At 40.4% G+C, this 144,179-nt stretch overlaps 1 protein-coding gene across 1 annotated transcript; it reads left to right on the top strand.

Annotated features, from left to right (window-relative positions):
- Window positions 1-39,799: 39,799 nt before the first annotated feature.
- On the top strand, window positions 39,800-136,576 carry LOC131220888 (probable LRR receptor-like serine/threonine-protein kinase At1g56140). Its single transcript, XM_058215778.1, has 24 exons — window positions 39,800-39,981; window positions 46,244-46,415; window positions 49,450-49,521; window positions 50,685-50,756; window positions 84,646-84,717; window positions 86,653-86,724; window positions 93,237-93,308; window positions 93,406-93,477; window positions 95,483-95,554; window positions 95,656-95,727; window positions 95,843-95,914; window positions 96,810-96,881; window positions 97,045-97,110; window positions 97,644-97,706; window positions 115,481-115,525; window positions 115,657-115,721; window positions 118,354-118,730; window positions 126,426-126,606; window positions 126,699-126,859; window positions 131,069-131,194; window positions 131,552-131,762; window positions 132,342-132,573; window positions 134,084-134,234; window positions 135,918-136,576. The coding sequence occupies exons 1-24, from the start codon at window positions 39,867-39,869 to the stop codon at window positions 136,212-136,214; spliced, it is 2,982 nt and encodes a 993-aa protein (XP_058071761.1). The 5' UTR covers window positions 39,800-39,866; the 3' UTR covers window positions 136,215-136,576.
- The last annotated feature ends 7,603 nt before the right edge of the window (window positions 136,577-144,179 follow it).

The raw sequence follows: 144,179 nt of genomic DNA, 5'->3' as shown, positions 1-144,179 counted from the left end.
CCCTGAATTTCGAGGGTCAAGCAAAACTCTACTCCTGAGATCCAACACATCACTTATGCAATATGGATAATGATGTTCAGGTTTCACCCATATTAACGAGTTAAATATGAATGAGATTATACTAAAACAACATATCATACTCCAGATATAATTAAATTAGTAAGCAAAAGTCTGAAACATACATATTTAAGTATATAAGTATTTCACAACCTCCAGATTATGAGTATGCAACTGGGCTGAATATATACATGTATTTGTGTCAAAATAAACAAAACATGGAAAAATAGATGTGTCCAACTAAGATAAATATCCCTGTAGTCCCTGCGCATCGGCACGAGGTTTGCATTGATCCACCCGAGAGCTAAAAATAGGAGAACTCTTCCTCCTCATCCATAAAGTCCTGCTTTGTCGCATAGACTTCATTAGCATCTGCATCTAAACAAGAGTTTGGTTGGTGTTTAAAACACTATCCCAGAGTGGGAATGAGTAGCTAACTGAGTGGTTCTATAAGGTAAAAGATAACATGTTATTAAGTCAAACAAGCAGTAATGATAAAGAAACATAACAATCACTTTCTAACTACTCTTATTAATGCAGGAGTGGAGTGCAAGTAATGATGTATGCCCTCGCATCAAAGCTCCCTCAAAAGTGACTCCGACAACCTATTTCGCATATGACATCACTGCCTCCGGTGCAACTTCATCGCCTTTAAAGCACATCCTAACTAATGCAGTGCGATACATGGTAATGTTAGCCAAGTAATTAATTAATCTTATTCACACAACAGATTTAGGAAGCCAGGGTACCTCCCTATATATCATTGACCTGAACCGAAGGATCCATCTAGGGTCGTCAATCCTAGTTAAGCACATATGATAGGTAAGTTGTAGGGCATCATTCCTAATGAAAAGCAGTCGATAGGAAAATTCAAAAGTTTATACTCGAGGTCACTACGAGGAGGCTCGTTACTTCAGCGTAGGTCGACAGCTCGAACATGGTGTCTCATAGCACCATGCCCGGCTCACGAGTCTTAGTTGCTCACTGGTCACTACAGGGAGGCTCGTCACCCCATCTTAGTCCGACAACTCGAACACGGTGTCTCATACCACCATGTCCGGCTCATAAGTTTTAGCGGATCGTGGTACCATGGTTAACATGGGCCATTACATTGGCAAGGGGTACCTTAGATTTAAGCAGTGGTGTCTATACATGGTAAACACACAATAGGCCAATCGGTTTGTTAGGCAAGTTCGATTGGTACGGGCACACGCTGACTTAATCGACATGGAGCGCATAAGCCCCCCTCGTGGCCTAACCATTGTCAACAATTGTCGTGCGACTCGGATTCGTCAAATTTTCCCAATGTGGCGTGACTAATTCAGCCACCCGAACAAGGACTATTACCAATTGCTTGGGCTACGTTGTAGCCCCAATCTTATTCAAATGCATTAATTAAACACATGTGGTAATCATTTCAACATTTGATCAAAAAATCCAAGAAAATTCCTCATTTGAGCATTTCATTAAACACATTGATCGTGTTGCCAAACATTTGCATCTTATCAATAATTTGCATAGAGGTAAATATAATTTCATGAAGGCAACTATGCATATGTATAAGACAATAACGAATCGTATCTTAATACTCGTAATACATACAAATCATCAACAATTTCTCATTTAGACAATTCATCAAACACTTAGATTACACTCTACCAAATACATAGACTAGGTTATTTACGACATATATTTTAGCAATTCCTTATACGGAGAGATTAATGTACATATGACAATGATTAACCCTATATCAGAAACCATGTCAAGCACAAATCATATTCAAATGCTCATTCAAACATTTTAACAAACACATGGAATGCATCTTTTACTCATCTTAATTAGTTCATTTGTACATTTCATACAGAAATCAGCGTATCTAAGGTAATACGACAGCAATCAAGTTAGACATAAACCATTAGCTGACATTAAAAGCATTGATAATCATAACCTAAGCATTTATAGTTTGCACCTTTTGTCGGGATGCTTGATTTGGAATTAGTCTAAACTCTACGTTTCCCAAAACAGAACGTCGGGCACCTAAATGATGTAATAGGTTAGCTAGTTTAACAAACACTCAACCTGGATCTCTACAACGACATTAGGGTTAGGTTTTCTTACCCAAATTCATAGCCAAAATAGGTTGTGTAGTGTGACGGGACGGATATTCGCTGCATGGAGTCGTGGGGGAGGATTCCTGCGACGATCTCCTAAGATCTCTCTTCTCTCCTTCCTCTTTTCCCTTCTTCTCTCTCTCTCTCTCTCTCTCTCTCTCTCTCTCTCCCCCTTAGGGTTTTAAGAAAATTCGTATATAAGAGAAGTGGGGTGAAATAAGGGTTATTTATAAGCCCGGAAGTGATGCAAATGGCCGCAGGGCCACTATATACATAGGTTGTATCCTTTGGGCAGTTGTTTTTTACCAACAGGGCTCACAGGGAGGCCTACTACTCACCTACGTCATAGGGTATGTTATCTGACAATGGATCTATGCCAGGATGTGATTTCGGTGCGATCAGATGTGCCAATTGACCGTGAAGACCCTATGTCAGATCAATGGTCATACTTACTCAATCAAGGCCACAGTTATACAAATATGTGCAGGAAATTTTTTTTTTCATGGATGAAGTTTGGTCAGAAAATGATGGTCCGAATTCTTCAACTTGGCGCGAGAGCGAACGGCCCAATTCACTTAAGTTCCAACTCATTTTCTAAAGATATTCGTGTTTCTCATGCACTTCACTCGGGGCTCAAGTTACATGTTTCTGGACACTATCTGGGCTTGATTCCCGCGATGGTTGTCAAACCCAGTAGGACAGATATAGTCCTATAGTTTTGCCGTCATCGGGCCCTCGACGTGTGGTCTAGACCCGATATAGGGTTTCAATGTACTCTCGAGAGCGACAGGCTTTTTGGATTTCTCTCAAGTCCTTAAGTTACGTTGAGTCAGTGGTATTAATGGTTTTAGGCCTTCTCATTTGTAGAAATGGCGGCCCGAGCTTAATCCACTTAGTTTAATACTTAACTAATTTCCGTCTAGAATATTCGACAGGAGACGGTCTTAGAGTTGTTCTACTTGAGGTTGTACTCGGGTCTTTGTACAGATTTTTCCGAGATGTTACAATCTACCCCCTTAAAGAAAAATTTTATCCCTGAAATTAGTACCTTTTCATACTCCTCGAGGATTTGTAGGTAGTTCTTACGGATTTCAGCTTCCGTTTCCTAAGTAGCCTCCTCCTCGGTGTGGTGTGTCCATAGCACTTTCACGAGTGGGATGACCTTACTATGCAACACTTGTTCCTTCCTATCTAGAACACACGTGGGCCGTAATACATAAGTAGCCTATTCTCTTAGCTGCACTTTCTCCCACTTAGTAATATGGGTAGGATCAGGAACATATTTCTTCAGCATCGATATGTGGAATACGTTGTGCAAGCCTGCAAATGGTGTGGGCAAGACGAGACATTATACTACTAAACCCACTCGGTATAAAATCTGAAACAGGCTAATAAATCTCAGTGTGAGTTTCCTCTTCCTGCCAAAACGAAGTACCCTTTTTATTAGAGAAAATTTAAGGAATACATGGTCCATAACTTCAAATTCTAACTGTCTCCATCTCGTATCGACGTAACTCTTCTGTCTACTCTGGGCTGTACGCCTGATAATGTTGATCTTCTTTGAGGTTGCTTGAACTAAATCTAGGCCAACCAAGCTTTTCTGTCCAACTTCCGCCCAACAATGTGGAGCTCGACATGGGCGTCCATATAAGGCTTTGTAAGGAGTCATGCCAATACTTGCTTAGAAACTGTTGTTATAAACAAAATCGACATAAGGGAGACAGTCATCCCATCTGTCCTTGAAGTCAAGTACGCACACTCGCAAAATGTTCTTGAGCATTTGATTTACCCGTTCTGTCTGCCCATCGGTTTGTGGGTGGAACGCGGTACTAAATTTCAGTTTCACCCCATCGCTTCTTGCATTCGAGTCTAGAATATAGAGGTGGATCGCGTGTATTGATCTAATACAATCTCTAGAGGAATCCCGTGCAATCATATTATCTCTTTAATATACAGCTTGGCCAAGTCATCTGTTGAATCAGAAACTCGAATCAGAAGGAAATGGGCCGATTTCATCAACCGGTCCACAATCACCCAAGTAGAGTCATGGCCCTTTCTTGTCTTTGGTAATCCGAAAATGAAATCCATAGATATGAATTCCCACTTCCACTCTGCTATGGGCATGGGATTAAGCAAACCAGGGGGTCAGCGGTGCTCAGTCTTAACTTACTAGCATGTGAGGCATCGAGACACAAAATCTGCTATCTGGGCTTTCATGCTGTTCCACCAGTACGAACGCTTCACGTCACGATACATTTTCGTACTACCAGGATGCATCGCTAACTTTGAATTGTGAGCGGCCTCTTAAACCTCTCCCCTTAAGTCGTGAAGGTTCGGGACGCATAAGCAGCCTCGATATCACAAACCTCTATCCAAGCCAACCCTCCATTCCAATTCTTTACTGTCACTTGCACACTGTCTCATTTTTAATAGTAGTTCATCTTCTCCCTGTGCCACAATAATTCGGTCATCAATAAGTGATTGTATGTGGAAGTGTGCAACGCTCTTAAATGGCTCCTCTATTGTGAGCTTCTGTTCAAAATTTCGCACGAACTCCACTATATTCCACTCTTCTATCATCAGTGGGGCTGCAAACTATACAGTTTTCTTGCGACTCAACGCATCGGCTACAAGGTTGGCCTTGCCAGGGTGGTAAGAGACTTCAAACTTAAAGTCTTTCAAAGTGTCCATCCAACATCGTTGCCTCATATTCAGGTCCCTCTGTGTAAAAATGTATTTGAGACTCTTGTGGTCGTAAAAGAGTTCAAACTCCTCTCCATAGAGGTAATGTCTCTAGGGCTTTAATGCAAAAATGATTGCCACCAACTCCAGGTCGTGAGTGGGGTAGTTTTCTTCGTGTTTCCTCAACTGTCGTGAGGCATAGGCGATCACCCTATCCTTATGCATAAGTAAAAAACCCAAACCAACATGAGAAGTGTCGGTGTAAATAGTATATTTAACCCCTTGCTCTGACAGTACTAGCACAGGTATAGATGTTAACTTGTCTTTTGATTCTTGAAAGGCTACCTTTGCTTTCTCATTCCAATCAAACTTAACATCTTTCGAGTAAGCTAAGACAACGGTCGGGCTATCTTCGAGAAGTTTCTAATGAATCGACGATAATAGCTGGCAAGTCCGAGGAAACTCCTCACTTCTATGACTGAGCCGGGCTGCTCCCAGTCCTGTACCACGGTCACCTTTGCAAGGTCCACAACGATTCCTTCATTGGAAAGTACGTGTCCTAAAAACTTGACTTCTTCTTTCTAGAAGTCACATTTTCGGTACTGGGCAAATAACTGATTCTGCCTGAGGGTATCGAAGATGGCTTGTAGGTGTTCTTCGTGATCTTCCCGACTCTGCGAGTATATCAAAATGTCGTCGATGAATATGATGATGAATCGGTAAAGGTACGATCGCAACACTCGGTTTATGAGATCCATGAATACAGCCAGTGCATTTGTAAGCCCAAACAGCATCACGAGGAATTCGTAGTGCCCGAAGCTGGTCCTGAAAGTTGTTTTCTGTACGTCTTCAATCCTGACGTGCAACTGATGATACACAGACTATAAGTTTATATTAGAAAAATACTGTACCCCCTTCAACTGATCAAACTGGTCATCTATCCTGGGTAGAGGATACTTGTTCTTTACCGTGATGTGATTTAGCCGGCGATAATCTATACACAACCGTAGTGATCCATCATTCTTTTTCACAAACAACACAAGTGCTTCCCAAGGAGATACGCTCGGCCGTATAAAACCCGAGTCCAATAGATCATCAATCTGCTTCCTCAATTCCTCCATTTCACAAGGAGGCATGTAGTATGTTGGTAAGGAGATCAGCGTCGCACCTGGCACAAGATCGATGGTAAAGTCAATCTTGCGCTAAGGAGGTAGTTCAGGGATCATCCTGAACACGTCTGTGAAATCTTTAATTACTGGCTTGCCCTCAAGTGATGGACCATCACAATTTTTCAACAGGGAAGCAAACAATGAATGTGGTACAACCAACTGACCTGAACTGGAAAGGTAAAGGTCGTGCCCTCAGGCCCATGGGCTGTCACCAATCTGGTTTTACAGTCAATCTCTGCCTTCATATCGGTGAGCTAATCCATGCCGAGGATGATGTCGTAATGGTATATCTTGGTGACGATCAGTCAACGCACACCACACTGCTCCCTAAGTCTATCCGGTAATTCTTACAAAGCTTAGTGGTGTTAGAGAAAGTTTCTGCTGCTGCAATGACTCTCACCCCAACCATAGGGGTAGTGTTCAGCCCTAATCGCTTGACTGTAGTGCATGCTATCATTGAAACAATGGAGCTGGTGTCCACTAACAGAAATACTGGTGTACCTTGGATGTGAGCAGTGACTTCAAATGCTTGTAGTATTGCAACCGCAGACTCAGATGCTTCAGCGGCAAGTGCATGTACTCAAGCTTGTTGCAGACGACTTGGTTGTGCTGTCATAGGTTGTTGAGGTAGCCTATTTCAGGGTATGGGAGGTCGGTTATATGGTTGCGCCGGTGCCACAGAACTAGAGATGGAGCTAAAATAATGTGGCGATTGGCAGTTGACCCTCTGAGGCGGTGTGAAGCCGTTGTCCCTCATCTTGGTAAAACAAAAAGGGTTCAGTATGACCTGCTTTATTACAGTAGATACACTAAAGATTAGATCGCCTCTACTGATCCGGCGGAGCCATTGGCCTGGGAGGTGAGTTCACACGCGGCCTCTTGCCGAGAAACAGTCGGTTCGGCAATTCAGGCCTAGGCCTGAGGCTCACTGGCATGTGTGTTCGGGACACTCTTTCACCATCCTGTTTAGCTCGCAGGGACATGCTCACTAGCTCAGCATAGTTGGGAATGCTAGTGCAACACATCTTGGTGCAGATATCAGCTCTCAACCCTTCTGAAGATCTCCGCATTCTCATCAGCTTGTTTGTCAAAATCAAAGGAGCATATCTTACCAGCTCCGTGAAACGGTTCTTATACTCCGTTACTGTCATTCGCCCTATCGGAGGTGGATGAATTTGCCCTCCTTTTTGTTACGGTAAGTGAGAGGGAAGTACTTCTCATGGAAACATACCTCGAATTCGTCCCATGTCCATGCAAATCCTATGGGAATAGTTCGAAGTACACTATCCCACCACAGGCTAGCTTCCTTCTTAAGCATGTATGTGACTATCTCAACCTGTTCTGCCTCGGTACAGTATAACGGCCTAAGCATCTTAGAAATATAATCTAACCAGTGCTTGGCCTCCTCGAGTCTATGAGTACCCGCAAAAGTGGGAGGATGGAGGCGCTGAAAGCACTAGAACGGGCCACTTGTATTCATAGCCCCAGTAGGCTGTACAGGTGGCATTGGCGGGACCACATTCATGTTTTCTCCAATGGGCCCCGCTATAGTTGCCAGAACTTGTTGCTGTTGTTGCATTAGGAGCAGCTTCTGCTCCAACCTATCAGGGGGAGAGGCCGCCTGAGGCATGTGTGGCGTCGACGAAGACACACGGTTTTAACCCAAAATCGGTGGTGACTTAGTGTTGACCCATTTGTGGGGCCAGTGGCCAGTTGTGAATCTGGCATTGCCTTGCTACTTGGTCCTAAACTAGGGTCCGCTTGGCTATCACTCGGGTGAGGGGCCTTGTCATTCATTTCACCAAGCGGGAGACGGACCATATTCCGAGTAGTTTTAGGAGGCATTCCCTGTGTACAACATAGGGCATAACTTTTATTGGATCAGGATAACATCATCCATTCTTTCCAAACATTTTACACATTTCTAAACAAAAGAAGCTTCATGCATTTCATTTAACAAAATTTGTCATAGTTACATATGATGTGATATTACATGAACTATGACAGAGGGTGCATGTAAGCTAATTATCAACAAGGTTTTAACACTCATTAACCTAGCATCCAAAATAAGCCTATTTAAGGCTATTACAAAGAGCAAGGAAAACAACTACAAATATACTACTAGTCCTCCAATTCTGGTGAAGGCGGAGGCGCTCCCTTATCCTACATACAACACAGGAAGGCCTTTAGTGTGCGAGATATTTTCTTAAACTTTCGATTCAAGTAGGCCTGGTTCTCCTTGAACTTCTGCTTTAAGTAGGCCTGATTTTCCTCAATCTTGGCCATACGGGCTTCTAGGGCGGCCCGGTCATGGTGGTCCTCACGAGCAGCAGGAGGTCCCCCATCTAAATCCTAGGCCTCCTCTTCTTCCTGTCCTTCTTCTCTGCTGTTTACCTCTTCTTCACTACCTTCCTCTTCTTCATTGCCTTCCTCATCTTCACTACCTTCCTCTTCTTCGGTCTATTCTTCTATCTCATCCCCGTACTCATCAATTCTGGCTTGGCGTTGTCTGGAGCCTATCCTCATATTGTTGAGTGTAGTCTCATTGATGAAGTGGATAGGTGTGAGGTTGTCTATATGAAGTCTGAATCCGAAGTTGCGGGCGATCTTGCAGATGAATTGGCCGAATGGGAGTGAGGCGCTCCCTCGAGTAGATTGCGTAGTATTGATTATCTGAGTCAAGGCGAGAGTAGGTAGACACACTTTTTCTCCCTATCCAACTCGATATAGGAAGTCCACCATAAATCTTGTGCATTCTGTGTGGTTACTCCTCTTAGGATACACGTTATACGTGCATATATGGTGGAGTAGGCAGAAATCTTCCGTCATATGTGTTGATGCGAGATTGTTCCCTTGCCTCCAATCAACCAGTTGGCCGCAAAGAAAGCGGGTGCAGCGATCTCTCTCCCGTCCACTAGCGAGATTTTTATCGTCGGCATGCACCACACCACGTTCTATTCCCATGATACGAGCCATAACATCCACATCAACCCTAGTTTGAGTTCTTCTTAACGGGATGGTAAATTGAAGAGGCTCAAGAGTTGGGTCCCTTATGTGTGCATAGAAGGTTCGTATAATGCCTTTACTAGCATGTGTTTTTCCCTTAAATATGGGACCCTACCTATTCTCCAAGAGAAGGTCGATCACTGGATATAATCCAAATAACTTCTCATCAACATGTGCTTCAAACACAACCTTGCGATCATGGAACTTACCAAGTTAGGCGCCCGCCGGTAGAGACCTTTCTATCGGGATTCGAGGGTCGAGGTCCCGTTTCGACCTCTGCTCAACGCTTGCACTTGTCTTGGCACTTGTCTCTTTCTAGAACGGCGTGGATGACTAGGCCCGACCTCATCTGGGGCTGCTCTCTTCTTTCCCATAAGAGAAAGGAGCGTTGAGATGGAGAAAATGGCGGTTACAATCTCAAAGAGAGCTATTGAGATGGAAAACCTTTGAGGATGAAGTGGATTTGAAAGTATGAAGGTTATGAGACACAAAAAAGGAGGGTTTTGTGCTCAAATGAGTGGGAATACTAGAAATGAGAAGATGAAAAGGGTAGTTTGAGGGAAATAGTAGTGGAGGGGTGTGGGATGTAGAGGAAAGGAAGGATTTGGGTGTATGGAAATGAGGATTTGAGAGAGAAAGAGAGTTTTTGGAGGATTTGGGGGTGTGTGTGGGGTGGAAAATGGGTAGAAATGAAGAAGAATGAGGCTAGGAGGGTTATAAGGGGTCCCCACATGTGGGAGGGACCCGCCATGCTCAGCCGGTGGCAGCATGCCGCCGATCGTGCGGTGCCGCCGCACGCCGTTGGATCGGGTGGCGGTGCCGCCGTGCCCCTCTGGATTAGGCGATGGTGGCCACCCCCCTGGGGTCGTGTTTTGGTACGTGGGACCCCCTAGGCCCCACTAAACTTTGTGATTTGAGTCCCTAGGTCCGTATGATCTGTTTTTCATAATTTAACGTGCGTGTATTCGTGCCGCTTGGATTCGTTTTGGGTTTGAAATTGTCAATTAACTATTCAAACCCATCGACTGATGGCCTAGAGGCAACTTGGGTCTAAGATACGTTGTGGATTAAATTACAGTGTTTAGTCTCGCTCGTCGGCGAAACTTTGGGATCCTAACGTGGTCTCTAGATTCCATCTCCCTCCCTAAGTTAAAGTGCATTAGAGTATGTCGTGTTACCTGTAACCTAGGTCCAGTTTAATCCAAATCATGCTCTTATACCAACTTGTAACGCCCTAAATTTCGAGGGTTGAGCCAAGCTTTACTCCCGAGATCCAGCACATCACTTATGCAATATGGATAATGATGTTCAGGTTTCGCACATATTAACGAGTTAAACATGAGTGAGATTATACTAAAACAGCATATCATACTCCTGATATAATTAAATTAAGTAAGAGAAAGTCTGAAATATATATATATATATATATATATATATATATATATATATATATATATATATATATATTTAAGCATAGTATGAGTATGTAACTAGGCTAAATATGTAAATGTATTTGTTTCAAAATAATATGTCCAACTAAGCCAAATATCCCTGTAGTCCCTGCGCGTCGGCACGAGGTCTACATCGACCTGTCTAAGAGCTGAAAGTAAGGGAACTCTTCCTCCTCATCTATAAAGTCCTACTTCGTCACATAGACTTCATTAGCACCTGCATCTAAACCAGAGTCTGGTTGGTGTTTTAAAACACCATCCCAGAGTGAGAATGAGTGTTCACTCCCCAAGTATAGGGTTGTGATGTAGTAATAAACTCGGTAAGACCGAGGTCGAATCCACAGGGACTGAAACTTGTACGTTTCCTGAAATTAACTAGATCTAGAACTAGCAAAAGGTGTAATCTAAATCAATGGAATTTAAGGAATAATTATGGGATAATTATCAAAAACTTAAATAATTCAGGGAATAAGAAACTAGGGATTCAAAGGATCCACTTGTAGGCGTCAGGGAGCTCTTATGCCTGCATCATGGAAATCAATCTGAACTTACTTGATCTAGTCTTCACAAGATGAAAAGTATATGAATTAGAATGGATTCCATTATCTAACCATGCCCAGGAGACAAAGCAAACAACGGGATTAAACTAATTACCAACCAATCAGTAGTGCATGAAAGTTAGAAAGGGTACCATCATCCAACCATGCCCAGGAGACGATGGTGAACAACAGGGCTTCTTAACGTCATAAACATCAAAAGGGAAAAGAAATATTCAAAGCCATTGCAATCCCATTGTAATTTAAGTCACAACAGACCATTAAAGACTAAGAAAAACCTTCCTTTAATAATCAACTAAAATCAAATTCAGTTCAGAAATTAAAAGCATGACATAGTATCTTCCATCTCGCTACAGGCTTCACCTCTTAGCCCTAGCTGAGAGGGTTAGCTACACATGAATGGGCTGAACAAAACAAATGAAAATAAAAATAAAAAGAGAAAGAAAAGAACAAGAAGGAAAGAAAACAAAACCAGCCTCACGTTCAGCCAAGCTCCTCCTAAATTCCACTGGTCCCCGAACCTTCCTTGATGCCCCTCTCTCCCTCTCTTTCTCCCCTTTATTCATGAGAAGGTCGGCTGGGGGACTGTGCATACGCAGCAACCTGTTCCACAGCCGGAACGCACAATAACACAAGAGGACTCATGTTTGGCCGAGTGTGAGCGACTAGCCGTCAAGATTTCTCAAAACAAACTCCTTAGACAGGTTTATGGCCTCCCTATGAACATTTTGGACGGTACGGATCATTAGTCTGGCCACGATCGAGATCATACAATGGGCCACGGGAGTCGGCAGCATCCGGGTTCTCCTTGGATACTCTGTCTGCGCAAAACTTGCGCTGAGCTGCTGATGGGGCCCATGATCTGTTTTGTCAACGAAATCCATGCCGTCCATTGGAATCCTTGTGGAAATCTAGTCAGGAACGAGTGGTTTTGGCAGGTTCTTGTGTGGCCCACTGGATATTGTAATCCGCCGTCCATCTTGAGTTTCGGCGGTCGAAATCCGCTACACGTTGCTTCCTAGAAAAATTCCACCTAGGTCTGAGTGAGAGGAGCGATTTGAGTCTCATAAACGGTTCGGATCTGACCGTTGATGCACGATGTTGGCCCGAAGAGATCCGCCGTAAGTCCATGTTCAAACTTCCGCAGCAGAGACCGAAACGGAAGGCTCTGTCGAGAGTTGGTGGGGTCCACGTACTTGGTATCTTCGAAATCCATCACGTCCATTAGTTTCTCCTTAGAAAACCGTTGTGATATGGTCGGTTTTGGATTGGGTTGAGTGTGGCCCATTGCATTTTTTAACCGGCCGTCCGTCTTCCATTTGAACGATCAAAAATCAATCTCCGATGTGTCTTGAACTTTCTCCACCTAGGCCATGGTAACATGGACCGTAGGAGTCTGACGAATGGTCCAGATTTGTCATCTGGAGAGCGAGTGGGGCCCACTGATGAAAAACGGACGGACGCTGTCCGTCCGCTGTTGCTGCAGGAGAAGAAGACAGGTCAGCCCGTCTTTGACCGGGTTGACCGTCCGGTGCACGCCCGGTGCACTTCAGTTCATGTGCACACACTGTACATGTAGGTCCCACGAAGATGTTTGTGACAAATTTGCTCCGTCCATCCTCGTTAGAACCTCATTTACGTGGTTAAGACTAAAATTGAGACATATCCAAAGATCTAGTAGGTCCCAAATCATGATTTTAGTGGTTGATCTGTCCGTTGGGACACTTGCACAGGGATTGAACGGATGAAATTTGACGTGTACGGTTAATTTATGGTCCTCAGGCGATGTAAGAATTTTCGAGCTAAACGGATGGTGAGAACCCTGTGATCTTGCATTCTGGATGTCTTTCGGGCCACTTGAGCTTCAGTTTCTCGATTTCCTTGAATCCCTGGCATGCACATCCGTCGATCTTGGTCTCTTGGGGTCCGTCGCTTGCCTTGGTGATTTCAGACCGTTAAATCCATGCTTTTAGTACCTTTTCCTAGTCCAGGCTCGCGAACACGCCCTGCAACACAAACACGATTTAAATCGGGCCGTTAAACAGTATCATGTTTGAAAATCCCAGCAATAATAGGGTCTGATATGCAATATTTGACCCTCAACAATGAGTAGCTAACTCAGTGGTACTATAAGGCAAAAATTAACATGTTATCAAGTCAAATAAGTAGTAATGATAAAATAACATAACAATCACTTCCTAACTACTCTTGTTAATGCAGGAATGGAGTGCAAGTAATGATATATGCCCTTGCATCAAAGCTCCCTCAAAAGCGACTCCAACAACCTATTTCGCATATGACATCACTACCTCCAGTGCAACTTCATCACCTTTAATGTAGTGCGATGTATGGTAATGTTAGCCAAGTAATTAATTAATCTTATTCATACAACAGATTTGGGAAGTTAGGGTATCTCCTTTTATATCATTGACCTGAATTGAAGGATCCATCTAGGGTCGTCAATCCCAGTCAAACACATACGATAGGCAAATTGTAGGGCATCACTCCTAATAAAAAGTAGTCGATAGGCAAATTCAAAAGTTTATACTCGAGGTCACTACGGGGAGGCTCGTCACCTCAGCGTAGGCTGATAACTCGAACACGGCGTCCCACACCACCATGCCCGGCTCACGAGTCGTAGTTGCTCACTAGTCACTATGGGGAGGCTCGTCACCCTAGCGTAGGACGACATCTCGAACATGGTATCCCATACCATCATGCCTGACTCATGAGTCTTAGCGAATCGTGGTACCATGGTTAACATGGGCCTTTACATTGGCAAGGGGTACCTTAGATTCAAGAAGTGGTGTTCATACATGGTAAACACATAATAGGCTAATCGGTTTATTAGGCAAGTTCAATTGGTATGGGCACACGCTGACTTAATTGACATGGAGCGCATAAGCACCCCTCGTGGCCTAACCACTATCGACAATCGTCGTGCGACCTGAATTCGTTGAATTTTGCCAATGTGGCATGACTAATTCAGCTACCCGAACAGAGACTATTACCGATTGCCTGGGCTATGTTGTAGCCCCAATCTTATTCAGATGCAGCAATTAAACACATGTGGTAATCATTTTAGCATTTGATCAAACAATCCAAGTAAATTCCTCATTTGAGCATTTCATCAAACAAATTGATCATGTTGCCAAACATTTGCATCTTATCAATAATTTGCATGAAGGTGAATATAATTTAATGAATGCAACTATACATATATATAAGGCAATAACGAATCGTATCTTAATACTCGTAATACATACAAATCATCAACAATTTCTCATTTAGACAATTCATCAAACACTATACTATACTTTACCAAATATATAGACTAGGTTAGTTACGACATATATTTTAGTAATTCCTTGTACGGAGAGATTAACGTACATATGATAATGATTAACCCTAGATTAGAAATCATGTCAAGCCCAAATCATATTCAAATGCTCATTCAAACATTTCAACAAATACATGGAATGCATCTTTTACTCATCTCAGTTCATATGTACATTTCATACAGAAATCGGCGTATCTAAGGCAATACGGCAGCAATTAAGTCAGACATAAACCATTAACTAACATTGAAAGCATTGATAACCATAACCTAAGCATTTATAGTCTGCACCTTTTGTCGGGATGCTCGGTCCAAACTCTACGTTTCCCAAAACGGAACATCAGACACCTAAATGATGTAATAGGTTAGCTAGTTTGACGAATACTTAACCTGGATCTCTACAACGACATTAGGGTTAGGTTTTCTTATCCAAATTCGTAGCCGAAACAGGTTGTGTAGTGTGACGGGATGGAGATTCGGTGTGTGGAGTCGTGGGGGAGGATTCCTGCGACGATCTCCCAAGATCTCTCTTCTCTCCTTCCTCTTTTCCCTTCTTCTCTCTTTCTCTGTCTTCTTTTTGTCCATAAACTGTTCGTGGTAGAAAGGCTTACCTGATGAAGGACCTGGTTGTCGTTTGGTTTTGCCACATGGATGATTACAAGGCCAAGCTTTTTTTCAACTCATGCGAGAATTCCTGGATCATGGCTGGTGAAATACGGACGCGAATTGATGAAGCGGATTGCATAGAGTAATAACTCAGCTGGTAGACTGAGTAAACCCTGTGAGCCCTACCGTGATTTATGTATTTTATCCATTCCATCCATCTATTTTACCAGATAATTTTACGGCTTGAGTCAAAATGTTAAGCATATACAAAGTTCAACTGGACCACACCACAGGAAACAGTATGAATTAAACATTTACCGTTGAAAAATTCTTCAGTTCCATGGAAGTTTTGGATCAAGCTAATAATTGTTTCTTATCTTCATCCTTCTCTGTGTGATCTTATGAACATGTTGGATGACAAATAAAGATCAATGTGAGTCTTAGGAAAGTTTCAACCGTGGAAATCATTATTAGTGTTGTTTCTTGTGGTGTGGTCCATTTAGGATTTGGATATGCTTCAATTTTGGGATCTGCTACTAAAATGAGCTGGAAAAAAGAATGAACGGCATGGATACATTACATACGTTCAAGGTAGGCCCAACAGAGTTTACTAAATACCATAAAGGCAACTGAGTCACTCAGCACGCAGTCCACTTCCGCGAATTGCTTGCGCCCCCACCCATAGGAAAAGTTCCTCATATGGATTGAAGATATGCGGAGCCACATCGATTCTGTTGATGAATCGACTCAGTCCATCCATTTTTAAAGACATGATAGATAGAAATCTAAAAATCATCGATCCAAAACTCATGAGAGCCACACCACATAAAACAGTAAAAACATAAACGTCTACAGTTGAAATCTTCGTGGTGCCCACAGTAATGTTTATATGTCATCAAAACTGTTCACAAGCTTTTTACCACTCAGATAAACTATAATAACAAATATCATCAAAAGCATAAGTGGATCATACTACAGGAAATTGCGTCCATTGTTTAAACCTTCCTAGGGCCCACGGTTATATTTATTTGTCATCTCACTTGTCCATAAGGTCACATCTAAACATGAATGAAGGACAACACAAATAATAGCTTCATCCAAATCTATTGTTGTGCCAAGAAGTTTTCAATGATATGTTTTCAATTCCCACTTGTGTAGTTTACTTTTTTTTTTTTTGTTAGCTTGTTAGTACACCTCACTGTAAGTTCACACTTATATAGTTCACTTGAGCTCATTCGTAATCCTGATCTCATGCCCTAAATTGAGGGGGGTAAAAGGAGTGGACAGCATAGATGAAACACATACATCACAGTAGGCCCCATTTGATTTACTTAGTTCATTGTAACAGTTCTTCATTAGGTGCGCGAATCAGATACTACCCTGCCTGTTCCCAGCTCGGTGCAAGCTGGGCTTGGAGGAGCCTCCATGGTGTATGGATTTAATCCACACCGTCCATCCATTTATATCATTTTAAAATAGGATCCAAAAAGTAAAGAAGATCTAAAGCTCAAGTGAACCACATAGTGAGGATTAAATTTCTATTGTTGAAAACTTCTCGGGGACTAATAAACAATACGGTGGGCCCTAAGAAGGTTTCAGTGGTGTGCGTCGTTACCACCGCTGCTTCGTATGGTGTGGTTTACTTAAGCCTTGGAATAGCCTTAATTTTTTGCTACTACTTTAAAATGTTATGGAAAATGGATGGAAGGTGTGGGTAAAATCCATAAATAATGGTGGACTCCTCAATGTTCCTTCGGAGTCTCTGACCATCCCAAGCGTACATTAAATGTAATGTGATGATGTGGTTGAATCATACTATGATAAACTAAAATTTTCTATTTGTTGCAGGCAGAAGATCTAGATTCATCCATTTGCCATCTCGTGTAAGTCATCCACACGCGCAACAAAGATGCCATGCTACTTGCTGTTCACACGTGTTATTGAGAACACATGTGAGACACCCAATCCGCTGCTCAGTGGGGCCACAGTAAAATCCGGCAAACAAAGATGCCATGCTACTTGCTGTTCACACGTGTTATTGAGAACACATGTGAGACACCCAATCCGCTGCTCAGTGGGGCCACAGTAAAATCCGGCAAACAAAGATGCCATGCTGCTTGCTGTTCAACGTCCTTTTATGATATGCTTAAAGTCCAAATGGAAGCTGTTTGATGCTCAGGCCGAGTATGACAGTTGATGAGCAGGCATTCATGAACCTTACACGTGGCACACATTAAATCAAGTGATGTTGTCCAGACTATAGTACCCACCGTAGATAGGTCATTATACCAGCTATCTGATTAATTCACGGGCATTTATTGCTTAATATAGACCGTTGGGTATTTTTAATCTTAACGGTCCAATAAATTACACCCAGATTCATAGCTCAAGTGGTTGACTGAGTGAAAGATACTTTCAACGCTGAGGTCGTGGCATCGATTCCTAATGGGGGTGGCTAACAGTGAAGTGTGATCTTGAAGTGTGATCTGACAGTGGGCGTACTAACAAGTTAAAAAGAAAGAAAAAAAAGGAAGGTCCACCGATTGCTTTTTTTTATTTACAGACAATTCATTCATGGCAGCGACCAACATTTGAACAGGCGTGGATTCGCTACCGACAGGTTGAGTAGCGAGACTGCCACTGAAGTGACGTCACCAAGTTCTGTGGCCCCACCATAATGAATGTTTTGTATCCACGCCGTCCATTCATTTGGAGAGAACATTTTAGAGTAAGATCCACAGAATGAGTAATATCCAAGGTTCCAGTGGACCCCACCAAAGAAAACAGTGGAGAGAATGACACCACCATTAAAAACTTCTAAAGGCCACATAAGTTTTCGATCAAGCTGATATTTGTGTTTTCCCTTCTTTAATGTCTTTGTTAACTTTTGAACAGAACGGATTTCGAAAAAACATCATTGTGGGCCTTATGAAGGTTTCAACTGTGTGCATTAATCTTCCCACTGTTTTCTGTGGTGAGGTCCACTGAAGATTTGCATATGCCTCGTTCTCTAAGGCATGCCTTAAAATAATATCTCCAAATGAACGGACGTTCTGGATACAGCACATACATCAAAGTAGGGTCCACATAACTTAGTGACGTCAGCTCAGTAGGGGGTCTGGCTACTCAACCTGTCAGTATCTAATCCGCGTCCCATTTGAACATATTAATTGAGTTACTTTCATGCACGTGTACAAGTCCTCAGTGCCTGTGTATCAAACATCGATCACCGTAGTATCAAAGTTATCTCCATTCAATGAGATGAGATCATGAAAAAGCCAGAGATGTCCTTGCTCAGAGGAAGTCGTGTAAGGCGGCGTTCATCTTTCCTGGTCTTATGGATTCTAATGGCCCTTTCAAGGGATATGGCTTGGGTGTTATTTATATAAATTTGAAACTAATTTGGTAAATTAAATAATTAAAAAAAACTTTAAAAATAAAAAATATTATTAAATAACAATTAAACTAATTGCAAAAGGAGAAATAATAAAGAAGAATGTTATGAGTGTGAATGCCTTTCCTCGCATGAACCCATGAAATGCACAAACCTTTTAAAAAAAAAAAAAAAAAAACACTAAACTTGAGAAACATCCTCACTATCTATAACTAGACCCTTCTTGTTCTATAATATATTAACGATGAGATGTAAAGATATTTTTTAACTTGGAGTCAACTTCAAATTTTGCATTGGCAAAAGATCATGTAATCGCCTGGAGGTTGAGAAATCATAACATTACTCGACTCAAGTGACTACTATAGTAGGTCTGCACCATAGATTCTAAGTAAGAGTTTCCGTTACTGAAAATGAAAGGGTTAAGCACGCTTTTCTGCATGTATTTTGTACTATCCCTACTATATAGGGCTTTACGGTTTTTACGAAAATTCAGATGAACTTTGGTGTTATTGCATTAAGCCATGTTGCACTAGATTCCAAGACCCCAGGTAGGTTAAAGAAAGAAAAATAAAGAAGCAATAAAAGAGTATTGCAAAGATGTGCATGTATTGAAGTCGTTGATGTTCTTGAAATGTGCGTAGTGGAATGGGATTTGATCCAAGATGTAAGCAGATAAATGTCCACCAATTAATATTTTTTCTTCAAAGTTTACAATCCATCTAAAGCAGCAACCAACATTTGAACAATTTAAATTGAGTTAGTTTCAGGCCAGGTGTACAATTCCTTAAGGCCTGTTTGATTTTCCATGATACATATAAATCCGTTGTAAATAGGTAACTATTACTTTTTCACTTGGTTTGAAAATGGGCGAGTAATTCCACCTCAAAAAATAGTCTAAAAGTGTTTACTTAAATATGTGTACCCTATCGTAATGTATATGATATATATGTGTTGTCCATCTATTTTATCATAACATTCTGGGGGTATGAGCTAAAAAATGAGGCATATTTAACACTCAAATGGTCCACACGAAAGGAAACAGTGGCCTTAATTTGTCCATTGTTGAATTGTTTCCTTCGCTAGGCCCACATTGAGGTTTATTCATCATCTAACCAATTCGATTCATAGGGTCACACAGACATGGATACAGGGTAAATACAAATATTTATTTGATCTAAAACTTTTAGGAGCCCTAAGAAGTTTTTAACGGTAGGCATTCAATTCCCACTATTTCCTGTGGTGTGGTCCAGTTGAGCTTTGGATCTTCCTCATTTTTGGGTTCATGCCCTAAATTCAATTGACATCACAAATGGGCAATGTGGATAAGCCACATACATCACAGTGGGCACCACATTTATTTCACAAAATTCTTGATTTTAGTGTTAAAAAAGTAATGCGTTATTATCTGCATTAGGAAAGATGTAGTAATTACCTAGTTAAATAATTATTATCCATTTACAAGGTAATTACAGTTCAGCTAAAAAATCAAAGAGGCCATCGGTGCCCATGTATCAACCATCGCCCACCAAAGTATCAAAGTTTATCTCCATTTAATGAGATTAAATAATGAGAAAAAGGAAGAGCTTTCTTGATATAGGAAGACGTTTAAGGCGACATTCCTCATTCCTAGCCATTTCGAGGTCTAATGGGACCTCTTAGGGACCCGGATTGGATAGTACCTTGGCTTGTCATTAGCTAGAATGGATAAGGAAGCTGTGGGGCCACAATCATATATAAGTTTTTTAAATTGCATGGTGGGATAGTTGTTGCAAAATGTTGATTTTAAATATATTTTAATAATAAAAATACATATATAATATATATTAAAATGGTTTGTAAAATCTTTTTTTGTGTTTTAGTAATAGTCCCACATTGGAAAATGAGAAGAAGTTTTTTGGGTATATATGTGAAGAGTAGAGTATTATAATACTTACTCATGTGGTCCAAAGGAGAATGAAACTTGCGTGTTCCAGTGCGTAGCGCGCTCGGGCTCGGGCTCGGTGCGGGGGCATAGGCATGTGAGGCAATGTGGCTGTAGAGGTACTAGTGGCATACTTTACACTTTGCACTTTGTACTTTGCACGTTTGCATTGTGTCGCAGAGGTTTGCTCCTTTGCGACCTTACGTGAGACGTGTGCGAGTCACAGTGTACTAAGTGACTAAGACGGATGGCTGGCTGAAAGAAAAATTAGAGGACTGAATGAGAGTTCTTCTGAATATATAGAGCCTGAAATATGACTGTTGCAGGGAGGTTAACTCCTCATGCAATTCAATGCAAAGCCATGCTGAAATTGCTGCATGTGGCTAGCCCAACAGCTAGAAACGGCTAGCCACTGTCTCACAACAGTCAGCATGCAGCAGTTGTTATGGCTCATGCACAACAGTAAAAAACTACCATAAATGGCTAGTTTCTCTAACAGCTAGAAATTGGTTTAATGGAATTTATTTTCCTGGACCATAACGCCCAGCCACCATATCCTATATAAACAAGGCCTGGATGGATTTCTAAACTATCTCAACACACTCCAGCAATATCCATACGAACCAGAGCCTCTCCTCTTCTACAGACCAAAATTCAGCAATCTAACAAGGTTGATCAGAACAATTGCCTGAAAATCAGACCAGTGGTGTGGTCTAGAACGGTTCAACTTAACCAATAGCTGAAGAACAGGAAGAATAGACAAGTGTTGTGGTCTTATTCACAAAAAATCTTCTTCTCTCTTTTTCTTCTGGGATTTTGCTTTTTTCTGTATTTCTGCCAAACTGTGTAACAGAGTTCCATTGGTGGGCCTTCGTGTTTGTTGAATGTAAACCCATATTAGGCTCGTCGTATCCTAGAAGCATTTTGCCCGTAACCTTTCAGCATACTCAATTTACTTGAATAGGGACAAAAAATGCTTTAAGGACAGTGTCCCAGACGTGCTTTAACATGTCCTTATACAAGATCAGATTTTTTGGTTTCCATAATTTTACAGAAAATCTTTTTATCTATAATTTTTCAACAATAGTCCACTGCTACGCGTGTAAAAGTTTGGCAGGACTATAAATTTATCGCTACGTACTAGGTGTGATTAGTACTAGTTAAAATTTTTCTGATTAAAAACACAAGTACTTGATTAAACTAATATACTAATTTAAACTTTAACATTAAGGATTTTAAGCCAAAGTGAGTCCAATTATATACACTACAAATGATATACCAATCAAGTAACTAGTCTATAGGATATAGTAAGCTTGTGTGTACTTACAAGTTTAAGTATCTAACATAAAATCCAATTCCAGTATTCATATAATTTAACTAAACAATCACATAAGCATGAATTAAAAATATGATCAAATACAATCACAAATACAAACACATATAATAGTTTAGTTTCCTACTTTGCACCTAACAGACGTACTTTCCTCGATGATATGACATTAAAGTATTATAAAATTGTAATTATTATGATAGTAAAATAATTTATAATCATTACTCATTTCTTTTATACAATGATAACAGGCGAAACAAATAGGCTGTTATTATTGTGTTCACTGCATATGGAATTGATCTAGCATGAAATTATTAGGAGTTAGCCTTTGTTGAATTGGGTCCTTGCTCTTGCTCCGGTAGTAGACTCTAAGGAGTTTCAACACTTGGTCAAGGGTTCAAGTACCCATAGGTGGTGAAATCCCATTACGGTGTGAGTGTGTGGCAGTGTGTGCATGTGTTTAAAAAAAATAATAATAATAAAAACCTTTGTTGAATCCTTCCTCTTACGTTTATATCTATCAAACTCGGTTATTCATATCCATTTAAAAAATTATTTTTTAGGAGATGGCTCTTTTTTATATATATTTACCCAGCCGTTTCGAATTTGATGGTAGCCGCTCCTTAGTCCAATTTAGAGAATAATTTCATGCCTTCAAGCATGTCTAACATATCATCCAGCCGTGGTATGAGAAACCTGTATTTTATGATGATTTTTTTGATGGCCCAGCTGTCGACACACGTGTGCTAACTCCCATCTTTCTTAGGAGTTAATAGAGCAGGTACGATGCATGGGCTCATGCTTTCTCGGATAAGACCTTTACGGATCAGTTCCTCCACTTGCCATTGCAGAATTTTGCACTCTTTCGGTCTCATCCGATAGTGAGGATGATTGGGTAAGTTGGACCTAGGGATAAAGTCGATATGGTGTTGGATATCTCGCATGGGAGGTAATCCATCGGGAAGGTCATCAAGATAAATTTCTTTAAACTCGTGTAGTAAGGGTTTTAGTTCATTAGAGATGTTGGTGAGATCAAGTTCCTTCTCTTTTACAATTAGTGCATTGGCATGTCTTGTTTCTTTGGATTCCTCCACGAAGTCCTGAATGGTTAAGAGAGAATGACCCTCCACTATAGAAGTTTTGGGTGACTCCTCTGGATCCATAAGGGCTAATATGATTTTCGGTCATCCTTGATAAAAATATATACATTATCTTACCCTTTATGAGTAGCGTCACGATCGGATTGCTAAGGTCGACCAAGTAGCATGTGACAGGCCACCATATCAACTACATCACATACTACTTCATCTTTATAATATTTTTCAATTGAAAAGGATATGGTGCATTGTTCAGTTACCTTCGTTTCGCTGACCTTCTTGATCCAACTGATTATATATGGGGAGGGATGACGCTCTGTTTTAGTTGCAGCTTTTTCACCATGACTTTGGATATGATGTTCTCACTGCTCCCACTGTCAATACTCACGTCACAAACCTTTCGATTCAACGTACACCAAGTTCAGAAGATGTTATGCCGCTGTGGGTGTACTTCTTTTCTTAGTGCATATAATAGTTGCCTCACGACGAGCAACTCGCTGCGATCCTTTTGAACCCAATCTACCTCTTTTGCCTTGTTCACAGTGGTGTGCTCCTGTTCCTCAACATCTGGACCTTCATCAGCATTATCAGCACTACCATCATTGATGACGAGGTTCACTACTTTTCGTTGGTGATAAATATTGGATAGGTGACCCGGTTGGCCACAATAATAGTAATTGTCAGGCATTGGCTGAGCATATGGCTTCGGCATTCTACTTAGACTAGCAGCAATCGATATACTCCTTTAGGGCCTAGCTTGCCCACTTTCCTGATCTTGGTTCTCCGACGTAGGGGGTTGAGTGTGTGCTCTTATAGGATCCTTCCCTTTAGGCTGTGGAGCTCCTTGGGGCGGACTTGCGACGACGACCCTCACAATAGGATAGGTCCATGTGTTGGGACATTCAAGCTATATTTTTGCTCTGGTAGCCAACTTGATTCTAATATTCATCGTCCAAACGGATTACATCTGGACTTGACTACCTTGTCGACAATTCTAGTATTGTTGGAATAATACCTTCTCGTAGTTGCTAAGGAGAAATTGGGCGTATAGTAGTTGCTTCATCCACTGCCATGTGCGGATTGATGCTTTCGTTTGTCTGGTTCGTGTAAGTTACACTTGCTCCTGCCAAGTTGAAGCCCCGCCCTTTAGCTTATAGGATACAAGCTTCACCTTTTTTGCTTTAGGGACGTCTATATAGTCGAAGAATCGCTCAACTTCAGAAAGCCAATCGAGGAAATCCTTAATGTACAATTGGCCATTGAAGCTAGGAATATCGACCCTCATCTTAAACTTTCGATCTATCCGATCTACTCGATCGCCGCCTTGTCTAGGATGTTAGAGCATTAAGTCATACGTCGACCTCCTCCTCGTTGGATTCCTCTTCCTCAAGAATGATTCTTTGCTACACTGCCGGCACTATCCTATGATCAGGGCGATTACAAGTTTCAGTAATTAGTGATGGAGGATTACCACCAGGAACATGAAGTTGCCCTTTAACCCTCATCATGAGAGCGATGGAGGCTTATAACTCTTGCATGGCTTCTCGATTCTCTCACCGTGCTACTTCGAAAGCTGCTAAGAAATGGTCCTATGAAGCACCATCCACAGGATTGTTACTCGACTTGTCGTTAGAAGCCATCGATCCGAGGAAAAAACCTCGCTCTGATACCAAACTGACGCAAGGAAGGATGTGAGGTCAAGCACCATCTTCTTCAAGAGGATAACTGTTCCGAATCCACAAAACTTCTCTATACTCCTCGCAGAGACTTCTCGAATCCACGAGAAAGAAAGCAAGTAAAATAGAAATAAATTGATTAATGAATGAATTAAATGAGTTCATAACCCTTTAAATAGGGATACCAAGCAATGAGAGAGAAATCAGAATTAAACTATAACTAAAACTCCTAAAATTCACAACTTATTATAAATAGTAAACTTACTATTTATAGACGGTTGTGATGTCTACTAGTGCGCAAGGTTTTTGGCCAAAAATAGTAAGTGTCCTATTTGGCTTCATCGAGCTGTTCTCTTAATTATTCTAAGCACTTTTCACGGATGAAGAATTATAATCAAACTAAAACTTACTATTTATAATAAAAACAAAATTAAAACAGGGAAACGATCGTCGATCTGGCGTTATTTCATAAATCTAGCTTGCATAACCTAGCGTAGTAGCCTTGGGTGGCTAAAGCAGTTCATTCTACCCCAAAATCATATATTTTACGTCTGATAACTCATTTTGGATTGCGAGATATGCCCAATTTACGGTCCGATGGTCCGGATCAATTCTGTCGTCAACTTGGCCTTTTCTAATCCATCTTAGCCATGATACTGTCCGCGACCATCTCTACATAATTTGTTTACTAAAGTTTTGTTTTGGTTACCTCATGCGCATTTCATAGATGTCTATTAGCCACTTGGTTTACTTTTGAATACCTTTAACTGTTTCTTGTTTTATTATTTCGTTAGTTATGATTTGTAAAATGCACTCTAAGGATCCTTAGAGATTTTTAGTATGCTATGTTTTTCCCTTATTATAACACGTGTCCTTTTTAATTGAATTTTTAAAAAATGATCAAAATTAAGATACAACATACTTGACATGTGGGTCCAATAAATGAAAACAAATAAATGGCCAAAGAACCACAACCAAGTTTCATAGAGTTGTGTGTGTGTGTGTGTGTGTGTATACACTATCGCCCACCTGACAAGAGATCAACTTGATTATTGGGCTGAGACATGAATATATTGGTGGAATTTTGATTGATGGATTGGATCTCAGACCTCTTGTGCCATGATGGCATGTGTGCTCCCCACCGCCTTTATTCCACACCCATGTGTGCTTAGCAAAGCTCTTTGACATGGGCCTCTGCCCTGGATGAGGATTACACCAAGCTCTATGGGGTTGACCTTGATGTATGTGTTTTATCCAAGTTGTTCATCTATTTTGCTAGATTATTTTAGATCATAAGCCTAAAAATAAGACAGATCCAATGCTTAAGTGGACCACATCACTGGTTGAACGCCTACGGTACGTTGAAACTTTTAAAGGGCCACAAAAGTTTTAGTTAAAGTAGATATTCGTGTTTTCCCTTCATCGAGGCTTACGTGACCTTATAAATAGATTGGATAGCAAGTAAACATTATGTTAGGCCTTAATAAGTTTTCAATAGTAGCATTGTTATCCTTGACTTTGCCTGTGGTGCGGTCTACTCAAGCTTTTAATCTATCTCATTTTTGGGGCCACACATATAAAATTAAATAGAAAAATAAAAAACAGACCGCTGATGCGGTCAAACCACATGCATAACACCCTGATCCATAGCTAAAGTGGTAGACTAAGTGAAAGATACCTCGTTTCAACACTGAGGTCTTGGTGTCGATCCTTAGTGGGGGTGGCTAACAGTGAAGTGTTAACTGACAGTAGGGTGTACTTGTTGGGGATTTGTGCTGTGGAATCACACAAATCTAGATCTAGGATAGCAATCTAATAACGTCAAGCATTCACAAGAGAACACAAAGATTTAATGTGGAAAACCCTGGCAGGAAAAAAACCACGGCATAAAGCGATAAAAATCCACTATAAAACAGAAATTATAAGAGAGAGGACTTACCCGATTCGAACAACCTCGAATCTCATCCTTGCTACACCCTTTGATAACCCTAAAACCGTTTTAGGAACCTTTGGAAAACTTTTAAAAAGCCTTAGAATACTTTAGAATAGCCCTAGGGACCCCTATTTATAGTTTAGGAAACTCTACTTACGCACCTCCTTTAAAAAGTCCGGAAATTGCCTTAAATTTACACAGTTCATGCAGGATCTACGTAACCTCGACTGGTCGAGGAATCCCCTCGACCGGTCGAGCCGTCCCCTCGACTGGTCAAGCGGCCCAAACACCAAAAAAATAGCACGCTGGACTTTGAGTCGAGCGGCTCACTCGACCAGTCGAACAACGCCAGATTAAAGGCATCTGACAACAATCTTCACTATGCCTTCAATTTCAACCATGTATCTTACCACCCTCTTTTCTTATCTCTGCATCATATCATAACTTCAATCAACGCTTCTCGTGCACACTCCGTTCTTCTTTTACGCCATCGCCAAGCCCAAAGAAGTTGCATATAACTTGAACTTCTCTGTAAGAATGACCTTGGTGAGCATGTTTGCTGGATTCACGCTGGTATGAATCTTCTCTAGTGTTACGCCTCCTTCCTCAAGCACCTATCAGATAAAGTGGTGATGAACATCAATGTATTTAGTACGTGAGTGATAAACATAATTTTTAGCCAAATTGATAGCACTCTCGCTATCACAGTTAACTGGCACGACCTCTTGCTGAAGTCCCAACTGATTTATCATGCCTTTGAGCCAAACACCTTCTTTAAATGCTTCCATCACTGCCATATATTCTGCTTCGTTTGAGAAAAGAGCCACCACAGACTGAAGCTTCGACATCTAACTGATTGCTCCACCCGCTAGTACAAACGAGTATCCTGAAGTAGACTTTCTCGAATCTATACTGCCTGTGTAGTCGGAATCCACATACTTTACCAACTTTGTCCCTATTTTCTCAAAAGTTAAGACATAGTCTTTCATACCTCGAATGTATCAAAGTAGTCATTTCACCGCTTTCCAATGTTGCTTGCCAGGGTTTGACATGTATCTGCTCACAACACCGACTGTCTGTGAAATATCTGGTCTTGTATAGATCATGACATATATTAAACTACCAACCGCATTCAAAGAAGGCACATGAGACATAACTTGTTTTTCCTAATTTGATTTAGGACATTGTTCTGAGGAAAGCTTAAAGTGACCCGTGTGAGGAACGCTCACTGGCTTTGCTTGGTCCATCCCATACTTGATTAGCACCTTTTCAAGGTAATCTACCTGTGATAACCAAAGCCTACTCTTCTTCTTGTCTCTATGAATATCTATGCCAAGAACCCTCTTTGCAGTCCCCAGATCTTTCTTCTCGAATATTCCTGATAACTGAGTCTTCAGTACGTTGATTTCAGACATATCATGACAGGCGATCAACATATTATCAACATACAGTACTATGATGATGAATTTTTCATCACTCAGTGTCTTGTAATAGACACAGTAATTGTATTCACTCTGAGTAAATTTCTGACTCACCATGAAAGAATCAAATTTTTTATACCACTGCCTAGGCGACTGTTTCAGGCCGTACAATGACCTCATTAACCTGCAAACTTTTTTCTCTGCCCTTTAACTTCGTAGCCCTTCAGTTGCTTCATTTTGATTTACTCTTCCAATTCTCCATACAGGAATGCAGTCTTCACATTTATCAATTCCAGCTCGAGATCGTATTAGGCAACCAGCGCCAACACGAATCTGATATATACTTGCTTAACCACCGGCACGAATATATCTGTGAAGTCAATTCTTTCTCTCTGAGCATAACCCTTCACTACCAACTTTGCTTTGTATCTATCATGTTTCCTTTTGAATAACCACTTGCATCTGATTACTTTTCGGCCCAAAGGAAGCTCCACAAGCTCCCATGTGTGATTTTTGTGTAATAAGTCCATCTCATCGTCCATAGCCGCCTTCCACTTTTCTACATCAGGCTCATCAAGAGCCTCCTTAATAGTAGATGAGTCCCCCTCATCTATAACGAGGGCATATGCAATATTAGAGTCGTCCCTGTATCTTGCCGGTAATCTGCGATCAGGCGGTGGATTCATTCTCATAGGTGGCTGCTCCACCTGATCTTGTACATCTGTCTTTGCCCGAGTATTATCTACGTCAATTTGGACATCTATGATCAACCTTTTAGGTTCCTTGTGCTCCTCTTGATCATTCTTGCAGAATAGAAAGCTTTCATTGAATCTGACGTCATAACTAGTGATGACCTTGCGTGTGATCTTGTCGAATAACCTGTAACCTTTCACACCAATGTCATAGCCAACAAAGATGTACTTTTTGACTCTATGGTCTAGCTTATTTCTCTCAGTTGACGGTACATGAGAGTAAGCTTCACAACTAAATATGCGTAGATCTGAGTAGTCGATTTTCTGACCACTCTATACTTTCTCTGAGATTTTACATTCAATTGCCGTTGAAGGAGATCGGTTCACTAAATAACAAGTCATGTTAACGGCCTCTGTCCATAGGTCCTTGCCCAACACAGCATTACTTAACATGCATCTATCCCTCTCTAGGAGAATCTGATTCATTCGCTTAGCCATACCATTTTGCTCGGGCGTGTGGCGCAATGTGTTGTGTCTGATATCCCTTCATCTTTGCAATACTCATTAAACTCAGTGGAAGTAAATTCTCCACCATTGTCAGTTCTTAGAATCTTTATTTTTTGCCCTGACTGTTTTTCCACCATTGCCTTCCATTGTTTGAATATGGTAAAAACTTTGAATTTATGTTTCATGAAGTAAACCCAAACTTTCCTGGAGTAGTCGTCAATGAATGAAACAAACCATGACGACCCCCAGTGGAAACTTCTGGCGATGACTCCCATACATCAGAGTGCACATAATCTAGCACTCCCTTACAAACATGTTTTTCAGATTTAAAAGACAATCTAGATTGTTTACCATATATACAATTAGAGTTGTACACGAGTCGAGTCGAGTTGAGTATTGCCCTACTCGTACTCGGCTCTTAACGCTGGGGTCCTGCTCGTACTCGACTCTACTCGGCCAACAAGCATGAACTCCCTGCTCGTACTCTACTCGCCCAAGTACGAGCCGAGTACGAGTAGAAAACGAGTCGAGTCGAGTTCGAGTTTTCGAGGCGAGTTCGAGTACGAGCACATGAGTCAAGTACCTAGTGTAAGTTTTCGAGGCGAATTTGAGTCCGAGTCTGAATTTGAGCCCAATTCGAGCAGGGTTTTCAAGTAACGAGTTCGAGCTTTGAGCCAAGTTCGAGTTATAAATTGAGATTAATTTGAAGTTCAATTCAATTGTCAATTGAAATTCAAAGTTAAACAAAACAATAAAATATATAAAATAAAATGCACATAATTTATGATTAAAAAAGTTTGATAATTACATTACATTGTTTAAAATGACAATTTATAACTAATAACCTCCATAAGAGGAGTGCCATTTTCATCTGATCCATCGGAACTGCTATCTATTTTTTCATATACAAATTGGTTTACTTCATCTGAGTCAAAAGGCGAAGAGATATTTCCTTCGTGCTCTTTTACACTTTGAACTAGATTTTTCAAACTTGCTTTATGTGAAGAATTGTATGTAGTACCCAATGCCTTATAAAATTCACCGAGATGAGTCAGAATTTGAATTTGTTACTCTTTTTCTTCTTTTTGTTTGTCGTATTCGAGTAACTTGACCCTTCTTCAACATCGTGTTGTCTTTGACTCGAATATCGCTTAAGTCTAGAAACATCTTCCATATTACGTTTTAAGGTAAGTTGGAATTGTTCTTCCTTCAAAGCTTTTAATCTGGCTTCCTCCTCTACATCTTTTGTGGATGTCATTCGTGTACTAGATCCAGAAGCAACAGAAGTTTTAGATGGAGTAGAAGGTTTTCTATTTGAATCTAATAGGGCTTGAAAAAGAATTTGGACATCCTTAGGGGCATTGGGGCATGGTTTTGCATCACCACCTCGACATAACAAGTGTAAGCGAAAGCGATTAGTCTTGTTCACAAACTTTACGCTACACAAACCACATTTAATTTTTGTTTTTCCAGACCTTGGTGGTGATTTAACTAGGGAAGCATAGTCCCAAATATTTGTCGATGGGTCCGATGATGACATATCTACACTCAATTTTTAATAAAAAAATAAGAATAAAAGAAAGTAATATAAATGTATCAAAATTTAAAAATAAAAGCAAATGAACAGGCATATCGCATATGTAAATAAATATCAAAGATTCAAAGTCTTCCAAACAACATTCCAAAAGGACCAACACTTTCATGTATGCAGACTGCAGTTGTAGTGAAATAATATTATAGATCATTCAACATTGAACAAAAAAGAATCGAAAAACTATAAATAATTACTGATCTGCTGGTAGAGACTCGTCACAAATCTCAATTTCCTCTTCATCATCATCACCGTTCATATCTCCTCCCCATATCGGGCGCAACTAATCTTGCGTACAAATCAATGCTTCAACTATGTTTGGCGAAAGTGAGCTTTGATACTTGCTCACAACCCTACTCCCTGTGTTGAATGCGGATTCTGATGCCACTGTTGAAATTGGTATTGATAATATGTCCCGTGCCATCACTGATAATGTAGGGTATTTTGAATCGCTAACCCTTATATTCCACCATTCTAACACATCAAATTCAGATCACACTACGATTGGCTCCTTTAGGTACATTTCTAACTCTGATTCCTTAGTATCAACTCCTATTCATGCTTGTGCCAAGTATGATATGTATTTATTTAGCACATCCGGATTACCAGGTACAGAAATATCCACGTCTCTACTTTCTTCAACATCCACTGCAGGTAAAGTATTAACATACAATTTGTACAAATCTTCAAGGGCTTGACGAACTTTAGACGTCTCTGCTGCTGCTCTTTTATTAGGATAAAGCTTCATGAAAATAAAGCTAACCAATCCCATATTACAACGGGGATCAAGAACAACTGCTAAGGACATCAATAGATGACATTTGTCCCAGTATTTATCAAACTTCATCTTCATACCAACTGTCATCTAGCGTATGAAATCTGAACCCGCACTGACATTTTTCCGTAGAGCATCCTTAATCTTCCAAAGAGACAGAAGAAACAGATTCGCGATTGGATACTGATTCCCAGAAAAAATCTTCATGCAATCGTAAAAAACTTTGAGAAATGTGTGAACTTGTTGTGCTTTGGCCCAATCATCTCTGCTCGGTAACCAAGAATACATTCTGTCACACGTCGCGTATTCAGGAAATGTAAGTTGTAATTCCATTGCCGCATCTAACATTTCATAGGTCGAGTTCCAACGTGTACAGACATCCAACTTCAACGTCTTTTTAGATGGTACATTCAAACGTTGGATGATGTCATTCCATACACTCAGTCTTGATAATGACCCCCTTATATATTTCACACTTTCTCTTATGTTCTCTATAGTATCGTCGATTACTTTCAGCCCCTCTTGTACAATCAAATTTACAATATGGGCACAATATCTGACCTGAAATATTTTTCCTTCAAAAAATAAATTTCCTGTAGCCTTGAACTGGTTACGTAAGCATAAAATGACACTGTCATTTGCTGAAGCATTATCTAAAGTTATTGCTAAAATTTTCTTCTCAATGCCCCAGCCTTCTAGACAACTGTAGATGCAATCTGAAATAAGTAAACTAGTATGTGGAGGAGGAAGGTTGCAGAAGTTCAAAATTCTCTTGCATAGTTTCCAATCCTTATCGACATAGTGAGCGGTTAATGAAATGTATCATTTCTTTGACCATAAATCAGAAGTCAAAGCTATTCTGGTCACTGAAGCCAAAACTTCTTTCAGTTTCATCTTCTCCTTTGCGTATATCTTCATGCACTCTCTCTGCACTGTGACGCGGGAGACATTCTCGGCCCGAGGGTTAAGAAATTGACAGAAAGCCCTAAACCCTTTACTTTCTATCATTCTGAAAGGTTTTTCTTCCAGAATCACTAATCTAGCATACTACTCATTCAGCTTCTCTTTGTCAAACTTATGAGTGGACATTACGCATCGGGAGTCGTCCCCTTCTGACTTCGTAAATGACAACATCTGTTCGCTGGGAGAAGGGAGTCTTGCTTTCTTAAGACACGTCCTCAAATGTCTAATTAGATGTGTCGTAGATCCTCCTGGAATCTTGTTGAATAACCCTTTGCAGTAGTTATACTTTACCTTCTGTACACTGTTAACCGTCACATCTTTAAAATTATCCCACACTGCTGATCTCTTCTTCTTCCCTTTGCATGCGGTTGACGTGTCTGTGTCTCCCTCTACTGTTAGAGGAGATGTGGCCAATGCACCCATTCCAGGGGTATTTGGGCTTTCGTCTTGACTAGCCATTTATAAAATAAAGTTCTCAATATGCTATACGGCTATACCTAGGGTTCTAGATGGCTAGACCACTAGACGGGCATAATTACTTAACTGTCTAAATCAGTCACTCATTCAAAGTTAGATAGATTGTAATGCTTCATTTTTCAATTTAAATGCTACGCCGAAATTTCGGCAGCATCTCCCCTTATCTCTCCAAAATATATTAATCTTGTATTTGATTCCCATGTCAATCATCAACACAAAGTGTGGACATTTGATGACGGAAATAAATACATGAAATATATCCAGAGAAAAAAAGAAGAGACGAAACCAGAACAGGCATATGCATTTAAATTAGAATAAATGAAGACATTACAATCTATCTAACGCTGAACTGTCCAAAAAGGGACAATTTGAGAATTTTTATGCATCCAAGAACACACTGAATCTATATCTGGTAACATAAAAATCCTCAAATGGGCAACTGATTATCCTATACTACAAGTCTACAACTAGAACAATACAAATAATTCATATCTATGCAAACAAAGGAGCATGCTGAAATTGACATTTATCATTTAGCTAATTAATAACAAAATGTCAAATGAAAAACCAAAGGCATCTTAAAGTGGTAGCATTCAACACTAACAAAGTAACAAGTAAACTGTCATTTATAAAGTAAATTAAGAAACATGGAAAACATAACTATTTTAGGGCACAGTATCAAGAGAAAACACAAATAGTAATGTCCCTCTTATTCCTTAAAAAACCTAAGACCCAGCTTAATAGATGGCTAAAAATGAATCCATCTCATTTTATTTAATAGTAATCACGCACTAGAAATATGAATATTTAATACATAATTAGTTTAATAACCCATGATGGGAAACACTTTGTGAAAAACTCAGCCCTATACACTTATTAAGTGGATCACATTTATATTTTGTTATTTATTAATAGCTACAAACTGTTTTCTATGGTGTGATCACTTGATGAGTGGATATAGCTAATTTTTGCATCAGGTGATCCTCGTGGTGGACCCAACCTATTGGAAGGATTGATTTAGGTTGGAGGTTATCCATTAGGTGGACCTTAAACTGTAGTCCAATCAATTGGATTTAAAGATCTTTAAAAACAAAAGCCACTCTGACTTTGATAGGCCCACCATGATATTAATTGAAGACCCATGATAGGCTTAGAAACAAACAAACAAACAAAATGATTACTTGTAATTCAGGTGGGCCACACTGAAGTAAATAATTGGGAGTGAGATGTTCACCCTTGATTTTTATGGGCACTATCATGGTGATCATATTACATCTACTTCAATTCTTATATGTCACACCATAATTTATCCTTGGGGCCCAATGATTAGGCTCATCTATATGATTTGCCCATGAAGGGTTATCAATTTTGGGTAAGCACCGACTCAAATGGAGCATTCACCATCAACAATGTTGTCCCAGGAATATATGCTAGCTGTTCATAGTTGGGTTCCTGGTTTTATCGGAGATTACCTTGACAAAGTGCTTGTTACCATCTCCCCAGGTGTGTTCGTGTGAGTTTCATCTATCACAGGCATGCAATTTCTGTTGTTATCGTTTTTATACCATAACCCTTATAGATATTCATTCTATTTTCCTACTCTCTTTCATTTACATTAACACTAACAAAATCTCTAGAATTGCTCTCTCTACTAAAGGCATAGATTTAACTGATTCCTACCCTTTGCATGCCATCACATGTGCCATCAAGGCACACATGTACAAATTCAAGTTGCCGATCAATGGGAACTCTTCAAATGATCTATTTCTCCACAATGAAAACATTTTCCTTTGAACTGTTTCAACTACTTAATTTCATTCTTTTGAATATTTGATTTGGTAGAAATATAAGTACATGTATTGACATTAGCATAAGCTTATGAATTGCCTTCACCGTTCTTCATTTTTCTCTCCTTCTTTTGAACTTCTCCTTAGGGAAGATTTTGGAAAGGGCCATAGACTGATCGCTTTTGTCATGTAACACTAAGCCAGTAGAAGATCTAGAATCAACTAGTCAATTGTTCAACACAGATTATCCATCATGTGATTTAGAGATAAACCAATGCTTGTTTCTATCACAGGCATGTAATTAGAGACAAACCAAACCCGTTAACTGTCAGTTTTTTACCCCTCATTTTAGGGCATGGTATCAAGAGAAAACACAAATATCAGGTTAATTCCAAAACTATATTAAACAATTTCTATATTAACATATATTAAACAATTTCTATATTAACAATTTCTAACATATATTAGCAATAAAAAATAAAAAATCAACCCCACACCTTACCAGGCGAGCTGGGCAGGAACGACAGGCAGCTGCGTGCAAGGCAGGGCGATGAGGGATGAGTGACAGCCTGGCAGGGATGAGCTGCAGCACTGGACGAGTGGTAGGGACGAGCTTCGTCACCGAACAGGGGCACCGGACAGGCCGCAGGGACGAGCAGCAGGGTCTAGCATCGCTGGACAAGGGACAGGGGAGAGTGAGAGAGAGAGAGAGAGAGAGAGAGGGAAGAAGAGGGACGGCCGGACGGGCACTGGGAGAGGGATGGGAGAGAGAGAGAAAGAGGGTTTTTTTTCAAACGCTCGCTGGGAGGGAAGAAGGAAGGGTTTAGGCGTTGCTTGAAAATGACAGGTGGGGTAGGGTTTTGTTTTTTGGGTGGGCTTATATATACGGGTACGAGTCGAGTACCGAGTCGAGCACACGAGTCAAGTACCGAGTCGAGTACTCTACTCGTAATCTAAACAAGTCATGGAAACCCGCTCGTACTCGGCTCTAACTCAGACGAGTCAAGTATTCCGAGTCGAGTCGATCGAGTACCCGAGCTTAGCCTGATTGTGTACAGCTCTATATACAATGCTCGCATATATCTAAATCAGAATTTTTAAAAGCTGGAATCAAACATCAATCAGAAAGTACCTTCATGCCCCGCTCGCTCATGTGGCCCAGACGAGCATGCCACATACGTAGAGATGTGGAGTCTGCAATAGCTGTTGGCACTCCACCTGCTGAAGTGCTCCCAATCAACCTATAAAGGTTTATGTGCCTCTGCACTCTCAAAACCACGAGTGCCCATTTTGAAACTTTAAGGACACCATCAATATCGATGAACTTGCACCCTATAGCCTCGAGTGCACTGAGAGAAATCAGACTTTTCTTCATATCAGGAACGTGCTTGATGTCAGTCAAGATACGCTCCATCTCATCAAACATCTTGATGCTCACCGTACCAATAGCCACAACATTACAGACATTATCATTGCTGTCACACCCCAAACTCAGAAACAGGGCTCACAAAATTTTCGATCGCCGAATCCGGCGTCGACAGCCTCCGTAGAACCCCATTCTCGGCTTCCAGTGCACATTCACCAAATTCCAATCCTGGGATGCTACGAGGAGGATTTTCAACATCAGTTTGATTCGTAGTAAGCATAACCAAAGGCATAGCCCACAAACAACAACCAAAAACTCCATCACATTTCCACTGTGATCAAAAACTTTATAAGGGCCACAACAGTTTCCTATCAAGTTGATATTTGTTCTCACTTCATCTATCACTATGTAAATTATGAAAGGGGTTGGATAGGAAACATATTTCATGGTGGGCCTTAGGAATTTTAATGGTGGAAATCATCATCACCACTCATGTTGGATGTGTCCCATTGGATGTGCATGGGGCCTAATTAGTGCGGCTCATTTGACGTACATAAGGCCCATGTGATTAGGCCATTGTGATATATTTTAAGGCCCATGGGCTATGGCCCATTGCAATGTATATAAGGCCCACTGGTGCGGCCCATTGATGTGGCCCACTTGATGAATATAAGGCCCATATGATATGACCCATTTGATGTATTTAAGGCCCAATGGGATGTACCTAAGGTCCATTGCAATGTGTGATCCCAACTCGGATTATGTAATGATGTTTACGACGGCCGTGCCTTGGGAGCAATGATGGTTTGACGTCCACATTGTAAGTTAAACGTCCACATTACGACTCTCCCTAGGGCCCATTGATAGGCCTGTACTTGTTGTGTGTAGGCCATCTAGGCCATCTGCGTTGTAAGGATAGTGCATTACTTTATAACATGTGTAGTATAGCTCCATAACTCATGATTATACGCATCATATGTATGCTTGATATGAGAAGTGACTGATCATAGCATATGCCTTCGGGCAGATTGTTTAAGGGCTCTTAGATAGGCGGTGTTGCCCTACATGAGCGCACGACACGCACGGAATTTCTGCATGACTGGATAGTGTGATTCATGCATTCGCATTGTGTGACATGGTTACTGTACGCTCTAGCAATATCAGGGCCACAGCCTCCACAGGCGTATCGTGGTTGGAAGGATTGGATACCGAAAATCTTATTCTATATGGGGTGCTATAGATATCCCTGGGTGAAAGTCCCTAAACCTTTATGGTACTAAGAGGTTGTTACAACGTCTAGACCGAGTGGGTGCATGAGCGCCAAGTGCCGATTACCAGACGGTCGCGCTTTCCACTGTGTCGTGGTTGGTTGGAAGGGGGTGCGGCCTTACCCACTTGAGAGGAGGGGGCAAAGCTAGGCTGAGTTTGACCAGCTTGAGGAATGGGTCCGCTATTGACGAGCCGAGCCCGATACTGGCAGGCGGATAGTGAGGTCTCTTCCACTCACCTTGTTGCGCGCGATGGGGCGGCAATCTGGTTGGAGTGTACTAGACCCCGGTGATATTCCAGAGTTGAGCTGTATTGATATGTGAACTTAGATAATGATTTGTATGCTTGAGTTGCATTTTACATTATATGGCCTTGGTATGGCCGACATCATTCATGCTTTGCACCGCATGGCCTTGGTATGGCTAATGGTATTCTTGGCTTTCATCAGCATGTTCTGCATTACTCTAATACTGCATAACTACATTACCACCTTGAGCACACACTTTCACTACCCTCTAAGCTTTCTATAATCTTATGCACAACCATTGCGTGCAGGTGACGTTGGAGTGCACCAGCGCTAAGGCAAGAGCACTTAACAGATCATTTTGAAGTTTTTTGTTCATTATCATTATATTTCCCTTTATGCTCATTGTACTTGTAAAGTTTTTGATCATAGTGGAAATGTGATGGAGTTTTTAGTTGTTGTTTGTGGGTTATGCCTTTGGTTATGCTTATTACGAATCAAACTGATGTTGAAAATCCTTCTCATAGCATCCTAGGATCGGAATTTGGCGAATGTGCACTGGAAGCCGAGAATGGGGTTCTACGGAGGCTGTCAGCACCAGATTCGGCGATCGAGAATTTTGTAAGCCCGGTTTTTGAGTTTGGGGTGTGACAATTGCCCATAAAAACTTGTCCACCATCGCATTCCTTGTAACTGGTAAACTAATTTCGATAAGGAGTCATGTGATAAGATGCTCCTATGTCAAGTATCCACTCGTCTTTATGATTGTCATGTAAGTGGCCAATCATAGAAATAGATAGAACATCACCACCATTTGATTCTTCATCAGATGTGACCACATTGGTCTCCTTAGAAGAAGCCGCTGAATTTTCTTTTTTTGTTTTACAATTTCTACAATCCTTCTTCATGTGTTCAGACAACCCACAATTTCAACACTTTAATTTTCCTTTGCACTTACCCTTGGATTTGGATATAGGTCTTGAAGATCTTATACCTCGCTCAGAATCTCCGCCCCCTCATAATCAGTGCATCGGAAGATGCCCCCATGTCGCCATTTAACTTTCTCATAGCCTTCCCTTGAAGGGCTGAAATAACGGTGTCAACACTTAGGGTTTTATTTGCTGTGCACATCGTATCCTTGAAAGACTCATATGATGTAGGAAGAGAATTCAACAATATACATGCATGTTTCTCATCTTTGGCAACTTCCTCCATATACAGCAATTTGCACATCAATTTATTAAAGTTGCTGATATGGGCTTCTAGATCTCCACCCTTTGTCATCTTGAAGGTATAACACTGTAGCTTCAAGTGTAGGTGATTTTCAGAGGACTTCTTTGCATAAATGTTCTCTAACTTCGCTTACAAACTAGCTGCAGTTTTCTCCCTTAAAACATTATAGAAAACCTCATCCGTGAGACATAAACGAATAGATGCTAAAGTATTACTATCAAGGTTTTCCCATTCATCATCTTTTATGTTAGATTTTCGCTCCTCAAGAGCCTTAATCTCGCTTTGCTTAGTTAACAGGCTAATCATTTAACCTTCCATAACTTAAAATTATTTTTGCCTAAGTACTTCTCAATATCAAACTTGTCATTTCCCATTATTACTAATTCTGCAGATTTAGATCTATGCCCTAACGATTGCTCTGATACCACTTGTTGGAGATTTGTGCTGTGAAATCACACAAATCTAGATCTAGGATAACAATTCAATAACGTCAAGCATTCATAAGAGAACACAAAGATTTAACGTAGAAAACCCTTGTAGGAAAAAACCACGGCACAAAGCGACAAAAATCCACTTTAAAATAGAAATCACAAGAGAGAGGACTTCCCCGATTCAAACAACCTCGAATCTCACCCTTGCTACACCCTTTGATAACCCTAAAACCTTTTTACGAACCCTTAAAAAAATTTTAAAAAGCCTTAGAATACTTTAAAATAGCCATAGGGACCCTTATTTATAGTTTAAGAAACTTCACTTATGCACCTCTTTTGGAAAACTCCAGAAACAGCCTTAAATTTACATAGTTTGCGCAGGATCTGCGTAACCTTGACTGGTCGAGTTGAGGCCTCGACTGGTCAAGGAATCCCCTCGACCGGTCGAGCCATCCCCTCGACTGGTCGAGCGGCCCGGACACAAAAAATAATAGCACGTTGGACTTTGAATCGAGCGGCTCACTCGATCGGTCTAGGCAGACTCTCGACCGGTCAAGCAGCGCCAAATTAAAGGCATATGACAACAGTACTAACAAAAAAAGACAAAACATGCATAATGAGAAACCGTGTGGTCACCAAGCAAAACGCGTAAAGGCGTAGTCAAGCAAGCGTGCGTTTTCTATTTAAATAGTCTCATCTTCGTTCTTTGTGACGCTCCAGCAACCAAAATAAAAAACAATACTACAAGCATCTAGGTTTGGCTGTAGATTTCGATAGAAAGATATGAAGTCGTTGCCAAAATCTCCATCTTATACATTACTTGCCTTTTGCTTTTGGTGCATACACCTCTTGTGTTCGGTAGAGCGATCCACAGCTCAGACTACAGATCCATCTGAAGGTATGTACGTATGTACCTTTGGATGCATGCATTTGTATGTGTATTTATGTATGAAATTGTAAATACTCTTTATATATATATATATATATATATATATATATATATATATATATATATATATATATAGAAAAGGGAAATTGGAATTTTATTTATATACAATAAAAGTAGAACTTGTTGGTCTTTCTATATAACAATTTGGTTGGTTTTCTTTCAAAACAGTTGAAAGCATGTGAGATATTGATTTTTAAAGTATTATTTTTTGCATTTTATTATCTAAGAAAGAGAGAATTATCATTTTTGGGTACTTGGAGAGAGAGAGAGAGAGAGAGAGAGAGAGAGAGAGAGAGAGAGAGAATATATACTGAACTTTTGGTGCATATGCTTTTGTATCATCTCCAGTCATGGTTGGGCAGTGATTCATGGAAGACGAATCGTCTCTTTAGCAATTTCAATTTTTGTTTATTCAATAGAAGTACTTTTTTTTGGGGGGGTCGTTTTATGTTTTTTTTTTTTTCAAACACTGAGGGAGCGGATTGGCTGGTGTACCACACACCAACGATATAGCTGGTGTGGGTACCTGTAGAGGTGGGCATCGGTCCTGATCGGATCGGATTAGGTTCAACTCGACCTGATCCGAAATTCTACAGGCTTGACCCGAATCCGATCCGATCCGTGCCCGGATCTGGGTCACATAATTCGGACAGATTCGTTGCATGATTTTTGTGACTCGAACAGTGTCCGACTCGGTTAGAAAAACCAAGTCGGATCAGGTTGAGTAGAATTCAGATATATAAATTTAATTAAATTGTTTCATGTGATGTGGTCTACTTTAATCTTTAATATAATTACTTTTTGTACTCAATGGTTAAAATAATATGTAAAAATTTATGAACGGCTTAGATAAAACATACACATCAAGGTGGGACCCACATGGGTATGAAAAAACTTCCAATCTAAACGTATACAGCGTTTTTTACTTTTTATTGAATCTTGACGTGCAGTGCACGAAAATCAAACTACTTCTTTCACACGAGCAGAGCTGTACAGGGTGAGCAAGGTCCATAGATATAATCATAGGGTATGTGTTATATCAAAATCGTTCATCTATTTTCTAAGCTTGTCTTAAGGCTTGAGACGAAAAATAAGATGGATCTAACTATCGAGTGGACCACACGAATGGTTTAACAGTGAAAATCATTCTCTACTGCCATTTGTGGTGTGGGCCACATGATCTTTGGATATTAATTTTTTTTTTTTGCATAATACTCTATAATTATTTCTAAAATTATATGAACGGTGTAGATATGATAGATACATCACTGTGGGGCCCATAACTTTGATCTCCTTTGAACCATTTGTACAGCACGGAGCTCGAGGAGCGCCTGCAGCTCGAGGTGGCCAGAGGTATTACAGCTGGAAACGGACTGGCTACTCCCCTGGCCACCGGACGTCCGTGCTCTATGGGCCCCACCTTGATGTATGTATTTCATCCATGCCCTCCATCTATTTTTATAGATCCTTTTAAGTCGTTAGAAAAAAAACTAGGTATATTGAAATCTCAAGTGGACCACATTATAGAAAACAGTGTTGAATGAATTTTGACCACTAAAAACATTATGTACGCCATAAAACTTTTCGATCAAGCTGATATATATTTTTTCCCTTCATCTGGGTCCCCCATGACTTGATCAACATATTTTATGAAATCTATATGTTTTATCTACATCGTCCATCCATTTTTAAGAAAATTAGGGTAAAAAATAAAACATATATTGCATACTACCCACTCACCTATCGGTTCGGGTCTGTTCGGTGCGGTTCGGGTCCATCGGTTCGGGTATCCGGGTCGAGTCGGTCCGGACAAAGGTCTATCTGGACCTTACCCGAAAAAAAATCGGATCTGGAAACTACAACCCGATCAGGCTCTTGGCTGTCGGTTCTGTTCGAAACGGGCCTGATCGGGTCGGATCTGGTCGGATTCGCCGGATCGGGTCACAAATGCACACCTCTAGGTACCTATCGTGCGAAGACGGGAAACGGATTGGCTATTTCCCCCTGCCACCAATGGCTGATTGTCGGTGCTATGTGGGCTACCATGATTTGTTTGCTTTATCCATGCCGTCCATCTATTTTTATAGATCATTTTATGGTATAAGAGTAAAAATGAGTATATGCCAATCTCAAGTGGACCACGTTATAGGGAACAGTGTTTGATTGAACATGAACCATTTAAAACTTTTTGGGTGCAGTAAAAGTTTTGAATCAAGCTGATCTTTGTTTTTTTCCCTTCTAGGTTTGTATGACCTAATCAACAAATTGGATGTCAAATAAAAAGTACAGTGGGCCTTATGGCGATTTTAATGGTGGATATCCAATCACTATTGTTTTCCTGTGGTGTGGTCCACCTGAGATTTATATACATCTCATTTTTCAGATCAAGTACTAAAATGATCTATAAAAATGGATGAACTGTGTGGATGAAACACATACATCATACATCATACATCATGTGGGCCAAATAGAGCACCGAACATCAGCCACCCGGCTAGTGGCAGGGGAGTAGCCAATCCGTTTCCGCCGAGACGAGCCCCTACGCTCCTCGATCCCCGAGTTGTAGGAACGGTTTAAAGGAGATCAAAGTTACATGGCCCTCAAAATGATGTATATATTATATCCACACCATTCATCCAATTTCGTGATCATTTTGAAGCATGAGCCAAAAATTGAATCTTATCTAAAGCTCAACTAGACCACACCACAAATAGAAGCGGGGTAATAATTTCCACGGTTAAAACATTTGTAGGGCCCACCACAGGGCCCATCATAACGTTTAATTTCCATCCATTCTTTTCATAAGGTCAGAAGGACCTGGACAAAGAGTAAAAATAAATATCATACTGATCCAAAGCTTCTGTGACTCCAAAAGAGTTTCAATGGTAGATATTCAATCCCCTACTGCTTTTTGAAGTGTGGTCCACTTGATCTTTAGATCTGTATTAATTTTTGACTCAAGCCTTACGATGAGCTAGCCAAATGGATGGACGGGTTGGATGTAATACATACCTCATTATGGGACCTACAGAGTTTGCTGACTTTAATACACCAGCCGGATGGCTTGTGTGTGATACACCAGCCATTCCGCTTCCACATTGGACCCACGTGAGATTTATTGCTTTGTTTTTGTTCTCTCTTGAAGCGGATTGCCTGTGAGAAGCGGATTGCGTAACGCGTCCACCTCCATTAAACATAATATTTTATTCACTTCGTCCGTCCATTTTACTGAATAATTTTAGTTCTTGATTGTAAAAACGAAGCATATCCAAAGCGCAGACCACACCACAAGAAAAAGTGTGAAGATAACATTTACTGTTGAAACAATCTTAAGGGTCATGGAAGTTTTGGATCAAGATGATGTTTGATTTTCCCTTCATCCATGTCCATGTGATTTCATGAACAAATGGATGAGAAACAAACATAATTGTGCACCCTAGAGAGGTTTCAACGGTGGAAATTCATTATTCCCACTATTTCCTGTGTTGTGGTACACTTGAGCTTTACATATTCTTTAATGTTTGGCTCTAATTAACTCTAAAATGAGCTGAAATAATGCATAAGCGTATGAATAAACTATGTGCATTTACAGTTGGTTAGCAGAGTTTACTCAGTATGATAAAAGTATACTAATTAACTTAAGAGATTTTTCACAATGTATATATCTCACCTTTTACCTTCGGGCTCTTAGAACCATTCAAAATTTACTTTACCTAACTAAACCACTGCTGTACAAAAACATCACAATGTATATATCTCACCTTTTACCTTCGGGCTCTTAGAACCATTCAAATTTTACTTTACCTAACTAAACCACTGCTGTACAAAAACAGCGCTGGGACCAAACTACCCTTCCAACCCTACCGTCTAACCTGGTCGACCCAATATTGCTGCCCATCCAACCCAAAACGGATTGACTACTCCCCCTGCCACCATCCCATGGCTAGTGGTCAGTGTTCTATGGGCCCCACCATGATGTATGTGTTTCATCCATGCCGTTCATCTATTTTTCTAGATCATTTTATGGTATAAGACCCAAAACGAGGTATATCCCAATCTCAAGTGGACCACATTACAAGAAACATGAAACATTGTTGAATGTTGACCATTAAAAACTTTTTGGGGCCATAAAAGTTTTGGATCAATTTGATCTTTGTTTTTTTGTTCCCTTCATATGGGTTTATATGACCTAATTAACAGATCGGATGTCAAATAAACAATACAGTGGACCTTAGGAGGATTTTAATGGTGGATATCCAATCACTATTATTTTCCCATGGTGTGGTCCACCTGAGAATTATATCCCTCTCATTTTTGGGATCAAGCCCTAAAATTATCTATAAAAATGGATGAAGGGAATGGATGAAACATATACATCATGGTGGACCCACAGAGCACTGACCACCGGCCACCGAGCATGGAATAGTTACTAACAAGTAGAGTAGCGAGAACGTCACCAAGTTATGTGGATCCCACCATGATGTATGTTTTGTATCCACACGGTCCATCCATTTGGAGAGATCACTTGGAAAGGTTTAAGTGGTGGGCGTCATTCTCTCCACTGTTTTTTGTGGTGGGGTTCACGTAAGCTTTGGATCTAACTTATTCTTTGGCTAACGCCTTAATTAGAATGCTCTCTCCAAATGGATGAATGGTGTGGATACAAAAAATACATCATGCTGGGACCCACATAACTTGGTGACGTCACTTTAGTAGCGAGTCTCGCTACTCGAAACAAGAACGGGATGCTTTGGCATTCTTCTCAACTCAAACATGATCGAGCACTTCGTATGCAATGAACTGAAAGAGACAAACCCAGGTGGATCAAAGGACACAAGCGTGGGGTCTCTACGGGCGTTCCGACCTTAGTGATTTGAATAAGACTAATGATTGCAATGGATGTACTCTAGCTTCGTGAAATTGACCAAGCTTCACTTGAAATTGACCGAGCCTCACATGAAATTAACCGAACTTCACAAGAAATTCACCAAGTCTAACATGAAATTGACAAAGCCTCACATGAAAATGACCAAGCCTAACATGAAATTGATTGAGCTTCACATGAAATTGATCGAGCTTCACATGAAATTGACTAAGCCTAACATGAAATTAATTGAGCCTCACTTGAAATGGACCGAGCCTCACATGAAATTGACCATGCTTCACATGAAATTCATTGAGCCTAACATGAAATTGACCGAGCTTTACATGAAATTGATTGAGCCTAAATGAAATTGACCGAGCTTCACATAAAATTCACCGAGCCTAACATGAAATCGACTGAGCTTCACATGAAATTAACTAAGCATCACATGAAATTGACGGAGCTTCACATGAAATTGACTAAGCCTAATATGAAATTGACCAAGCTTCATATGAAATTCACCGAGCCTCACATGAAATTTGACCAAAAACTCTGACAAATTGGAAATCGGATTGCTTAGTACGCTCTTATCGTACTAAGTAAACTGAGTTGGGCCCATCTTGAATGTATGGAGTCTATCCACACCGTCCATCCGTTTTTCCATCTAATTTAAGGCGTCTAGCCCAAAATCGAAGCATATCCAAAGATCAAGTGGATTATACCACAATAAACAATGGGGATAATGATTTCCACCCTTGAAACCTTGCTAGGCCCCACGGTGATGTTTATTTGTCATCTAACCTGTTCATATGATCATGTAAATATGGATGAACGGAAAACACAAATATAGGCTTGATCCAAAACCTCTATGGCCCACAAGAAAGGAGATGGAAAACTCAAAAACTAAGGTTGTGTAGAAAACCCTAGTTTTAATAACATGTTGTAAAAAAAAATGAATCATGAGAAATTAATGTATTAGGGAGAAAATGGCTTCCTAACCTCTTTTATTAGTAATAGAATATACAAAGATATGGTGTCCCAAGCGAGCACCAAAATAAACATAAAACACTCTCTGTCGTTTTCCATTGTGTAAATCTTATTTTAATGGAAACTAAATGAGTCAATTCATCTACATATCTTGCCTTAACTGCTATACAAGGAGATACTCCACATATTATTTGACGGAAATAGGTGGTGGATATGTTTCTCTTCTATTGAATCTTTTTTCATGATTCGGTAGTGTTTGTACCACTGATCATTGATGCATACTTGTATGATTGTATCATGACCGATCATCAATCCTAACCGTTGACTCTTAAAATGTTTGCTTTGCTTTGGATGGTGCAGCGGCTACTCTAAACTCCATATTTCAGCAGTGGAACATTTCTGCAACATCTGATTGGAATATAAGTGGGGAACTGTGTAGCGGGGTTGCCCTTACGGGAAGCGGCAATGTGAACCTTGGGATCGAATGCCTATGCACTTTCAACAATGGATCCACCTGTCGCATAACGAGACTGTATGTGTTCTATCATGTGCACTATCCATTGATACACACCTAACACACGTATGAATATTTGATTTTGCTTCAAGGGGAATGATATTAATGGGCCCGCAACTTTTCTGGTTTCAAGATATAAACTTGGGCTATCAATGACTGGGATCTGTTGGGTGGTTTCAAGCAAGGTGTTTCAAAATGATAACGGTGGCTGTAACGGCCACCATCATTACCGTTATGATATGGGCCACAATGGCCGTTACAGCCCCATATAAATCATTATGGTCGTTTTTTATTTTTTTAAAAAAAAAAATTGCTACTTGACCTGTTACGGTTCGTTACAGGGCCGTTAACGGGGCCATCATGGCCTGTTTTTCTGTAACGGCACACGTTACCGCCGTTTCAACCCCATAACGTGTAACGGTTATGACAGTTACCATTATGGCCATTATGTAACCAATTTTGAATACATTGGTTTCAAGGACCACTCATGACGTTTTGGGCTTTGGTCTTAAACAATGAGGGGTGAAACGTATTTCAATTGATAAAGGTTGTGATTCAATGAGGAGTGCTTATTTGAAGGGGTGAAACATATTTCAGCTATTTGGGTGGACAATACAGCTGTCCCAAATTTGGACCATATATTAGGTAGGGTACACTGAACATGCCATGGATTGAAAATAATATTGGTCTGTTGATTAGGAGGTTAAACTTGTACGAGAAAAAATGGACAGTTAAACAGAAGAAAGTGCAATGATTCAAATTCAAGGTATCTCAGTTGATGACCCAGATATTTGGTACATGGCATGTTTATAGTGTCTCCTGCCTAATCAATGGGCCTAAAACTCTGAAACATGTTCTGATGCATCACATGAGGGGCCCTTCATTGGATCATGACCCATCTAGGTGGGCCGTGACACAATCGAGGTCCATATTGCTGTTTGGACTGAAGAGTCAGTGCCGTGGGCTAGTAGTAGGCCTCAGGTGTGAAAAGTTCAAATTAAGTTAGCCCCGTTTGTTAAATCTGAAGTCTAAAGACCAAATCTGAAATCTGAAATCTAAAGCCTGAATCTGAAATCTGAAGTAAAAAACAAACTTGTTTGATAATTATGGCTGAAGTCTAAAAATTAAGTACTGAATCTTAAACAAACTGTTTGTTAACAAACATTTTAAATGTCTAAAATATGTTAATTTAGCAAATTTGTCTCTATCTCTCATTTGGAAATGTTTTACATTATAAAGAAATTATTTTTTATGAAATGAAAATAAAATCATTATATTTAATTGAAATAAACTAAAATACTTAATAAAAAACTAAAAATCATCACACGGTCCTCAATTCCTCTTAGCGGGAAGATTTTATAGGATTGAACACCAGTAACAATAAAACCTTCAAATAAGCCCATCTTATAGGATTGAACACCAGTAACAATAAAACCTTCAAATAAGCCCATCTTATATTTATATGCTATCCAAACCGAAAAAAATAATCATATTAATCTAAAACTTCTGTGACCCCAAAAAGGGTTTTAATGGTAGATGTTCAATCTTCCGTCGCTCTCAAGCTTTAATATGAGCTTGTCAAATGGAGGATGGTTTGAATATAACACATATCTCATGATGGGACCCATAGAACTTGCTGACGTCAATACAACAGCTATATAGCTGGTGTGAGGTACACTCTCCCCATTGTTTTCTGTGGTGAGGTCCACTGGAGCTTTGGATTTTACTCATTCTTTGGATCTTTACCCAAAATTATATTTCGAAATGGATGGATAGCATGGATACAAAACATACATCATGATGGGCCCCACATAACTTGGTGATGTAACTTCGGTGGCAAGTCGCTAATCAACCTGTCAGTATCCAATCCGCATCCGCGGAAACAGATTGGCTAATCCCCTGCCATCAGCCAATGGCTGATGGTCGGTGCTATGTGGGCCCCACCATGATGTGTGTTTCATCCATGCCGCCCATCTATATTTATAAATCATTTTATGGTATGAGACCAAAAATGAGTTATATCCCAATCTCAAGTGGACCACATTACATGAAAACAGTCTTGAATGAACGTCGGCCATTAAAAACTTTTTGAGAGCCATAAAAATTTTGGATTAAGCTGATCTTTGTTTTTTCCATTCATCTAGGTCTATATGACCTAATCAACAGATTGGATGTCAAATAAACAGTACACTGGGCCTTAGGAGAATTTTAATGGTGGATATCCAATCACTATTGTTTTCCCGTGGTATGGTCCACTGGAGATTTATATTCCTCTCATTTTTGGTATCAATCTCTAAAATGATCTTTAAAAATAGATGAATGGAATGGATGAAACACATGCATAATGATGGGGGCATAGTGAAGTTTCATTGGTTAAAAGTTGATTTTGTATTGCACAAACAATTTAAAGAGAAAAAATTGCTGTAATAACTTGGGAAGGGGTAATTTTGGAAGCAAATTTTTTTGTTTAATGAAAAAATCACTCAGCCCATTCCGCATTCACCATTAAGCCAGACTAATATCACGGAAAGAATTCAGTGAAAAACCTCTGAGCGCTTTCCTTCTTCGGCGTTAATGATGCATTAACAAACACCACTACACATGGAATATTTTCCCCATTCTGCGTTAAGTGCAAAAATTCGGCGTTAACAAACAGGGCCTAAGTCTCTGGTAGACAGTTGCTCAGCACATGTCCAACCCATTGATAACACACTAATTTGGACTATTCATCCAGTGGCCCTGCTTCTTATTGATGCCAAAGCCTAAAATTTCTACCAACCGTGGTGGCATTGAATGTGGACCTTTGCTCTTTTTCTTTGAACAATCCATTGACAGGTGGTCGATCCCTGAGCAGAAAATGGATGACTAATTCATTTTTTTTCACTCTCCAGGTGGGGCCCACGGTATTTGGTTTAAACTATTCATGGGCCCATCACTGGCCTCTTTGTCTCTGGCTTATATAAAGAGGAGATTTAAGTCCCCAAGCTTGCATGCACATGTTAAGATATGCCCTTGTATAAATTCATTTATTTCTGTTTGTTTTGCCCTTCAGGAGAGTCGTTATGCAGAATGTAACAGGTCACATTCCGGAAACCATCGGGAATCTGACTCACCTCAACTACCTGTATGGGTTTCTCTGCTCTAATTTGTGATTTCCACAGATAAAAACTTTGATTCGCTAGCAGAGTATGATGGATGATACCCAGGCACTTAGAAATTGCAAAATGTTTATTGTTTTTATCTGACTATTAGATTGGTGGACGTTTATTGGATTGTTAAAAATGAAAACATCCATGGTATTATTTTAATAAGTGTCCATGAATATAAGGTCTGGATTGTTCAACCAATCTGATTTTTTGTCGGTTTAGTTGGAGTTGATATATGCCCTGTGTACCGTTTCTAAGTGCTTGCGTATCAAATATCATATGAAGCCAGATTATCAAAAAAAACCCTTCCACAAAACAGCTGTTTCAGGACCAAAATAACCTTCCTCTTATGCATGGGGTATTTTGTTCACATTGAGAGTTAAAATTAGGACTGGCCCGGGTTCAAGCCCATAGCTCAATGGTTAATAAGGTGTTTTTCAACAATGAGGTCGTGGGTTTGAGCCCATCTTAACCAGTGGCCCATTTGGTATTTGAGCCCAGCTATTAGTGGGCAGATGGGCTACAATTAATTTTGTGTGTGTATGCTTGGGTCTACTTTCAGGCCTCAAAAAATAAATATACTGTGCACAGGCTATATAAATATCTAATATGACCTTTGCTAAGCCCACGCAAGTGTACAAGACATCTTATCGATATACTACCTGATGTTTGCCAATGTGGTACATGAGTGTGAGATCCAAGCTGTCTGTCCATCATAATCTGATCAGAAAAATCCTACTCATTATTTCTGAGAAAAATCTCTCTTCTTAATCCTCATCTTATTTACTAAAACTTTTCCGAGGAGAAGAAGTGTAGGCATGTACATATTACAAAACAGAAGGTGATCAGAAGCATCCATCAGGTGAGCTTACTGTATTTTTGCTGCAGGCCAAAAGTACAGTGAACTTACCGTTGGATCTGAGGTCTTTAAACATATGGTTCAAAAAGTTAAATTCCTCCATTTTGCAAAGATTGGATGGTCTGGTCCATGTGATTTTGGGATCATAGCCCATCTATGGTGGGTACCTGATGGAAAATTGGATCACTTTATCATGGCCCATCCTTCCTCCTTCGATGACTGCTGTTTCAATGCTTGCAGCTTATTACTGCACTAATTACAAAGTTTGGCATTTATTTGCAGGGAATTGGGTGGAAACTATTTAACAGGTTCCTTGCCTTCATCTATCGGCAACTTAAGGTCCATGCAGTACATGTAAGTTATTTAGGAGCTTCTGACATATAGGCAAGTAGCTTGACCATGATGTTGTTGTTGTTGTTGATGATGTTGTTGTTATTGGCAGAGACGATGATGGTCATGATCATGATCGTGATGCAACTGTTGGCAATGATGATAATGATGATGTTGCATTATCTTGGCAATGATGATAATGATGATGTTGCAATGATAATGATTTAATGAACCACAATGGATTCCATAAGTTTAACAACCATAAAATATTTTGCAATGGAGATAATGAAGATGCATGATTACCAACGTTAGTAAGAGTCTTGTGTTTGTCGTCAATGTCCTAAATCTTTCTATAACAGGGATTCAATGTCATTGAACAAATATCAATGTCATTGAACAGATGTCGATGCCATCGATAGATGCTCGATCCTATCAAGAAAATATAGAAAAATCCTAGTTGATTGTTGGACAGTTTTGGAGGTGTGACTTGATGGCATCAAAGGATGCTTCAATGGCATCGAAGGATGCTTTAATGTGATTGACAGGTCTTCAATGCATGTTGATGCCATCGAAGGTACCATCGAAGATGCATGCAGAAATGCATAAGTGCGTGATTTGTTTCCTATTCCAGTTGTGATAGTATATATATCAGGTGTAATTGAGATTAGGGCTTTCTAAGTTGTTCTTAAGGATTCAAGGGCATAGCTAGGGATTCAAAGGAGATTTGAGGGGTTGTTTGAATCAGCATACTCATTGCTTTGTGCCATGATTTTTTCCATGTAAAAATTCGGATTGTTTTATGTTTGGGTTTGTTTATGTGATTGCGATTACTTTGCCTAATTCTGCTCTGTGTGCTTCCATGAGTCCCAACAAGTGGTATTAGAGCTAATGTTGGGAAGTAGATCGAATCTGAAAGCAATGTATCACTGGCATCTAACATGAAGTTTGATATAGAGAAGTATTCTGATAAAAAAAAATTTTGAAATATGAAAAGTTAAGATGAATCACATCCTAGTTCAGCAAGGATTGGAAGATGCACTCCTTGAAAAAGATCATAAATCATGAATGAAGAAGAATTGAATACGTTAGATAAAAAGGCCAATATCTCAATCCAATTGTGTTTAACAGATGAATTTTTATTTTATTTTTAGTTGAGTAAAATGACTTTTTTTTTTAAAGGTGGACACGTGCCACTAGCATTTTATTGAGATAAATGAAATGTACAGGTCCAAGATGAGCAAAAATATATCGGGCCCCACCTATCATATACCCAAAAACAAAAAACAAGGTCGAAGAGAATGCGGGTTGAGCGAGGTGCCGATGGGGATCAACAGTAGCACTGGGACAAAAAGGGGAGGATGATCAGAAGGGCTCACGAAAAGGTAGCAGACAGAGGAGAGAGGCCGGTAGGAAGGACAGTCTAGGAGAGCGGGCTTACCCCACACCCTTCCTGGTCTTATGATGCCTAATTTGACCCACCCTTGCTTTGTCTAGGACAATGGACCCTTTAATGTGCCTGGGAAGGGCTGAGGAGCTGAGATAAAGCTTGTCAAGGGCACCACTACTGGCGATGTTGGCGAGGCCATCCGCCACAAAATTTCCCTCCTGGAAGGTGTGGCTAAATCTGAGGTTGAGGGACCGAGTGAGCTGATGAATGGTTTCAAGGTGATACCATAGCTTCTAGCCGCAGGAAAGGGGAGGGGCGGGAGGCCGCTTTGAAGAGAACGCAGGAGTCCATCTTAACTATGATGGAGGATCCCCATATCCATGCAAAACATGAGACCATCAACCATGGCTTGGGCTTTCGCTATCATATTGGAGACCTGACTGTAACGATTATGGAAGGCGAAGATCAAATTCCCCGAGTGGTCACAGCAGACGCCTCCCCCACCTCCAACGCCTGGATTACCCCTCGCAAAGCTGTCGACATTCAGCTTCATCCAGCTCCCATTTGGTCTTAACCATCTAACGACCAGAGCCATGTTAGTTGGAGGGGGAGAGTATGAAGCCGAGCCGAAACCTTGGAGAACTAGCCCTTTCAATACAAAGGTGTCAACGTCTGGGAGGAGAGCGCCAAGAGCCAATTGGAAACTCTGCTGATGGTGAAAGCAGCCTAGAACTTGTGATTCTCGAATCTTGCCCCATTCCTGCCGAGCTAGATTTCACAAATTATGACGGAGAGGGTTAAGCCCCGGAGAAGCAGTTGATGTCCACTGCTGGACTCTAGCCTGAATGGTTTGATCCTGGATGATAGGCATTTGGAATAGGAGAACGAAATGGTTCCAGACCTGGGAGGCAATTCCGCCGTGACAAAGAAGATGGTCCAGATCTTCGACTTGGGGATCGAGGGAGGGAGCTGCAGAGTTGGTTGGGAGGGCATGTTGACGGCCGGTGAAGGATAGGGGGTTGGGCAGTGTGCTCTGCCTGGTAAAGTGGGCTTATTACTGGGTCGATTGACCCCCATGAAGAGGGCTTGAAGTTTGAGAGGTGCTAGAGATAGGAGGCCGAGGGGGGTTGCTGTTTAGAAGTGAGGGTAGAAGGATGGCAAGGGAACTGCTGAGTACCGCAGGAGGGTCCTGGCCTTGCTGGAGGGGCTGAGGGGGATCCGGCTCTGTAACATGCCAGGAACGATGTGGGAGAGCCTGCTAGGAGACCGCAACAGACGACTGAGCATCCGAATTAATCGGCTAAGGGCTAGCGCTAGGAGGCTGTGGATGGATGACTTGAGGGAGGGGGGTAATGGGAGTGGCGATAGATGGCCACAACAGACACATCTGGATGCCAAGTTAATCCCGATGCATTGAATGGTAGCGTCCACTAGAACTGCCTTATGCATTACCTTCCAGAGAAAGACAACGACCTTGGGAGGAATAAACTTGTTCTAGGTCTAAAGCGTCCAACGTTGCTTAGGCCTGGATGCTTGTTGAAAGCTCCAAATAGATTTGGTGGAGAACTTGCCATCCGAGAAAAGGTTCCAAATGAGTTTACCTGTCCCGCCGAACTTGAAAATACCGCTGTCTTTGATAGCTAGGATGGCTTGAGGGGGCAGGATGTCTTCAGTTTGGGCCAGGTTCTAGGTGCCAGAAGGGTTTTAAAATTCAGAGACGAGCTTCTCTGACGTGGGGCTGAGGCAAGGAGGTTGTTGCGCCAATGAGCAAGCCCTTACTAGTCTAGTTCTGAAGCCAAAATTGAACGTTCCGCTCACCAATCAACCATCTGGAGTTGAGGATGCAGAAATGCATATTATTTTTGATGTCTTTCCATATGCTGAATCCATTAATTCTGGTTGGCTGGTCGAGAGGTGAAATTTCTGCATGTATTTTGCCGTGAAAAGTCTAGCCCATTGGGATTTCCCTTTTAAAAGGCGTCGGGCCATTTTGCAGTGGAAGGCCTACATGGCATCACCTAATTGATGGATCCCTAGGCCTCCCTCGGCTGGTAGGAGCATATCGCACTCCAGCTAACCCAATGACGCTTTTTGGTGCTCTCCGAGGATCCCCAAAAGAAAGACGCCGACATTTTTTCAATGTGCTGGCTGGCTTTTTTTAGAATGTTGGTTGTTGATAGAATGTGCATGGGGATGTTAGCGAGAACATGCTGGATGAGGACCAACTTGGTTGCCTGATTTAAGAGTTTTGCCTTCTAGTCGATGATCGTTTATTCTATCTTGTGAATGAGGGGAAGCAAATGAAGATACCGAATCTTCCCTTTGAGCACAGGGACACTAAGGTACATGATAGGGAGAGAGGATTGCTGAAAACCTAAGATGTTGGCAATTTGCTTGGCTCTAATAAAGGCAGCTCTCTTGGGGAGTGTGAAGCAGCTCTTGGACAAGTTGATTCTTTGTCTCGACGCATTCTCATAGGATTGGATAAATGTTAGCAGCGAATGGATCGAAGGAAGCTTGCCATTCAAAAAAATTATGGTGTCATCAACAAATAAGAGATGGGATATAATGGGGCAGCTCCTTGGGAGATTGTATGGAAGGCATTTCCTTGAATGGAAGAGGTCATTTAAACCTCCATTGAGGACCTCAGCTACAATGATGAAGATAGCCAGAGAGAGCGGATCTCCTTGGCGAAGGCCCCTATAAGACCGAACGAAGCCAAATGGATTTTCGTTGATGATGATGGAGAACCAACAGCCTTCCTAGCATTGTTTCACCAGTTGAATCCAGTCTGGATGGAGGGCAAATTTGAGGAGTACGGTGCAGATGAAGGACCATTCCATCATATCGTAGGCTTTTTCCATATCTAATTTGATAATGATGTTGCCACCATGGGATTTTTGATCGATGTTGCTGGCCATTTCCCAAGCTATAGAAATGCTCTTAACAATGGATCGATTCTTGACGAAGGCGATTTGTTCTTCGAATATGATGTATGGGACGATATTGGATAGTCTGGAGGCTAGAATTTTGGATAAGATCTTGTAAAAGCAATTGCATAGGCTAAAGGGCTGATAATCAGGAAAGCTCGCAGTGTTATTCTTCTTGGGTATGAGTAAGATGGACGAGCACCGAAATGCTCTCGTTTTAAGACCTCCCTTGAAAAAGTTTGTGGCTGCTTCTAGAATGTCTCCATGGACGATGTCCTAGCACGAGGTGAAGAAGATGCCCGAGAATCCGTCTGGGCCAAGCACGCTGTCAGCAGGAATGACAAAAACAACTTCCTTAACCTCGTCCAGGTTAGGAGGGCACAATAGGTGGGCATTTGTATGGTATGAAATGAGGGTGAGGACGCAGTCTAAGAGGCTAGCTAGGGATTGGGTGGCCCTGGATGTGAAGAGGTCTGCATAAAATTTGACAGCCTCTTCGCCAATCTCATTGGCGGAGTGGATGGTGGGACCTAAGGGGGTTTGGATGGATTTGATGGAAGCTTTCCTCCTCTTGTCAAGGACGAAAGCATGAAAAAAACTTGGTGTTGTGATCCCCCTCCTTCAGCCAAGAGATTCTGGATTTCTGTTTCCAGAATATCTCTTCAAGGAGGAGAACTTTAATAAGGGACGCCTGGGCCAAGTTAAGGGTGACTCTGTCTTCTTTCGATTTGGAGTGGAGAAGCTTAGCTTCATTGAGATTACCCCATCTTCCGCAAGCTTGACGTTCTAGAAGATATTCCCAAAGACACGGGAGTTCTAAATTCTCAAGGCTGACTTTGGCCTTTTCATTTTTAGAAGCAGTTTGACCATAGGGGTGGCTTGCACTTCTTGCTGCCAACATTCCAGAACTAATCTATGAAAATCATCATGATGTGTCCACATGTTCTGAAATTTAAAAGGCTTGGGCACGTTACCTCTCAGTTCTTCAAGGGAAAGAGGCATGGGGGAGTGATCAGAGAATACTTGAAGCCAGTCAGCATTGAACAACATCCTGTTGAGCTTAGCCCATCGCCGGCTCTGCCCTGATCTATTGTTGCACCATGTGAACTCGAATCCTATGAACCCCGCATCCAGCAGGCCCGCGTCTCCTATTGCTGCTCTGAATTCATCCATGCTCCTGGTGTTCAAAGGCTGCAATCGTTTGGAGCTGGAACGGGGGGCAGGAAAGAATCCAGATCTTCCCTCCAGTCATGTCCTTTGTTATGGATTGTTAATAACCCAATTTGACTGCTACCTGAATCCTCTTAGCAGACGGGTTCTTGTAACAAAATAATGGCTACCTTATGGTTGTCGATGAGTCTTTTCAGATGTCGTAGGGTCGGAGCGTTGCCAGCTCCACGCACGTTCCATGAGAGAATGTTAGGCATTAGATTCCCATCCTTCCGCGGCGGCCCTTTTCCTGAGTCTTACTAAGCGAAAGCTTCACCTAAGCAATGCCTTCCTCTTTTTTTTTTATGTTGGCCAAGAGGAGTTTTGCTGAAGTCGAGGGAGGTGCATATTGAAGCTAGTTTGGATGTCCTCTCATATCCACCCAGAGCTTCAGCTCTCCCTCTACGTTGCAAGTGGGAATAGGAGAATCAGGATGATCAATGGGCGAGTCTAAAACATATTCCAAAAGCACATTGTCTTCATCTGTTTCTGAAATTCTGATGGAGGTAATTGGGTCACATCTGCAAAGCCAGCTCCACCTCCCTTAGCTATCCAATCTGTTGTCTTTAGTTTGGAATATTTGTGCACAAACTTCTAGATACTGGTCTGTGCCATTCTCAAAGGATGGGCGGGAGGGGCCCGATGGGAGAGGCAACTTAGGGGCAGGCCCTGGCTGAGAGGGGTGAGTATCTAGGGTAGTGGGTGAGCTGCGAGGGTTGAGAGAGGGAACTGGTTGATTTGGGCTAAGGGTTAGCTTGGAATTGGACAGGAGATGGGCGTTGAATGGATTAGGCAGGGGCAAGGATAGGCTTGTTGGGTTGAAAGTGGAGGGGATTGGGACCATGGGTTCGAATGCAGGGGATTGGTTGATGGAGCGGGGGGTTCAAGGGCCACGCTGATTGGATGTGGGCAGACATCGAACATTTGGGGAGCATATGGGTTTGAGTGGGAGTTGAGCGATGGTAGGGGTTAGAAGGGACTGGGTGATCCTCGCTGGGTTGGGATAGGTGGTTGTATGGTCAAGGTGCTCGATGGCTGGGCTTGTTGGGGTAATTAGGTGGGCAGGGGTCCTAGGCAAAGTAGGAGAGTTGCTTTGCCCTTCCTAGTTGGGTGAGGCAAACCATCGAACACCTGGCGAGTGATGGCTGTCCTGGTATATTTGGCTAGCAAGTGAGGTGCCCCAGGCTACGGATGGGCCGAAGATGCGCCAAAGCTTTGGCCGCAGTGAAATTCCTCACTTTCTGGAAGAGTAAGGCGAAGAAAGGAGGAGGCTACCCTTGAGTAGGGATCTTCTGCTGGTTGTGGGGGAGGCTTCTGACGGTTGGAGATGGGAAGAGACTCTTGGGCCAGGATTTGAGGTTCAATGGAAGTGATGATTGGGAACGATAGGCCATCTACTTTGAGATCCAGGACATTTGTGAGGTTTGGCCCTGGGTTAGGGATGATTTTAACTCAAGCAAACATGAGGAATGAAGATGACAGAGAGAGTTGATCGATTTCCACCACCGCTCCAAAGAAGCTCGCTATCTGTTCGATGGAATGCTTGCACCACGACTAGTGGGGGATCCCCTAGATGTGGATCTACGTTCCTTTGTTGGTCGAAATAGCCAACGGCCCCTAGGGTGAAATGGAGCTTAGGCCCATTGAGTGGTGGAGGAGGGTGTCTCTCTGAAATGTCATGGCTTCTTCCCTAGATTGGAAGGTGAATAAGAAGGATTGGGCTGATACCCCGGCCACATCCACCTTCAATGCGCCAAACGGGGACGTTCTGAGAATGTTAATTAGATGAATAACCAATCAGGAGGGTGCTGAGGCCACCCCTATTAGCGCAGTTACAAGGTGTCTTCTTTGGACCGCGAAGATCCAAGTGGGAGTCTGCAGCGAGAAACTCTTCTGCTTCGAGGGCCCTCTCGGGGAGGGTTGAGCAGTAATGTCAGCCGCAGGGAAGAGATGGTAATAGGGTTAAGTTAGGTAGAAGGACGGGGGAGCGCTCCTAATAGGCTTAGAAGAGCTGAGCTGGTGATTATGGGCATCTTGGATAAGAAGGGGGTGACCTCCCAGCAGAGAACCTTACAGTTTGACCATGGCGGCATGAGAATCCTCTCTCTGCTGGAATCTGACAAATCTGAACCCTTTGTTTCTCGATGAGTTTTGAATCGTTGGAACGAAGATATCAGCGATTTCCCCAAATTTAGAGAATGGAGGCCTGAGATCGGTAGTTGAGCATCGAAATGGGATATTGGCCATGAAGAAGGTGGGGTTGCTTGGACAGATGCTGACGTTAGATCCTTGTGTAGGCTTCCTCCGCGTCCTCTACTTCCGCCATCTTGCCCTTGCACTGCTCGACTGCAAACCTTCTTATTGAGTAAAATATAGTCTAATGGATGAGTTCCTTTATAATGTTATGAGAGAAAAAACTACAGTAGATACATGAGCAAAACTAGAGAACATCTATGTGAAGAAGTCTCTTGGGAATCTCTTGTATCTGGAGATACAATTGTTCAATATGAAGATGATAGAGGGGACTGAAGTTGAGGCCCACATCAGTAACTTCAATTGGCTCATTTATAAATTGTTGAATGTGGATGGGATGATGAAAGATGAAGATCAAGCATGTATTCTGTTGAATTCTCTTCTAGAATTGTATGAGTCATTTAAAGACTCTTTGTGCACCGATAGGACAACTATTAGCATTGAGATTGTTGTCTTAGCACTTCAGTTGAGGTGATAAGAAAGAAAAGTGGTGACATGGATGCTTCCATAGATGGATTGGTTACGAGGAGGAGAAATTCTAGGTGGAATAATGGATCTTCGCAATCGAGATCCAAATCCAAGGGCAAGGGCAAAAGTAAGTTGAAGTGCTGGAATTATAGCATGACAAGATATATGAAGAAGGATTGTCAGAATCCTAAGTCGAGGAATGAGAAATCAGTGATTTCTTCTAGAGATGTTAACTCTGCAAAATCCAATGAGGAGGCGAGTGATAATGACATGCTGACTGCATCAAAATCTGGGTATTTCAGTGATGAATGCATTTTTTATATAAGGGCTTTGTATCACATGCTCCCTTATGGGAGTTGGTTCATTAGTTACAGTGAGTGCGATGGTGGTCAGGTGTTTATGGGTAATTACAATGCCTGTAATATGGTTGTTGTTAGATCGGTGCGCATCAAGATGTTTGATGGCATGGAGCGTATCTTCACCGAAGTTAGACGCATTCCTAAGTTAAGGAAGAGTTTGATATCTCTAGGCACATTCGAGGTACTTGGGTACAAATTCATCAAGTTCGATCATGTCCTTGAAGTTTTAAAGGGGGCACTCGTAGTAATGAAGGTACAAGAGAATGGTAACCTTTACGGTTGATTAAGAGTACTTCATCAGGTAGAGCTACATCAATTGTAGAAATTCCACGTCTACATTATGTAGCATGTGTGCTTAGGTCACATGAGCGAGCGTGGCATGATGATACTTTTTTACCATTGTCTAATTCCAATTTTTAAAAGCATTGATTTTAGTATACGCTAACGTTGTTTATATGTTAAATAGTTAGGTTATCTTTTAAGTCTGGAAAACATGTTTGTAAGGGGATTATGGATTATATGCCTTTGATGTATAGGGGCCGATGCCCGTAGTTCCTGATGGAGGGTCGTCATGCTTTGTTACGTTCATTGACAACTATTCTAAAAAGGTGTGGGTTTATTTTATGAAAAATAAATTCGAGGTTTTCACCAAGTTTAAACAGTGGAAAGGGATGATGGAAAAACAGTCAGGGCAAAGGTGAAGGTGTTGAGGGCATATAACGGTTGAGAAGTCACTTATAGAGAATTCAATTAGTTTTGTAAGGATGGAAGGATCATGAGATACAACACAGTAAACTCACACCAGAGCAGAATGGTGTGGCTGAGTGGATGAATCAGACTCTCTTGGAGAGGGTCTGATGCATGATGAGTAATGTTGTGTTAGACAAGGAAATATACACTAAGGTCGTTAACACGACTTGTTACTTTAAATCAGTCCCATTCTATGGTTACAAATTGTAAAATTCCAGAGGAAATGTGGGGTGGTTTACAAGTTGACTACTTAAGGCTGCGAGTATTTGGTTGTGATACTTACTCTCACGTACCATTAGTTGAGAGGGATAAGCTGGACCAAAGGGCTAAAAAGTATGTCTTTGTTGGCTATGATAATGGTGTGAAAGGGTACATATTATATGACCAAGTTACACAAAAAATCATCCTTAATTCGAGAAAACATCGTTATTCTATAAGGATGAACATAAGGAGGATGAAAAGTCAGTTGTGGACATCAAATGGACAGAGACGAGACTTAGTATGATATTAAGACGTAGATAGAGGTACAGGAGCAGGTGGAGCAACCACCTGTGAGAAGGAATCTACTAAGGGATCGTAACTTACCGATAAGATGTAGGGATTACTCGAATTTTGTATTTGCCTTGATTACAAATGAGGGGGATCCATCTACTTTTCAGGAAGCTCTTGACGATGTAGATGCCGAAAAGTGGAAAGCAGCAATGCATAACAAGATGAACTCCCTATTACAAGAATGAGACGTGGGAGCTAGTGGAGCTTTCCTTCGGCTATAAATTGATCGGCTGTAAGTTGATCTTTAAGAAAAAACATGATAGGTACAAGGCAATGTTAGTAGCGAAGGAATATGCTCAGAGAGAAGGTGTTGACTTTATTTAGATATTTGCACTCATGGTAAAGCAAGTATATATCATATTTGTATTGACGCTGGTTGCTCATTACAATCTTGAGCCGGAACAAATGGATGTAAAGATTGCTTTCCTGCATAGGGAATTAGAAGAGTAGATTTACACGAAACAATCAGAATGTTTCAAAATATGAGTAGAGAACAAGGTTTGCAGGTTGATGAGGTTATTGTACAACCTGAAACAATCGCTTTGGCAGTGGCACTAGAAATTTGATTCTTTCATTGTGAGTAAGGTTTACCAGGAGTGAGTATAATCATTGTGTCTATTACAAAACACTAATTGATGGAAAGTTCATTATCTTGGTAATATATGTTAATGACATACTTGTCACTAGTCATAACATATCTGGTATCGACATACGGAAGACTCAGCTATTAGGGACATTCGAGATGAAAGATTTGGGGGTTACAAAGAGGGTTCTTGGCATTAACATGTACAGAGACAAGAAGAGGAGCAAGCTTTAATTATCTCAAGCGGAATACCTTGAGAAGGTATTAGTGAAGTATGGGATTGTAGACACTCCACCCAAGCTAGTATCTTGAGAAAGCTAAGATAACACGGGAACCATGATCTTAGATCTAACCCTAATCCCAATCCTAGCCCAAACCTTAGCCGCAAACCCTAGTCCAGAATCTCTAAAACTCCCCAGTCGTAACCTGAAACTGTGATCCAAGCCGTTTAGTATACACACAGCCTCTCTTATACCCTATACCCTGGCCAGAACCCTCTATCCATACCCAAATCCACCACTTTGAGTTCCCGAAACCCAAAACGGAGACCACCAAATGAACCAAAGCGCCGCACGAAACCCACACATACGAATCTGGCCCGAACCAGGCCCGGGCAGTAGTCTGACTACCGCGGGCGGTAGTCTGATTACCTCCTGTGGCACTTCGACTGCCATCGCTCACGGCCCACGTGTGGACAGTTGTCCCAGTGTCCAAAAGTCAACTTTCCTTCAAAATTACCCTCCTACTTCACTATTTACCAATTTACCAGCCCCACAAGCCAATGAGAGTGTGTCATGTGGCATCTCTCTCCTCTCCACCAACCACCACTTGCCACCTCAGCTTTTAACCCTCTCAAATATAGTAATTGCAGTAATGCCATTGGAGAAGGCTATAAATAGTCCTCTCCTCTTCTCATTTCCACACCCAACAACCAAGAGAAAGAGAGTGAGAGAGGAGGAGAGTGGGAAAGGAAGAGAGTGAGGGACAGGGAAGGAGCTCCCAAGCTTTTAAAATCCTGATTTTTTTCAGCCACCCCCTAGCCTTCTTCTCAACCTTTCCAACCCATAAGCCCAGATTAGTTATGGTTCAGTCTATGTCTTAGTCTATTCAAAAATCAAGCCAAGGATCCATCATCCTACAAGCATTCATCATGACATCTATTCCCTTCTCAACCCCCTTGCTTCTTTAGATTTCTAGTGAACGTATGCTCTGTGATTTGCCGCACATCGGATCCTTTCACATCAAAAATTCCTAGTGATCTAGTCCACTTCTTCTTTGCCTTTTTACATAAGTATCATCATATCCGCCTTGTAGACACATTGTCGAACATATGCTCTGTGGCCTGCCGAAATCTTGGATCTTGCTACATCAGAAATCTACATGTGACTAGTCCCCATCATGACCATAACATTATCATCATCCCTTGAGATTATTTTACTACACTAAGTAGAGACCGTACGTTCATACGGGTAGAGAGGGTGCCTAACACCTTCCCTCCTTGTAATCGAGGTCCCTTACTTGGAATTCCAGATTGTAGACCAGGAGTCAATCTAAGGTAGGGGAGTCTTCGGATTTCTCAAACCTTACATGTTCTGCGGGTTCTAGCCGACTGCGGGATTCTGAGTTTTATTGGCCAGTGGCGACTCCAACATCCATACTTAGGCTAATCCCACCACCAAAACCATAACATCCATACCAGTGTAGGCACCGATTTTTCAGTGTCTACAGAATGGCAACTCCATTGGGGATATGCTAGACCGCACTAGTTAAGACCCGACTCGAAAAAGTGTGGTACTTTAATCTCAAGGGATATCATAACTGCATTCATATAAAAATAAAAAAAATCTTTGGCTTGCACTTTCTTAGGCACAGATTCGAATCATGACCACTCGAGCCCGCGCAGCCATGGCCTCTCAAGCTACCCATGAAGAAGAGCCGGCGGCCCAGCCAACTCCCGAAACATCAACACCCGCACCCGCACCAACACCCGCACTACTACCAATAGCTCCAACAGATCATCAAGCCAACACAACCATGCAGGAGCTACTACTTCGAACAATACAAGAGCTATTGCTTCACCTAGTGCCAAGTGCCATACCAATTACACAAGCAACCCAGCTTAGTGTACAGAACTGTTCACTCCCTCAAACCCCTTTTGCCTTCTCTCTCATACCCCTAGCAAATCCCGTGCTCCCTCTCCTGGAAGAGTTAGCGCAAGATCAACAGCAACCGGCAATTGGGAGTAACCCTCTCACACATCTCTACTCAGCATAACACAACAGTTAGGTTACAACACGAGTTCCCCTTCATGGGAACCACAGACAAGAACTGGCAGATGCCCATGAAGGGGGCCAGTTTTGAGTCCAACTCACTCCCCCTAACGGGAGTAACATTTCGGAATTGGCAGATACCCCAGGCGGGAGCCATTTTCGTACATTACATCCTCCTCTGAAAGGGAGTAACGTTCAATTCCAGCTACCTCCCACCACCGGGAGTCCACCATCTTTTCAGCAACCCCTCATTCTTGATCCATACGAAGAGTAAGCAGCACAAGCCCTACAGTAAGGGGCAAGATACTATCCGCAAGGCAAGTCTAAGATTGAAGAACTACGAGAGTAGCTACAAATGGTGCAAAATCAACTCTAAAAGCAGCAAGGAGTAGACCACCGTCCACCAAATTCAGGGACCTTTGTCCCTTCCCAGACGCCCAGGTACCTCCAAACTTCGAGGTACCAAAATTCAAAAGGTACGACAGTAGTGGGTGCCTCACAGCGCACCTGAAAGCATTTTGTGGGGAACTTAATATGATAGCAGAGAATGATGGAGCCCTGATACGGCTCTTCCAGAAATTCCTTAAGGGTGATGGTTTGGATTGGTACACCTCACTAGACAGCCATCAAATCAGAACTTGGGAAAAACTCTCTCAAGCATTCATTGACAGGTTCTCATACAACCTGAATATGGCTCCAAGAATATCTGACATAGCTGCCTTAAGACAAAAAAGCAATGAATCCTTATCAGTATACGTAGGGCGATGGCGATCCATGGTGGCTCGAATGAAAAACCTTATTGATGACGAAGAGCAGATATCCATGATCGTACATTCAGCAAATCCCATCATTTCAGGATATCTAATCTCATATCCATAGGTAAATTTCTCCCAACTCATCCGAGCTGGAGAACATGTGGAAGCCGGGATCAGGGCTGGGACTATTTCCCCATGGCCACACCAAACCCCTTCAATCAAAAGAAACAAAGTCGAAGGGAAACCCATTGGATATGGGAATGGAAACAGCACTGCTCCCGCGTAACGCACTACGGAAGTTAATAACATTGCCACCAATACTCAGGGCAGCCAATATGCTTCACAACCGGAGCCACGACAAGACAGACAATACCAGCCACAATCAAACAGGCAGTACCAACCACAGCAAACCCAATAGGGATATCAGGCACAGCCATATCAACAACAATCATAACAGCCTAAGGGAAATTGCGCAAGGTCTACACAAGTAGACAATGTTAGGAAGGAAGTTCACCCCTTTAGCACAAATATACAGTCAAGTTCTGACAATGCTAATGCAAAAGTAACTCTTGACACCACTCCAACCTCGACTTCCACCTAATCCCTTGCCACTTGGTTATAATGAAAATCAGTACTCTGCATATCACCAGGCTCCTGGCCACCTAACGGACCGCTTCTTCGCTTTGAAACATGTGGTCCAAAATTTAATTGAGAGCCAGAAGATTGCGATCACCCCACAGGCCAACAATACAACTCAGGCCAACATTTTCTAAAATCCCCTGCCATCGCATCAAGTAGGACCCAGCACCTCCAACACTTCTACCGTCAACCACATTGAGGGAGGGCAACCCACATACTCCTCTTCACATCATTCCATCCAAGCAATCATGCTCGATACATCAAATCGGACATGGGGGTATCGACAAGCACCATCGCCTGGGCCATATATATTCCTTGAAGCAGCACCTACAATGCAACCTCTCGTATTCCTTGAAGCAGCACCAGCAACACAGCCTCTCGTATTCCTTGAAGCTGCACCTAATAGGTCACATCCTCAGCATCCTGCCCCCCAAGGGGCACACTCAACTCTGTCCTCATTACATCCAAAAAGGTCGAATTCTGAACCCGTTGTTCTCTCGATAGGTTTCCCTGATCTAACCCCGCTAACCTTGCAAGGGGCACCCAGTTCAAGCCCCAAAATTTTTGATGCCTCACCAACTGGCACTTGCTCAGAGGACCTCTCCCACACAGCAAATGGAGGAAGAGAATCCTAATGACAAATCTCACTAAGACTTGGTAGCACCTCAAGAAAAATCATTAAGTCTCTCACAAATGATTCCAGCCACAACCCCTCGACCTCAAGAACCAATGATATACTTGGAAGGAAGAGCGGTTCCCTCCTACGACCCAAAAGCAGTCCTATGGCATTACCTGGAATGCGATGAAATGGGTAACAATGGGAGGTATTTCAGGAGAGATAACCAGAACCCGAGAGATACCCGGGGAACTTTGTTTGGAACCACTTGCAAAACCAATGTTGCTTACGATATATCAGCCCAACTCAAAACCATTCCCGCACAAATATCCATCTGGGAACTTCTATGCACATTAAAATCGCATAGAGAAATCTTTGTAAAAACATTAAATGATGCCCATATCTCTCCTGATGTACCTCCTGAAATGGTGGCAAGTATGATTGGATAACTCCTCGCACCACGGGCCATCACCTTCTCTGATGATGAATTATCGCCTGAGGGGTGCAAATATGAGCGCTCACTAAACATAATTGTCGGCCACAAAAATTTTAAAGTCCCACTCGTGCTCATTGACAATGGATCCAGTCTTAATGTTTGCCCTTTAAGGACTGCTGAACGGTTAGGGATAGAACCATCCTCCTTCAGACCTAGCACCATGAGCGTCAGAGCTTTCGATAACTCTCAAAGACAGGTTGAGGCAGAAATTAACCTTGAATTGCAAATTGGACCAGACATGACCCTTGTCACGTTTCAGGTCATTGATATTCTTACCTCATTTAACCTTCTGTTGGGTGGCCATGACTCCATGCTGTTGGGGCCATCCCATCTACCCTCCATCAAAGGGTTAAATTCCCTTCGGGAAATCGAATCATCTCAGTATTGGCTGAGCCAGAAATGATCTTATTGGTGACGTTCAATATCCCAGAAGCTGACATCCCAGTGATTGACATTCAACATACTGAGGGTGACATATCATATCACAGCTTCGAATTCGAAAATGTAAATATAATCGCCAATCCTCGACCTCTCACTGCTGAATGTGTCATCCCTCCTGCTGAGCGATTAATCCTGAATTACCGTACTGAATTCCATGAAAAAGGTATGGTGATAAAACCAGCACCTACCAACATACAAAGACAGGGACTAGGATATCAGCCTACACCAGAGGATCATGCAGAAAGGCCAAAAAAGGGTTAACCGTTTAAGTATACACCCATCAAGTTCATAAAGGTTGGTACAGTTTGTGGAGACACGATGATTTCTCTTGAGGACCACCTCCAACAACTCAAACTCTCAGAACATTCCAATCAAGAGACCATCTGGCCACCGATAAGATGGGACAGGATCCTCAGGGCATCGAAAACACATCTGACGCCATAAGCAAAACCCCCAGACCCATCACATGAGGCTAGGGGCAGGGAAACAGGGTCATCCATAAAGAACCTACAACCAGGAGTGCCTCTTGGAGGGGACATAGGCAAGAACGGGGAGACACCTATCCCCATCCACAATCAAGGGGACACATCCTCGTCACCAGCTCAGCAGCACCAGGGGCAGAAACAGCCCATCCATTAGATTGATAAAGGGAAGTGGCCTTCCCTTGATTTGACAGACATCAATATACCACCACAAGGTGAATCTGAGGAGCCCGAAGAGCTCCAGCTCCTAAGTGAAGAGATCGAATCAGACTCCGACTCTGAGCCCAGCCCAGTAGACATCATGGTCATCAGGACAGGTGACCCTCAGGAACGGACAGAGCAAAATGATAGGATCGAAGGGGAGAAAGAACCAAACTGGACAGCCATCCCCCTAACGATCGAATCAGTCGGCGAACCATCCATGGATCCCGGCCTAAAAAAATGCCAATGTAAATAGTAGTTGGTACCCCAAATTAGGACAAGACTAATCATGGTTTGCAACGCCGTCTTGTTCAGGATACCTTGGCGACACAAAAAAATTAGAAAATTTTCAAAATATAAAAACATTACATACTCCCAAAAATACAAAAAAATCAAATCCTCAAAACCACAAAACATCAGAAAATTCTCAAAATACAAAAACAATAGAAAAACTTTCAAAAATTACTATGCCAAACACCTCACACACATTGTAGGGGTTTGAGGTCGACTCATATGATTTCGATCTAGAGTTAGACTTCGAGCTCATGGGTTTGGATGAAGCCCTGGATGGGGGAAATGATGATACAGCTCTCGAATTCGAGGATTCTCTCAAAAAGTTCAAAACAAAGGCCAATGTTGTAGCAGACAATTTCGAAATTGTGAACTTAGGGTCAGCGAAACTCCCCAGAGAGGTGTGCATCGGAAGATCGCTGTCCCTGGAATATAAGTAGAGGATGATGGAGTTTCTAAAACCAAGGTTGTCCAACTTTGCTTTTTCTTACGAGGACATGCCAGGGCTTGATGAAGACTTGGTGGTACACCATCTGCCAACAAAGCCTGACATGAAGCCTATCAAGCAAAAGCTGCAAAGAATGAAGCTAGAATGGACTCTGAAAATCCGTGATGAAGTCATCAAACAGTACAACGTGGGATTCCTGGTAGTCTCCAACTACCCAGAATGGCTCGCAAACATTGTAACAATTCCAAAGAAGGATGGGAAAGTCAGAATGTGCATCAATTTTAGGTATCTCAACAAAGCAAACCCCAAAGACGACTTCCCTCTGCCTCATATCGATATGTTGGTCGATCGATAATACTGCTGGGCACAAGGTCTTCTCCTTTATGGATGGTTTCTCTGGTTACAACCAGATCGAGATGGCCATCGAAGATCGTGAAAAGACTTCCTTCATCACACCATAGGGAACTTTCTATTATTGAGTCATGCCCTTCGGACTGAAGAACGCAGGAGCTACATATCAGCGAGCCATGACCGCCTTGTTCCACGATATGATAAATAAGGAAATGGAGGTCTACATAGACAACATGATCGTTAAATCCCGCACAATTGAAGGACATTTCGAAGACCTCAAGAAGCTCTTCGATAGGCTAGAAAATTTTAAGCTTCGTCTCAATCTGTAAAAATGTGTATTCGGGGCAACCGAAGGCAAGCTGTTAGGCTTCATTATCAACGGAGACGGTATCCGGGTGGACGAGGCTAAGACCAAGGCAATCATTGAAATGGCACCACTCAAGACTGAAAAAAAATTTCGGGGCTTCCTCGGGCAAATCCAGTATATCAGCCGATTCATCGCACACCTCACTCCGGTCTGTGAGCCCATATTTAAGCTATTATGAAAGAACACGCCAAAGAATGGAATAGCGACTGTCAAGCGGCCTTCGACAAGATCAAGAAGTACCTACTGAATTCCTCAGTGCTCATGCCACCTACTCCAGGTAGGCCATTATTGTTGCATATCTCCGTCGCAGCAGAAGCAATCGGGTGCGTTCTTGGCTAACATAAAGATACTGGAAGAAAAGAGCAAACGATCTACTATCTAAGCCGATGATTCACAAACTACGAAGCCAAATATTCCAGCTTGAAAAAGACATGCCTTGCCCTGGTCTAGGCAACATAGCGGCTACGATCATATATGATCGCTCACCCGATCCTTCTACTCGTTCGCATGGACCCGTTGAAGTACTTGTTCTAGAAACTAGCACTAACGGGCAGAATCGCAAAATGACAACTACTGCTCTCAGAGTTCGACATCACCTATGTTACTCAAAAGGCAATCAAGGGGTAGGCACTGGCCGATCATTTAGCAGCACACTCCCTTCCTGATTATCAACCGCTGAAGACCTTCTTTCCCGACGAAGACATCCTACTTATCAAGGAAGGAAAAGACAAGAAGGCAGAAGAGTGGACGCTATTCTTCAACGGAGCTGCAAACTCAAAAGGGAGTGGGGTAGGTGTCATACTCTACTCTCTCGAGGACGTCCTAATTCCCATATCTAGAAGGCTAGCATTCCAATGCACTAACAACGTAGCAGAATACGAGGCATGCATCGCCGGTCTAAGAGAAGCCATCATCCTCAACATGAAGAAGTTACGAGTCTTCAGTGACTCACAACTCATCATTAATCAAATAAAGGGCGATTGGAAGACCAAGGTTGAAAAGCTGATCCCTTATCACGTGTATCTGGAGAATTTAATCGAAGAATTCGATGAGATCACATTCTCTTACATGCCTCGGGTCAAGAACCAATTCGCAAATGCTCTGGCTACCCTTGCCTCAATGCTGGAAATTACAAAAGGAGTTGCTGAATGGGAACTCACTGTCGAACTCCAGGAGGAACCCGCATTCTGCCTACAGATCGATGAAGCTGAACCTCCCTCAAATGATCGGCCATGGTACATAGACATCAAGGAATACCTCGAACATTAGAAGTACCCGGAAGGAGCAACACCAGTTGATCGATGCACCATCCAACGGCTAGCGGCATAGTTCGTGATTACTAGGGGCATCCTCTACAAGCGATCCTTTAATCAAGTCCTTCTCTGCTTTGTGGATGAAACGGAAGCAACGCAGATCATGTCAGAAATCCACGAAGGACTTTGTGGCCCACACATGAATGGACATATGATGGCTAAGAAGATCCTGTGGCTCGACTACTATTGGCTCACGATGGAGACAGATTGCTGTAAACACGTCAGAAAATGCTTCAAGTGTCAGGAGCACGCGAACAAGATCTATGTGCCGGCTTCCGAACTCCACAACCTGACGGCACCATGGCCCTTTTCCATATGGGGATTGGATATCATTGGCAAAATCAATCTCAAAGCTTCAAACAGGCAAGAGTATATCCTGATGGCAGTAGATTATTTCACCAAGTGGATAGAAGCAGCATCATACACCACTATCACAACATCTCATGTGGTCAAGTTTATGAAGAACAACATCATTAGCCATTATGAGGTCCCTCAGGCCATCATCACTAACAACGGAACTCCGTTCGTCAATAAAAGGATGGGCGATTTCCTCAATAAATTCAAGATTCAACGCCATCGATCAAATCCCTACCGTCCTCAAATGAACAATGGAGTTGAAGCCGTAAACAAAACTATCATTCGCATACTGGAGAAGATACTGAAGATATATCGTGATTGGTAAAAAATGCTTCCCTACACACTCTGGGCTTATCGGACGTCTGTACGGTCTGCTACAGGCGCAACTTCTTATGAACTCATATACGGAATGGAAGCAGTCCTACCAGTTGAAATCGAAATCCCATCACTGCGGATACTACTGGAAAGCGAAGTCAAGGAAGGCGAATGGCAACAAGCAAGGTATGATCAACTGCATCTGGCAGATGAAAAGCGCATGCGAGCTAGCGTTAAGCCACTCCCAGTGTTATCAAAGAAGGATCGCTCGGGCCTACAACAAGAGCGTCTGAAAAAGAAGCTTCAAAGTTGGCGACATAGTCATGAAACATATCTTGCCACCACACTTACCAGATTCCAGAGGAAAATTCAAACCCTCATGGGAAGGACCGCTGATCATCCGTGAAGTACTCCAAGGAGGCGCTCTTCGACTCACCAACCTGAAAGGGGAAGATCTTCCCGAGCCCATCAACGCCGATAACGTGAAAATCTATCACGGGTAACCATACCTGACTTTGTCAATGATTACAATCGCAAAGCTGCCCCTTCATTCCCACCAAAAATAAAAAGTATATATATCTGCCACCTCTCCTATCAGAAACACCTGGCATCTCTCCCAAAAATCTCAAAAAAAAAGAAGAAAGAAAATCTCAAAAAGAAAAGAGAAAAAAAAAGAAACACAAAAAAAGAGGAAAATAAAAAAAAAGAAAAAGAAAAGAAAAGAAGACCCAGAAAAAAGCAAAAAAAAAAAAAAGTTCATCCCAAATCTCCAAATAATCCCATCAAAAGCAGCTTACGATTGTGCTCAAAGAGAAGGATAGGAAGGTAACCAATCGGTCAACTATGAAGGAAATCCATCCATCGCTCCCAGTACTCCAAAATCCAAATCTTAAAAAAAAAGAAAAAAAAAGGGAAGGCATGCCTAAGCAAAATAAGCGAGTTGAAAACCCGAAAGGGCAGCTCGAGTAAAAACAGTGGGCATGTAGCAACTTGGTGAAAACCCGAAAGGGCGCCAAGGGTAAAAATGGCACAGCTGCCAAGGGGCAAGCAAGATCAAAAACCCGAGACATAGTGAAAATCCGAAAGGATGCTATGAGCAAAATGATGAGAAGAGACGGACGCAATGAAAACCCGAAAAGGGCGCTATGAGCAAAAATGGCAAGAAAAAAATAATAAATAATAATAAAAGTGTAAGTACAGAAGAAGCCGAGGCAACAAATATCGCAAAGAGATACAAAGAAAGATTAACCTCTGATCAATACTCTATCAGACTTTGCTCAAATTCAGGGAATGCAATCCCGAACACCCTCTCAGAGAACCAAGACCTTAGGGACACGATCTAGAATACTGCGCGCAATGTGGGCTGAGCCCAAGATTCTGATCCCAATCATCTAAAGCACAAATCCAAACCCAGGCAAACATTGACAAATATGGCACAAACAAAATATTTCATTCATTTAAAAAACCTTTTTACAAGTACACTGTTTTTTTTTTCTTTCTTATTTTTCAAAAAACAAAATCCTTCATGTATACAAAAATAAGCAGTCGATCAAAAGCAGGGATCACAGGTAAGCTCCTACCTCTCTTACATCGACAGCCTCTACCTATGCCTCTCTATCTCCAAGCATAAGTAAAAGGCCTATCCCTATCCAGACGGTGTGCCGCAAACAGGCTCTCATCGTACCACCGTCCCATCGTCAGCTGACGCGCCATATCCTCACAAGCATGATGGAGGACAGAATCTCGGTGATCAGATGACCATGTGTGGCCAGTAAGAAAGATGGGTCGATGAAAGGCCACTCCTCAAAAGCCTCGAACGAATCATCAACACACGAGGAGGAGGAAGCAGCATCACCAACCATGTCCTGATCAACAATCTCGTCCTCCAAATGTTAGCCTGGGACCTGACGATATAATGACTGCTATACCACCCATCGCTGGTATGGTACTATCGCCATGGGAGGAGCCCAGGACTCAAGGTCCAGTGATACCGCATCCAAGGAACCCTGTCAAGATACCCAGACTCGCCTATACAGAGTGGTCAAATCAGATGGAAAGGGGGCATGCCCAAATCCAGAAAAGGTGAAATCTGGGATATCCTACCAAAAGGCGAACTGCCGAAGAAAGCACACAGGATGGTAGGAGCAGTACCCTCGAAGCCCTAGTAGCAGTAAAGGAGTGCGAGCAGCGCTACAAATCAATGGGGAGCGACAGAGCCAAGGAGCCTCCCAACTGATCTCCCACCCCCGTAATTGAGAAAACATACTACAATATAACGGCTCGGTAGCTTTGGTGCCAAGGGGAAGGCCATCAAGCAACAATTGCAGCACGTCACCACGACGAGAATTCGGCCATAGAAGCTGGGGAGTCATGAACAGGTGCTCCTACAACCAAACCTGCAAGAAGGTATGGGTCAAGCTCAGGTGGCGAGCAGATAACCACGCCAAGCATAGGAAAGAAAAAGAACAGATAATACCTAAAGGAAGGCGCAATAGCCCCGGAGGATGTAGGTCCGCCCTAACGAGCATTTGGTCAGCCCTAGAAAGAGCTCCGCCAGCACCACGGAAATGATACTCCTACGATGCAGGACGCGGCGGAATACATCCAGCAGAACCACCAACGAGTATTATCACCATCCCGAGAAAAGTAATTCGGCTAAAACACAGAATATCAATGCACTCAGACACTGAAGCTGGCAATCCGATCCAGAGGCACCTCGGGAGGTAGAACAACGATCATATAGGATCTAAAGCGAGAGCTCGCCAGCCCCACCCTCTGCAATAGGAAGATCAGTAAGGATCCAAACCAGGAGATCAAATTGGAGAAACAAACCAACTCGGACGAGGGAACGTAAGGCTCCCGGGTGAGAGGAAGTCCAGATAAGCACGAAAACTCCTCCAGTGATGGGCCCAACTCCAGATCATTAAAGGAAAACAGATTCAGGGACGGAACCCAGTCATATAACGCCACACTCAGTAGTCGCCAATCTAGGCGAACTCAGTGGAAACGAAGGACCTCCCGAAAGCCCAAGGAACTCGGCTTGAAGATCTCGGACTCAGTCAAACTCTCTATCCAGAAGTGCAGTCGCTCAAAGCAGGAGGCACGCAGCTGTAATTGACAGGTCCGAACGGGCACGCCCTCCACAATCTGGATCCTTGGGTCAATGGGGGAATCATCAAAAATAGGCATCCCCTTGTCCTACAAGTCTATCTCATGGTGATGAAAGAAGCCTGCCTCGCCCATCGCATCACGCAAGGTGTCCTGGAAAGCTGCAACAGGCGGGCCCGAGCTGCCAACAACTGTCACATCAGGAGCCGTCTGAAACACACAAGCCCCTGGAGCCTCAACACGTAAAGTGTCCCAATGGCTGACTAGGCCTGTATCCTGATCCCGGATAATAGATGCCTATCCCAACACTCGAAATTCGCACCAAAAACTTGAGCCAAGCCATCTGCAAGAAATCCCTCACCCACTAAATCCAGACAGCTCGGGCCATTGAAGTGGGGCCCCCCACCCATCAAGACCCGATCCATCCCATCTGTACCGTCCATCAACACCATACTATCATTCACACCATCCATAACCATCCCTCCATCAATCAAGCCATCAGCTGCCGTCATCACACCATCCTCACCATTCAAACCATCCATCACCATGTAAACATCCACAAAACCCAATGGCCCACCTGGAGTAAACCCATCAATTCCATCCAACCCAACACCATATACACCATCAATGGAGAAAGAATCCAAGCCATAAATAGCATTTACCCCCTTAAAAGAACCCATCACTCCTCCACCAACCTTCAACCCATCCATTCCTCTACCATTTATGAAAGCACCTACTCCCCCATCATTTATGTTGAACCCATCAACATTCTCATGGTCAGCCATAATGAAAACAAAAGGGAGAAAAGAACAAAAGGTCAAAGGGAGAAGAAGACAATGGAAAAGGACAAGGGGAAGAACAAAAGGGCCGATCGGACGGACAAGGACAGAGAGAATGAACAGGAAAGGGTAAAAGGAATGAACAAAGAAGAGGGGTACTCGCCGGAGAAAAAGATAAATGGAGACGGTAATCTGATTACCGCCCGCGATACTCCAAAAACCGCCATCAGAACTGATATTCTCTCATCGATGCAGCACCTGACAGGATAGAATGGGTGATAAAAGTCAACGGGCAGTAGTCCGACTATCGCCCGGGCCCACTTTCGGACAAAGATCGGGCAGTGTCCACTTTAAAAAGCCCATTCAAAGACCCAAGTCCATTTTTAAAAAAGCCCATCTCCATAAGGCCCAAGCCCACTTCCAAGGCCCATATTCAAGGGTCCATCTTCCCAAGACCCACATGAAAAGGCCCATTTTCCAAAACCCATTTTTTTAAAGGCCCATCTTTCAAAGACCATCATCCAACACATCTGGCCACATCAAGATCATGATGTGAGGACCACTTGAAAAATCCAATCCATCCATCATTCACTAAAATTGCCAACCCTCAGAATCTACACCATCCATACACTCAAGTAGGCCCCCACATCATCCATCCAACGGTCTAGATCATCCAAAAAAAAGAGAAAAAAAAGATTCCTCTCAAAATCTCATGACAAGTCCAAATTCTCACGAGAAATTGAACCTTGAAAATTTCTGAAAAAGACAAAAACAAAACAAAAAGAAGAAAAAAGAAGAAGAAAAAAAATAATATATATATATATATATATATATATAATAATTTTTTCAAAGCAACATCCCCAGGGAGTCTAGCTCTACAGAGGATGACTCTTTCAAAAAAAAAAAAGACGATCACAACCATCTGAATCTTCCAAAAATCCAAAAAATTCAAAAATTATAAGCCCCATTAATTTATTAGTGGAGGCCATCTAACTTTGCTACAAATAAAAAACCAGACGACAATGCCCACACGCGAAATTGAACGGATATTTTCCAAAAAATCCAAAAAAATATATTTTTTCAAATAAAATCTCTAAGGAGTCTAGTTCCACAGAGATTAGTTTTCAAAATAAAAAATTTTCAGAAAAATGCACTCGTCACGCAGTACACTAAGGAATCTTCTATATTCTCCAGTTACGGTCAGTACAAACAACTAAATAAGATTCAATCTCTCCCGATTTTCGTGGAGGAAAATCGAATCCGTACATGATACATGTACGATTGGCCCGATCTCTATATCTGGACAGTCGTACGAATGTTAGTAGAAATAAGTGGATCTATCTTTAGAAAGAATAATTAAATTTAAAGTGACAACAATCCATTGTAACCAAAGTATCGGAATCAGAAGACTGCATGGCAAAAGATTACCTGCACATACCTAGTCCGGTATGTTTGTAAAATTTGATCGAGTCCAAGTCGGCGTAGTGAGTTCCCCGTAAGGCCACACCAATGCGCAGGGCAGCTAACCACTTTGACAATCAAATGGAACGAACACTCCTAGGGTGATTACATAGCAAAGGAATGACAAACCTAACAGTACAAGAATCCTCGTAAAGCCACGACAAATGCGCAAAGGCTTTTACTTTTCAGACTTACCCTCCAATGCTATTAACAATCCGATGCGAAAGGGTTGTGATTGGTAATCCGTAAAGCCGCAACGAATGCGCAGGAGACAATCACAACGTTTTCTTCAACCCTCACGATATGTGCAAGTCATATTTTTCCAGACAGTCAACTGACAATGATACAATGGCAGGCAATAGATTTGAATCACTATCCTTTCTGACCAGAAGGGTGGGGTGTCCACTCGCTTTGGCCTTCGTTTGCTTGCAACTTCAGCCAAAGAGGGGCATCTGTAGACACCCCACCCGGGCTAGTATCTTTTGAAAGCTAAGATAACACGGGAACCATGATCCTAGACCTAACCCTAATCCCAATTCTAGCCCAAACCCTAGTCCAAAATCTCCAAAACTCCTTAGTCGCAACCTGAAACTGTGATACAAGCCGTTCAGTATACACACAGCCTCGCCTATACCCTATACCCTGGCCAGAACCCTCTATCCATATCCAAATCCACCACTTTGAGTCCCAGAAACCCAAAAAGGAGACCATCGGATGAACCAGAGCGCCACATGAAGCCCACACATGCAAATCCAACCTGAATCAGGCCCGGGTGGTAGTCTGACTACCACAGGCGGTAGTATGACTACCTCCTATGGCACTCCGACTGCCGTCGCTCATGGAGTCAACTTTCCTTCAAAATTACCCCCCCTACCTTCACTATTTACCAATTTACCATCCCCACAAGCCAATGAGAGTGTGCCATGTGGCATCTCTTTCCTCTCCACCAACCACCACTTGCCACCTCAACTTTTAACCCTCTCAAATCTAGTAATTGCAACAACGCCATTGGAGAAGGCTATAAATAGCCATCTCCTCTTCTCATTTCCACATCCAACAACCAAGAGAAAGAGTGTGAGAGAGGAGGAGAGTGGGAAAGGAAGAGAGTGAGGGAAAGGGAAGGAGCTCCCAAGCTTTCAAAATCCTGATTTTTTTTAGCCACCCCCTAGCCTTCTTCTCAACCTTTCTAACTCATAAGCTCAAATTAGTCATGGTTCAGTCTATGTCTTAGCATATTCAAAAATTAAGCCAAGGATCCATCATCCTACAAGCATTTATCATGACGTCTACTCCCTTCTCAACCCCCCTGCTTCTCTAGATCTCTAGTGAACGTATGCTCTGTGACTTGCCGCACATCGGATCCTGTCATATCAGAAATTTCTATTGATCTAGTCCACTTCTTCTTTGCCTTTTTACATAAGTATCATCATATCCATCTTTTAGACACATTGTTGGACATATGCTCTGTGGCCTGCCAAAATCTCACATCTTGCTATATTAGAAATCCACATGTGACTAGTCCCCATCATGACCACAACATTATCATCATCCCTTGAGATTATTTTACCACACTAAGTAGAGACCGTACATTCGTACAGGCAGAGAGGGTGCCTAATACCTTCCCTCTTTGTAACCGAGGTACCTTACTTGAAATCCTAGATCGCAAACCAGGAGTCAATCTAAGGTAGGAGAGTCTTCGAATTTCTCAAACCTTACATATTCCGCGGGTTCTAGCCGACTGCGAGATTCTGAGTTTTATTGGCTAGTGGCGACTCCAACATTCATACTTAGGCTAATCCCACTACCAAAACCATAACATTCATACCAGCGTAGGCGCCAATTTTTCAGTGTCTACAGGGATGGACAAGGCAAAGCCGTTCAATGTTTCTCACATGGCTCATTTTAGGCTTTCTTTAAAACAGTGTCCTAAAACAGATGAAAAAAGTAGGTTATGTCTCATGTGTTTTATTCAAATGTGGTTGACAGCTTGGTGTATGCCATGGTCTATACAAGACCGGATATTTCACATGCGATGGGAGTTGTTAATAAATACATTTCTAACCCTAGCAAGCAACACTGGGAGGCAGTGAAATAATTACTTCGATTACTTGACAACCCCTAGATTTATTGCTTACATGTTAAAAAAATGACTACTTCAATATATTTGAGGCATGCATGACTGCGTCTTGACATTTGAAAAATCAGGAGACAAGTTAGTAGGTTACATGGATTCGAGCAATATGGATAATAGAAGGTCGACTTCCAATTACTCTTTTGTGTTAGTGGGTGGAGTGATTAGTTGGATGTTGAGGCTTCAAACTGTGATGGTACTTTCCACAACCGAAACTTAGTATATAGCGGTGACAAAAGTATTCAAAGAAGGCGTTTGGTTGAGAGGAATAATGAATTAGCTTAGGTTTCAATGGAAGGTAATGTCAGTTAATTGTGATAGCGAAAGTGTAATAAATTTGACAAAGAACTTTGTTTATCACTCACATAATAAACATATTATTGTGCGTCAGCATTTTATTTGATACGTGCTTCAGGAAGGAGGCATGACTCTTGAGAAAATACACACAAGCGTGAATCCGGATGACATGCTTATGAAGGTGGTTCCTATAGAGAAGTTCAAGTTCTATGCAACTTGTCTAGGGTTGACGAAGGCTTAATGTGGAGGAAGTGTGCATGAAAAGAGACGATGAGCCTATGATGGAAGGAAATTAGAGATGGTGATGGCAAATGAGTAATGGAGAATGAAGAATGAAGATTGAAGGCATGATAGAGTGGTTGTCAATGTCTTCGTAAGGAGCCATTCTTCTAAGATTCAAGCCACTTATCGAAACATCCTCATTTTCAATCTTTGATTTTCTTGTAATGGTTTTCAGTATATTCAACATTTCTTCTTCATTGAATAGAAAATTCTAACAAACTTATGTTAGTCATCAAATTTTTTCCCATCAAATTTCTCTCATTTTAAAAGATTGGCCACAAGTGATTTGGACACCATTTTTTGTCAGTACATTAGGTAAGAGGGGGTCCTATATTAGTCAATCCATATCTAAGATAGTTTATTTTAATTTTATTTATGCATAATCATCATTAGTGATCCAAAAGTTGACATCACTCAAATAAATTAACGTGTAGGCAATAAAGTCATTATTAGTTCAGCATAAAAGTTCACTTATCCAATTGGGTGTATTAGAAGCAATCAAAGTTGAAAAGACAATAAAGAAATTCCTTCATGACAATAGTCAGGTGACACCCATGGTAAATTATTAGCATTATATGCCATGTCTAAAAGCTTGTGTAGTGCATAATAAATTTATGTGTTTTATGTTACTATTTCCTTATGTTTTATATGTTTTATGTGTTTTATGATGTGTAAGTGTTACGTCACTACACCCTGATCCATAGCTCAAGTGGTAGACTAAGTGAAAGATACCTCGTTTCAACACTGAGGTCTTGGTATCAATCCCTAGCGGGGTTGGCTAACGGTGAAGTGTGAATTGACAGTGGGGTGTACTAACAAGCTAACAGAAAAAAAAAAAAGTGTTGCATCACTACCGGCCATGCACAATGGTACACACATGTTACATTGATTAAAAATGCATCTGCCTATGTGTATTCCGTGTAGTGTGACTTATGCGGAAAATTTTCAAAAACCATTTTACCATTTCCTTATGTTGAAATCACATCGATAACTTTTTTTATTCCACTATTGGGCGGTAGTGAAGAAACATGATACATTACTTTTGTGTTATTACTATTATGGATCAAGCAACATAATTAATACACAATCAAATTAGGGAACCAAAACATGAAAATCGACCACCCACTCAAATCAACTACATAAAAGGAACATTGGCCAATTCACTTACCTGATCTGGCGATGACAATGGTATATCGATACAAGTGACCTTGAGCAAGCACGAGAGCAGGCCCTCTTTGCATTTGTATGTGCATACATACTCTTCACCCTCTCCCCCACCCTTAAATAAAGAGAAGGAGAGGCAGTGGAGACAAGTAGTGGGTCAAGGGTGCCCTACCTGCTACCACTGTGAGTTAGGCCCCATTAAGGGTTGCCCCACCCAACACGTGTCGGCACACGTGCATCTTGCACACTTCTAACAACTCAATTAATTACAGAAGTGGTAATAGTAACTCCACCTCTAAGATACAAGGAGTCTAACCATTTTGCACTTGAGAAAATGTGCCCTTCAACTTGTAAACTTAATGATGTCACCCACTAAACACAAAAGAGTTAAATATGCTCAAACATAGAAGATTTAATAATTATGTTTTGCGTAACCATATATCTACGATAGGTAGAAAAGGTTACGTAGAATAGGAAAATGAGAGAGAGAGAGAGAGGCTTGTAATCTCTTAGTGTTTTAAAATGCTTTAGGATTTGAACAATCATATTCTATTCTAGGGAATGTACTCTCCAACACGAATAAGATCGGACAATTCATATTGCACCCATTCGGATCTCGCATGATTAGATGGTCGAGACCATAAGTAATCTATCTCATGAAGAAAACCATGATATCATACTTGGTCGACCCGAGAGGCAAATCGAATGGTTGATCTTCTTAGATTGCCCTTGGGCTCATGCACATGCTCGATCAATTATGGCCAATGAACCCTGGAGGCTAACGATGATTGATCTCATAGACGTGCCTCAAATGCCAGCACACATGCGGGGTTGGAAAGCACTGTAGGCACAAGCATGAGAACAAATCCAAAGAGGAAATATCTTTTATTTTCCCACTTAACATCTGATTTGGTGCTAGACATTTTCATATGAAGGTATGCAAAACAATAGTCACAAAATACAAGATCATATAATCTTAAACTCCAACGTGCCCCTGAGTGAGAAGCCATGAGATCAAGATATCTTGACCTTTCTTTTCTTGTACCTCAGTCTTTCACACCTCACACCCTTTTAGAAAACTTTAATTGAACTTAGGTTTTTCGTGTAATTTAGGTGAAGGGATCAAGACTTGCATTCATAGAAGAGATGACAAAAGTACTTCAACGCATCGTAACTACTCATCTAAGAGTCTCCACATCATAAGAATTCATGTCTCTGCAAGGGACCATGTTTCACTGAAATAATCTACAATCCATGTCTATCTACAGTACTTTCGATACACAACAAAGTCCAAGCATACCACCCCTTACATATCTAAATCAATCATAACTTCTATTGGAGTCCATCGGTATGCTCAATCCAAATATCCAACGGTAAGTAGATTTGATCTATTTGAACCATTGACCATATAAGACCCACCTAATAGAAATCTTACATTCTCCCACTTAGGCCAAGATGAATAATTTTGAAACAAAATTTTAAAGCATTTTATAAAACATGTTTGAAAACTCTTGACAGTACCCAATATATTATAAAATCATTATTGTTGGATGATATGAGCAATGCTTATCAAATCGGTCCATCAAGATCACTAATATTAAATCAGTATTTACTAGAATGTTAATGTGTTAGAAAGGACCAATATTCATTAGAAAGTTAGTGGGTTAGTAGCAAGAAAGTAAATGGGACCAGTGTTAAGTGGAGAGCAGGAAAGGCAGGAAATTAAATAGGAATAGTATTCACTAAAGAGTAGAAAAGTAAATAGGACTAATGTATACTGGAGAGCAGAAAAGTAAAGGTGTCAAAAATAAATAAAAAATCTAAAAAAATAATAATTGCAAAATCCCATATGTTTCGAATCAGGCCTTGTTTAGTGGCTAGAGGTCCCTAGTGGAATTGCCAATTTTGTGAATGCTCCTGTGTGAACGTAGTGCCCTTTTGCTTTCAGTTACTTACACAATTGGGGTGTGGAATTGACTTAGGTATGAAAGTTTATTTGATTTGGAGCTTCCATTAACCAAATGAAGCTTGGAATCTATGACCGACTAGAAATTGTAAAATTGCTTACAAGTTAAGGAATCAAGAGATTCCCCAACTCGAATGACTCTTACGGCTCGATTATGACTGTAGATTCTAGGTAAGGGCCGCGGTGATGAAAAAGGAAAGAGGTTAGGCACCCTTTTGTACTCCACACAATGTACGGTCTCTACTTTTTTTTTTAAAGGATTTTATGGATTTTAGGGTATTTCAACATAATTTTGGCATGTCTATATCTAGTCATGATTCACATAACCCACAAGGATTGGGTAGGCAAAGTAAAATAAATTATCAAGCCTTATTTCATGGAACCAATATTTTAAATATTGATAATATTGGTTGATATATCCCACGATATATCTTGTATGTCACCCGTGTGATACAAAACACACATATTCAATCTAGTGAGCATTTTCAATTTTTGATCATTTTTTTATTGAAATTATGTTAAATCAATGTCGAATGGTTATAAATCCATTGGTTCTTCATGTTTTGTATGAAAATCATGGAGTTAGAGCTTTGATTTTGAAATCCATTGGTCCTTTATGTTCTCGATATTTTTTTATAAAAATTTATTTCAATCAGTTGTCAATTGAGACTAATTTCGAAGTGTTTAATGAAATGGTTATCACTTATATTCTAATTTCAAAATTTGAGTGTAGGTGGTCCGATTTGGAGAAAATTAGAGAAAATTCAAAATTTATCCAATTTCTCCCGAATTGTTTGCAATGTTGCACTCCAAACATGAAATCAAGCATGTATGAGGGTTGATTTATTAATATGTTAAGTCATTGTCAATTTTTGAAAAATAAAAATTAATATGAAAGATTTATTAAAATATTAATCTTTAAAAAAAAAATTCCTTTAACCAGCTGTCAATTGAGACCAATTTCAAAGCAGTTAGGAATATTTGATGAAATGATCATCACATACACATTCAATTTGAATATAATTACATTAGTTTATTCAAACAATGCATAACAAAGGAAAACTATTATGTGCACTTCTTTTTTTGCGATGTTATGATTTAAAAGTGTATTAAGGTCTTTTTTTAACAATCCATGAAGTTTTATTGAAAAATTCAACCATTTTTCCAATGTTTCCTCATGTTTCCCAAAATGATATATCCTGTATGATAACCAATACGTATTTGTATCTTAAGGATATAATACGTAACGCGATACCGATATTTCAAACATCGCATGGAACCAAGTGGCTCCAGGTAGGCAAAAGTAAATAAAATGTAGTAATTGAAATGAAATGCAATCCTATCCTTCCCTCCCAGAGACTTTAGGTAGGCAAATAAAGTAAAAGAACGCAGAGAAGAATAATAACAAAAATAAAATAAAGATAGTTATTATTAATGTGATTAGGATGTGTGAAATGACATACAATTTGGGTTATTTGTGAGGTGCGTAAGAAAAGGGGAGATCAAAGACCCTCTTTTTTTAAAAAATAAAATTACAAAAGATATAGTTGGATATCCTTGTTTATAACTTCACTGGCTTCTTCAGTGGGCTATTCCTAGGATCGACCTCTTGAGTGAACCAACACCTTAGCATGTCGGAAATCTTCAGGGTGCATCGGACCTTTGGCTGACCCTACATTCTCTCCTTGATTTTCTTTGCCCTTTCTCCTAGAATGGGCATTGCTACATGCGTAGGATTTATAGACCTCAACCATTGGCTCGTGGACGATCGATGGTGACGTTTCCATCTCCCATCGATGATTTTGCTTATGTATACTTATGTAGGGATTAGGTGGCAAAAATGAGCCGTATGAGCTGTCACATTACCATTAGCCGATGATGTGACACCCATTTATGATATTGCCTTAGTAGGAGTAAGGCAACACTTACATTCAATAAAAATGAGCCACATGGATTGTTGACTCGCCATGAGTCTTGGTTTTATTTTGTTGATCAGGTCCGTTGTTTGTTCCCGGGAGATACCGGGGACCCTATATACTTGGCCCCTTTGCATTTTCAATGCTTTGTGGGTTGATTAGAGACAACTTTATCGAAATAAGGTGTAAGCAATGTTTCTGGAGTGTCTGGATAATTGGCTAGGATATGATTTGTTAGCTTCCAAATTTTCAGATCAGGACCGTTGTTTGTTTTAAGGATGCACCAAGGGTCCTCTCCGTCTGATCAGTTTGCATTTTCAATAGTGCCTAGGTTGCCCAAAGATTTTAATTAAAGCCTGGCTGAAGTTGGGGTAGTTCAATATCATTTCGAACGGGGTGTCTACCTAGGGATAAAACTCATATAGGACAAAATTAAGAGAAAAAAAAACATCATTTTCAAGTAAACTATGACCGTTTAGGTTTCCATATTTATGGAAATACCATTGAATCTATTTAATGAGCTGATAAAATGCTATACTTTAAAAAAACCACCAACATTGCTTACCTGACTTTTACTTAAGGTTAATGGATAATCAAAACTATCCCTCTTGTTATCACTGTTGTGGATGGGCAATAGCCCGTTAGTTATGCTAAATGGATAATTATCATAGTCGATGTGGAGTTGTGAATAAATGAATATGGATGGTTGAAAGGATAACTTTCAATTGCTAATGTTCTACTCCACAAAATGGTTATGATCTACTTTTAACGTAATTATCGGGTCTTTCCTATCAGTGGTAGTGTGTCACCTAAAAATATAAACGATTCTAATCATCAAATCATCTCTCTATGTGGGACCCATGATGAAGGTACCCAAATTAATGCAACTAATGGAATGAAGTTGTTTCTAATTCATTGCTTGTTGTGAATCTTGTGATCTATGTCATTAACATTCATATTGATCTTGTTTTTTCAGGAGTGTTAGTACTAATTTGTTGTCTGGAAGCATCCCAAAGGAACTTGGAAATCTTAGAAATCTAACCGAGTTGTAAGATATCGTTTATTTCTTAATGCAAATACATGATTAATTTAGTCATTTAAATTTTAATTAATTAAATTTTTATGCTAGCTATGATAATTGTGAGTTGTTCATTGGTCTAGTGTAATCATTGACACTAATTTTTGGTGCAAGTAGTTGGAAGTGGATTAGTTGGTTTACCACACACCACCGACTAGGCTGGTGTGTTAATGTCGCCAAGTTCTGTGGGTCCCATCATGAGGTATGTGTCATATTCAAACTGTCCATCCATTTAGCAAGCTCGTTGTAAGGCTTGAACTGAAAAATAGGATAGATCCAAAGATCAAGTGGACCACACTGCAAAAAGAAGTGGGGGGGATTGAAGGTCTACCATTGAAACCCTTTTGAGAGTGACAGAAGTTTTGGATCAATATGATATTTGTTTTTCCTCTTCATCCAGGTTTGTATGACCTTATTAACAGATTGAATGGAAAATAAATGTTATGGTGGCCCCATGAATGTTTTAACATTGAGAATCATTGTCCCACTGCTATTTGTGGTGTGGTCCACTTGAGCTTTAGATATGATTAATTTATGGGATCATGCTCTAAAATGATCTCGCCAAATGGATGAATGGTGTGGATAAAATAAATACATCATTGTGGGGCCATATAACTTTGATCTCCTTTGAATCGTTCATACAACCCGGAGCTCGAGGAGCGTCAACGCTCGTCTTCACATGACACGAACCCACACCAGTCAGGTCAGTGGTGTGTGGTACACCAGCCAAGTAGTTGTTATAACCATCTGATCATGATCAAAAGAGGAAACAGATTGGCTACTCCCCTGCCACCAGCCAATGGTTGGTGGTCGGTACTTTGTGGGCCCCATCATGATGTATGTGTTTCATCCATGCCGTCCATCTATTTTTCTAGATCATTTTATCATATGAGACCAAAAATGAGGCATATCCCAATCTCAAGTGGACCACATTATAGGAAACAGTGTTAAATGAACGTTAACCATTAAAAACTTTTAGGGGCCATAAAAGTTTTGGATCAAGCTGATATTTGTTTTTTCCCTTCATCTGGGTCTGTATGCCCTAATCAACAGGTTGGATGTCAAATAAACAATACAATGGGCCTTAGGAGGATTGTAATGGTGGATATCCAATCACTATTGTTTTACTATGGTGTGGTCCACCTGAGATTTATATCCCTCTCATTTTTGGGATGAAGCCCTAAAATGATTTGTAAAAATGGATGAAAAACATACATCATGGCGGGGCCCACAGAGCACTGACCACCAACCAGGGCTGGTGGCAGGGGGAGTAGCCAATCTATTTCCCTTACATGTCACACAAGTATGTCAAGGCCGCCACTCTAGACCTAACAACGTGGTACCCAACAACTTGCGAATCATAATAATCACACTGTTGTTTAGTTTGCACATGCTAAACCATCACTTCAATAGTAAGTGATTGCATTGGAATTTGTTTTTCTACTGTTGCAACTCAAGATCGTTAATATGTGTGGTTCCTTTGAGCCCACATGTGGAGATGGTCCAATGGTTGGACCTCCATCTTCTCGATGCGATTATAAATGAGCTATGGTGGTCTAACTATCTTTCAAAAATGAAATTGACCATTGATTTTTGGAGTTGATCGTGAGCTGTAAAAAATGCTCTTCTCATTATTCTAAATTCATCGACATATATGTTGTGTTTGGTTTTGGAAAGTGACTCAGTTCCAAATCAAAACTGAGAATTGGCATGTCTGGAATGAGTCAAAGCCTAAAAACAGGCCACTTACAGTACCTAAAATGCACCGTAGTTGAGCCTACCCAAAGGAGTTAACTTAGCTTCATGTGATAGTTAAAACCACTGAGATTACATGCTATTTTTTAGTCGTTTGACTTTGCATTTACCTTCTTTAGTAAATTATTCTAATTTTCCATTCTTTTGCAGGCAATTGGGTACTAATTCTTTTAGTGGCTCACTCCCTCAAGAGATGGGGAGTTTGGTAAATCTGAAAGTCATGTAAGTTCTTAATCATATCTTTAATCTATTGTACAACACAACCCGTCTACATGAGCAAGATCCCAATCCATACATTAGGTGGGCCCTGTGTGGATAACTTGGAAAAAAAAAAGGTTGATCAACCCATCAAGTGTGTTGGGAAGCTGTGGAAGTAAACCCCAAATTCGAATCAAATACACGAAAGATGAACATAACAAAGCATGCACATGATTTTATATGGAAAAACCCTTGCGGTAAAAAGACCACAACACAAAGCAACAACAAATACACTATGAAAATTGAATTATAAGATATGGATCTTACTTACCGATGCAACTTACAGATGCGAAACCCTTCATAAAACCCCATCCTACCTTCTAAACCCTCTTAGAAATGTTTTAGCTCCCTTTAGGATGCCCTAATCATGCATTATACCCATATTTATAGTATAACAACCAGAATAGGAAACAATACACGCAATTATGCAAAACTGCGCTTGTCGTCAATCTAAGCATCAATCAATCGACATCGACCGAGCTTCATCGAACTATGCTTAAACTTGTTTACATGAATTTTCTGAATTATGTCGATCGATTGAGCTGAGAGTTTGATCTAGCAAACTTGTTTAAAAGTGTCTAGAGACCAATCTCGTAAAATCTGAGGCTCACTTGATTAAACTAGTCGATTGATCAAGACCCTTATTCATGTATAAATTGAAGACATCAAACAACAATCTCCATCATGGCTTCAATCATCGCAAACAACAACTCCAAGCTCCATCTCTAATCATTTTCATCGTAGCTTCACCGTTGCCTTCACCTTTCGTGAACAATCCGTCTTCATCAAACGTTTGTCATGTTGAGATGTGGAGCTACATCTGGGGGCTGCACAACCAGTCGTAGCCCCTGCTCGACCAGTCGTGAAGCTCACACAACCAGTCGTGGACTGGCTCGACTCAAAGTCCAACAAGCATCAGTTTTTTGGTTCCGAGGTGCTCGACCAGTCGTGACCTGTGCTCAACCGGTCGAGGGATCTGCTTAACCGATCATGTAGTCTACTTGACTAGTCGAGGTTACACAGATTCGTTTTCGGATTTAATGCGAATTGTAGAAATTTGAGTCGGTTTTCGCAAGGGTGCGAAAGAGAAGTTGCCTAAACTATAAATAGGTGTCCCTAGGGATTTTCTAGTATATTGGGAATTATTCTAAGGTGGGGTCAAAGGGTTTTCTCTATACTTCCAAAGGAAGAGGTTAGTATATTGCCTTGTAATCTCATTTTCTTCATAGTGGAAGTTTGCATCTGTGGTTTGTTTCCCTTATTTGGGGTTTTTCCACATATATCTTGTCTTGTGGTTTATTTGAATTGCTTTGATCTGTTTCTAGTTTGAATTTCTTCTTGTTTATCATTTGTGGGTGAGACCGGAGATTGGATCTCGGTTCACTGCATTGTTGGTGTGCTACGCAATAACTGGTATCAGAGCTATTGGTTTAATTCTATTGAGAGCGATGACGGAAGAAGGGAAAACTAGAATTAAGAAGTTTGATGGTTCAAACTTTACCTTCTGGAAGATATAGATGGAGGATTATCTATATTAGAAGGACCTCTATATTCCTATAAGATAAAAAGAGAAGAAACTAGAAAAGATAAAAGATGATAAATGATTTTTACTGGATAGGAAGGCTTTAGGAACGATTTGACTCTCTTTATCTAAGAGCGTCGCCTTCAATATATCCAAGGTGAAAACTACAAAAGAATTAATGGAAGCCCTAGCCACCATGTATGAAAAACCCTCTGCATCCAACAAAGTTCATCTTAGGAAACAGTTGTTCAACATGAAGATGTTAGATGGTGGGAGTGTGGCTGAACATCCAAACGAGTTAAATACAGTCACAGGCCAGTTAGAATCCATTGACATTATTTTTTAGGATGAGGTTAGGGCATTATTGATCTTGTCCAGTTTGCCAGACAGTTGAGATAGTTTGGTGATTGCTGTGAGCAATTCCTTAGGGCTGACAAAGCTGAAATTTGATGATGTGGCCAGTCTAATTCTCAGCGAAGAATCTAGAAGAAAGGCATCAGGAGTTTCAGGGGATTTGGGGAATGCTCTAAACATTAAAGGAAGAGGAAGATCGCTGAACAAAGGAGGTAGTAAACATGAGCGTTCTAAGTCAAAGAAGATGTCCAAGGGACTGAAAGACAAAGGTGTTAGCATTGCGACAAGAAGGGGCACATGAAACGAGATTGCAGGGCGCTCAAGAAACAAGAATAAAGCTTTCAAGGCGGGAAGGATTCAGTGAATCTATCTGAGGAGAGTGACACAGATGCGTTGATCTTGTCTCTTAGTGCGAGGAATGAGTCTTGGATCATAGATTCGGGTGCTTCGTTTCATGCCACTTCATGTAAGGAAGTTCTGCGTGATTATGTGTCAGGTGACTTTGGGAGAGTTTATTTGGGTGATGATGAGCCATGCATCATCGTTGGAAAGGGAGACGTTCAGATAAATCAGAAATATGAAACGATTTTGAAATTGAAGGATCTCAGGCATGTATCGAGTTTAAGACGAAACTTGATCTCAATGGGGCAGTTGGCCGATGTCGGTTATGTAACGACATTCATTAGTGATTCCTGGAAGATCACTAAGGCACCTTTTGTGATGGCCTTGGTGATATCTCAAGGCAAGAAGGAATGAACTTTATACGTAACTTTAGGATCGTATAGTTCACTCTCAGTCGCATCAACTGGAGTGAATGGGCAGTTATGGCATCAGAGGTTGGGACATATGAGTGAGAAGGGGATGAAAGTGCTATTGTCAAAAGGGAAGCTACTAGGGCTGAAGTTTATTAACTTGGAATTTTGCGAGGACTGCATGTATGGCAAGTAAAAAAGGGTAAGTTTCAAGAAGACAGGATGCGCTCCAAAAACACATCTGTTGGAGCTTATACACACTAATGTGTGGGGACCGACACAATTTCATCTCATGGTGGCTCACGTTATTTTGTTTCTTTTATTGATGATGCAAGTAGAAAACTGTGAGTTTATTTCTTAAAGCACAAATCTGATGTATTTAATGTATTTAAGAAGTGAAAAGTTATGGTAGAAAATGAGACAGGTAAAATAGTAAAATGTCTCAGATCTGATAATGGGGGAGAGTACTGTGATAAGAGGTTTGAGGAGTATTGTGCAGCAAATAGAATCAAACATCAGAAAATGATTCTAGGGACACTGCAGCAGAATAGTGTGGCTGACCGCATTAACAGGACCATCCTTGAGCGCGCCTGAAGCATGAGGTTACATGCAGGGTTGCCCAAGACTTTTTGGGCAGATGCTGTGAATATTGTCGTATATCTCATCAATAGAAGTCCCTCAATACCATTAAATGGTGGGCTACCAGAAGAAACGTGGATTAGGAGAAGTGAACCTTTCATATCTCAGAGTGTTCGATTGCACTTCATATGTTCACATTGATTCAAAGCACAAAAATAAGCTAGATGCGAAGTTCAAGAGGGGCACGTTTATAGGCTATAGGCAGCATGATTTTGGCTATAGGTTTTGGGATGCAGAAAACAGGAAAATCATTATAAGCAAAGACGTAGTCTTCAATAAAAAAGTGATGCATAAGGACAGTGTGCAGGAAAATAAGGCCAAGGAAAAGGAATTCATAGAGTTGGAAGAGTTATCGGACATGGGTATTATAGCGCCTCAGGATGATCATGCACAGGTTGTGAGGAGATCTACTCGGGAGAGGAGACCGACGGTCCGATACTCACCCTCCTAACATTATCTACTACTGACAGATTATGGTGAGTCAGAGTGTTTTGAAGAGGCGTTACTGTCAGATACATGGGTTAAGTGAAAGTAAGCCATGGATGATAAGATGGACTCTCTTGAATCTAATCGTACATGGGAGCTAGTCACTCTATCTAAGGATAAGAAAGCTCTTCATAACAAGTGGGTTTATAGACTGAAGGAGGAGCACGATGGTTCGAAACGGTACAGGCTAGATTGGTTGTGAAAGGTTTTCAACAAAAGGCAGACATCAATTTCACTGGAATATTTTCACCTGTGGTGAAAATGTATACGATTCGTATAGTCTTGAGTATAGTGACTACAGAGGACTTACATCTAAAGCAGTTAGATGTTAAACAGTCTTTCTTCATGGGGACCTTGAAGAAGAGATATATATGCATCAGTAGAAAGGATTCGTGGCACCAGGAAAGAAGAACAAGGTGTGCATACTGAAGAAAAGTCCATATGGCCTGAAGCAGGCCCCGAGGCAATGGTACAAGTAGTTCGGCAGTTTCATGTCGGGAAACGGTTTTAGGAGATGTCATGCATACCACTGTTGTTATTTAAAAGTTTGATATCTTATACATCATCCTTCTTCTGTACGTTAATGATATGCCTGTAGCCGGTTCAAGCATGAAGGATATCTCAGATCTCAAAAGACAAATGTCTAGAGAATTTGCCATGAACGATTGATGAGATGCAAAATAAATCCTAGGGATGAGGATAAAGCGTGATAGGGAAAACAAGAAATTAGTTTTGTCACAGGCAGAGCATATAGCCAAGGTACTTGATTGATTCAATATGGGAGGTGATAAGCCGGTTAGCACTCTATTAGTCAACTACTTCAAGCTATCTAAGGAGCAAGGTGTAAAGACAAAGGAGGAATGAGACTACATCGCTAAAGTCCCATATGCGTCAGCTATTAGGAGTCTCATGTGTGCTATGGTGAACACAAGGCTAGATATTACTCAAGCAGTGGGAGTTGTTAGCAAGTTCATGAACAACCCCGACAAGGAATATTGGGAAGCTTTAAAGTGGATCCTCAGATACCTGGTAGGTACTAAGGATGTAGGGTTGTACTATGGTGGATCAGAAATCAAGCTACAAGGCTACATGGATTCAAATTTGGCAGGAGATATCGACAGTAGAAGAAGCACTAAAGGTTATATTTTTTCTCTAGGTAGTGCTGCAGTCAGTTGGGTCTCTCAGTTACAGAAGATAGTATCTATCAGTACAACGGAAGTAGAATATGTTGCAGTAACAAAAGCGTGTAAGGAGATGGTGTAGATGCAAGGTTTCATGGAAGAGTTGGGTAAGAAGCAAGTAGATTGCAAGCTATACAATGACAGTTAGAGTGCAATACACTTGGCTAAGAATTCAACCTTTCATTTAAGGACTAAGCATATTGTCATCAGATATCACTTTATACGTTCGTTAGTGGAAGATGGATCGATTGTTCTGGAGAAGATTCATATAAGTGAGAATCCTGCGGATATGCTGACCAAGGCGGTCAGACGGGAGAAGCTGAATCTCTGTTCAGCTTTAATTGGTCTTCAGGCTTGAAGACGGAGAGGTGGTACACTCCACATGTAAAAGACGAAGCTTTATGACAATGTGTCTCCAAGTGAAAGATTGTTGAGATGTAGAGCCACATATGGGGGTCGCACAACCGATCGTGGCCCCTGCTTGACCGGTCGTGAAGCCCACACGACCAGTCATGGACTGGCTTGATTCAAAGTCCAGCGAGCAAAAGAAAGTTATTTTAGCAATGTAATTGTTCAATACATATTGGGTTTTCACTCATGCTTCACACGTTCACATGTGCACAAGATTGGGTACAATCAATTCAAACAAGGCTAAAGCTAATTTAAAAACATAATTTAGATTCACAAATAGGAAGAAGAAGAAGAAGTTAGAAGGAGAAGAACTTCTACACTTTGAATCTTTTACCACAACTCTTTCTCAAGAGTTTAAGCTTCCAAAGATTGGTCACCCCATCTTCTCAGAGGAGGGTCTAAGCCTTAGGCATGAGATCCTATGGGTCTCCATATATAGCGTTCCAAATAGGAATTACCTCATATGCTTTCTCACTTAATACACATGTTTTATTTATTTATTTATTAAACAAAAGAAATTTTTTATTCAAAACTACACGTCACATATTACATGCGGACAGCCCCTAGCCTCAAAAATACCAGGGCCGGCCTATCATATACCCCGAAACAAAGCAAACGGAAAACCAAATGGTAGGCCATCAGCCCTTTCGAATGCTCCCCAGGTCCACACTGTCGAGGAAGAGGGCCCCTCAGATGCCCCGAGGAAGCTCCGACACTTCACGGAAGAGCCTGACCATCAACATGGAACTGTGTATATCTAAATGATCACAATCAAATCAGATCTTAATGATCTAACAGTCAGGCCGACCAACCACTGAAAATTGATTCCATAAATGATCAATTAGCTAGTTTAAGCTACCTTCTTGAAGTTCACTAAATGTGAAGCAAATGTACCATACGAAACAAATGGACTATGAAGCAAGATTACCATTGGTGGGTCCAACTGTCTGATGACCATAGTAGTCTGATCTGATGGTGGTACCTAGGTCCACTATACACTAATAATCTGTCATATACTATTGACTATCATGTTTTTTTTTGTTTTTTTTTTTTTTTTTTCTTTCATGCCAACCACTATTTGCCTCTTGGGTGATCAATTTCCAACCATTTTGTTGATGTAAACTTCAACAGTAACATGGACAGTATTGGTGTGAGTGGTCCAATTCCTTCAACATTTGCCAATCTAGTAAACTTGGAGAGACTGTAAGTCTTTTTTCTTTTCCTCTTGATTTCCTTCCAAGCAATGAAATTATCGTCAACCTGAATGTTTTTTACATTGTAAAGTACGCTGTGATTTCAGGTGGGCCTTTGATAATGAGCTCAATGGCACGATACCTGACTTCATTGGGAATTGGACCCAGCTTAAAATTTTGTAAGCTAATATAATAAGATTTGCTCTTTTTCTTTCCTGAATTGAATCCTTTCTTATTTATTGGTTAGGGTTGTAATCAAACGGTTATACATTGGGCCTGAAAGTTAAGACGAAGCTGAAAGTTCGGCCTTGCCCTGGACCCTGGCTCAGGCTGGGCCTCAATAAGGACCGTTGTCAGACCTGGGTCTGGGATTGGCTAGTTTACTTGTCAGATCTAAAATTCAATCCCGAAGCCACCAACCATGATTTTAAAATTTGTTTTGGATTGGGAGTCATCCAGAGAATTGAGACTAGTATAACTCGCCCTGACTTGTTCTGACTCGTTTTGGTTTCTGAGAGTGATTCTCCCAATGACTTGTATTTTTCTCCACTAATGCTAAGCTGAAGTTAACTAGATATTAAATAGTATTTAGAACCATGCAACAAGCAGCCCTACTGATGCAGCTGGATCGTGCCAGCATTTTATATCCGTCCTACCCGGTGGGACCTACACTCCAGATCATCCATGATTAGTGTCTTACTTGAAGCACATCTTGGTACAAGTTGATGCAGGACCGATGCATGAATCAACTATCATGTGAGATCAAGTAGAAAAATTAAGATAACTAACAAAAAAAGACAAACCTTGACATAATCATCACCTATACCATGAAAGCTAAAAGAACATTATGCATAATCCTATCCTAAGTGATGGGAAACCCAAAGGGTCATGGTGTGGCTATACGGTCACACGTGTGGCTAGGTTGGATGGGTCTATGTCTTTTAGGGTTTGGATTACTGGTGGGTATGGGAAAGAGAGGTTTAAAAGAAGAGGAATATTTACGCTGGAAGAATTGAAGAACTTGAAGAAAATACCTTGATGGAGGGAAGAGAGATGATACTGTGTAGATAGATGGAGACCTCGTACCTCTGTTGATGAATATTAGTCTCGCGCTAATCTCCTTTTCAAATCACATAAAAGTATTTTCAAATCTCATGAAAATGGAAAGAGAAGAAAATATCAAAATCCTCTTCTACTATTTTTTTTCCACAAAACCTAATGAGGGAGAGAGTCACACGCCCACCATATTTTTATAGCTCTAACAAGTTTCACTAATTACAAAAATACCGTCCTATGAAGTTTTAATAAAAATGACCATAGTCTAGAGAGAATCTACTAAATCACTCCTAAAGGTGTAAAAACATAAATAATCAAAACAAAATCCTTAAAGATGATAAAATCTAAAAAACTGATGTGGACGATCTACGATCAATGGCCCGATCATGTGATCCATGCGATCCAACAGCCCGATCGTCACATCCTTCCAATCCAACGGTCTATATTACTCTTATATAGTAGCCCATATGCATCTTCCTAGTGTGGGGTCTTCCAGATTGCTCGCACATGCACATGAGGTCTTCAATATGATCATGGGTAGTCGCCTAACCACGGAGAAATCGGTGTAACCTGCTTCCTCTTCTGATACGTATGCAAAGGTATACGTAAAGTGATGTCCTCGTCACAAGTCCCTTGTAATTATTTTAGTTTTATACAATCAATAGATTCTTATCTCATTAGGATGGAAAGAGGTAGTAGGATTAAAACTATAAATGGGTGTAATCTCTAGATTGTTAGAGTTGACTTTGAATGAATTTTAATGTTAATGGAAGGTTGATCTATTCTTCCTGAAATTCTAGCAATGTCGTCGTGCCATTGTTGATGGGTTGTGTCATGTAAAGCCTTGCTGAGTTGCTTTTGGGTCTGCCAATAACTGTGCCTTGACCATCTGTTACAGAGACACTTGCAGGATAGCCAGTTTTCCCCTTTGGTATCACTGGTGCAAACGTTGCCATGCTGATTTGTTGGTGTTTTCCGTCACCCCGCCGCTGCCCTCACCTGTTGTCATTTCAACCAGAACGGACCATGTCACCTATAAATCAGGCTCATCACTAGCCCATTTAGTTTTCCTTGATAACGTTGATTCATTATTTGCTTGAGAATTTTAACTAGAGAATGCTTATGTAGGAGACTGCATGGAAATGCTTTCCAGGGTCCGATACCTTCCAGTCTTTCCAGTTTAGCATCTCTAACTGTTTTGTAAGTATGTGTTTCTTCCGTGGTTCATACCTTTCAGTCTTTCCAGTTTTCCTCGATAACTTATTGCATTTGTCTAAATTGACTATTCAATGATCGCATAGGCAAATTGGTGAAATAACGAGCAGAAGCTCATCTTTGGCATTTATCAAGGGAATGAGGAACTTAACCACTTTGTAAGTAACCATGATACCTATATATGCATTAATGCTAATTTTCTAATTTATTGTTGTTCTTGTTTTTGTGATATAATCGAAATAATTTATTATTATTATTATTTTTTTTTTGGAGAATCGTGAGAAACAGTAAGATTTCAGATAGAATTCCATTCGACATTGGAGAGTACCGATCATTATGGCATCTGTAAGTTGTTCACATCAAGATCTCCTATGTTTGAGCAACTGTTGGGCCTAGGGCTGTCAATGGGCGTAGCCAAAATGGCTGGTGAGGTTTTCCAAAACAGGATTTATAGTAGCCGTGCTGAGCTTTCTAGATATATAAGGAGGGTTAATGGCTCTAGACAATGCAGGAGTGGGCATGTTCAGAAGGAAAACTCGTAAAATGATGAAGGGTTGAGTCTCACTCTTATGGCTGTTGTCTTATCTTCCGCTTCTTTCTTTTTAGCTTGTGGGTTGGGTTTTGTACCGGAGTCATATGATAGGCAAAGCCCCGGCTTTTTGTGGGTTCTCTCCTGAATGTCTGTAGTCTGTTAATTCAGCAATAAATAATTTCTTTCCAAAAAAACAAAAAAGGGCTGTCAATGGGCAGGCTGGGCTGGGCTTCATGCTACTTAATCTCAACCTAAAAATCACTAGGCTAGCACAAAGCCAGACCTTGTCCAAATAATAATAATAATAGCAACAACAACAACAACGTTGCTCAAAAACCCGCCCAGGCCAAAAGCCCACGGGCTGGCCCGCCCCATTGATGGCCCTAGTTGGGTCATACTACAATCAGCGCAGCTCACCTTGTTTATATTTTTGGCATGAATTATAGGCCTAAGCCTCCCCATGAAAACCACGAATAAGCCCTGGGTATTGGCTGATGCTGGGCACAACAGAAAATGTTATAATATATGGGTGTCGGCCAGCTTACTTATTCTTTGGGCCTGCCAATAGGTCTAGGCTGACTAGACCAGCACCCTAAAAATGAGGTCCGAGTCCATTTTGGGCCCAAATGCCTCGAAGAGGTACATGAGTCATTTTTACTGTTATTACGTTAATCTTTTTTTTTTTTAATTTTTTTTTTTTTTTTTTAGGGATTTGAGCTTTAACAATTTAACTGGTGAAATTCCAAGCTCGCTCTTCAGTATGAATTCCCTTTCTTCCTTGTAAGAATCAAACATCTTCTATACTAAGCTGCTTTAGTGCTGATCCTAGTATTTCTCCTTTCAATTCTCCTTCTTTCTCATTCTCATATTATGAAATATAACAACTTTTAAATGTTATTTGATGTTTGCATTTTCTTTTGTTTTTGGTTGTCTCAATCGGCAGGTTTCTCGGAAACAATAGCCTGTTTGGTAACCTTCCTTCTAATAAAAGCTCATCGCTCCAGTACATGTAAGTTCATTTGATGTAATTGTGCTGAATCATAATCAAGATTGCATTTTTCCCACTTGGATGCCTTTGGATATGTTATTGAGTTCAATTGCAATAATTAGTTCAATATGGTGGAAATCGCCAAACTACGATCAACATACATGGTGTTCATGTTGAGAGAATCAGCTCCAAATTTAAGGGTCACTTCCAAATATACATACCATGACAGGTACAATGTGGCCATTTCCTTTCTATTGGACTGATTATTGTAATTCGATTCAATTGTACAACCAAATGCATCCTTAGATATTGTCCAGGATTGCTTGTATATTTTTGTTTCTTCTCTTTTATTGTTCGGCGTAAAAGATTTGAGTTGTGAATATTCGATTGATTCATTATGTCAATCTTAATGTTCCGCTTGGACAGAAGTAAATGAATCTTTTTGTTCTGATGAAAGGCTAATCTTTTATCTCACATATTTGGTTGGTTCTGGCTCTGTTACTAACTTGCACTAAATGTATGTTAATTCATTTTCATATATGTTGTGTCGGCAGAGATTTATCATACAATCAATTATCAGGAAGCCTTCCCTCTTGGATTACACAAGGATTGCAACTGTATGTCCAAAAGATGCACAAAGTTTGCTATTTTCATCTTTATATCTCTAGTGACCAAACAATTCATTATATCAGTAAGGGTGAATTTGGATGTCCTGTTGAATTGAATTGCAATAATTAGTTTAGTAGAGAAGAAATGACCAAACTTCAGTTACCTTGATATTCAGAATGAGGAAGTAGTACTCAAATTGCATTTACATTCCTTTCAACTTGAAAGTAAATTGCAATTTGGAGGCCACTATCTCTATACAAGTATAGAGGAACGTGATGGAATTTGATCACTCAACGTCACTGAAGTAGTAATTCTTGCAATTTGATTCAATAGAGCATCCAAATGCAAGATAGGACAATGCCCCTCTTTATTTCTTCTTATGATATATGAATATGATTTTGGATTAGATTAACACCTACCATTACACATTTGACGGTTCATAACCATGAGTAGTTAAATCTATGCACCAGAATCAGGCATATGCAAGTTGCAATATTATGTTTGGTGTCCATATTTAATATTTAAAATTGCTAAATTAAGTGTTTTTCAGAATGAGAACATAGCATAAGTGTGCAATATCAGGGACATTCATCAAAAGTGCCCAACCTTGAACATGCCCTTGGCATAAATCAAGCTGCTCCATGCATCATAAGGGTCAATGTGGATGAACAAACAAGATGGTTTGGAAAAAGACAAATGCTGTGTATTCAACAGGACGTGAATTTAAAGTGCTAAAATGGTGCACTGAATGTGAACATAGCACAGGTGTGCAAGATTAGGAATTTTTTTAATAAAGGCCCTACCTTGAACGTGTACTTGGCAAAAATCAAACTGGTCCATTCCTCACACAGGCCACTGTATGTAAGGGTGCAGATGGGTCGGCTAAAGGGGTCCTAGACCCAACCTATGCAATAATCAGATCAGAACTTTGGTCCCATACCAACCCATTACATTTGGGGTCAGGTCTATATTGGTTCCAAGCTTTAAAACTCCAACACATTGATTTGGTGGGTCGGGTGTGGGTCTTCTATACCTGACTTGACGCATTAATCTCATAAGTCGGGTCTGGATTGGTTATGAAAATTCTAAGGGGCTTCTGAAACAAATAATGCTAGCTCTCAATATGTTAGTACCATCAAGATTTAAATCAATGAGCTCCAAGAGCTTATATGGTCCTAAGCTATCTTAGATAAACTTGTGAAGAATTCATGATAAATTCCAAGCATAAGTTATCTTCAATTAACTAACCCACACTATGATTTAAAATAAAAACTCGTTCACAAACCATCCATTTCAATTTCTGACAGTAAATATATAGAGAGAGAAAAGAAGAGAAGAAAGAGAGAAGGGAGAGAAGAGATGGACCCAAATTAGGGTTGATGCCTCACTCTCCATCTCTTATATCAATGAATTTCCATAACGACAAAAGTCCTTTGAATAACAGAAGTAAGAATCCCCGTCATGTGCTAAACCACTGTTAATAAAAGTGCAAGCATAGAAACAAAATTGAGTAGGTCTAGGTAGGCAATACAGAATAAAAAATAAAATAAAAATAAATGTGGGCAATACAGATACGGCCCACATCCACATCCATTAACACTCTCCCTTAAGTTGGCATATAGATGTTGTCGATGCCAAGCTTGGAGTTTATGGGTGTAGACTGATTGTGATAAAGAGCCTTGGTGAACACATCAACAAGTTGTTCCTGAGATCAGATATATGATTTAGAGATTTCACAACTAGAGACCTCACGTATGAAGTGACAATCAACTTCGATGTGTTTAGTTCTTTCATGATAGACCAGATTGTTCCTGATATGAGATGCCACCTAATCACTCCAAAATAGCCACATATTCACTATAGGCCCCATTTCTTAAAATAATTTCTTGATCCACATTAACTCATAGGTGTCATAAGTCATTGCTTTATATTCTGCGATAGCACTTCATTGGGTCACCACACGCTTAATCTTACTCTTCCACGTGATTACATTCCTCCCACAAACATGCAATACCCAATAGTAAATTATTTGTCTGCTAAAAGACCTGCCTAGTCTAAATTTAAGTACCTTATGACCTGAAGACGACTATTCCATTGGTACAAAATATCTTGACTTGGTACTTATTTAAGTTATCATAGAATTCAAATAATTGTATTCATACTCTTAAAGAACTCATAAATTGGCTCACTACGCTCACAACATAAGATATGTGTGGTCAAATTATTGTTAAATAAATAAGTTTTCCAACTAATCTTCTATACCTCATAGGTCTTCTACTGCATATTGATTGCTTACAATTTTTTTTTTTTATTAGGATCCATTAGTGTATCGATGACTCAATGCTTTGAAGACATGTCTCCATAAGCAAATCCATAACAAATTTTCATTGAGACAAATTTATTCCTTCTTTAGAAATAGCTACTTATATACCAAGAAAGTATAAAAAATGACCCAGATCTTTTGTAAGGAAAGGTCTTTGAGCGTACTTCTTTATCTCATCAATCCCTCTATTGTCACTTCCTAACTTCCTATAACAATAATAAATCCACATGTACTACCAATACAATAAATCTTTAAGATACCTTTCTGAAAAAAATGAAAATATCGGCATGGCTTCGAATAAAGCTATAGTTCAACACAACTTTATTGAATTTGTTAAACCATGCACGCGGTGACCATTTTAACAAATAAATTACCTTACGTAGTTCACACACTTTAATAGACTCTCCCTGAGCAACAAATTCAAGCGGTTGCTCCATATAAACCTCTTCCGTGATATTACCATGAATGTAGGCATTTTTTTCGTCAAGTTAAAAGAGGGATCAACCATGATTAACAACTACAGACAATATAACACTAATGGAGTTTAAATTAGTCACAAGAGAGAAGGTTTCGGTGTAATCAATACCAAGAGTCTAAGTATATCCCTTAGCAACTAGGAGAACCTTTAGATGTTTAATCGTACCATCGGGATGGAACTTAATTGTGTAGACCCATCTGCAACTAACAATACATTTACTGGCAGGCAATGTTCAAAGTATCAGTATCACTACAAGTTTCACATGTCGGGGGTAAGGAAACAATATCAATATTGCCGATAATATCGCTAATAACTAAAATGAGGGAAAACATGGGGAAACCTTTAGAATTTTCAATGAAACTTTAGGAGATGCTAAAGGACACGTATTTGCATATTTAGGAATAAAAAATTTACAAAAAGAATGAATACATAATAAGTTTCCATTTAGTGGGACCTTAAAAGCAAGTGTCATCATAAGAAACAGTCTAACCATCCCATCCATCCCATCCAACCATCTAATTATCCATGCAACCTTCCATCCAAGAATCAATCGATATCGCAGAATATCGATAACTCACGATATTTTGCTACGAAATCATTGACAATTGAAAATGAAATCAAAGATTGTGGTATTATCGTGCATGTTGCGATAACGATAATGTTGAAATATTATCAATATTAGCAATGACAAATTGAAAATTGCATACAACAATGTGCTCATAAAAAAATTAAAATATAATTTTTTTTAATAAACAAACTTTTCATGATATCTCTACGTTGGTGATATTTTTGAAATATCGTCGATACACTTGTGATACACGCGTCATCTCGAATTTACACAGTAAAAAAAATTTGGTGATATTGATACATTGGCAATACGAGCGATGCCTGGAATTTACATAATTGAAAATATCTGCGATATCAATACGTTGGCGATACTTAGCGATACATTACTGATGCCTGGAATTTCTAATACTACCAATGTTATCGGTATCGCTACCAGTGTTATCGGTATCGCCAAGCTGGAGATAACAATAATATCGGAGATATTTCGATAATATTGGAGATAATTCAAACAATATGCTGGCAGGTACATTGGTAAGTTCCCAAGTGTTATTCTGATAAAGAGAAGTCATTTCCTCTTCTGTTGCCTACTTCTACCCATATGTATACATGTAACAATGCTACCTGGTATGACTTGGGAATAGAGTGAGAGGACAAGGATAGGGAATACTTTCGAAAATTTAGAAATAAGCAGTGAAATAAAGCATATTTAGAGATATGGTGATCAATACAAACAAACTTCTTTTTCTCAAGGCAATAAAAATACCAACCCAATCTAGAGAAGTCACCACATCACAAGGCTTAAAGAAAAATATGTTGGATGACACATCATGATTAATTGTACTATCTTTTTGTTTTTTTCTTGACTAAACCTTTAACTGAAACACTGTGAAAATGGAAGAGTTAGCATAGTGAGAAGGTCATATGATGTCTTCAACTGCAATAGGTATAAGCACAGCTTTTGTGTAAAGAGATTTACTGCCTTTTAAGAAAAACGGTGTAGAAGGAAAAGTAACATTTTTATATACATATTGTTTTTGAAGTGAAAGACTACAACAACGATAATCTCTTTGTGTCGGGGAGTGTATAAGAAAAATACATTCAATAGCTCAAGCATTTAATTTATCATGGCCCGACTCCAACGAATAAATAAAGCAGACATATTCAAAAACCTTGGGAGGCAAAGAAAAAAAAAAGTATTTGGGAGTAACATTTGATGAGGCGACTGACCCATTAAACAGATGATGGCATTCAAATTATCAGAAAACATATCGTAAGTACTACATCACTCCAAAAAACTATTGGAAACATTTATGTGAATTAATAGAGCACAAGTTACCTTACGTAGGTGACGTTTTCCCATTCCTCTACATCGTCTTGTTGTGGGGTGTGTGCATGTGATGTTTAATGTAGTATACCTATTAAAGAAAAATACTAACTAAAAGCTTGGGATAGATATATTCTTGGGCATTATCAAAATGAAACACAAATAGTTTTGAATTAATTTGATTTTCTACTTTAATATGAAAAGCTTTAAAAATAAAGAATAATTCAAACCTGTCTTTCATTAAATGAATCCACGTCATTCTTGAGAAATCATTAACAAATGTAACAAAATAGTCATATCTTACCCTACTAGATATTTTAAGTGGTCCCCAAACATCTAAATGAACTAAAGAAAAATGAATTAAACTATACTTTTTCACACTTGGTAGGTAAGTAGTACAATGATGTTTGTTGAATTCACACACATAACACTCTATATATGACATAGATGACCAAGAAAGAATGATACCCTTAAGAATCTTCAAAAATGGGTGACCGAAACAGTAGTGCCACTGATAAGGGGAGATGCTTTTATGTGTTGTTGCGCCAACTCACGATCAAGATAGTACTACTCGTCATGTTCATGTCCTCTACCAATCTTCTTCTTCACCTTTGGATCTTGAAAAGCATAGTTTAAATTAAGGATAGAAAGTGACAAAACAATTAAGAGATTTGGTAAATTTTCTAACAGACAAAGAAGACTTAAAAGGAAATTTTGCAATAAACAAGACTTAGGATAATGAGAGGGAATGACTTGTATAAATAGTACCCATTCCACATGCTTTGGATTGTGTACCATTTATTTTATTTATTTTTTATTTTTTTATTTTTTTTGTCCAAACTGATGCCTTCATTTCTTATATCAAAAGGAAATACAGAGAGGGAACAATGCAACACCCTAGATTCAGGTTCCCCCTAACAAAAAGGGGAGGGAAGCCTATCGTAAAAGAGGAACTCCAAAAAAAAAAAAAAAAAATGGGGCCGAGGGAGGCCTCAAAAGAGAAGGCCAAGGCCTCTAATGCTCCCTCCTAACTGAACATAAACCAAACCTGTCTAGAAAAAGAAGACCCCTGACTTCCTGAGGGAGGTCGAGACGGGCTGAAAACAGAGCCGACCCTTGCTTTTCGCAACCTAATTTGGCCAAGAAGTTTGCTGGCCCATTACCCTCTCTACAAATATGGACAAACTTTACATTTAAGGAGATGCTGAGGCTCTTGATTCTAGTGACCCAATAATTCCATTTCCATCCTGGGCAAGACAGCCCTGAGAGGATCCGCACCTCCAAGATAGAGTCAGACTCCACAATAATGTTGGAGAAGCCATGTTGAATCCAATGCAGTAGGCCGTCAAGAACAACACGGAGCTCCGCTCTCGTGTTCGAAGCGCAGTTGTATCCTGCATAAAACCCAAAGAAAAACTCGTCTTTGTCTCCTCTGCAGACACCCCCGCCACCGGCTGCCCCCGGGTTTCCCCTCGAAGAACCGTCGATATTCAACTTAACCCAGCCCTGCGGAGGCTTCGTCCAGACAACCACCTGGACCGGTTTCATAGGTTGGGGCTGCCATGAAATGCCCAAGGCCGCCAAAGCCCTGCTGGAAGAAGCTGCACGGGACCGAGGGGACTTCTAATTTTCCAAAACAAAACGAATCCAGCCCGTGATGCGCAAGATGAGTAAACCAACGTTCATAATCACCCTGTCAAATTTCGACACGTTTCTCCCTTTCCACAGTTCCCAGAGAATGAAACAGGGCATCATTTTTTTAAAGGGGGGGACGGCCCAATCGTAGAACATGAACCCCACCAATGAACCGACCATCTCTCCACCGACGGGAAGTGGCGCAGCCGAACATCAAAAATTCGAGCGAAATGGGCCCAAACCACTCTCACTAGGGTGCTCTGCAGAAACAGGTGGACAGCGGTCTCCACCGCAGGTCTCTGCGTCAGCCAGAGGTCATCTACACAATAGCAGCAGCGAGAAACAAGTTGAATCCTTCGGGCTTGAACGGCAACATCGACCGACAGCGCCCCCCTGATAATTCTCCAGACTAGTAGAGAGATTTTGGGCGGCAGCTTAGTATACTAGATTTTAGCGCCCCAAGCCGTGCAGGGGCTGCGCATCCTGCATATGTCCCAGGCCGACGAAACTGAGAAAGCTCCTGACGGGTTTGGTTGCCAAACAAGAGAATCCGGGCCATCAGTTAAACAGTGCCCACCATGGAAGATAATGTCAATGTCCTACTAAGGGAGGACCAAGTAGATGACGGATGGCAGAAGCGGGCCCATCCTACCTAGGAGGTCATTGACTTGAAGATGACGAAGCGCAGGGGGAATAACGCACGACATCGTACCCTCCAGTGGACCCTCACCTGACCAGTTGTTTGTCCACAAATCCAAATTTCCTGCACCTATCTGCCACTGAACATGATCATCTAAAATAGGGAACAATCTTCGGGTTTTCTTCCACAGAGGTGAGACTGAAGCCGTGAGTTGCGTCTGACCCTCACTCTGTAGGTCCTGGGTATATCTGGCTTGCATAAACGAACCCCACAGCCCCTTGTCAGCTTTGTACTTCACAATCCAAGCCATTTTGAGCTGGAACACATTCATGACTTCTGAAAGGCTCCTAATACCCAAACCCCCTTCCATCTTAGGTGTTGTAATATTCTGCCAGCTCTTCCAGTGGAGCTTTTTTCTCCCATCAGCCCAACCCCAAAGGAAGTCGGTGAAGCGAGTTTCCAAGCTTTTAAGGACCCCAATTGGAACATGGGTCGCTGCTAGAGTATGAACCGGGACACTAGCTAGGACGTGCTTCACCAACATGGCCCTGCCCGCCATTGACAGGCACTGCGCCTGCCAACCTTTGATACGACCATTAACCTTGTCCACAAGCATTTGAAAAGAGTCCTTTTTCCTTCTGCCCGCAGAAATCGGGACTCCTAGACAAGTGATACTGTCCCTAGTTCTCACCATACCCAGCTCTCTTTGGACTGTCACGGCTTTAGACGTAGTCATATTTTCAGCACACAGGAAGTGGCTCTTGTGGAAGTTAATCTTTTGACCAGACGCCCACTAATAGTCATCAAGGAAATGCTTAGCTGCTCGAATGGATCTGAGGCCACCATTGAGAAACAGAAGTGTATCATCAGCAAAAAGCAGATGAGATACCACCACGTTACCACGCCGGCCTCTGAATGGGAGAAAAGCACCTAACTCCACCTGATTTTTGAAGCCTCTCCCAAGTACCTCCGAAGCTAGGATAAACAAGCTAGGAGATAACGGGTCCTCCTGGCGAAGTCCTCAGGTGGATTTGAAGAAACCTCCAACTTCCCCGTTCACTAAAACTGAGAACCAGCAATTATTCCAACAGCGTTCCACTAGCTGAATCCATGGAGCTGAAAAACCAAAGCGCTCCAGCACCCTTTTGAGGAAAGGCCAATCAACTCTATCATACGTTTTCTCCATGTTAAGCTTAACCAGGATGTTGCCTCCCCTAACTCTTCTATTCAACTCCCAAAGGAGCTCTCCGGAGAGCGCAATATTTTCTGCAATGGAGTGACCCTAGACGAACACTCCCTGCTCCAGGGAGATCAGCAAGGGCAGGAGCATGCTCGACCTAGACGCAATCACTTTTGCAAAAATTTTATACACCACATTGCATAAGCTAATGGGCCGAAAGTCTGAAAAGCGCTTTGGAGCTGCAGCCTTAGGAATGAGGGCAATCAGCAAGGAGGTGATGACCCTAGGCATAGAGCCTCCCTCAAATAAGAGAGTAGCCGCTTTCCAGAGATCCTGACCCACAATATCCCAACAACCCGCGAAGAAAGTAGCGGAGAATCCGTCCGGGCCAGCTGCTCCATCGCTTCGAATGGAGTTGACGGCCTGATGCACTTCTAGCAGAGACGGCGGGGCCATTAGCCTCGTATTATCCTCAGCTATAACTAGCAAAGGGATGGCTTCGAGGACTTCATTCCCAGCTCAACCGCACCTGCCGAGAATTGGTGATGGTAAAATCCGATTGCCTTGAACTTGATTTTAGCCTACAACTCAACGGTCTGACCCGAATCCAATCTAATGGAACTGATCGACGCTCTTCTGGCTTTCTTAGTAGCTGACGCATGGAAAAACCCCTTATTTCTATCCCCCTCCGCCAACCAGCTATTTCTAGTTTTTTTTTTTTTCTAGAAAGATTCCTCCATGAGTTCGAGACGGGAGAGGGACGCTCTAGCCTCCAACAACTCAGCCTGAACAGCACTGTCTTCCACTGACTGACCCGCAACTTGCTGGATTTTCAGCTCCAGATCAGTCAGTTTACCCTCGGCCTGCTTAACTGCCGAGAAATGTCAAAGTGACAAATGAAAATGTTAACAATGTATTAATGGAGGAAAACACAATATAGCCACTTGTCATATGATCGGATGCTCTAGAATGAGTGTGGGACTTGGATCCTAAAATGCTATAGTGGAGGTCACAAATGTATCCACAGGGGTGGAAGCAACTGCAGAAGTAGTAGGAATAGGCCGATTTTGTAAATTTTTCAACTTGGAGTACTCTTGAGTTAGTGTAACTATTTCACCAATTGTACGTTGTTGGGGAGTTATAGACGTAGAACGATTAGCCTATGTTGGCTTTTCACAGAGATCTCAATTTTTTTCAATAGTGATTGGAGAATCCACAATGCGTGCACTTCCTAGGTCCACGACCTTCTCCCATTTTGTCACAATCACCTTGATACCTCTTCTACCATGGCTACCACCAAGACCTTGATACTGAAAGATGCAAAAATAGAATTGTCTCCACTTGTAGAGTTCAATGATACACACTAAAGATGAGCATGCACCTCATTCAGAGGTAATACATCCTTAACATCCAATATATGTGCAAAAACCGGTTCATAATCATGTTTTAACACTGATAAGAGTTTGGTCACACAAAACTCTTTACGTTGCTGACGTAGCTTCTCCAAATTAATGGTAATAGGCCAATACACATTTTGCTCTTGAGTTTGGAATAGTATTCACCTAGAGATTTATCAACTTGTTGAAGATCAAATATTTTTCATATAATCGATATGTACAAGGGATGTTTTTGTTGGATGACTACATCTCTCGTAATGCATCCCACGCTTCCTTTATTATGTCAAGAAATATTATATTGGCATTGATGGGTAGTTCATGCTATTCCAAAACCATGCCAAATTTTGGGTATTCTCTTGTATCCATTGGTCATAAGTACTAGAACTCTCACCAGGTTTGTCTGTGTTCAAATATCTTGATTTGTCCTTGGCTATTAGAAACACTTGGACAAACTTAGACCACTGGAGATAGTTTATTCCATTTAATTTAATAAGCTTATCTAGACCCCTAAAAATTAGATGGATTTATGAATCCAAATTTTGGATCAATTTTCATCTCCATCAGAACAAGCAAGAAGAGAATACCACAAAGAACAAGTTAGAAGAGAATTCCACAAAGAAAAAGTTAGAAGAGAATTCCACAAATCTTTCACAAACACAAGTTGGCCTAGCACGATCGACAAACACACCACTTGTATGCTGCATGTAATGCCCACATCATGCTTAAAGAGAGAAATCAACCCATACATCCACCCTTACCAACTGGCTATGGATGAATATGATCACAAACATGGCATCCAACACAAGCTAGCAGCCCACATGCTTCTAATAACCACATGAGAGATGAGATCACATGGACTTAATTCACCTACTCACACATTGACTATTACAAAAGGCTCATCACCAAAAAAAAAAAAAAAAAGAAGAAGAAGAAGAAGAAGAAGAAGAAAAGAAAGCCTAGGTTTTTTTTTAAAGCAATTCAGCACTAGAGGGATGAGAAGTACCAATAAGGTAAAAGAAAGACAAAGAATGAGAGAATAGGAGAAAGGAAAAAAAAAGGTTAAATCATAAACAAGGATGCTCTGATACGATGTAAAAGTATAGCAAGAGAAAGAAAACAAGAGAAGAATGAGAGAGGAGAAGAAAAGGTTGGGAGAAGAGAGCAACCCAAATAGGGTTGACACCCCTATTCTAAATCTTTTATATTAATGAATTTTCATTATGATAGAAGTACCTTTAATAACAAAAGTGGGAATCCCCATCATGTCCTAAATCACTGTTAACAAAAGAGCAAGTATAGAGATAAAACTACATAGCCCTAGGTGGAGTGTACAGTAGTACGACCCACATCCATTCTTAGTATGAATTTAGTATTGGATCTCATTCGAGGGTTCCTAATTTCTCACTTGACCTAGGTAGTATTAATTAGCTAGTCAAACTTTAAACTTTCCTATACTTACATTTTATTTTTTTTTCAAAATTCCATCTGGTATATTCATGAAGCAAAATCTTTACGAAAGTGGATTCAGGTAGTCCCGCAATTTGGGCCCGCCTATCATAAAATGTATAGGAAGCAAAAAAGGCCGGATAGGGCTGCCAACTAGCCTACACGGATGCTACCCAAGCCGGTTCTATCTAAGAAAAGGAGGCCTCTAATCTTGGCCAGTAGATCTTCCAGTGTCTGGAAGAAGCGATCCACTTGGCCTCCACTCCCCATGTGGGCCAACTCATCAGCAGGGAAATTAGCCTCTCTATGACAATGGGCAAAGCGAATTTCGATTGATCGATTGATGGCCCTAATCCTCGTCATCCAGTACCACATGGTCCGAGAGAGGGTCGAGGCGTTGGACAAGGCAGAATGACACAATTCGAGTCGCTGGCCACTTCCACTTTGTTGAGCCAGAATCCCGCACACAAGATTAGGCCGACAAGAATGGCTCTAAGTTCAACCCGCGTCTTGGATCTGAGGCCGTAGGCCTAAGAGAAGGCAAAGAGAACCTTCCCTGTGTTGTCCTTGGCAATGACACCCTCCCGAGGGTCGAGGATTGCGAAGGGCCGAACCGTCAACATTGAGCTTCGTCCAGATAGGCTGCGGCCTGGACCATTTGATGATGCAAGCAGTAGGATGCAGAGCAGGAGGCGCAGGGATACCCAAGGCTAAGAGAGAAGCTGATATGGATCGGTAAATATATTTGGGAGGGGGCAGGAACGGGGCAATCTATGCGATCCAGCGCCTAATGTTTGTGATGATACTAACAACCGGAATGTCTACACCATCAAAGCGGGCCGCGTTTCTCATTCTCCAAATTTCCTAGAATATGGAGGGAATTAGACCCTTGAGGGGAAATCTGTGGAGGGAGGAAGAGGCGTCGGACTACCAGAAGGAGGCCATTCCCACCGCAGATGACTGGATAGGCCCGTTCATGTCAAGTATTCTGCCATAGTAGTCCCAAACCTCCCTCGCCTTAGTCCCCAGGAGAAAGATGGGATTAATGAATTCAATCACGGATGAAGAGGAGCAGCAGTTGCATTTAGATGCAAGGGAAACCCCTTTACGTTGGATCCTGGTGTCCGTCAGGATGGCTTTGTGAAGGATCTTCCAGGCTAGCATGGACATCTTTGGCGGAAGCTTTGCATGCCAAACCCATTTGGACTAGGTCTTCTTGTTGGCCTGAGATCTGAAAAGCTACCCTACCAGTCAAACCGAGAGTTCCCCCGTGGCCGAGCCTGTCCAAATGCACCTATCATCTGTGGAGGAGGTACAGATACCTTCCTCAGCTATGTGGTCAATGATGACATGTCACAGAAACGCAAGCAACGAGGAGTGTGCCTAATAGCCATTTGGACCAAGTAGGTCCATAACTTTGGCAGACAATAAATTCGGTGGAATAGGGTGAGAGGCCCAATTTACAAGTGGACCCAACCCTGTCCAATCACACCTCCAGATGTTGCATTCCCCCTTCCCGATCAGCTAGCGTGTATGGGGCTCCCGTAACAGGTTCGGCTTACATATCTGTTTCCATAGCAACGACACTGAGATTGGTGCAGACGCACCTCTAGCGCCGTGACTATCCGTAGCATACTTGGTACAGATAAATTGGCTCCAGCAACTGGACTCTCTCCTAAAATTAAGGGTCTACACTGTTTGTAGGCAAAATGCTTTCATAACAGCGATAAGGCTTCTGAGTCCCAGCCCACCTTCAGCCTTAGGAAGAGCGATCGATTGTCAACTGCGCTAGTGGCATTTATGCCTGGTCTCTTCCCAGCCCCACAGGAAATCGGCGAATTTTGGAGATCCCTCATGATGCCAATCGGCACGTCCGTCGCCACTAATGTGTGGATGGGCACGCTGGACAAAACATAGTTGATCAGCGTCAGTCTCCCCGCCTGAGACAGATCTTGGCTTTCCAGGTAGCTATCTTCGAGTAGGTTTTATCCAGCAAGGCCTGGAAATACACCCTACTCGGTCTTCTCTGGAAGATGGGAATGCCCAGATATGTGAATGGAGACAGACCTTTATTGAAGCCCAGGATGCTGGTAGCAGATCTCAATTGCGCCTTAGATTGCTTAGCTGACATGACGAATAAGCTCTTCTGGTTGTTGATTCGTTGACTTGAGGACCTCTCGTATTTTTTGAGGAAGCTTGCGATCTTTTTAAGGGACTTTTTACTGCCGTTAGCGAAAAGGATAGTGTCATCGGCGAATAATAGGTGCAAAATCAGAGGGCAGTTCCTATGGGTCTTGAATGGCTAGCATTGACCACTATTAAGGAGATGGCCAAAGCCTCTACTGAGTACTTCCACAACGAGGATAAAGAGGGCCAGCGAGATAAGGTCGCCCTGACGGAAGCCCCGCGATGACTTAAAGAACCCACTTACCTCCCCGTTGATAAGAACTGAGAATCAACAATTAGACCAACATCTCTCCTACATGCAGATCCATTTCTTATCAAAGCCGAATATAGCGAGCACCTTGGACAGGAATTCCCAGCTGAGCCTGTCGTAGGCTTTCTCCATGTCCAGCTTGAGCATGATATTACCACCTCTAACTTTTTCTGTTGATATTGCGGAAGATTTCCTAAACCAGGGCACAATTTTTGGCTATGGAATGACTCTTGATGAACGCCCCTTGCTCCGTTGAAATGACTTTGGGAAGAATGATCCCTAACCTATCTACAAGAATTTTGGCAAAAATCTTATAGATGCAGTTACAAAGACTAATGGGCCTAAAATCAGAAAATTTAGAGGGAGAGGTGGATTTTGGGATGAGGCAAATCAGGGTGTAAGTAAAAGCTTTGGGGAGCGTGCCACCCCTGAAAAATGATTGGGCCGCCTGCAGTAAATCCAGGCCAACAACGTCCCAGTACTCTTGGAAGAAAGCATCGGTAAAGCCGTCAGGGCCAGGAGCTTCGTCCAGTGGAATCGCTTTTACCGCCGCATGGACCTCTTCGATTGAGGGGTCAGCCAGAAGGGCCCGATTGTCTGATTCTGACACCGAGGGCTAGAGGACGTTAAGAAGCTCCCCAGGATGGACAGAATTTTCAGCCCGCAAAAGCTTCTCACAAAACTCAACAGCCGCACTCTTAATATCTGCATTGTCTGTAAACAAGGAGCCATCATCCATCGCAATCTCCTGGATTCTAGCCTTTCTCGCCTTCCCTGTCGCTGAGGCATGAAAAAACTTATGTTCTGGTCTCCCTCTTGAAGCCATTGAATCCTGGACTTTTGCCTCCAGAAAATTTCCTCACACCACTCTAAGTTAGCCAGGTTATCCCTAGCTGTTTGTAGCAACTGCTAGTGGGTGGGGTCTAAGGAGTCCTGGGCTGCTGTTTCTGCCACACTAACTCTACTTAAGCCTGCTTCAAATTGAGAAATAAGTTACCAAAGGTGTGCTTGTTCCATCCCTTGATGGTGAGCTTCACGTTTCTTAGCTTATTGAGAAGAGTATGGAGCGGATCCCCCTCCAAATCAGTAGTGACCCACGCTTCTTTGACGAGATGCAGGAAGGAGTCATGCGTTGTCCACATGCGGAGGAATCTAAATGGCTTAGGCGCGGTTAGATGAAGCGGGGAAGAGGTAAGTAATAGCGGAGCGTGGTCCGAATTCAACCTAGGTAGATGTTTGACTTGGAAGGAAGGGAAGGCTTGGAGCCAAAGATTATTGCAGCAAGCTTGGTCCAATATGGCCCAAACCCGGGCTAGACCAGCTTGGTTGTTGCAATAGGTAAACTTGCTGCCAGTGTACAGGGCATCCATCAGCCTAGCTCTGTTCAAACCTTCGAAAAATTAGGTAGAATTACGCGCGTCATAGGAGGCAACTCCCCTTCTCTCCGAAGATAGAAGAGTGGCATTGAAGTCTCTATAAACAGTCCACGGAAGCGATCAAGCATTCCCCAAAATGGCCAGCTCATTCCACATTTGGCTTCTAAGAATGTGGGAGCATTTAGCATAGACAATTGAAGCCATGACATTTGTAGAAGAACCTTGGTACCCCACAGCAATGGTCAACATCTGATTGGATGCAGCTTGAACGTCAATGCAAAGGGCAGATGAGGCAAAGATCCACACCTTCCCACCTTGTGCGGAGTTGGAAAAGGAAGAGTGGAATCCTAATTTGAGGCCCCACTGCACACATCTTTCATTGCTGAGCATAGGTTCAAGGATCGCGATAATAACCAGCTTGAATTTCCTGATGAGTCTTTTTAGGGGTCTGATAGTGGGTGCATTCCCCACTCCACGGGCATTCCAGACAAGAATGTTATTCATTGAGGAAACTGATTTGCATCCCTTCTCGCCCCTTAAGTGGTCTAAGTCTAACCTTTCGAGGACCTCCCCCTTCCTGAGATTCCCTGTAGTGGCTTCTCTGGGAATCCCCTAATTTAGTTGAGGGTCTTTGGGGAGCTTTCTCCTAGTATAGGTGTGTTGGATCAATGCAGGGACGATGGGATTCTGAATAGCATGGGCAGAAATCCTGTCTTCTGGGTGTGAGGGAAGGCAGATGGCTGGCTGAGGATTGGGCGAGAATGGAACTTCTGTCTGCACCGTAAATGGGCTGCCCAGGCCCCTACTGGCAGCGGAATACTTGCGAGGAGGGTTCGAACCGCTGATGTCCTGAATATCTGCTCCCCTGTTATGGTGCAAGATTCGATGGCACGACTGAGGAGATGGAGCTAGTGATTCAACAGACCTGAGCCGTTGTCCATCTGAGAGGCTTGCAGGGGACAGAATTTTAGGTGGAGCCTCCTGGTTTAGGTTGCTGTGGGAGAGGGGATGCGAATTGTTAAGGAAATACAGGGAGAGATCAATGTCAAGAAGGCCTCCCTTAGGCGAAAATACTCTACCCCCTGGCCCGCATGGGAAGGAGTTCCATATTGCTGCTTGGTCGTCTAACGGGTCCTCCTCAAAGAATTCACCCGGTTTAAGAGGGCTATGGCCCTCCGACAGGGCCTTCAGGAAGCGCTTCAAGGCTATTGGCGAGAGGGCCAGTTGGCTACATAAAGGCGAATCATCTTGGGGGTCGGCGTGGCTGACCTGGGGAGAAAGCCCAATCGAGATGATCTCTCTGTGAGGCAGAGCGGGCGCTGGCGAGGTCTGATATGGCCTAGGAGGCGAAGAGACGAGGGAAGCTGCAGCCTCCTGGCTATCGCATCTCTCTGAACTCAATCCAGCGAATTTAGAGGACAAACCATGAGCACTCAGTGGGCGTTCCGAACGAGTGGAACCTGGTATTTTTTCCTTAAGGCAATTGATCGAACACCTGCGGGCATGTTTGGACAGATGAGCGGGGGTCTATCCGAGGGAGATGGGAGCTTTAGGGTGGTAGAAGACCTTCTCTACCCATTGTTTGGTGGATACTCTACCCTGCCTGAAGGAGTTGGGGGTGCCACAGGTGTCATTACTTGACTGGTGCGGCAGTTCTATATGCAGCCAGACCGGAAACGATTTTCCGGCCACTGTCAAACTACGGGTACTATGGATATCCGTTCCTGGTTGGACCCGGACCTTTACTCTTGCCGCAATTTGGTCTAGGCCAAGGGTCGAGCACTTGTCGACCTCCAGCACTTCACTGAAGGAGCCCCCTAAAGCGACGAAAACAGAGCATAGCCAGGCGTGCGCCGAAATACCAAAGAGGCGAATCCAGACGTCTGCACTTCCTGGGGAGAATCCCGGAGACGAAGTCTCTACTTTGCCTATGTCCATCTTGGAATGGAGAAGAGAATCAGAGAAAAATGAGATCAGTTCCATCCTTGTCTTGAAAACGAGGAGGAACCGATCCTCTGCGATGCGTGCAATTTCAATAGTCGAAGAGACGTACCTAGATTCGTTGATGCATTTCATCAGATGGATGATGGATACGTCGACGTTCTGTGCATGTGCCACCAGGGCAAGGCTGAGGTCCATTACCATCTGTTTCACTTCAACGTTGTCAGCTAGGATGATCTGCCTGCTGTGGGGACAATTGCCTTTGCCGTAGGGGGTCGAGCAAGCCTCCGGTCTTTCCCCTTGACACCTTCCAGGAAAGACAAAGCTTCTTCTCGCGGCGGATAGGCATGCTTGGAGGATAGTTGATTTGTCTGGGTGGGGGGTCGATTCGGCGATTGAGGGGCAAATCCAGGTCTAGCCCAGGAGATCCCCCATAACCTGCCATCTACCATTTTTCCACTGAGAATGATCTCCAGCGGATCGGCATGCTTGCATTTCCTATACTTACATTAATCAACTACCAGCCTTTACAAATAATAATAACAATAATTAACTGACAGTTCCTGGTTGCGAGTCAGGTCATTAAAAAAAATGAGTTTGAGTCAGGTCAGGTTAATGTTGAGTGGCTCTAGACCTGACCCATTTAATAATTCAAGTCAAAACTTTTGAAACCAGACACGCTTGATGGATTCGAATTTTAGACCCAGGCCCACTAATTAACAGGTTGGGTCCAACGACCCAACTCATTTGCACCCTTACGTACGAATAAAAATGAAGGGAAAAGACGAACACTATCCACTCAACTTACATGTGCAGGCCACCTAATGAGAAATTAGATGTTTAAGCCAAGGCATGCTCCCAATGGTCCCCATCTAATGAGTGACAATGATCTCCCATACATGCACCACACTTGAACATGTACTACGAATCTCCTCTTCAATCTCTCCTTGTGTGTATAGCATCAGCATTTCTCTTTGAAATACTTCCGACAATGTATGTGGCATTGACCATAAGGTCCTTACACTATCTCCTGTTCAGGAACTTGGTAGCTAACAACTTCGACATCGATAGGAATAATAACAGGTATTTACAAATAATGCCTTTCTACTCATTTCGACAAAGTAAAAGCTTTCCTTGCATTGGCTGTATATCTTTCTTGCACAAGAAATTCAAACTATTAGTCACATTTAAGTGTTTGATTCTTTTAGATTCAGTGCTTTACCTTCAGGGTGGAATTGTCTTCAACGGGACTTTTCATGCTATCAAGGTTCTCTAACAGGTAAGCCACCTTTTCTTCTTCTCCATTTTTTTTATATTGGTAATATATGGGCTAGAACCCCTGACCTCAATGTTGAAACACTATCTATCATAGAGGCTTCTTTTGGCAACATTTGGATGCAGGAGAGAATTGAATTGCGAGCATTTATTTTAATCAAGAAGGAATGAGGAAAAGTAACGAGGAAGTAGGTGATCACCAAAAAATAAAATTAAAATTAAAAATTAAAAATAAAAATAAAATTGGGTTGAACCTGAAAGTAACAGGATTACCAATTGGAGCTGGGACCCTCAATATGAATGCTAAGGGAGGAAGCTATGAATTGGTTATTTCCACCTGGACTGCGCTAGCTTACCTGAGGTAGGTAAATGGAGGACATCACTTTCACTAACCAAGCATCACATTGGTAGAACATTGATGAGATCCACCGTCCATTAGGTAAGCTACTTCATGTTCACTTGGAACCCAAAAACCATGATGATCCAAAATCAGGCAGGCCACATCATAGGAAACAGTCCGGATGGGCACACCCACCATTAGTTTTGTTTAGGGCCCACTGTGGTGTTTATAATCCATTCAATCCATTCATCTAATATGCTTCATTGAGATGAAAGAATTAGCCAAAACTCATACTATTCCGCAGGGCTGTAAATGGTCTAGGCTTTTGGGCTGGCTTCTGAACTCTTTGGCTGGGCTTGCAGGCCAAACCTCGAATATTTGCCATTGCTAGGCTAAGCCCAGCCCATTGACAGGCCCAATATTTCAAAGTGCAAGTGGGCCCATACCACGTGTATTCAGAGGTTTTAGGTATATATTTATACGGCTCCCCATCGAGCGGCCCACTTGAGTGTTGAATCATCAGCTTGCTTTTTGGCCATACATAATGGATGGGGGTGGATCATGGACGTAAAGTCATTTCCTTCACCTACAAGAGAAAGTGATGTCTCTACAAACCTACACGAGTTACCCCGCCGTATTTCTTTTTCACTTTACTGGACTCAATAGCGCATCCAATCGCACCCTTTTAGTTTTACTTGCTATAAAATGCTAGAGCTTATCTTAAGAGCATGTACATCCATCTAAATGTATTGTTTACTCTTTACGGTTTGCATTACATTGGGAACTTTACAACAACAACAACAAAAATAAAAAACCTACCTAATTTAGATAAAATATGCGTTCTGCTACCTTTTTTAAAAAGGTTTTCAAAAAGTTACCTCATTAATCAATCTAATTATCACTCAACCTCCTGTCACAACCGCCATGCAAGCAAATGGGTTGGGGGCTCAGTTGAGCCCCAGCATGTTGTTTATGTAAAATTCACCACAACTACCAGATAAGGGTTGAAAACAGTATACCAGACAATGCTCGTCCCCCAAAGAATATCCATTAATGTCGCCCACATGAATCATGGATGGGTATGATTTTTCAGCCATTGGCCTAAGTTTTTGTGTGGAATCTAATGGTTGGAGTGGATTTCATATAATTATCACAATGAGCCCTATGAAAATCAAAGGTGGACGTCTCTCTCCCATTTGTTTCCTTTGTTGTGGCCCACCAGAATTACAGGTCAGCATGAATTTTAGTCCCTACCCCTAGGCATAATGTTGCACTAAATATCTAATTGTCGAAGTGGATCTTACATAAACATCATGGTGGGCCCTCTAAAATCAAGAGTTGTACACCATACAAATATTTTTTTTTCTAAATAATATTCTTTGTACAGTTGGAGCCTATTTTGATATGTATGTGAGATCCACTCCTGCCATTAGATACATAATCTTGTTTAGACGCAGATCCAAAAAATAGGCTTACTTGTGATTTAATTAGGTGGGTAACACGGAAGAAAACAATTGGTAGAGAGACATGTACCCTTGATTTTTACAAGGTCCAATGTGATGGTTTTGTGAAATACACTCCAACCATTAGATGCCACACCAAAATTTAGTTCTATGACCTAAAAATCAGGCCTGCCCGTGATTCTAGTGGGCCATACCAAGGGAGATAGTTTGGAAGATGATTGTTGCGTTGTGCACTATTTTCAATCATGTGGTCTACCTAAATCACAGATGTGGGTGATTTTTAATCCCTTGGCCTATCATGAGGTGACACACCTAATGTAGATTTTACGTGAACATCATGATGTGGTCCATGCAAGCAGCCCGCCAACAGGTGGCCAAAGGAATGTAAGGGAAGATAGTGGAATAATAATTATATATTAGTTTGGTAGTATTTTGTAAAATTCTCAATTTTGGTGCTTTTATAGAAAAACTTGCTTAAGGTTTCCTAAGCCATGCAGTTCTTGGTATAGTGAGTTGACCACCCTAGTGGTGGTTTATGATCATTTTTTTATATCAACTATATTATAGGTGGTATGCTCCCCCTTCCCCAAAAAAGGAAAAAGAAAAAGAAAGTTAACTATGCTGGATTTTGTACCAAGCATTTCCATCATGGAACCTCCATATGGACAGGCTAGATATTCAATTTCTTTTCTGGTTATATATGGTGGAGCTTGTGTATTCCATTCTTTACAGTTAACCGAATTAGACACTCCATAGCAGCCTCTGATTCAGACACGTAAGTATGTTCGGGCAATGCAGCCTTTGATCGATGTCACTGTTTTGTTGGTTGACAGATTCTTCATTTGCAATAAATTGCGGCGGTGATGAGTACACATCGGGAGATGGAATGTCGTATGATAGTGATGTCAATGATCTCGGTATAGCATCATATTATCTGGTCAACACGACCAGGTTGGCCGTCAGTAATGTTGGGGTCCGTGATAACCTCGAAACTGACAGATACGCTACAAACTCTCTATCTCAGTTTATGAATACTTCGGACCCAAACCTGTTTCGGACAACAAGGACATCACAAGGATCGCTTAGATACTACAAGCTTGGGCTTGTGAACGGACAGTATAAAGTGACTCTGCAATTCGCTGAGATACAACTTGAATATGGGATTATTCTGAATGGCTTGGGAAGGCGTGTATTCGACATTTTTATCCAGGTGTGTACAATATAGTATGTAGCACAACGTATTTAGTAGTGAACACTAATATTAATCCAGACTATATGATAAAAGTCTATGTAGTACATATACCTTAGAAGGTGTGGTTATGTTCCTCTCTAGGGCCAGCAATGAGTCCAGTTCAGGTCAGCTTGGGCCTGACTGATTTACTAAATGGCCATGAAAATGACCCAAAGCCCACCTATGTCCTAAGATGAGATGACGAAGTCCAACCCTTTAGTAGATTCTTGTGCTCAGTGTTTGTGGTATCTATATTATCAGCCAATTTGGTATCGTATGGGTCTCATATGAAACACGGATTGTGTCAACGAAAATAATTCGCATGTTATTTTTTTGTTTGCTAATTAGATTGTATGATTTATGACTTATATGAGCTCTTTTTGGATATATATGCATCAATTTTGTTATAGAGTGTATAGTTTAGAACCATATTTGAGTCCTACTTATGTAATCATGCCTCTTTTGATCTGTCCTGCAGTTCCATTGAAGAATTTCATAATTTTTCTAATGTTTCCGTACACCTTCATGTTGGACAACCCCAAGTGCAGGGTTGCGAAGTGGTATAGTACTTGGTAAGACCGAGATCGGTTCACGGGAATTGAATTTGTTGAAACACTATTAGAATTAAACTAATTCTAAAATTAGGGTTTTCAAGGAATTTAAGAGAATAAACGACAACTAAGGATTCAAGAGTTTCCAATTAATCAATAATTAATATGAATTCATCAATTCAACTTGAACACTAAATTAGAATCGAATAAGAATTCGTGCTAATCGGATTATATTTCTATTAAATCAATAGATTATTCCCAAACAAGATACATGAATCATAATTGATTGATTTCTCATAAAGATCTAAGTAATTATTTGTATAAAATTTAAAGCATCTATTATACCCAAAGTTAGCAATAGATCAAGGAATTTTACATTACAAAACTTTCACTAATACTAATAATTCAACCAAGACAATCACAATTCAATCATAAAAAGCATAATCGTTGAATTAAAAACGACTTAACATTAAAAATGTCTTAAAAGGTTCACCCCTTAACTTTACCTACGAGATTAGCCAAGCATAGCTAACATCTTAAACCAGAAAATAAAAAAAATAAAAAAAATTAAAAATTCAAACTAGAACTGAAGATTGAGGAAGAATGAAGGCGTCGAAGAAGCTCCGTCATAACTCTCTCTCTCTCTCTCTCTCTCTCTCTCTCTCTCTCTCTCTCTCTCCAAACCTTAGATTGTGTCTAATTCACGTCCACATCAACTCCTTAAATAAGAAAAATCCCACCGACTTAGAAAATTCAAGAACTTGCGCACTTGCATGCGCTGTCGATCAAATTCTTCGATCGATCAAGTCCTATTGAAGTCCCTTCAATAAAATTAAAATTTTTTCAATCAAATCAAAGTTGTCCAAAACTGTCTAGCAAGTGATGTAGGACAATTAACCACTTGCTCTAAAACTTCAAACTGATAGAGCATATCGAATTAATCCATTTATCTCATAGCCCAAGCCCTACAACTCATGGGTTAGGACCTCGGCTGAACTCCCCTCATGAACTCCACATCACATGAGTACCGCCTCACACGAGACCTCTCATTCTAATACCACTTTGATGTAGGACAATCAACCAATTGCTCTAAAAGCTCGAATTGATAGAGTATGACGAATTAATCCCGTTATCTCATAGAACAGGCTCCATATCTCATGGGTTAGGATCTCGACTGAACCCTCCTCATGAGCTCTACATCACATAGGTACCGCCTCACATAAGCCACCTGCCTCACAAGTGCTATCCACCCCAAGTGTGTTCCCGCATCCCATAGGCTACCCCACTCGAGCCCGGTGTGAAAATGCCCCGGTATTGGCAAGTTTCTTCAGAAAATATGAATTTATCGATCTGTTCCTTCGATCGATCGATCGAGTTCAATCAACAACCTGTCGATCGAATCGAAAAGGTCGAAAATTGTCCAAAAACCAACTTCGAATTTTCAAAGTTTCTCAATTGAATCGACCAGGTTGTTGATCGAATCGAAAATGTGATTTTTTGTAATATCTTCCATGATCTTCAAAGGTAGGTTTCTTCAAGGTTCTTTCATAGTTTTTCTTAAACTCTTTTAGGCTTTAAATCTCCTCAATTAGCTCGAATTCATCTTGGACCTCATATTCTTTCCTCTACATAGAAAATACATCTAGCTAGATCAATTTAACATTCAAACACATAGGAAAATAGATGGAAAACTGATGATACGTATACAATATATAGCACTTAACACATGTTTGAATGATCAAAATCACTACAAGTTTCACTAGCTGGGGATATGGAAATAATATCGATATCGCCGATAATATCAGTGATAACCGAAAATATGGGAAAACATGGGAGAAATGGTAGAATTTTTAATGAAACTTCAAGAGATGATAAAATACACATTTGCATATTTATGAATAAAAATTTGTGAAATGTGTATATAATAAGTTTCCATTTAATGGAGGATTAAAAGCATATGTCATCGTAGGAAATAGTCTAATCGTTGTAAGAAATAGTCTAACCATCCCACCCATCCCATCTAATTAACCATTCAATCATCTATCCAAAAATTAGAATATTGACAACTCGCGATATTTTATCAAGAAATCATCAACATCTGAAAAGGAAACGAAAGATCGTAGTCTTGATATCGCACATGTTGTGGTAATGATAATATTGAGATATTATCAATATTAGCAATGACAAATTGCAAACTACATGCAACGATGTGCTCATAAAAAAATTGAAATACAATTTATTTTTTTAATAAACAAACTTTCTATAATATCTGTATGTTGACGATATTATTAAAATATCGTTGATACACTTGTGATACAAGCATCACGGCGTCACCTAAAATTTGCACACTAAAAAATATTGATGATATCGATACATTAGCAATACAAGCAATGCTTGAAATTTACACAATTGAAAATATTGGTGATATCGATACGTTGGCGATACTTAATACATTGATTATGCCTAGAATTTTTAATACTACCTATGTTATCAGTTTCGCTATCAATGTTTTTAGTATTGACAAGCTAGAGAAAATGATTATATTGGAGATATTTCAATGATATCAAAGATAATTACACACCCCCAAACCCTTAATTGTGTCTAATTTATGTCCATAAGGCCTCCTAAAATAAGAAAAATCCCACCTACTTAGAAAATTCGCGAACTTATGCACTTGCGCACACCATCGATCGAATCCTTCGATCGATCAAGTCCCATCGAAATCCCTTCGGTTGAATCAAAATATCTTTTGATCGAGTTGAAGTTGTCCAAAATTGTTCAACAAGTTTTTTCAAAAAATCTGAATTTATCAATATGTTCTTTCGATCGATCAAGTCCAATTGATGACCTATTGATCAAATAGAAGCTTTCATCAATTGAATCGAAAAGTATGAAAATTTTCTAGTAACCAACTTTGAATTTTCGGAGTTTCTTGATCAAATTGACAAGGTTGTCAATCAAATCGAAAAATGTGATTTTTTGTAATATCTTTCATTGTCTTCAAAGCTAGGTTTCTTCAAATTTCTTCCAGACTTTTTCTTAAACTCTTTTAGACTTCAAATCTCCTTAATTAGTTTGAATTCATCTTGAACTTCATATTCTTTCCTGCACATAGAAAACACATCTAGTTAGACCAATTTAACATTTAAACACACAGAAAAAGGATGCAAAACTGGGAATAAATATGCAATATTTAGCACTTAACACCTCACATGTAATATCCATCTATCCACACACACACACACACACACACACACACACACACACACACATGTAATCTAGGGACAAAGCATCATCCTTTACACTTAAGGCCTACCTCACATTTGAATCAAACTATGTTACTTTCTAGAAATAAGCACATGAATTTTCTACCCTCTTAATCAGAAAAATTGCTCTAGCAGAATGTCGACAGACTTATAGGGCAGGAAACTACACAAGCCTCATCTAGAGGACTACGACAGGGGCAGGGAGAGATAGGGAAAACCTCTTTACTGACAAGGAGCCCTTGTAGAACTTTCATCTACCCATAACAGGCGACCAATTGCACCAATGGGCATAGGGTACCACACCCTAACTCCCTGTAACAGCAATATCAACAATAATCATTGATAAGGGGAACTTTATAAAGGAAAAGGTAGCAATACTTTAACGATGTCATGTCTTGTGAATATATTGCTGATAATTGGAAATATGTATATTAAAGGGAGTTTCGGCATAGCTGAACCAGCAATGCTAATATTATTGGTTATATTATCAATAATATCGTTGATAATAGAAACACTAGTTATAGGGCTTCTTATATACTTGAAGTATGCACGTGGGAAATGTATTTTGTATAGATCTCATGGCCATCCTGAGGTAGCTGGTTATTAAGATGCGGATTATATAAGGTCAAGACATGATTAGCAGTTGAATATAGGCTACTGTACTTTTCTTGGTAGTAATGTAGTTGCCTGGAAGAGCAATAAGCAAAATGTTGTTGCATAGTCTAGTGTTGAAGTGAAATATATATCCATGCATTGTCAGAGTATCCTAAAATTATTAAAATATCCTCGATATTATCCGTATCTCTAGCTCACCCATACTGATAACACTGGTAGTCCTACAAATTTGAGGTATCGGCACTATATTGCTAAATATCGTTAATATTTTCGATGGTGTAAATTTTTGGTTTCGTTGTGTCACCGATATTTTTTACTGTGTAAATTCCTCTTGTCACTTGTATCGCCACTGTATTGGCAATATTTCACTAATATCGCCAATGTATCGATATTGCCAAAAAAATTTATTAAATAAAAAAACAATAATGTTGATCATATGGTGATATTATCATTAGTGTAACTTGGGCAATATCGAGATCACAATCTTTTATTTACTATATCATGGGAAAGTAAAACCTTTTTTGCTCACAGAGTAGCGAACAAGAAAATTACCCTAATTTTTTTAGCCCTCATCAACCTCCTCATCATAAATAGGGATTGTGAAGGGATGAATGGGGCATATGGTATCCCCTCATAGATATGTTGGGCTTAGCCATGTGGAAATGAGAGCTTTTGATGTAAAGCGGGTCGCGGACACTTTCATAGCCAAGATGGATCAGAAAAGGCCGGTTGACGACAGAAGTGATCCGGACCGTCAGAACTTAAAACAGACGTATCTCGCAAACCAAATTGAGCTATTAGACGTACCATATATGATTTTGGGGCAGGACGAGCTACTTTAGCCACCCAACATAGCATGGGGCTGCACACGCCGAATTTGTGAAAAAACACCATATCGACAGTCGAAATCCTATTTTAATTTCGTTTTTACTATTTATAGTAAGTTTTAGTTTGAGTATAACTCTTCATTCATTGGGCTTTAGGAGTTGCGCCCAACATGAAAAGTGGTTAGAATAATTAGGAGAATAGCATGGTTGAGACAAATAGGACACTTACTATTTTTTGCCGAAAACCATGAGGTCGAGTGGAAATCAAAACCGTCTATAAATAGTAAATTTAGTATTTATAGTAAATCGCGATTTATAAGAGTTTTAGTTATAGTATGATTCTGAAACTTTTCCCTAGGGTTTGCAGCCTTATTTAAAGAGTTGTAAACTCATTTTTCATCATCAATAAAATTATTTCGAATATTTTAGAATTATTTCTATTTTCTTTTCCTTGTGAATTCGAGATTTCTCTGTGAGGAGTCAAGAGAAGTTCCGTGGATTGAGAACAATTATCCTTAAGGAAGATGGTGCTCGACCTCACATCCTTCCCTGCGTCCAGTGTTCGAAATATCGGTATCGTGTTACGTATCGCATTCTTGGGATACAGATACATATCAGTTATCGGATGAGATATATCAGTTGTATCGTGTAATGTATCACTATTGTTGGAAACATGGGGAAATATTGGGAAATTGGTTGATTTTTTCAATGAAACTTCGATGATTGTTAAAAAAAAATAAAAAATACATCAATATACAATAGGTTTTCTTTGTATGGGATCCTAATCTATGCATTGTCTAACTGAATTGATGCAAATATATTTAATGTCCATTCATATAATTTATAAATGTAAGAAGACGTGTGGAATTACAAGCAATACATTCAAAAGCAAAAGAAGAATCACCACATTAGGTTATATACATGTTTGATTTGATGTTTGGACACAAATTGCAAACGATTTGCGAGAAATTGGAAATTTTTGATTTTTAAAAAAAAAAAATTCCGCAACTCGACCCATATCCTCTGAATCTTGAAATTGAAGCTCTCAATCCATGATTTGTCATGCAAAGCATGAAAAATCATAGTTTTTTAACAATTTGACACTAATTTAACATAATTTATAGAAAATAAAATGATTGAAATTCGAAAATGCTCACCAAATCAAACATGTGGGATATATCGCACTACTTGTGCGTTTCGTATCGCACTAGTGGGATATAAGATATATCATGGGATATATTGGCCGATATTATTGATATTTAAAACATTGTTTGCGTCAACTTTGCACATTTCCTGGACATTATGAAGGTCACTGAGGTCGAGGGGCTACAGTAACATGGTCAGATGTAAGCTGGGCTGAAGCAGCGACCCACTGATTGGTGTTGGCCTAAGAGAAGGTCCAGAGTTTGCTAGCCCAGCAGGAGACTGATCATGGGGTGGGCCCAATGATTGGGGATGGCTCACAACTCAAGAGGGTTCTGTTAATGGTGCACAAGGCCCAACAGATCCTGTTGGAGTGGGCCCATTGGCAGGGAAAGGCCCAACAAATATAGTGTAGGACCATTATTATCCAGGCTAGAGCCAACTGGCCTAGCTGAATTGCAAACAGAGAGTGAATCTCAATTCCTCTAGTGTTTAAAAAAAAAATAATAATAAAAAATCCAACTATTTGAAGGGCTGAGTAGCCTGGACTGCTCGGAGGAGGAGGAGATTGCCGACAAGCAGAGGTTTCCGGTAAGCCTGATACCGAAAGAGGAGAAGTACAAGTGGAATGTACTTACAAGCATGTATTGTTAAAAACAAAAAATCAGTAAATGGAATATTTCGTACTATAAGATTCTGTTTGTTAGTGCAAATGGATTGAAGTGCCATCATTTAGTTTAGTCAAAATGAAACTAATAATGTTTCCTAGCATTTGTAATGTTGGAGTTTCCCACAAAATGCAATTATGTTTCTTTCAAAACCAAATTATGAGAGAAATAATTGCCAATTCAATCTAGTGTGCCCCCACCTTTATGGAAAAAAAAATGTAACCATCAAGCAACTTTTGAAAAGTAAGCTTACAATAATTAAGGCAGCAAAAAAAGAAAAAAAGCCAATTCCATAGAACATTGATATATAGGATAGTAGCGATATGGATAACATGGATAGGCTAGCAGCAATATGGATCATCTTCAACTCCAAAGGTAGGTCCAACAAATCTTTTTTTTTTATTTTTTTTATTTTTATTATTTTTATTTTTTTTTTATAAATGGTGAAAATAAAATGTTCATGCTTTCTTGAAGTATGGATGTTTGGCAGTCCGAAACATATCAATCACCATCCTTTGCAACTGTGTTTCAGCTTATGCAGTTTGTGAATTCATTATGACCATATTCTTTGCTTGTTTGGATACTCTATTAATTGCTTTCCCAGGGTAATCTCCAATTGAAAGATTTTGATATAAAAAAGGAGGCAGGTGGAGTGACTAATAGTGTAGTTTTGAAGACTTTCAAGGTTAATGTATCCAAGAATTTCATTGAAATCCATCTCTTTAGGGCTGGAAAAGGGACAGGGTCAGTTGGGCCATCCATTTCGGCCATCAACGTCACTCCAGGTAATATATATTTAGAACTGAATACTAGAATCAAATTCTAAAGTTTCTAGATGTTCAATACTAACAAATGAACATTTTGGCCGTACTTTTAGATTTCCCACCAACTTTTAGTAAGCGTGCGCTAACTTCTTGGGGAAAGAAGAACAAGATTGGTTTGATTGTTGGGATTATAGTTGGTGCTGTTGCTCTGAGTTTTATATCCATTTCCGCAATATTTATTTGGAAACAAAGGAGCAAAGGCATCCACGAAGATGAAGGTAATACCAATATTGCTAAATTAGGGTGTGTTTCGATGCTCAACTGAACTGGATTGAAATTTATTAAATTCATTGCAGTGGAATGATCGAAGTGGGGGTGGCACCATTTTAATTCATATATCAGCTTGAAATGGTAGTAATAACAATATGGGGAGATAGCCCCACTTTAATCATTTTCTATTTATTGAATTGAACTACCACGATTCTGTTAGATTTAGCCAATGTTTTAAGCATCGACGATACCGGCCGATATATCCCACGATATATCTTGTATCCCACCTATGTGATATGAAACAACAAGTAGTGCTGATATATCCCACACGTTTGATCCAGTGAGCATTTTCAATTTTTAATCACTTTTTTTCCTTGAAATTATGTTTGTCAAATGGTTACAAATCCATTGGTTCTTCATGTTTTGCATGAAAAATCATGAAGTTGGAGCTTTGATTTTGATTTCCATTGGTTCTTCGTGTTCTCCATTTTTATTTTTATTTTACAAAAATTTCCTTTAACTAGCTGTCAATTGAGACCAATTTTGAAGTATATAGGAGTATTTGATGAAATGATCATCACATACACTCTAATTTCAAAATTTGAGTCTAGGTGTTTCAATTTTGGGAAAATTCAAAATTTTTCTAATTTCTCCCAAATTGCTTGCAATGTTGCATTCCAAACATGAAATCAAGCATGTATGAGGGCCAATCTACTGATTTGTTAAGTCCTTGTCAATTTTCAGAAAATAAAAATTATTAAAATATTAGTTTTTTCTCGAAATTTCCCTTTAACAAGCTGTTAATTGAGACTAACTTCAAGGTATTTAGGAGTGATTGATGAAATGATCATCACATATACTGTAAATGTTATGAATTCAATTTGAATATAGTTGCATTAGTTCAATTAGACAACGCATTACTTAGGACACTATACAAAGGAAACCTATTACGTATACTACTTTTTGAGATGTTATGATTTCAAAGTGTGTATTAAGGTTTTTTTTTTAACAATCCTTGAAGTTTCATTGAAAAATTCAACAATTTTCCTAATGTTTTCCCATGTTTCCCAAAAAGTGCAATAAATTACCTAATACAAATGATGTATCCCTTGTGATAACCGACACATATCTATAGCTCAAGGATGCGATACGTAATGTGATACCGATATTTCAAACACTAGATTTAACATTGAAACACAACCTAAGTGATATGTATTGAAACTCCAACTCAGACACTTCTAACTTGCATGTTATGGTCCTAAAATACCTTTAACATGAAAATCCACTCAATAGGAGAGTGGATTTGAGTCTTTAGTTTAAGTTTTCTCAACTAGGAGATATCGCAATTTTTCTTTGAAAATTTTCTAGTTACCAATTAGCTTTCTTAGGCCATATTCAGTTATCCTTGTAAGCAGGATTTTGTTCCACCCAAATCAATATTCGTAACATTTCAAGCAGGACCCAAAACATCCTAGGTATTTACTTGGTACAAAAAAGGTGGAAAATTATTGCTCTACATGCTAGACATCCATTTTTAGTGACATTTACAAACACGCAACCGAATGGATAAACATAATTTCATTAAAAAAAATAAAAATCCCTAGTGCTTCTAATTTTGGGTACTAAATTAAATATAGTAATTGCAATATGGCGGCTTGAAATACATTGGTCATTTTCTATTTTATGGAATTGAACCATCACAAATCAATTAGAAACTTGAATGTTTAGAAGAATATAGAAATGCCAAAAGGAACACGAAGAAAGTAGTAAATGAGGCAAAATTTAAGACACGTCATGGTCTTTGTGCTAGAGTGAGAGTAGAATAGGTGATAAATGTCTTCAAACCTGTGAAATTGAGAGGGGAATGTAGGGGCTGTTGGAAATAATTTGCTGAAAATAGTAGATAATATTCAAAAAAATAAAAATAAAAATAAAAAATAAAGTAAAAAAGGATGACTTATTTGCTTGAGTTGAGGCATGACTGGGTCACCTAGCTTAAAACCAAATTGGCCCTCCTTGGACCGCGTCCCAAGCGCAACAGGAATCTTCGACAATTGGCCTCCAAGATACAATGACTATTACTCGGTCTCAATCGTGCACTCGTTGTACATAGGCTCGAACTAGCATGTAGAACTTAACCGAAGTGAGTTGACTCAGTAGCGAACTCAGTTGGCAAAATAATATTGAACCGGATACGAAATTTTGAAGAAACGGAGAAAGAAATCGTTGGTTTGAATGAAAAAATCAGAAAAGGAATAGGTCTATATATAGACCACGATTAGGTACTTAAAGCACCGTTTCAAATGTGTTAGGTCCGTTGGATTTGAACTTAATTGGTGCGACTACCTAAATAGATGCGTCCATAGTTTGAAATTCATGCAAAATCGAAAGTTGCAAGTATACTCACAGAGTGCATAACAAAAACCATTAGCACGAGTGTACTCTCAATCTACACATAGACCTAGACCCGGACCTGGCCCGGCCTAACGCGGCATGTGCGCACACGGCCATGACACAACTCAGCTCAACACGGTGCTCGCGTGTTGTATAGAGATGGTCCAACCCAAATGGCTATTCCTCCTTGGCGGCTCAAGCCTTATACAAACTACATCTCTCATGTACATGAGATTTCTTTGGTTCTTTCTTATGTGAGCCAAGAAAGCTACACTAAAAACAAAAACATTTTTAAAAAAGAAACATGGAGAGAAAACTTAAATTTTGAAACAAAATTATTAAGAAAAAGAAAACTTTTTTAAAATACAATACGGGCATTAATAATATTAGTTGCATTAAAAACGATAACCAAAGGGTATTGGTTAAGTTCAATGAGATCAATGAAAGGTGGAGAAGCGATTTTTAGAACTTGCTAAGTGACAATCAGTATGAAAGCATAGGGATAGACGGAATTATAAATTCAAATGAGCTTGGAGAGCATAGATACTTTCAAGAGATTAGTAATCAAGAAGCTTCGAAAAAGATGAAGATAGGAAAGGCCTTTGGACCGGATGGTATACTGATGGATGTTAAGAAGTACACGGGAGGTACATACTTATTTTGGTTGGTGAGATAGCAAAAGCTCAAGGAATTACTTTGCTTAGCCTATTTAGAAGTTTGGTTGAAATGGGAGTCTTTTGTTTTCACGGGGTCTTTGGCATTTTTGTGTTGTGTGACATGATGTGTCAGTTGGTGTGGATGTTGTATTTGATGTCTTAAATCAAATTAGACACTAGGTCTGTCGATGCCATCGACAGCTTGCTCGATGCCACCTTCGATGCCATTGATGAGTATTCGATACCATCGAGAATTTTTTGGAAAATCATATTTTTTTTCTCTGAACAGTTAAGGTGTTAGTTCAATGCCATTGATTAGTGTTTGATGTCATCGAAGGATTAGTTTCGATGTCATCTATGAGTGTTCGATGACATCGACAGATTCTGTGCAGATTTTTCACAAAGTTGCGAATTTGTGGGATTTATTTTCGATTTCATTTGGGATTCTTTCCAAGGCTATATATATGGGTGTAAACGGGATTGGGAGCAACTCTAAGGGTTTTTAAATTGTCATAGGGTTTCAAAGGATATAGCAAATGTGAGATTCAATGTTGTTCGAATCGGGTAAGCTCTTTTTCTTTGTAATTTCTGCCTTCATAGTGATATCTGTCGCTTTGTGCCGTGGTTTTTTTTCCTGAAAGGGTTTTTCCATGTTAAATCGTTGTGTTCTCTTTCTGTTTGCCTGGTGCTATTGGATTGTTATCCTTGATTCATCTCTGTGTGCTTCCAGTGGAAGGCTCTTATTTCTTTTGTTTTTGGGTGCATGGCTTTTGGGTTTTAGTAGTGGGGTTTGGCTGTCGTAGGATTTTGTGCTTTTGTTTTCTGTTTTGTTCCAATGGTTTTTGTTTGGTGTTACTTCCTATATTATATAATTTCTGTTTTTTAACAAATGAAAAATGTGGGTAGAGTAACGTTCTTCAGATGGTCATTACGGTGTGGTTGTTTCTTCTTCGTTCAACTGAATGTTTACAATTCAATTATTTGGTCCATCAAAACAGACCCTTAAAAAGAAAATCGTCAATTAAGTAAATGGAACTACAAATTGGGGATTCATACCATTTTTTTCAAACAAGTTCATGAGAGAGAGAGAGAGAGAGAGAGAGCATGCATTTTTGTATTCCATTTAAGTAGATATATAATCCTAACCTGCTCACTTATGTGAATTCTCAAAGCTTCTGGAGATGGGTGCCAACCCAAACACTTTTAGTTATTCCGAACTGAGGACTGCTACAGGAAATTTCAGTCTGGAAAATAAGTTGGGAGCAGGAGGATTTGGGGCTGTTTATAAGGTATTTTTTTTCGTACGGATCTGAAAAGAATGTATCAAAGGACAGTATTATTCCATTTTCGATTTTCGAGATTAGGTAATGTGAATGGTTGTCACAGAGGAAAACAAAGCACCAATTGAGAACTAAGGGTGTGTTTGGAAGTCAATACAAATCCCAATGTGTGTGGACATCCAAACAGGCTTCTATATAACTCTCTCTGTGGTGACTCAGGCTCATTTTATACTGCAATTATGTGCATACCTACCCAGAACCCACTACACATACTAACATTTATACATCCATCCACCATACATATGTATATAAATAAATGCATATTGGAGGTTTCATTTACTTTATCAAACTGTGGTATTTTTGTAGGGTACGCTTTCAGATGGAAGGACAGTAGCTGCGAAAAAACTCTCAGTGGCATCTCATCATGGAAAGAGTCAGTTTGTAACAGAGATTGTTACCATATCAGCAGTGCAACACCGGAACCTTGTGAAGTTGTATGGATGCTGCATCGAGGGAGATGAGCAGATTCTGGTTTACGAGTATCTCGAAAACAAGAGCCTTGATCATGCACTCTACGGTACAAAACATGCCCCTATTTCTGTAAAACCATATTCTTGAGCTATGACCAAAATGAGGAATGTGGTGGCTGTTGGTAAGAGTAGGATCTGGTAACTGCACCTGCCAATGCAGCATATGCACGCATGTGTGACATCCAGGCCACAGGCCCTTCATCTGGTGGGCCCCACATGAATATACAACTGCCCAAATCCAGGCATTCTGATCATCATGTAGCCCAACACATGTTTGAAACAAATGGACAATTATAAAAAATTACCAATATCCACATTTATGATACACATGTTCCCCACTTGAAAATTGAACTGCCTTTATTTTTGGGTCATGGCAAATGCAAGGTGGGCCCCACCTGATGAACAGTCTTTTTTCTTGCACATATGTTCTACATTAGCAATTTGGCACATACTAGGGGGAATTGCTATTTAGGGGTGTCAATGGCACCCTTACTGTGGTATCAATGGCGGCGCCCAACCAAAATAAATGTCTTGTTCAGTCGATTTCCCTATTACCTATATTAATCAGTGTATCCATAAGAGTATAATGCATCATGTCCATGTAAATGCATGTCTTTGCCTTGCAGGTGACCGTAAGTTGCATCTAAATTGGCCCACCCGCTACGGTATTTGCTTGAGTACGGCACGAGGCCTCACTTATCTCCATGAGGAGTCGAGGCTCCGAATCATACATAGAGATGTCAAGGCCAGTAATATTTTGCTTGATGCTGATCTCAATCCCAAGATTTCAGATTTTGGTTTGGCCAAACTATATGATGATAAGAAGACACACATCAGCACACGGGTTGCAGGGACAATGTAAGAAACACTCAATTGTTTACATTCATCTCTCATACTTAACGATCTGTTTGGATGCTCAATGGAACTAAATTCTAACAATTTATAAGAAATGATCAAAGTGGGATGGCCTTTTAAATGATATGATGAGTAAATACCAAATTGCAATTCCATGAACTTGAAGTTGGGACTGAAACAACTTTAGTTCTGAGTAAGACGCTAGTACCTCATGATGAACGGAGTAGGGGCGGGGAAGCCCACTTTTATCATTTGCACTTTAGGGCACTATCTAATGTAGCAGGAATGTGCAAAAAGATTAGGAGATGATTGTTGTCTTCCTCTATGATAAACCTTGAATACACAAAGGTTTACAAAAATAAAAATAATAAAACTAAAATGATAATAAAATTGATAATGATGATGTGGCTTAGCCTTGATTCTTGGAATTACCTGACATAACAAACTTACTAAAAATAGTAAAGGGCTTGTATGCTGACTTTCTCTTACACAACTTAAAGAGGACTTCGAGTTATCATAGGCAGTGTTTTAAGTATCGACGATATCAGCCCATGTCCCATGATATATCTTGTATCTCATTTGTGTGATATGAAATGCACAAGTAGTTGAATTTATCCCATATGTTCGATCCGGTGAACATTCTCAATTTTCAATCTTTTTTTTTCTCTATAAATCATGTTAAATCAGTATTAAATTGTTACAAATTCATGATTTTTCATGTTTTGCATGAAAAAATTAAAGATTGGGAGCTTCGATTTCGAGATTTGGAGATGATTCAAGTTGCGAGAAATTTAAATAAATCAAAAAAATTTCAATTTCTCACAAATTGGTTGCAATTTTTGTGTCTAAACATAAAATCAAACATGTATGTCACCTGACTTAGTGATTATTCTTTTACTTTTGAATATATTGTTTGTGTTTCCATGTCTTATTACATTTTTAAATTATATGAATATACTTGCAACAATTCAGTTAAACAACATATAGATTATGACCCCATACAAATAAAACTTATTATGTGCACTTGTTTTTTATGATGTTTTTATTTACAAGTGTATATTGATATCTTTTTTAACAATGATTGAAGTTTTATTGAAAAATTCAACTAATTTCCCAACATTTCTCCATGTTTCCAACAATAGTGATATATTATGCGATACAAGCGAGATATATCTCATGCGATAACTAATGCATATCTCTATTCTAAGGTTGCAATACATAATGCAATACTGATATTTCGAGCACTGATCAGAGGATTCTTTAAACACTAAAATGGCTGAGAAATAGCAAAAACATATGGAAATGAAGGAAATGATCATTGGCATTTGTTTTTTAGTCATCATATCATTTAAAACGGCCATCCCACTTTGATCATTTCTTATAAGCTGATTATTTTTTTTCCTTATAAGCTGATTATTACAACTTAATTTAATTGAGCATCCAGAACATGTCCTAATTTGCTCATTATAAGTTTTTTTTTTCGTGGAACCTTGGGCCTCTTGAATTCTTGAAGTGGGTATCTTGCACCGGAGTATGCCATGCGTGGGCATCTGACAGAAAAGGCTGACGTGTTCGGATTTGGGGTCGTCGCACTTGAGATTCTCAGCGGAAGGCCAAATACAGATACAAGCTTGGATCAAGATAAGATATATCTCCTCGAATGGGTACGGCATTTTAATCACCTTATAGGAATCAGTCTGTAGGCTGGTAATTCGATTCTTTCATCAGGACACATATACGAACATGCACATGCAGTTTGTCGAGACTCGTTATCTTGCTCAGTGTTGCAGGTTCCTGCTATTACCTTTCATTGGTTACGATTCAAATGATGATCGCCCAGGTTGCATTTGGAGCACCTTTGATTCGAATCACGATTATAAATCTAATAAAGTGGAAATAACGAAATAGTAATTTCCTTCCCACCGTATTGAAGTTTTGGGAATGAAATCACAATTGTGTTACATTCAAGTTGGACTACAAAGATTTGTAATTGCAATTTGAGGGGCTACTTCCTGGATGTGGACTCTGGGAAACGTCAATTAACTTTCGTCGTTTTGCCATTTTGATTAAACTGATGCCTGCAATTCAATTCACTTGTGCATCCAAACGCAACCTAAAGAAGAATGCAACATGTAAATGGGCCAAACACAAGCATCCTACGTGTGCCTACATGGGATATATGTGTGTAAGAGCTGGGTAATCAATCAAGTGGGTCCCATAGAAACTGTTTCCAATGTAGAGCGGGTCGCAGACAGTTTCATGGCAAAGATGGACCAGAGAAGGCCTGATCGGAGGCAGAAATGATCCGGACCGTCAGAACCTTAAAACAATCATATCTCACAAACTGGGATGAGTTTATTGACATATCATATATGATTTTGGGGTAGGAGAAGCTACTTTCAGCCAACCAACCTTGCTATACCAAGTTACCCATGCCGGATTTGTGAGATTCCATTAGATGGACAGTCAAAAGTGCATTTTTATTTTGTTTTTACTATAAATAGTAAGTTTTAATTTGAGTATAGCTTTTTATCCTTTGAGTTGTAGGAGTCGTGCCCAACATGAAAAGGGCTTAAGAAAAATTAGGGGAATAACGTGGTTAGTCCAAATTGGACACTTACTACTTTTGGCCGAAAACCATGAAGTCTAGTAGGATTAATGGTAACTGTATATAAATAGTAAGTTTACTATTTATAGTAAGTCACGTTTTTAGGGAGCTCGAGTCTGAAACTTTGTCCTATGTTTGAGGCCATTGTTTAAAGGATTGTAATTTCATTTTTTTTTTAATCATCAATCAATTTATTTCAAATTTATTAGAAACTATTTCTATTTTTATCGCTCGTGAATTTGACAAAGCTCTGTAAGGAGTCCAGAGAGCACCGTGGATTCGGAGTAGTTATTCCCCGAAGAAGACGGTGATCGACCTCATTACGTCCTTCCCTACGTCAGTTTCCTATCCTAAAAATATAAGGCCAGCCGACTTTTCAGGTGGACCACAAAGATAGCTAATGGATTAAATTAAATGGACAAGTGGCCTACCTAGTCAGTGGACCAGCCAGAATTTTTGGGCTAGGCTACATCCACTGCAGGACGTGCCTAATGAACAGCCCATATCTCACACACATGTGAGATATAGGCACATGTGAGGTGTTTCTATTTGGCATTTGCAGATGCACATCTAAAAGTAGCATTGCTTCAATCACAAAATAATGAACTTTCTTCACAATTCATTCTACCAAGTGATCACTATCTATCTTTCAATGATGGATTTGTGGACATAAGATCGATGTATTATTACTTTTTCACTCAATGTATTAATAATACCTCATCATTCCATAATTTCTTAGGCTTGGACTCTACACGAAGCTAACCGTCCATTGGAACTGATCGATCCGACGTTGTCCGAATTTGACAAAGGAGAAGCACTAAGAATGATTGGAGTAGCTCTTTTGTGCACTCAAACATCTCCGGTGCTACGCCCACCAATGTCCCGTGTGGTGGCCATGCTCTCAGGCGACGTTGAAGTAAGCAGTGTCACATCACGGCCCAGCTACTTGACTTTGTGGCAATTCGATGAATTAACCAACTCCCTGAGCGACAATATGTCGAGGATCTATGGAAATAACAATGGAAGGCCCATGTGACACGTCGAACAATTCGAGTTGGTCTACTCCTGCAGAACACTCGCCTCTGCCCACTCAACCATTTTTGCAAGAGATCACTAGAGAAAGACAGGGCTGATGGACTTTCTAAGCAGTGCATGCATTTCTTCAAGTTATCCTCTCACTGCTATGAATCTTTGTTTATATCTTTTATTTGGATGTTGAATGAATCTTATCAGGCAGTATGTGTATGTGTCATAGTTCGAAACGCTGAAAACTCGACTCGACCCGATGTCCTGCTGGGTCGGGATGACTCTAAGACTCAGTTGAATCTTAAATTAAGATAGTATTAAATGTTTTTCATTATTAAACAATACAAGTATCCAAAGAAAATTGCAAGTGCATTAGTATTCCATCAGTTAAGAACCTTGCTTCTATTGAAGGAGTTGACTGGCGAGTGATTCGACTTGACTCAGTACGAATCATGTCAACTTGACCGGGTCTACCATTGGACTTGACAAGTTTTTAAAAACTCAAACAAGTGAGACTCAATAAAAAGTTTCTGGCTGACTTGGCTTGATTTCTCAACGAGCCCAGTTAACTCAACTGATTTTGGAGTTAACCCCACGAGTTTTAAACTTTGATATTGTTGGAATATTTTGTTGAATTAAATAAAATATTTAAAATCAAAAAGAAGAAAAAAAAATAGATAAAAAATTTATGGAGTTGAGTTGAGGCATGAAGTGAGGGACTCGGCTTGAAATCTAATCTCCCCTTGGACAGCGTCCCAAGTGCAATGAGTTTTCAGAACAATCAACCTATAGGATACAACGACTATAATTGGGTCCCAGCGGTGCACTCTTTGTACATGGGTTCGCACCACTTGCGGTTTAACCTGAAAGTGTTGAGAGTTAACTCAGTAATGACTAATGAAGTCAGCAACCAAAACTCGTAAGCCGAAAAAAGGAACAGAGAGAGTTTTCACAAGAGCATAATATTTTTGTAGTTTTTGAAAATGGAATGGAAGATATATTAGCCAAATCCATAATTCAGGTGGTCCAACTGAGTGGAGACAGTGATGGGGACGTTCACTATTTAAATTGTTTCACTTAGTATGGCCCACATAAATCACATATAGGCCTAATTTTTTGTACCCATGCATGACATTTTATGAGGCAACTAATGATTGGAGTAGATTTCACACAAACATCACAGTGAGCCCCATAAAAATAAAGAGTAAGCATCCCCTCTCACACTATTTATCTATGTATGGCCAACCTAACTCATACGTCTGCCTTATCTTATGGCTAAATTTCCATCATGCACAGATTTCACAGGCACATTATGGTGAGATCCACCATGAGCCCCATCCCACCCCCTCTCTATGACTATATATATGAGAATTAATAAATAAATAAATAACTACAGAAATTTATATCTCATACCTTTTTTCAGAAAGTTTTTAAAAAGATATATCATGAATTAATATAATTATCATTCCAGGGTATGCAGTTTGAGTGAGCCCACTATGATGTTTATGTAAAATTCATCCTAACCACCAGGTGCATCACCCCATATTAAGTAAAGTGCCAAAAATCAGTTCCATATATGATTTATGTGGCCTACATGATTGGAAATAGTATATAGAGCAACACTCGCCTTCCAAATTGTTTCCATAGGTATAGCTCATGTGAATCACGAAGGGTATGAATTTTTTAGTTATGGGCCTAAATTTTTGTGGTATCTAATGATTGGTATAGGTTTCATATAAGTACATGGAGATTAATATATAGAAGTTTTAAAAGAGATAGAAATAACTGTATACAATAAATCTATTATTAGAGATAAGAAAGAGAGAATTGTAGAGAAATAGTAAGACATAGATAGTGCTAGAAAAATTCTTCAACACCATACATACAAAATTGAGATACAGATGCTGGACCCTTCAAATTATTGTAGGTTGTTGCCATAGAAATGACCTACAATAGAAGGAAAACAGCCTTCAAAGCCGGACCAAACCCTCCTAGCTCAGCTTATTTTGCAGAACTCAAGTCTTGGTAGCAGTTTTAAAGGTCCCATTTGGATAACACCAAATAAGTAGCTTTTTTAAATTTATGTAAGTTAATAAATTACTTTAATTTTCTAAATAAGTTAGTTTAGTTAATCAACTTAAATAAATAATTTATTAAATAAAATTATTTTTTAAAGTTATTTTTTTATTTCTTTTTAACTTATGAAAAGTAACTTAAACCATGGTTGTAAAAAGTGGGCTCTAATTGTGATGAATGGATGTGCCATGTTAGGAAATCCACCGTGATGTTTTGATAAATCCACCCTGTCACTATTTTATACATCTCATTTTAGAAGGTGGGCCCAGATATGACATAAATTCAACACTGAAGTGGGCACATGGCTTAAAATAGTAGTAATATTGATCATGCCCATCGTTGAAACCGCACCCATTGTTATGTGGCCCACCATGATCTTTTTGAGAATCCTACCCATCCACCTGTTTTTCCAACTGATTTTAAATGGTAGGCCCAAATATAATGAAGATCCAAAACTCAAGTAAACCAGGCACCTTAAAACAATGTTATCAGACCTGGCACCCTAGACGTAGGAGCTCAACAACATGGAGTGTCTCACCATGATGCTTTTCAAAAATCCACCATGTCCACCATTTTTGTCAACTCATTTTAAGCTTTGGGCCTAATTAAGTATGAGAAAATTACAACACTCAAGTGGGCCACACTACTTGAAACAGTGATATTGAACCGCCATTGCCTACATTAATTTTTTGAAATATCAACCGGTTTCTTGATATGATCTTATGAGTACGGGAATAACCTTACTATTGGTTTAGATGGCATATAATCAGCATAGTCAGCCCTAGGAAGATTTCAATAGTGATCATCCAGTCCTCGATGTTTCCTTCAATGTGGCCCACTTAAGATTTGGATCTGCATAATTTTGGGTCCACCTCCTAACATGATGATATGGTAAAATGGATAGATGGGGTGGATTTCTAAGAAACATCATTGTGTACGTAGATATGTGGAGTCGGGTTCACCCACCAATCGGCCTCCGACAAAAGCAACGGAGCAAATTAGGTTAGTTTGAGGTAACAAACGTTGTTCAGCTACGCCATTATTGTGGACCCACTTTGATATATGTGTTATTTACCTATGCATTCCATTAATTTTACCTGCTCATTTGAGGGCATGAGCCTAAAAATCAAGCAAATCCAAATCTCAGGTGGACCACACCATTAGAAACACGGTGAATGAATCCCCACCATTAAGTTCTCGGGGGCACAAAAGTCTTAGAACAAGCTGTATTTGTGTTTTCCTTCATCCTTGTCTATGTGATCTTATCAATAGGTTGGATGGCAAATAAACATTATCGTGGGCCTTGGATGTTTTCGTTCATCCTTGTCTATGATTTTTAATGGTGGGCCTTGAAATTTCAAATTTTTATATAGTCTGTCATAATTTACACGAATTTTGTGAGATTTATTTACTTTGATAATTTAATATTCGAATTATCTTTGGTAGATGAATGAATGCTAATCATTAATTATCACTTGATTAATTTTAAGAAACAACAAATGATCATCTTAATTCGACCATCCATACCTTAACTAATTACAATTCTTAATGCTCACATTAATTGATTAATGCAATTCACTAGATGGTTAGATCAATCATCAAATCTGGATGTCATCATCATTTGATATCTGAATTTTTATAGTCAGTCCAAATTGAGTTAGATCTCAACCATATAATTATTCCACATAATGAATCAACATATAATTCATTGTTTATCATTTCTTCATATCGATGCAGATCATCCAATGATTCGATCGGTCTAAAATTTTTAAGATTTTAATTTATTTTATTCTTAAAAATCAAATGAATTGTAAGGATTTAATCACACATTTTAGATTATGTAATATAATTATTTTAATTTTCTTAAATTAAGGAAGAATCTTGATATATCTACGATCGGTATGGTCTATTGAAGTGTTGAATTGGTCTAATTCTTAAAATTATTATATAATTAAGTCTTATAAAACCCATGAATTGTACAGATTATATCGATCGCTATCTATGAGGAAAAAATTTCTACCTTCTGTATATAAGCTTTAAATCCATGCACATTGGTATACCTTTCCACACTGATGAATTGATGAATTGGACTTAAATAAGGGGTGTTTTAAATTTAAATTTTATTTTAAGAAAGTATTGGGTCACGCTTTAAACTCACGTTTTGCAAATGAATGGGCAAAGGTAAAGGCTCTGAACAATCCCAAAAGTCATCTGATTGGATGGATGGGATTGTCCAACGTGCATGATTTTCTGAATATCAACGTGGGCCCTCAGATGAACGCTTTGGAGCTCGTGCACTACGCCCGCGCGTGTGGCTTCCGATTCACTCGTACAGACTAACAAAAAGAAAATGATGTCCCCATTCTAAGAAAAAATAATTTTTGAAAATTGAAAAATTACAACAGAAGTCAACTTGGATACTGCGACAGGTACTCGTATTCATAGTAATATAAAATTAGGGTTCTTACTATTACCCGGGTGGTAGGCTCCCAGGAGTCTCAACACCGTGTCAAGGGTTCGAGTACCCACCAGCGGTGAAATCCCACGGCGTGCGTATATGAGTGTGTGCGCGTGTGTAAAAAAAATAAAAATAAATAGTAATATAAAATTACAATACTCTACCAATCCGATGCACAGCGCATGCATACAACCGTTCGTGTATATGCTTTTCCCCGCCCATTGATACACCGAATTCTTGGGTGTAGATGCTATATATTTACCAACTTCCGAGTTCAGACTTATGCAAAAGGCAAATAGTGACCATTCTCAATGACCATCTCATAGGCCCAAAATAATTTTCCATTCTTTGAGAAAAAAAGGCCAAAAAAATAGCTAGAAATCTCAGATGGGTTTCACTTGTTTGGAAAGCAAAATAAAAATAAAAATAAAAATAGCCCAAAAACTGGTACTTCTATTGGATAAAGAAATTTTAATTTCCCATGGAAGAGGTGATACAAAAGTATATACACCGAAAGTTTAGTGTATACTCTTTGCACCCAATTCTTCAGTGCCCACGTGTTGAGATAGTGCAGATGATCACTACTGTCCATGTTGTGGAATCAATTCCATATGGGCTACTTAAGTAAAATAACGCTGAACGATGGTATTGATCACCACCATCTGTAGACGAATTTAGAACAATGAAAGTAAAATTTTCAATGCCTTGCATTCAACCGTAACTCAATAGGATAAGCGTCCTGAGTAAACTCTGCGGGGTTCACCTTGATTTAAGTATTCTATCTACTCCGTCCATCCATTTTACCAGACAATTTTAGGTTTGAGACCAAAAATTAAGCATATCCAAATATCAAGTACACCACGCCACAGGAAATACCTTGAATTGAAATTCTACCATTGAAAATTTCTTGGAGACCAGAGAAGTTTTGGATCAAGCTGATATTTGTCTTTTTTCCCTTCACCCATGTCTTTTTTAACTTATGAATAGGTTGGATGACAAATAAACATCGCTATGTGCCCTAGAAAGGTTTCAACGGTGAAAATCATTATTCTCAGTACTTCTGGTGGTGTGGTCCACTTGAGCTTTGGATATGCTTAAATTTTGGGCTGCGCCACAAAATGATTAGGAAAAAGGGGATGGACGGCATGGATAAACTACATACACTCACAGTGAGACCATCTGAGTTTACTCAGTACGATAGGAGGATACTGAGTAACTCAGTACGCTATCCGATTTGGCTTGGACGCGGATTGCGCAGCGCATTGAGTAAACTCTGTGGGGCCCACTGTGATTATTTGTCTTAATCACGCTGTCTATTTGGTTTGTAATATTATTTTAGGGATGATTCCAGAATCAAAGCATATACAAAGCTCAAGCGGACCACACCAGAGGAAACAGGAGGAATTGAGTACTGCCGTTGAAAATCTTCTTGATCCTATTCATTATTTTTCTAGCGTTTATTCTCTTGAATATTAGACCATTGAATTTTAATGATCAGTTGAAATTGTGAAATTCATATAATTTATATAATATATAAACACTATCCTACCACACGTGTACCGTTAAGAGATGGATCTAGGTTATTGCGGTTCACCGCGGGATTTCCGGCGAAAGCCTTTTCCAGGAAGTTCCTGCCAACGATTCTGGATGGGGCCCACTGCAATGTATATTAGAAATCCATTCCGTCCGTCCCCTTTGCTAGTTCATTTTATTACTCTATACCAAAAACGAGTTGAATAAAAATCTCAAGTAGGTCACGCGAGAGGGAAAACTAAGGAAAGTAATTTCTACCGTTGAAACCTTCCTGGGCTCCACCTTATTATTTATATGCTACTCAAACCGTTTATAAGATCATTCCCAATGGGATTAAGTGAAAAAGTAAAAAATATTTGATGATACAAAAATTTTACGGCAATAAGAATATTTCAACGGTGCTCACCGAGTGTACACTGTTTCCTATTGATTGGCCCATTTTAGTCTTGGATAGACTTAATTTTTGATCACAGGTCCTAAAATGAGGTCTCAAAACGTATGGACGTGGTGAATTTCTCAAAAACATTTCGGTGGCCACACCCAGCATCTTGAGCAGGTGGGAAGGGAGAAAGTGTGTACATTTTTTAGGTGGCAGCCGTATACGGCCAGATTGACCTTTGTATACGTAACTCCAAGGGAAAGAAGAAGGAAAGAGGCGGTCCACCCAGATCATGACGTGTGGCACGTGGGAAAGTAGTGGGAAAGTTTTTCAACTCGTGGGTTCAGTTGACTAGGTCTTTTGTTGAAAAGTGGTGTGGTTAGAAGATCGTAGCCATTGAAAAAGTTGTGATCTAGGTGGCACATTAGACACTTGCATGGACAGCGTCTTCTTTTATGCGAATTTTGGTTGGTGTCAAGTACCTGGCACCTAGCCAGTGGGTAATCCGGCCCTTCCAACTAATGGGTCGTCTCGACAGATTGGCCCTGTTTGAAAATGGACCCGGAATCCTCAACAACTCCTGTTTTAAGCACCCTAGATCCGTGGGGACCACCAGCTGTGTATTTAAAATCCACTCCATCCATCAGGTCCTGGTATAGGATTTAGGAAACAGTGTATATTGGTTGGGTTGGATGGATTAGTTGAGCCTAGCCCTGCTGCAATTAAATGAGTTGGGTCAACTCACCAGTTAATAGGCATCAAGTCAAGTTAAGACCAAATCTCTTGAACTTTCAATTAAAGTGGTTAGGCTTAGGATAACTTTACATAAGGAAGGGTGAGAGTAAAAAGTCATTTATCTCAAGTATGTAAAACCTTGAATTCACATAGTTATTCTTAAATCCACATTTTCCTTACTTCACTTTGTTTATCAAAGTTTTGTTTTGGTTACCACATCGACATTCCATGAATGTGTCTTAACTACTTGGTTTACTTTTGAATATCTTTAACTGCTTTCTGTTTTGTTATCCTGTCAATTATATATGATTTGTAGAATGTACTTTCTTTAGAGATTTGAACATTTGAGATTAGTATTTATATGAGATTATAAGTTCATTTGATAAACTGTGTTGTTTTACTATTAACAAATGTATAGTTTTTCAATGACCAAACTTATGCACCTATATGAAGTTCATTGTTCAATCCGTCGATCAAGATACTTAATAATGAACTTAAACATTTCTCCTCCATATTCAGTTGTTAAATATTAAATTTTAACCACTAATCGATAAATTGTCCAACCTTTCATTTGTTAAGAAACATGTGATAATATGATAATGTTACAATATGATTACATGAATGTTATATTTTATTTTATTTAGTTATCATATGTCTATGTATGACAGATTACTCCAACCTCTTTGTATTGCAGATACAATAAATTCGATCGACTTTTCCATTAGTTGGTTGAATAGTGGGTTAGTGAAGTTGGTTGAATGGTAGGAGTACATTCTGTTAATTAAAACTACTTT

The sequence above is a fragment of the Magnolia sinica genome, chromosome 12 (genome assembly GCF_029962835.1).
Source record: "Magnolia sinica isolate HGM2019 chromosome 12, MsV1, whole genome shotgun sequence".
NCBI lineage: Eukaryota > Viridiplantae > Streptophyta > Magnoliopsida > Magnoliales > Magnoliaceae > Magnolia > Magnolia sinica.
The sequence above is the reverse complement of the archived record's forward strand: the minus strand, read 5'-3'. Positions and strand labels throughout refer to the sequence as shown.

What these genes read in the sequence shown, in the direction of transcription:
- LOC131220888 (XM_058215778.1), top strand. Translation starts at nt 39,867, where the DNA reads ATGAAGTCGTTGCCAAAATCTCCATCTTATACATTACTTGCCTTTTGC. An exon ending in CTATCAAGGTTCTCTAACAG is followed by an intron (nt 115,722 to 118,353) that starts GTAAGCCACCTT and finishes GTTGGTTGACAG; the next exon opens with ATTCTTCATTTGCAATAAAT. An exon ending in TATTCGACATTTTTATCCAG is followed by an intron (nt 118,731 to 126,425) that starts GTGTGTACAATA and finishes TTGCTTTCCCAG; the next exon opens with GGTAATCTCCAATTGAAAGA.